Source organism: Heterodontus francisci, chromosome 46 (assembly GCF_036365525.1).
Source record: "Heterodontus francisci isolate sHetFra1 chromosome 46, sHetFra1.hap1, whole genome shotgun sequence".
Lineage (NCBI taxonomy): Eukaryota > Metazoa > Chordata > Chondrichthyes > Heterodontiformes > Heterodontidae > Heterodontus > Heterodontus francisci.
This window is the reverse complement of record NC_090416.1, coordinates 19,312,659-19,424,512: the sequence shown is the minus strand read 5'-3', so window position 1 is coordinate 19,424,512 and position 111,854 is coordinate 19,312,659. Positions and strand designations below refer to the sequence as shown.

The following is a 111,854-nucleotide window of genomic DNA, read 5'->3' as shown; positions in this document are numbered from 1 at the left end:
CAAGACCCTGCCCATTGAGATTAGCCCCACCCCCAGAACAAGTCCCTGCCCATTGAGATTAGTCCCACCCCCAGAACAAGACCCTGCCCATTGAGATTAGTCCCACCCCCCAGAACAAGACCCTGCCCATTGAGATTAGTCCCACCCCCAGAACAAGTCCCTGCCCATTGAGATTAGTCCCACCCCCCAGAACAAGACCCTGCCCACTGAGATTAGTCCCACCCCCACAACAAGACCCTGCCCATTGAGATTAGCCCCACCCCCACAACAAGTCCCTGCCCATTGAGATTAGTCCCACCCCCCAGAACAAGACCCTGCCCATTGAGATTAGTCCCACCCCCAGAACAAGTCCCTGCCCATTGAGATTAGTCCCACCCCCCAGAACAAGACCCTGCCCACTGAGATTAGTCCCACCCCCACAACAAGACCCTGCCCATTGAGATTAGTCCCACCCCCACAACAAGACCCTGCCCACTGAGATTAGCCCCACCCCCCACAACAAGACCCTGCCCACTGAGATTAGCCCCACCCCCAGAACAAGTCCCTGCCCATTGAGATTAGTCCCACCCCCCAGAACAAGTCCCTGCCCATTGAGATTAGTCCCACCCCCCAGAACAAGACCCTGCCCACTGAGATTAGCCCCACCCCCAGAACAAGACCCTGCCCACTGAGATTAGCCCCACCCCCAGAACAAGACCCTGCCCACTGAGATTAGTCCCACCCCGCACAACAAGACCCTGCCCACTGAGATTAGCCCCACCCCCCAGAACAAGACCCTGCCCACTGAGATTAGCCCCACCCCCAGAACAAGTCCCTGCCCATTGAGATTAGTCCCACCCCGCACAATAAGACCCTGCCCACTGAGATTAGTCCCACCCCGCACAACAAGACCCTGCCCACTGAGATTAGCCCCACCCCCCACAACAAGACCCTGCCCATTGAGATTAGTCCCACCCCCCAGAACAAGACCCTGCCCACTGAGATTAGCCCCACCCCCAGAACAAGACCCTGCCCACTGAGATTAGCCCCACCCCCAGAACAAGACCCTGCCCACTGAGATTAGTCCCACCCCGCACAACAAGACCCTGCCCACTGAGATTAGCCCCACCCCCCAGAACAAGACCCTGCCCACTGAGATTAGCCCCACCCCCCACAACAAGACCCTGCCCACTGAGATAAGCCCCACCCCCACAACAAGAACCTGCCCACTGAGATAAGCCCCACCCCCACAACAAGTCCCTGCCCACTGAGATAAGCCCCACCCCCACAACAAGTCCCTGCCCACTGAGATAAGCCCCACCCCCACAACAAGTCCCTGCCCATTGAGATTAGTCCCACCCCCAGAACAAGACCCTGCCCACTGAGATTAGCCCCACCCCCAGAACAAGGCCCTGCCCACTGAGATTAGCCCTGCCCCCAGAAGAACCTGTCCACTGAGATTAGCCCCACCCCCAGAATAAATCCCTGCCCAGAGATTAGCCCTGCCCCCCAGAAGAACCTGCCCACTGAAATTAGTCCCACCCCCAGAACAAGACCCTGCCCACTGAGATTAGCCCCACCCCCCAGAACAAGGCCCTGCCCACTGAGATTAGCCCCACCCCCCAGAAGAACCTGCCCACTGAAATTAGTCCCACCCCCAGAACAAGTCCCTGCCCACTGAGATTAGTCCCACCCCCCAGAACAAGTCCCTGCCCACTGAGATTAGCCCCACCCCCAGAACAAGACCCTGCCCATTGAGATTAGTCCCACCCCAGAACAAGTCCCTGCCCACTGAGATTAGCCCTGCCCCCCAGAACAAGTCCCTGCCCACTGAGATTAGCCCCACCCCCAGAACAAGTCACTGCCCACTGAGATTAGCCCCACCCCCAGAACAAGACCCTGCCCATTGAGATTAGTCCCACCCCCAGAACAAGAACCTGCCCACTGAGATTAGCCCTGCCCCCCAGAACAAGTCCCTGCCCACTGAGATTAGCCCCACCCCCAGAACAAGTCCCTGCCCATTGAGATTAGCCCTGCCCCCCAGGAGAACCTGTCCACTGAGATTAGTCCCACCCCCAGAACAAGTCCCTGCCCACTGAGATTAGCGCCGCCCCCCAGAACAAGAACCTGTCCACTGAGATTAGCCCCACCCCCAGAACAAGAACCTGTCCACTGAGATTAGCCCCACCCCCAGAACAAGTCCCTGCCCACTGAGATTAGTCCCACCCCCAGAACAAGTCCCTGCCCACTGAGATTAGCCCCAGCCCCAGAACAAGTCCCTGCCCACTGAGATTAGTCCCACCCCCAGAACAAGTCCCTGCCCACTGAGATTAGCCCTGCCCCCCAGGAGAACCTGTCCACTGAGATTAGTCCCACCCCCAGAACAAGAACCTGCCCACTGAGATTAGCCCCACCCCCAGAACAAGAACCTGCCCACTGAGATTAGCCCCACCCCCAGAACAAGTCCCTGCCCACTGAGATTAGCCCCAGCCCCAGAACAAGTCCCTGCCCACTGAGATTAGCGCCGCCCCCCAGAAGAACCTGCCCACTGAGATTAGTCCCACCCCCAGAACAAGTCCCTGCCCACTGAGATTAGCGCCGCCCCCCAGAAGAACCTGCCCACTGAGATTAGCCCCACCCCCCAGAACAAGTCCCTGCCCACTGAGATTAGCCCCAGCCCCAGAACAAGTCCCTGCCCACTGAGATTAGCCCCAGCCCCAGAACAAGTCCCTGCCCACTGAGATTAGTCCCACCCCCAGAACAAGTCCCTGCCCACTGAGATTAGCGCCGCCCCCCAGAAGAACCTGCCCACTGAGATTAGCCCCAGCCCCAGAACAAGTCCCTGCCCACTGAGATTAGCCCCAGCCCCAGAACAAGTCCCTGCCCACTGAGATTAGCCCCACCCCCCAGAACAAGTCCCTGCCCACTGAGATTAGCCCCAGCCCCAGAACAAGTCCCTGCCCACTGAGATTAGTCCCACCCCCAGAACAAGTCCCTGCCCACTGAGATTAGCCCCACCCCCAGAACAAGACCCTGCCCACTGAGATTAGTCCCACCCCCAGAACAAGTCCCTGCCCACTGAGATTAGCCCCAGCCCCAGAACAAGTCCCTGCCCACTGAGATTAGCCCCACCCCCCAGAACAAGTCCCTGCCCACTGAGATTAGCCCCAGCCCCAGAACAAGTCCCTGCCCACTGAGATTAGCCCCAGCCCCAGAACAAGTCCCTGCCCACTGAGATTAGTCCCACCCCCAGAACAAGACCCTGCCCACTGAGATTAGCGCCGCCCCCCAGAAGACCCTGCCCACTGAGATTAGTCCCACCCCCAGAACAAGACCCTGCCCACTGAGATTAGTCCCACCCCCAGAACAAGTCCCTGCCCACTGAGATTAGCCCCAGCCCCAGAACAAGTCCCTGCCCACTGAGATTAGCCCCACCCCCCAGAACAAGTCCCTGCCCACTGAGATTAGCCCCAGCCCCAGAACAGGTCCCTGCCCACTGAGATTAGTCCCACCCCCAGAACAAGACCCTGCCCACTGAGATTAGTCCCACCCCGCACAACAAGACCCTGCCCACTGAGATTAGCCCCACCCCCCAGAACAAGTCCCTGCCCACTGAGATTAGTCCCACCCCGCACAACAAGACCCTGCCCACTGAGATTAGTCCCACCCCCAGAACAAGTCCCTGCCCACTGAGATTAGTCCCACCCCCAGAACAAGACCCTGCCCACTGAGATTAGCGCCGCCCCCCAGAAGAACCTGCCCACTGAGATTAGTCCCACCCCCAGAACAAGTCCCTGCCCATTGAGATTAGTCCCACCCCCCAGAACAAGACCCTGCCCACTGAGATTAGTCCCACCCCCAGAACAAGACCCTGCCCACTGAGATTAGCGCCGCCCCCCAGAAGAACCTGCCCACTGAGATTAGTCCCACCCCCCAGAACAAGAACCTGCCCACTGAGATTAGCCCCACCCCCAGAACAAGTCCCTGCCCACTGAGATTAGCCCCAGCCCCAGAACAAGTCCCTGCCCACTGAGATTAGTCCCACCCCCCAGAACAAGTCCCTGCCCACTGAGATTAGTCCCACCCCCAGAACAAGACCCTGCCCACTGAGATTAGCGCCGCCCCCCAGAAGAACCTGCCCACTGAGATTAGTCCCACCCCCAGAACAAGTCCCTGCCCACTGAGATTAGTCCCACCCCCAGAACAAGACCCTGCCCACTGAGATTAGCGCCGCCCCCCAGAAGACCCTGTCCACTGAGATTAGTCCCACCCCCAGAACAAGTCCCTGCCCACTGAGATTAGCCCCAGCCCCAGAACAAGTCCCTGCCCATTGAGATTAGCCCCAGCCCCAGAACAAGTCCCTGCCCACTGAGATTAGCCCCAGCCCCAGAACAAGTCCCTGCCCACTGAGATTAGCCCCAGCCCCAGAACAAGTCCCTGTCCACTGAGATTAGCCCCGCCCCCACAAGACCCTGCCCACTGAGATTAGCCCCACCCCCAGAACAAGAACCTGCCCACTGAGATTAGTCCCACCCCCAGAACAAGTCCCTGTCCACTGAGATTAGCCCCGCCCCCACAAGACCCTGCCCACTGAGATTAGCCCCACCCCCAGAACAAGAACCTGCCCACTGAGATTAGCCCCACCCCACAGGCCACTCTGCCCAGATCTAATCCCTGCCCCAGAACCTGACTCCACCCACTGATTAGCCCCCACCCCCTGAGATTCATTCCACTCTACATCCAGACCCCACCCTCCACTCCAGAAGATTCCCGAAGCATCCCCAATCCCACCTCGTCTAAAATTCATTTCATGGGATGTGGACGTCACTGGCACGTCCAGTATTTATTGACAATCCCTAACCGGCCTTGAGAAGGCGATGGTGAGTTTCTTCTTGAATCGCTGCAGTCTATCTGCCGTAAGTACAATCAAAGTGCTGTTCAGGAACGGCAGTATATTTCCAAGGCAGGATGGTGTGTTACTTGGAGGGGAACTTCCCATGCATCTGCTACCTTTGTTCTTCTAGATGGTAGAGGTCAGGGGGTTTTGAAGGTGTTGTCGAAGGTGCCTTGGTGCGTTGCTGCAGTGCATCTTGTACATTGTACACACTGCTGCTGCTGTGAGTCAGCAGTGGAGGGAGTGAATGTTTAAGGTGGTGGGATGGGGTGCCAATCAAGCCGGCTGCTTGGTCATACTTCCATATTCACCCCCTTTGTTATCCCAGCCCGTCACTCCTGAAAAGGTTCAAACTATTCCCAACTCTCTGACACCCCGGGACCACACACCTTGGGACCAGCCTAGACACCCTGGGACCACCCAACCCAGACCAGACACCCCGGGACCAGACACCCAGGGACCTCCCACCCCAGACCAGACACCCAGGGACCTCCCACCCCAGACCAGACACTCGAGAGCCTCCGACCCCAGCAACCCCTTCGAAACTCTGCCCTACCCCATACTGCACAGGACTTCAGACTCCCATGCAGCCTCCCAACCAGACCACAGACACCCCAGGGCCGCCCACTGCAGAGCCTCCAACACCAGCTGCCCCCAGCAACTCCCCGCCCCCCCATACTCCCACAGGGCTTTAGCCCCCTCACGCCAGACCGACCACACCCCACACCCCCCCCCCCTTTTTCTGGGGCCGCCTAACCCGACAGGGGTCCTGGATAGCAGCAGGCTCAAACCCTCTCAAGGACGATGAGCTGCCACCTGTCACCCTGATTCCCTTCCTCTGCCAATAGCAATAAAAACAAAATACTGCAGCTGCTGGAAATCTGAATTAAAAACAAGAAATGCTGGAAATACTCGGCAGGTCTGGCAGCATCTGTGGAGAGAGAAGCAGAGTTAACGTTTCGGGTCAGTGACCTTTCATCAGAACAGAAGAACGAGTTCTGAAGAAGGGTCACTGACCCGAAATGTTAACTCTGCTTCTCTCTCCACAGATGCTGCCAAACTTGCCGAGTATTTCCAGCATTTCTTGTTTTTAACTCTGTCACCTGAACCCCAGCTCCTGCCTCTTCCAACTGTAGATCTCATCCCCTTCCCCTCTATTCATGAAATGGAGTTTAAGGAGACTGACAGGTGGGAGTACCCGAACAAACCCCAGAATCAGGTGGAATCTGTAGAATGTGCACTGAGTGAGATTTACGTTCCTGGTTAAATTGTCCACAGAAGTCAAACGCTACACCAAGGTACTGGAAGAACAGAACTTTGAAAGAGGACCAGAATGAGCACACAAGGTCTTTATTGAGAATGAGGTTTCTTTCAGAATCTGACTGTGGGAAAGTGATTCCACATTCTCACTACCCATTCCATCTAGAGGTTTACTAACTGCATGTTAACTGGGCTGAGTAAGGTTACATCTGGACGATGTGAATTTCAGATCACCGATGGATTACAGAATCTTCCTCAGACCCAAAAGATTCAGGAGTATCTCAGCATTCACATGGGTTTGAAGTCGGCACCGCCAATCACTTGTGAATGAAAGTACAGAAAGCAGGGATATTGAAGTGAAAGCTTTCTGCTCTGACCCCCCAATTTGTCATTCCTTCACTGGGCAGCGGATCTTCCCTCGTCGGGCACCGGCCAGGGAAATATGTACCCGGACTGCCTCCATCACATTTGTATCTATCCTACAAGCCCCAAGGACAGAAAGGGGTATTTACTGGAACAACGAAAGACTGAACAGTCCAGTTTAGGCACTCAAAGCTCTACCGCACATTAGGAGGAGTAGGCTATTCAGCCCCTCGAGCCTGCTCCGCCATTCAATCATTGTGGCCTCAACTTCACTTTGCTGCCTGTCCCCCATAACGCTCGAGTCACTTGTCGATCAAAAATCAGTCTAACTCAGCTCCGAATATATTCAATGACCCAGCCTCCACTGCTCTCTGGGGAAGAGAATTCCACAGATTAACAACTCTCAGAAAAAAAAATATTCCTCTTCATCGCCGTCTTAAATGGGAGATTTCTAATTTTTAAACTGTGTCCCCTAGTTCTATACTCCCCCCACATTGATTGTCGTAAAAACCCATCTGATTCACAAATGTCCATTAAAGGAAGGAAATCGGCCGTCCTAACCCAGTCTGGTCTACATGTGACTCCAGACCCCAGCAATGTGGTTGACTCTCATCTGCCCTCTGAAATGGCCTAACAAGCCACTCAGATATCAAGGTCAATTACGGAAGGGATGGACAATAAATGCTGGCTTAGCCGGCAACACCCACACCTCATGAATGAATTTTAAAAAAGGGAAAACACCCCCTCAGCAACTGATATGTTTCAATAAAATCACCTCTCATTCTTCGAAACACTAATGGGTATAGGACTAACCTGTTCCACCTTTCCTTAGAAGACAAACCCCTTCATCCCAGGAATCAGCCGAGTGAACCTTCTCTTTGCTTGCTTCCAATGCTATTATATCCTTTAAGTAAGGAGACTGATGCTGTACTCCAGATGTGATCTAACTAAGGCCCTGTACAGCTGCAGCAACACTTCCTTATTTTTATACTCCATCCCCCTTGCAATAATGCTAACATTCCATTTGCCTTCCTCACCACTTGCTGTACCTGCATTCTAACCTTTTTGTGATTCATGTACCAAGGCATCCAGATCCCTCTGTACCACTGAGTTCTGTAATCTCACTCCATTCAAATAATAGACAGCTTTTCTATTCTTCCTGCCAAAGTGGATAAGTTCACATTTTCCCACATTATACTCCATCTGCCAAATTTTTGCCCACTCACTTAACCTATCTAAATCCCTTTGCAGACTCGATGTCCTCTTGACAGCTTACTTTCCTACTTGTCTTTGTGTCATTAGCAAATTTAGCTACCATATACTCGGTCCCTTCATCCACGTCATTGATGTAGATTGTAAATAGTTGAGGCCCCGTCACTGATCCCTGTGGCACTCCACTCGTAATGGCTTGCCAACCCGAAAATGACCCATTTATCCGTACTCTCTGCTTCCTGTTAGCTCACAGATACTGAAGCAGTCCGTGTCCAGATGCAGCAATATCTGGACATAATCCAGGCTTGGGCTGATAAGTGGCAAGTTACATTTGCGCCACACAAGTGTCAGGCAATGACCATCTCCAACAAGAGAGAATCTAACCATCTCCCCTTGACATTCAATGGCATTACCATCGCTGAATCCCTCACTATCAAAACCCTGGCAGTTACCATTGACCAGAAACTGAACTGGAGTAGCCATATAAATACTGTGGCAACAAGAGCAGGTTAGAGGCTAGGAATCCTGTGGCGAGTAACTCACGTCCTGACTCCCCAAAGCCTGTCCACCATCAACAAGGCACAAGTCAGGAGTGTGATGGAATACTCTCCACTTGCTTGGATGGGTGCAGCTCCAACAACACTCAAGAAGCTCAATACCATCCAGGACAAAGCAGCCCCGCTTGATTGGCACCCCATCTACAAACATTCACTCCCTCCACCACCAATGCACAGTGGCAGCAGTGTGTACCAGCTACAAGAAGCACTGCAACAATTCACTAAGGCTCCTTCAACAGCACCTTCCAAACCCGGGACCTCTACCAACTAGGACAGGGGCAATAGATGCAAGGCCCACCACCACCTGCAAGCTCCCCTCCAAGCCACTTACCATCCTGACTTGGAACTATATCGCTGTTCCTTCACCGTTTATGTGTCAAAATCCTGGAACTGCCTCCCCAACAGCACTGTGGGTGTACCTACACAGTTCAAGAACATGGCTTACCACCACCTTCTCAACGACAGACAGGGATGGGCAATAAATGCTGGCCTAGCCAGCAGCACCCACATCCTATGAAAATATTTTTTTTAAATCCTCTATCCATGCTGATACATTACCCCTTACACCATGAGCTCTAATTTTGTGTAGTAACCTTTGATGTGGCACCTTATCAAATGCCTTTTGGAAATCCAAGTACACCACATCTACTGGTTCCCCTTTATCCATCTTGCTTGTTACTTCCTCAAAGAACTCTAATTAGTCAAACACGATTTCCCCTTCACAAAACCATGTTGACTCTGCCTGATTGTATTATGATTTTCTAAATGTCCTGCTGTAACCTCCTTGATAATGGATTCCAGCATTTTCCCGATGACAGATAAGGCTAACTGGCCTATAGTTTCCTGCTTTCTGTCTCCCTCCTTTCTTGAATAGAGGTGTTACATTTAGGATTTTCCAATGCGCTGGGACTTTTCCAGGATCTAGGGAATTTTGGAAAATCGCAACTAATACATCCATTTCTGCAGTCACTTGTTTTAAGACCCTAGGATGCAGGCCGTCTGGTCCAGGGGACCTGTCAACCTTTAGTCACATTAGTTTTCGGAGTACTTTCTCTCTTGTGATTGTTTTAAGTTTCTCCCTCTCTTTTACTTCTTGATTTTCCAGTATTCTTGGGATTGTTTTGAGTCTTCCACAGTGAAGACAGTCACAAAATACCTGTTCAATGCTTCCGCCATTTCCTTGATTCCCATTATTAATTCCCCAGTCTCGCCCTCCAAGGGACCAACACTCACTTTAGTTACTCTTTTCCTTTTTAAATACTTGTAGAAACTCTATCTGTTTTTATATTTCTAGCTAGCTTTCTTTCGTACTCGAGTTTCTCCCCCCTTATTTTTTTTCACTCGTCCTTTGCTGGTTTCTAAAATCTGTCCAATCTTCAGACCTACCACTAATCTTTGCAGTATTATATTCTTTTTCTTTCAATTTGACACTATTTTTAACTTCCTTAGATGGACAAACAGATTGTGAGACAGACAGATGGACAGACAGATTGTGAGACAGACAGATGGACAGACAGATTGTGAGACAGACAGACGGACAGACAGATGGCGAGACAGATAGATGGGCAGACAGATTGTGAGACAGACAGATGGACAGACAGATGGCGAGACAGACAGATGGACAGACCGATTGTGAGACAGACAGATGGACAGACAGATTGTGAGACAGACAGACGGACAGACAGATTGTGAGACAGACAGACGGACAGACAGATGGCGAGACAGATAGATGGACAGACAGATTGTGAGACAGACAGACGGACAGACAGATGGAGAGACAGACAGATGGACAGACAGATTGCGAGACCGCCAGATGGGCAGACAGATTGTGAGACAGACAGATGGACAGACAGATTGTGAGACCGCCAGATGGGCAGACAGATTGTGAGACAGACAGATGGACAGACAGATTGTGAGACAGACAGATGGACAGACAGATTGTGAGACAGACAGACGGACAGACAGATTGTGAGACAGACAGATGGACAGACAGATTGTGAGACAGACAGATGGACAGACAGATTGTGAGACAGACAGACGGACAGACAGATTGTGAGACAGACAGATGGACAGACAGACAGACGGACAGACAGATGGAGAGACAGACAGATGGACAGACAGATTGCGAGACCGCCAGATGGGCAGACAGATTGTGAGACAGACAGATGGACAGACAGATTGTGAGACAGACAGATGGACAGACAGATTGTGAGACAGACAGACGGACAGACAGATTGTGAGACAGACAGATGGACAGACAGATTGTGAGACAGACAGATGGACAGACAGATTGTGAGACAGACAGACGGACAGACAGATTGTGAGACAGACAGATGGACAGACAGATTGTGAGACAGACAGACGGACAGACAGATGGCGAGACAGACAGATGGACAGACAGATTGCGAGGCCGCCAGATGGGCAGACAGATTGTAAGACAGACAGATTGTGAGACAGACAGAAGGCGAGACAGACAGATGGACAGACAGATTGCGAGACCGCCAGATGGGCAGACAGATTGTGAGACAGACAGATGGACAGACAGATTGTGAGACAGACAGATGGACAGACAGATTGTGAGACAGACAGATGGACAGACAGATGGCGAGACAGACAGATGGACAGACAGATTGTGAGACAGACAGATGGACAGACAGATGGCGAGACAGACAGATGGACAGACAGATGGCGAGACAGACAGATGGACAGACAGATTGTGAGACTGACAGACGGACAGACAGATTGTGAGACAGACAGATGGACAGACAGATTGTGAGACAGATAGATGGGCAGACAGATGGCGAGACAGACAGATGGACAGACAGATTGTGAGACAGACAGATGGACAGACAGATTGTGAGACTGACAGACGGACAGACAGATGGCGAGACAGACAGATGGACAGACAGATTGTGAGACAGACAGATGGACAGACAGATTGTGAGACAGACAGATGGACAGACAGATTGTGAGACAGCTAGATGGACAGACAGATGGCGAGACAGACAGATGGACAGACAGATGGCGAGACAGACAGATGGACAGACAGATGGCGAGACAGACAGATGGACAGACAGATTGTGAGACTGACAGACGGACAGACAGATGGCGAGACAGACAGATGGACAGACAGATTGTGAGACAGACAGATGGACAGACAGATTGTGAGACAGACAGACGGACAGACAGATTGTGAGACAGACAGATGGACAGACAGATGGCGAGACAGACAGATGGACAGACAGATTGTGAGACAGATAGATGGACAGACAGATGGCGAGACAGACAGATGGGCAGACAGATGGCGAGACAGACAGATGGACAGACAGATGGCGAGACAGACAGATGGGCAGACAGATGGCGAGACAGACAGATGGACAGACAGATTGTGAGACAGACAGATGGACAGACAGATGGCGAGACAGACAGATGGACAGACAGATTGCGAGACAGACAGATGGACAGACAGATTGCGAGACCGCCAGATGGGCAGACAGATTGTGAGACAGACAGATGGACAGACAGATTGTGAGACAGACAGATGGACAGACAGATTGTGAGACTGACAGACGGACAGACAGATGGCGAGACAGACAGATGGACAGACAGATTGTGAGACAGACAGATGGACAGACAGATTGTGAGACAGACAGATGGACAGACAGATGGCGAGACAGACAGATGGACAGACAGATTGTGAGACAGACAGATGGACAGACAGATGGCGAGACAGACAGATGGACAGACAGATGGCGAGACAGACAGATGGACAGACAGATGGCGAGACAGACAGATGGACAGACAGATGGCGAGACAGACAGATTGACAGACAGATTGCGAGACCGCCAGATGGGCAGACAGATTGTGAGACAGACAGATGGACAGACAGATTGTGAGACAGACAGACGGACAGACAGATTGTGAGACAGACAGACGGACAGACAGATGGCGAGACAGACAGATGGACAGACAGATTGTGAGACAGACAGATGGACAGACAGATGGCGAGACAGACAGATGGCGAGACAGACAGATGGACAGACAGATTGCGAGATCGCCAGATGGGCAGACAGATTGTGAGACAGACAGATGGACAGACAGATTGTGAGACAGACAGATGGACAGACAGATGGCGAGACAGACAGACGGACAGACAGATTGTGAGACAGACAGACGGACAGACAGATTGTGAGACAGACAGATGGACAGACAGATTGCGAGACCGCCAGATGGGCAGACAGATTGTGAGACAGACAGATGGACAGACAGATTGTGAGACAGACAGATGGACAGACAGATTGTGAGACAGACAGACGGACAGACAGATTGTGAGACAGACAGATGGACAGACAGATTGCGAGACCGCCAGATGGGCAGACAGATTGTGAGACAGACAGATGGACAGACAGATTGCGAGACCGCCAGATGGGCAGACAGATTGTGAGACAGACAGATGGACAGACAGATTGTGAGACAGCTAGATGGACAGACAGATTGTGAGACAGACAGATGGACAGACAGATGGCGAGACAGATAGATGGACAGACAGATTGTGAGACAGACAGATGGACAGACAGATGGCGAGACAGACAGATGGACAGACAGATTGTGAGACAGACAGATGGACAGACAGATGGCGAGACAGACAGATGGACAGACAGATTGTGAGACAGACAGACGGACAGACAGATTGTGAGACAGACAGATGGGCAGACAGATTGCGAGACCGCCAGATGGGCAGACAGATTGTGAGACAGACAGATGGACAGACAGATTGTGAGACAGACAGATGGACAGACAGATTGTGAGACAGACAGACGGACAGACAGATTGTGAGACAGACAGATGGACAGACAGATTGCGAGACCGCCAGATGGGCAGACAGATTGTGAGACAGACAGATGGACAGACAGATTGCGAGACCGCCAGATGGGCAGACAGATTGTGAGACAGACAGATGGACAGACAGATTGTGAGACAGCTAGATGGACAGACAGATTGTGAGACAGACAGATGGACAGACAGATGGCGAGACAGATAGATGGACAGACAGATTGTGAGACAGACAGATGGACAGACAGATGGCGAGACAGACAGATGGACAGACAGATTGTGAGACAGACAGATGGACAGACAGATGGCGAGACAGACAGATGGACAGACAGATTGTGAGACAGCTAGATGGACAGACAGATTGTGAGACAGACAGATGGACAGACAGATGGCGAGACAGATAGATGGACAGACAGATTGTGAGACAGCTAGATGGACAGACAGATGGCGAGACAGACAGATGGACAGACAGATTGTGAGACAGATAGATGGACAGACAGATTGTGAGACAGACAGATGGACAGACAGATGGCGAGACAGACAGATGGACAGACAGATTGTGAGACAGCTAGATGGACAGACAGATTGTGAGACAGACAGATGGACAGACAGATGGCGAGACAGATAGATGGACAGACAGATTGTGAGACAGCTAGATGGACAGACAGATGGCGAGACAGACAGATGGACAGACAGATTGTGAGACAGATAGATGGACAGACAGATGGCGAGACAGATAGATGGACAGACCGATTGTGAGACAGACAGATGGACAGACAGATTGTGAGACAGCTAGATGGACAGACAGATTGTGAGACAGACAGATGGACAGACAGATGGCGAGACAGATAGATGGACAGACCGATTGTGAGACAGACAGATGGACAGACAGATTGTGAGACAGACAGATGGACAGACAGATTGTGAGACAGACAGATGGACAGACAGATGGCGAGACAGATAGATGGACAGACAGATTGTGAGACAGACAGATGGACAGACAGATGGCGAGACAGACAGATGGACAGACAGATTGTGAGACAGACAGATGGACAGACAGATTGTGAGACAGACAGATGGACAGACAGATGGCGAGACAGATAGATGGACAGACAGATGGCGAGACAGATAGATGGACAGACAGATTGTGAGACAGACAGATGGACAGACAGATTGTGAGACAGACAGATGGACAGACAGATTGTGAGACAGCTAGATGGACAGACAGATTGTGAGACAGACAGATGGACAGACAGATTGTGAGACAGCTAGATGGACAGACAGATTGTGAGACAGACAGATGGACAGACAGATTGTGAGACAGATAGATGGACAGACAGATTGTGAGACAGACAGATGGACAGACAGATTGTGAGTATAATGTCACTTAACAGGCAGTGGACAAGGAAGCAGTGCAAATGCTGAGAGTTAGGGCTGGAGCTGGGAGCATCCTGGGGCTTTGGTCAGCAGACCCTGGTTCTGTCTATCAATGGGTCTGAAGGTAAGTAGAGGAGGGCAATCCACCATCACAATGAATCCATAGATCAGTTTAAGGTCTGCTTTGGATCTCGTGATAATCTGGAACTTTCTTAAAATCTGCTGGAGGAGAAAAAGAATACAAAATGTGTTAGATGGCAACTCAACGATAAAGTGATTCCAATTATAGCTGAATAGCTCAAGGGTTGGTGGGGAGGGAGGTGCTGAACCGTGCTGAGTGAGTTGATCCAGTACAGGGAGCTGTAAGGATCCCCTGGGTTTAGGAGGGGACCTGCTCCTGATCTTTAACAAAAGGTTAGGGCTCTTCTGAGAACAGGGGGCAGGGGGGATGGACGGGGGGGTGGGGGGGGGGGGGGTTGCGAGGAGAAGAGGACAAATGTCAAAGACAGCATGTCTACCAAGCCTGATCCCATGCTCACTATTTACACAAGTGTGCTCTCAGCAGGAGTGATCACAAAGCATGAAATCTGTTAGAGATGTGATAACTCAGGCTGCTTGGTTTGGTTCAGCACAATACCAGGTGGTGCACCTGCCCATTGAGCCCAGGCGAGGGGTGGGAGTGGAGGTGGGGGTGGGAGTGGGAGTGGGAGTGGGGGTGGGAGTGGGGGTGGGGGTGGGGGTGGGGGTGGGGGTGGGAGTGGGGGTGGGGGTGGGGGTGGGAGTGGGGGTGGGGGTGGGGGTGGGGGTGGGAGTGGGGGTGGGGGTGGGGGTGGGAGTGGGGGTGGGGGTGGGGGTGGGGGTGGGAGTGGGGGTGGGGGTGGGGGTGGGAGTGGGGGTGGGAGTGGGGGTGGGAGTGGGGGTGGGGGTGGGGGTCAGCTGGTCCAATTTTCAGCAGGAAACTCACGTGGATTAGAAAGAGTGCGATTTCTGTCTCAGCAATCCTGCGTCCAATACATTGCCGTACCCCAAACCCAAAGGCCAAGGCCCGGAAGTAGTTGCCATCACTGGTAAGCCACCTGCCTGGGTTGTACCTCTGGGGGTCAGGGAAGGTGTCTGGACACCTGCCTAAGGAGTAAAGTCCTGCCTGTACCAAGGTCTGAGGAGAGAGAGATTAAAGACTGAATTAGGAACATTAGATGGGTCAACTCCCACAGCACCATCTTTAATGCTTCCCTTTAAACAGTTACATTGTGAAAGCGTCTTTCACCATCCCAGGACATCTCAAAGTGTTTTACAGCCAATGATTTATTACTTTGAAGTGCAGTCACTGTTGTAACGTAGGAAACAAGGCAAACAATTTGTGCAAAGCAAGCTCTCACAAACGTGATGACAAGATTTTTTTTTTCCAAACCATGTTGTTTGAGTGATAAATAACACAGAAGACTGGAATCTTGTACCCTTCGAAAAAAAAATAGTGCCCACAGGATCTTTCACACCCAGCACCGTCTTGCTTTAATGTCTCATCTGAAATATGACCCTCCGACAGGGGGCCGCTCCCTCGGCGCTGGCCCTCCGACAGGGGGCCGCTCCCTCGGCGCTGGCCCTCCGACAGGGGGCCGCTCCCTCGGCGCTGGCCCTCCGACAGGGGGCCGCTCCCTCGGCGCTGGCCCTCCGACAGGGGGACGCTCCCTCGGCGCTGGCCCTCCGACAGGGGGCCGCTCCCTCGGCGCTGGCCCTCCGACAGGGGGCCGCTCCCTCGGCGCTGGCCCTCCGACAGGGGGCCGCTCCCTCGGCGCTGGCCCTCCGACAGGGGGCCACTCCCTCGGCACTGATTTGGAGTGTGAGCCTAGATTTTTATGCTGAAGTGGGACTTCTGATTCAGGGTGTGTATAATTCACTGAGCCACAGCTGTCACTACCCATTAACAAAGAGGTCACCTTGAAGGAACCGAGCTCTTGTAAACTATTCAGAGAAGCCCACTCAGACTGAGATACTGAGAGATGTTGGGAATGATTGAGGGTGGTGTGACCATGGTTTGAAGCTAATGTCTTTGAGAGTTAGGATCTGAAGGTCAGACTGCACTTACCCCGGCTGGGATGTGGTAGTTCTGAATGACTATGTCCCGGATCGGGTAACGTTGCAGAGTGATGCCAATGGGGTACAGCCTGAGAAATAATACAGCAAGAGTTACTGGCCAGATCTGCATTAACTGTATGAGCAATCCATATAGACCCACACCCTCCCCCAGTAGGTACTGACTCGGACTGAGGTACAGCGTCACACCCCCTCATGCCTGTACTATAGTGGGCCTCACAGCCAACACAGAGTCTGTTTTCATCTGTATTTACATACACACCTCCCAGCAGGAGTCACTGGACAGTGATAAGGAGCAGGAACCCTGGCTGATTTCCCCCTCTCTCAGACCCAGGGCTCACTGGACAGTGATCAGGAGCAGGAACCCTGGCTGATTTCCCCCTCTCTCTAACCCAGGGATCACTGGACAGTGATCAGGAGCAGGAACCCTGGCTGATTTCCCCCTCTCTCAGACCCAGGGCTCACTGGACAGTGATCAGGAGCAGGAACCCTGGCTGATTTCCCCCTCTCTCTAACCCAGGGATCACTGGACAGTGATCAGGAGCAGGAACCCTGGCTGATTTCCCCCTCTCTCAGACCCAGGGCTCACTGGACAGTGATCAGGAGCAGGAACCCTGGCTGATTTCCCCCTCTCTCTAACCCAGGGGTCACTGGACAGTGATCAGGAACAGGAACCCTGGCTGATTTCCCCCTCTCTCAGACCCAGGGGTCAGTGGACAGTGATCAGGAACAGGAACCCTGGCTGATTTCCCCCTCTCTCAGACCCAGGGCTCACTGGACAGTGATCAGGAGCAGGAACCCTGGCTGATTTCCCCCTCTCTCTCTAACCCAGGGGTCACTGGACAGTGATCAGGAACAGGAACCCTGGCTGATTTCCCCTCTCTCAGACCCAGGGGTCAGTGGACAGTGATCAGGAACAGGAACCCTGGCTGATTTCCCCTCTCTCAGACCCAGGGGTCAGTGGACAGTGATCAGGAGCAGGAACCCTGGCTGATTTCCCCCTCTCTCTAACCCAGGGATCAATGGACAGTGATCAGGAGCAGGAACCCTGGCTGATTTCCCCCTCTCTCTAACCCAGGGATCAATGGACAGTGATCAGGAGCAGGAACCCTGGCTGATTTCCCCTCTCTCTCTAACCCAGGGCTCACTGGACAGTGATCAGGAGCAGGAACCCTGGCTGATTTCCCCCTCTCTCTAACCCAGGGATCACTGGACAGTGATCAGGAGCAGGAACCCTGGCTGATTTCCCCCTCTCTCAGACCCAGGGCTCACTGGACAGTGATCAGGAGCAGGAACCCTGGCTGATTTCCCCCTCTCTCTGACCCAGGGGTCAGTGGACAGTGATCAGGAGCAGGAACCCTGGCTGATTTCCCCCTCTCTCTAACCCAGGGGTCACTGGACAGTGATCAGGAGCAGGAACCCTGGCTGATTTCCCCCTCTCTCTGACCCAGGGGTCAGTGGACAGTGATCAGGAGCAGGAACCCTGGCTGATTTCCCCCTCTCTCTCTAACCCAGGATTCACTGGACAGTGATCAGGAGCAGGAACCCTGGCTGATTTCCCCTCTCTCTAACCCAGGGGTCACTGGACAGTGATCAGGAGCAGGAACCCTGGCTGATTTCCCCTCTCTCTCTAACCCAGGGGTCACTGGACCGTGATCAGGAGCAGGAACCCTGGCTGATTTCCCCCTCTCTCTCTAACCCAGGGGCCAGTGGACAGTGATCAGGAGCAGGAACCCTGGCTGATTTCCCCCTCTCTCTCTAACCCAGGGGCCAGTGGACAGTGATCAGGAGGAGGAACCCTGGCTGCCTTCCCCCTCTCTCTAACCCAGGGGTCAGTGGACAGTGATCAGGAGCAGGAACCCTGGCTGATTTCCCCCTCTCTCTCTAACCCAGGGGTCACTGGACAACAGTTAATAAATAATGTACCGTAAAGTTTCCTTGATTGCTCCTCTGAGGAGTGGAACAGAGTGAAGTAATTTACAGACGTCACCCTGAGCATCCTGGTAGGCCGCAGTGACCTCATCATGAAGTGTGCTTTGAACACTTGGATTCCGAGCCAGTTCGAATAATGTGAAAAGGAGGCTGTGTGCAGTCTGGATAAGAAGAAATATATAATGGCTGACTTCACCCTCCACCCCCTCACTCACCCCCCAACCCCCCCCACCGAACCTCCCCCCCGAACCTCCCCCCACGTCCCATCCCGAACCTCCCCCCACGACCCATCCCACCCCTCCCTCCAAAACTCCCCCCGCGTCACGTCCCTCCCCTCCCCCCGAACCTCCCTCCACGTCCTGTCCCTCCCCTCCCCCCCAAACCTCCCTCCACGTCCTGTCCCTCCCCTCCCCCCGAACCTCCCCCCACGTCCCGTCCCTCCCCTCCCCCCCCCTACTCACCGTATCGACACTGCCAACCATCAGCTCTGTCACGTTGGCCTTGATGATGTCTACTGGGAGCTTAGAGTGAAGCAAGAGCTCACTCAGGATTCCTGAATACTCCTGCTGTACTTCCAGAGTATTCTTGAACTTCTGGACAAGTTGCTCAACACACTGGTCAGCTGGAGACAGATAGAGAGCAGGGTTACTGAGGGCAGAGCTTGGAAATGAACCTTTAATTCTCTCTCTCCTGGCCTTGGATTACAGGCTCTGGGGGACCTCCAGTGCCTTCCCAAGAAGCATCTGAAAAGCCTGGGCCCACACAGGGAGCGCCAGTGGGTTCTTTGGCCATGAGGTCCATTGTAGCCCGAGCCTGTCCACTCGCACAGTAACAACCCTTGGGGATTTCGCCCCCACCCCCAAGTGGGTGAGATGGAACCACCATTTATCGTGTTGACGTGGTCCAATATCGCCCTGGGCAGTGTCTTGACACGGTAACACTACTCCCCAGTCCACCTCTTCCCTCCTATGTGAACAATCCCATGACATAGTAAACTGGCACGAGGACAGACTTAGCTTGTGGTCCCCACCGTGTTCAAAGAGGATGTCCCACGCCGCCACGTGATCCCGCCAGGGCTTCATATTCAACCGCTTCACCAGCTGGAGTGGCAGGTGCAGCAGAGGGATGGTCGTCCGCAACATGTCCTCGACAGCGCCGATGAACCGCTCTGAACTGGGACACACTTGGTCTGCAAACAAGCCCAGCCGCTTGCCATACAGAAGGTTAAAACTAGCTGGAAACAGAGACCGCGAGATATAACCCAGGCAAAAGGAGACAGAGACCGCGAAATATAACCCGGGCAAAAGGAGACAGGGACCGCGAAATATAACCCGGGCAAAAGGAGACAGGGACCGCGAAATATAACCCGGGCAAAAGGAGACAGGGACCGCGAAATATAACCCGGGCAAAAGGAGACAGGGACCGCGAAATATAACCCGGGCAAAAGGAGACAGGGACCGCGAGATATAACCCGGGCAAAAGGAGACAGGGACCGCGAGATATAACCCGGGCAAAAGGAGACGGGGACCGCAAAATATAACCCGGGCAAAAGGAGACGGGGATCGCGAAATATAACCCGGGCAAAAGGAGACAGGGACCGCGAAATATAACCCGGGCAAAAGGAGACAGGGACCGCGAAATATAACCCGGGCAAAAGGAGACAGGGACCGCGAAATATAACCCGGGCAAAAGGAGACAGGGACCGCGAAATATAACCCGGGCAAAAGGAGACAGGGACCGCGAAATATAACCCGGGCAAAAGGAGACAGGGACCGCGAGATATAACCCGGGCAAAAGGAGACAGGGACCGCGAGATATAACCCGGGCAAAAGGAGACGGGGACCGCAAAATATAACCCGGGCAAAAGGAGACGGGGATCGCGAAATATAACCCGGGCAAAAGGAGACGGGGACCGCGAAATATAACCCGGGCAAAAGGAGACAGGGACCGCGAGATATAACCCAGGCAAAAGGAGACAGGGACCGCGAGATATAACCCAGGCAAAAGAAGACAGGGACCGCGAGATATAACCCGGGCAAAAGGAGACGGGGACCGCGAAATATAACCCGGGCAAAAGGAGACAGGGACCGCGAGATATAACCCGGGCAAAAGGAGACGGGGACCGCGAAATATAACCCAGGCAAAAGGAGACGGGGACCACGAGATATAACCCGGGCAAAAGGAGACGGGGACCGCGAAATATAACCCAGGCAAAAGGAGACGGGGACCACGAGATATAACCCGGGCAAAAGGAGACGGGGACCGCGAGATATAACCCAGGCAAAAGGAGACAGGGACCGCGAGATATAACCCGGGCAAAAGGAGACGGGGACCGCGAAATATAACCCGGGCAAAAGGAGACAGGGACCGCGAGATATAACCCGGGCAAAAGGAGACGGGGACCGCAAAATATAACCCAGGCAAAAGGAGACGGGGATCGCGAAATATAACCCGGGCAAAAGGAGACGGGGACCGCGAAATATAACCCGGGCAAAAGGAGACAGGGACCGCGAGATATAACCCAGGCAAAAGGAGACAGGGACCGCGAGATATAACCCAGGCAAAAGAAGACAGGGACCGCGAGATATAACCCGGGCAAAAGGAGACGGGGACCGCGAAATATAACCCGGGCAAAAGGAGACGGGGACCGCGAGATATAACCCGGGCAAAAGGAGACGGGGACCGCGAGATATAACCCGGGCAAAAGGAGACGGGGACCGCGAAATATAACCCGGGCAAAAGGAGACGGGGACCGCGAGATATAACCCGGGCAAAAGGAGGCGGGGACCGCGAGATATAACCCGGGCAAAAGGAGACAAGGACCGCGAGATATAACCCAGGCAAAAGGAGACGGGGACCGCGAAATATAACCCGGGCAAAAGGAGACAGGGGCCGCGAGATATAACCCGGGCAAAAGGAGACGGGGACCGCGAGATATAACCCGGGCAAAAGGAGACGGGGACCGCGAGATATAACCCGGGCAAAAGGAGACGGGGACCGCGAGATATAACCCGGGCAAAAGGAGACAGGGACCGCGAGATATAACCCGGGCAAAAGGAGACGGGGACCGCGAAATATAACCCGGGCAAAAGGAGACGGGGACCGCGAAATATAACCCGGGCAAAAGGAGACAGGGACCGCGAAATATAACCCGGGCAAAAGGAGACGGGGACCGCAAGATATAACCCAGGCAAAAGGAGACAGAGACCGCGAAATATAACCCGGGCAAAAGGAGACAGAGACCGCGAAATATAACCCGGGCAAAAGGAGACAGGGACCGCGAGATATAACCCAGGCAATAGGAGACAGAGACCGCGAAATATAACCCGGGCAAAAGGAGACGGGGACTGCGAAATATAACCCGGGCAAAAGGAGACAGAGACCGCGAAATATAACCCGGGCAAAAGGAGACGGGGACCGCGAAATATAACCCGGGCAAAAGGAGACAGGGACCGCGAGATATAACCCAGGCAAAAGGAGACAGGGACCGCGAAATATAACCCGGGCAAAAGGAGACGGGGACCGCGAAATATAACCCGGGCAAAAGGAGACGGGGACCGCGAGATATAACCCAGGCAAAAGGAGACAGAGACCGCGAAATATAACCCGGGCAAAAGGAGACAGGGACCGCGAGATATAACCCAGGCAATAGGAGACAGAGACCGCGAAATATAACCCGGGCAAAAGGAGACGGGGACCGCGAAATATAACCCGGGCAAAAGGAGACAGGGACCGCGAGATATAACCCAGGCAAAAGGAGACAGGGACCGCGAAATATAACCCGGGCAAAAGGAGACGGGGACCGCGAAATATAACCCGGGCAAAAGGAGACGGGGACCGCGAGATATAACCCAGGCAAAAGGAGACAGGGACCGCGAGATATAACCCGGGCAAAAGGAGACGGGGACCGCGAAATATAACCCAGGCAATAGGAGACAGAGACCGCGAAATATAACCCAGGCAATAGGAGACAGAGACCGCGAAATATAACCCGGGCAAAAGGAGACAGAGACCGCGAAATATAACCCGGGCAAAAGGAGACAGGGACCGCGAGATATAACCCAGGCAATAGGAGACAGAGACCGCGAAATATCACCCGGGCAAAAGGAGACAGGGACCGCGAAATATAACCCGGGCAAAAGGAGACGGGGACCGCGAGATATAACCCAGGCAAAAGGAGACAGGGACCGCGAAATATAACCCGGGCAAAAGGAGACAGGGACCGCGAAATATAACCCGGGCAAAAGGAGACAGGGACCGCGAGATATAACCCAGGCAAAAGGAGACAGGGACCGCGAAATATAACCCGGGCAAAAGGAGACAGAGACCGCGAGATATAACCCGGGCAAAAGGAGACAGGGACCGCGAGATATAACCCGGGCAAAAGGAGGCGGGGACCGCGAGATATAACCCGGGCAAAAGGAGACAAGGACCGCGAGATATAACCCAGGCAAAAGGAGACGGGGACCGCGAAATATAACCCGGGCAAAAGGAGACAGGGGCCGCGAGATATAACCCGGGCAAAAGGAGACGGGGACCGCGAGATATAACCCGGGCAAAAGGAGACGGGGACCGCGAGATATAACCCGGGCAAAAGGAGACGGGGACCGCGAGATATAACCCGGGCAAAAGGAGACAGGGACCGCGAGATATAACCCGGGCAAAAGGAGACGGGGACCGCGAAATATAACCCGGGCAAAAGGAGACGGGGACCGCGAAATATAACCCGGGCAAAAGGAGACAGGGACCGCGAAATATAACCCGGGCAAAAGGAGACGGGGACCGCAAGATATAACCCAGGCAAAAGGAGACAGAGACCGCGAAATATAACCCGGGCAAAAGGAGACAGAGACCGCGAAATATAACCCGGGCAAAAGGAGACAGGGACCGCGAGATATAACCCAGGCAATAGGAGACAGAGACCGCGAAATATAACCCGGGCAAAAGGAGACGGGGACTGCGAAATATAACCCGGGCAAAAGGAGACAGAGACCGCGAAATATAACCCGGGCAAAAGGAGACGGGGACCGCGAAATATAACCCGGGCAAAAGGAGACAGGGACCGCGAGATATAACCCAGGCAAAAGGAGACAGGGACCGCGAAATATAACCCGGGCAAAAGGAGACGGGGACCGCGAAATATAACCCGGGCAAAAGGAGACGGGGACCGCGAGATATAACCCAGGCAAAAGGAGACAGAGACCGCGAAATATAACCCGGGCAAAAGGAGACAGGGACCGCGAGATATAACCCAGGCAATAGGAGACAGAGACCGCGAAATATAACCCGGGCAAAAGGAGACGGGGACCGCGAAATATAACCCGGGCAAAAGGAGACAGGGACCGCGAGATATAACCCAGGCAAAAGGAGACAGGGACCGCGAAATATAACCCGGGCAAAAGGAGACGGGGACCGCGAAATATAACCCGGGCAAAAGGAGACGGGGACCGCGAGATATAACCCAGGCAAAAGGAGACAGGGACCGCGAGATATAACCCGGGCAAAAGGAGACGGGGACCGCGAAATATAACCCAGGCAATAGGAGACAGAGACCGCGAAATATAACCCAGGCAATAGGAGACAGAGACCGCGAAATATAACCCGGGCAAAAGGAGACAGAGACCGCGAAATATAACCCGGGCAAAAGGAGACAGGGACCGCGAGATATAACCCAGGCAATAGGAGACAGAGACCGCGAAATATCACCCGGGCAAAAGGAGACAGGGACCGCGAAATATAACCCGGGCAAAAGGAGACGGGGACCGCGAGATATAACCCAGGCAAAAGGAGACAGGGACCGCGAAATATAACCCGGGCAAAAGGAGACAGGGACCGCGAAATATAACCCGGGCAAAAGGAGACAGGGACCGCGAGATATAACCCAGGCAAAAGGAGACAGGGACCGCGAAATATAACCCGGGCAAAAGGAGACAGAGACCGCGAGATATAACCCGGGCAAAAGGAGACAGGGACCGCGAGATATAACCCGGGCAAAAGGAGACAGGGACCGCGAGATATAACCCGGGCAAAAGGAGACGGGGACCGCGAAATATAACCCAGGCAAAAGGAGACGGGGACCGCGAGATATAACCCAGGCAAAAGGAGACAGAGACCGCGAGATATAACCCAGGCAAAAGGAGACAGAGACCGCGAGATATAACCCAGGCAAAAGGAGACGGGGACCACGAGATATAACCCGGGCAAAAGGAGACGGGGACCGCGAAATATAACCCAGGCAAAAGGAGACGGGGACCACGAGATATAACCCGGGCAAAAGGAGACAAGGACCGCAAGATATAACCCGGGCAAAAGGAGACAGGGACCGCGAGATATAACCCGGGCAAAAGGAGACGGGGACCGCAAAATATAACCCGGGCAAAAGGAGACAGGGACCGCGAGATATAACCCGGGCAAAAGGAGACGGGGACCGCGAGATATAACCCGGGCAAAAGGAGACGGGGACCGCGAGATATAACCCGGGCAAAAGGAGACAGGGACCGCGAGATATAACCCGGGCAAAAGGAGGCGGGGACCGCGAGATATAACCCGGGCAAAAGGAGACAAGGACCGCGAGATATAACCCAGGCAAAAGGAGACGGGGACCGCGAAATATAACCCGGGCAAAAGGAGACAGGGACCGCGAGATATAACCCGGGCAAAAGGAGACGGGGACCGCGAGATATAACCCGGGCAAAAGGAGACAGGGACCGCGAGATATAACCCGGGCAAAAGGAGACGGGGACCGCGAGATATAACCTGGGCAAAAGGAGACGGGGACCGCGAGATATAACCCGGGCAAAAGGAGACGGGGACCGCGAAATATAACCCGGGCAAAAGGAGACGGGGACCGCGAGATATAACCCGGGCAAAAGGAGACAGGGACCGCGAGATATAACCCGGGCAAAAGGAGACGGGGACCGCGAGATATAACCCGGGCAAAAGGAGACGGGGACCGCGAAATATAACCCGGGCAAAAGGAGACGGGGACCGCGAAATATAACCCGGGCAAAAGGAGACGGGGACCGCGAAATATAACCCGGGCAAAAGGAGCCAGGGACCGCGAAATATAACCCGGGCAAAAGGAGACAGGGACCGCGAGATATAACCCGGGCAAAAGGAGACGGGGACCGCGAAATATAACCCGGGCAAAAGGAGACGGGGACCGCGAAATATAACCCGGGCAAAAGGAGACGGGGACCGCGAGATATAACCCAGGCAAAAGGAGACAGAGACCACGAGATATAACCCAGGCAAAAGGAGACGGGGACCGCGAGATATAACCCGGGCAAAAGGAGACAGAGACCGCGAGATATAACCCGGGCAAAAGGAGACAGAGACCGCGAGATATAACCCAGGCAAAAGGAGACGGGGACCGCGAGATATAACCCGGGCAAAAGGAGACAGAGACCGCGAGATATAACCCGGGCAAAAGGAGACAGAGACCGTGAGATATAACCCAGGCAAAAGGAGACGGGGACCGCGAAATATAACCCGGGCAAAAGGAGACGGGGACCGCGAAATATAACCCGGGCAAAAGGAGACAGGGACCGCGAGATATAACCCGGGCAAAAGGAGGCGGGGACTGCGAGATATAACCCGGGCAAAAGGAGACGGGGACCGCGAAATATAACCCGGGCAAAAGGAGACGGGGACCGCGAGATATAACCCGGGCAAAAGGAGACAGGGACCGCGAGATATAACCCGGGCAAAAGGAGACGGGGACCGCGAAATATAACCCGGGCAAAAGGAGACAGGGACCGCGAGATATAACCCGGGCAAAAGGAGGCGGGGACCGCGAGATATAACCCGGGCAAAAGGAGGCGGGGACCGCGAGATATAACCCGGGCAAAAGGAGACATGGACCGCGAGATATAACCCGGGCAAATTCAGCAGGGGAATGGGAACCTAAATTGTAGTTCCAGTGTACAGGATGTTGAGAGTAGTGAGGTCAGGGATAAGGTTACAAGGACGCAAGAGGGCACTGGCAAGCAAGAATCTGGTTTAAAGTGTGTGTACTTCAACGCCAGGAGCATCCGGAATAAGGTGGGTGAACTTGCAGCATGGGTTGGTACCTGGGATCTCGATGTAGTGGCCATTTCGGAGACATGGGTAGAGCAGGGGCAGGAATGGATGTTGCAGGTTCCGGGATTTAGATGTTTCAGTAAGAACAGAGAAGATGGTAAAAGAGGGGGGGGGTGTGGCATTGTTAATCAAGGAGAGTATTACAGCGACAGAAAGGACGTTTGAGGACTCGTCTACTGAGGTAGTATGGGCCGAGGTTAGAAACAGGAGAGGAGAGGTCACCCTGTTGGTAGTCTTCTATAGGCCTCCGAATAGTTCCAGAGATGTAGAGGAAAGGATAGCGAAGATGATTCTCGACAGGGGCGAGAGTAACAGGGTAGTTGTTATGGGGGACTTTAACTTTCCAAATATTGACTGGAAATACTATAGTTCGAGTACTTTAGATGGGTCAGTTTTTGTCCAGTGTGTGCAGGAGGGTTTTCTGACACAGTATGAAGACAGGCCAACCAGGGGCGATGCCACATTGGATTTGGTATTGGGTAATGAACCCGGCCAGGTGTTGGATTTAGATGTAGGTGAGCACTTTGGTGATAGTGATCACAATTCGGTTAGGTTTACCTTAGCGATGGGCAGGGACAGGTATATACCGCAGGCAAGAATTATAGCTGGGGGAAAGGAAATTATGATGCGATTAGGCAAGATTTGGGATGCGTAGGATGGGGAAGGAAACTGCAGGGGATGGGCACAATCGAAATGTGGAGCTTATTCACGGAGCAGCTACTGCGTGTCCTTGATAAGTATGTACCTGTGAGGCAGGGAGGAAGTTGTCGAGCGAGGGAGCCGTGGTTTACTAAAGAAGTTGAAGCGCTTGTCAAGAGGAAGAAGAAGGCTTATGTTAGGATGAGATGTGAAGGCTCAGTTAGGGCGCTTGAGAGTTACAAGCTAGCCAGGAAGGATCTAAAGGGAGAGCTAAGAAGAGCAAGGAGAGGACACGAGAAGTCATTGGCGGATAGGATCAAGGAAAACCCTAAGGCTTTCTATAGGTATATCAGGAATAAAAGAATGACTAGAGTTAGATTAGGGCCAATCAAGGATAGTAGTGGGAAGTTGTGTGTGGAATCGGAGGAGATAGGGGAAGCGTTAAATGAATATTTTTCGTCAGTATTTACAGTAGAGAAAGAAAATGTTGTCGAGGAGAATACTGAGATTCAGACTACTAGGCTAGATGGGATTGAGGTTCACAAGGAGGAGGTGTTAGCAATTTTGGAAAGTGTGAAAATAGATAAGTCCCCTGGGCCAGATGGGATTTATCCTAGGATTCTCTGGGAAGCCAGGGAGGAGATTGCAGAGCCTTTGTCCTTGATCTTTATTTCGTCATTGTCGACAGGAATAGTGCCGGAAGACTGGAGGATAGCAAATGTCGTCCCCTTGTTCAAGAAGGGGAGTAGAGACAGCCCTGGTAATTATAGACCTGTGAGCCTTACTTCGGTTGTGGGTAAAATGTTGGAAAAGGTTATAAGAGACAGGATTTATAATCATCTTGAAAAGAATAAGTTCATTAGCGATAGTCAGCATGGTTTTGTGAAGGGTAGGTCGTGCCTCACAAACCTTATTGAGTTTTTCGAGAAGGTGACCAAACAGGTGGATGAGGGTAAAGCAGTGGATGTGGTGTATATGGATTTCAGTAAGGCGTTTGATAAGGTTCCCCACGGTAGGCTATTGCAGAAAATACGGAAGTATGGGGTTGAAGGTGATTTAGAGCTTTGGATCAGAAATTGGCTAGCTGAAAGATGACAGAGGGTGGTGGTTGATGGCAAATGTTCATCCTGGAGTTTAGTTACTAGTGGTGTACCGCAAGGATCTGTTTTGGGGCCACTGCTGTTTGTCATTTTTATAAATGACCTGGAAGAGGGTGTAGAAGGGTGGGTTAGTAAATTTGCGGATGACACGAAGGTCGGTGGAGTTGTGGATAGTGCCGAAGGATGTTGTAGGGTACAGAGGGACATAGATAGGCTGCAGAGCTGGGCTGAGAGATGGCAAATGGAGTTTAATGCGGAAAAGTGTGAGGTGATTCACTTTGGAAGGAGTAACAGGAATGCAGAGTACTGGGCTAATGGGAAGATTCTTGGTAGTGTAGATGAACAGAGAGATCTTGGTGTCCAGGTACATAAATCCCTGAAAGTTGCTACCCAGGTTAATAGAGCTGTTAAGAAGGCATATGGTGTGTTAGCTTTTATTAGTAGGGGGATCGAGTTTAGGAGCCACGAGGTCATGCTGCAGCTGTACAAAACTCTGGTGAGACCGCCCCTGGAGCATTGCGTGCAGTTCTGGTCACCGCATTATAGGAAGGATGTGGAAGCTTTGGAAAGGGTGCAGAGGAGATTTACTAGGATGTTGCCTGGTATGGAGGGAAGGTCTTACGAGGAAAGGCTGAGGGACTTGAGGTTGTTTTCGTTGGAGAGAAGGAGGAGGAGAGGTGACTTAATAGAGACATATAAGATAATCAGAGGGTTAGATAGGGTGGATAGTGAGAGTCTTTTTCCTCGGATGGTGATGGCAAACACGAGGGGACATAGCTTTAAGTTGAGGGGTGATAGATATAGGACAGATGTCAGAGGTAGTTTCTTTACGCAGAGAGTAGTAGGGGCGTGGAGCGCCCTGCCTGCAACAGTAGTAGACTCGCTAACTTTAAGGGCATTTAAGTGGTCATTGGATAGACATATGGATGAAAATGGAATAGTGTAGGTCAGATGGTTTCACAGGTCGGCGCAACATCGAGGGCCGAAGGGCCTGTACTGCGCTGTAATGTTCTGAAAAAAAACGGAGGCGGGGACCGCGAGATATAACCCGGGCAAAAGGAGACGGGGGTCAGAGTTGAGAGTTTGGGGGGGGCAAAGGGGGAGCGGGTTGTTCACCCGGGCACTGAATAATTCTTTAGTCACAACTGTGATGTGGGTTCCAGGAGCACACTCTATCCTTTGGTTCCTCACACCAGTTCCACATCTGAACAGGATATTTAACTGCAGGGGCATAACGACCAGCCACAAGCTTGTCTCCCCCCCATCCCCCACTCCCAAGGCACCGTGTGCCTCCCCATGAGTAACAGGGCAATGTGTGGGAGCAGGAATTGGAACAGATTCACCCTCACCCTACACCTCCTCCCCAAGTACTTACACTCGAGAGCGAATCGGAAGAGGTCAGGCATCATGTTGACCTCCGAGACTCCATGACCTGCCTCCAGCTGTCGGTCAACAAACTGTGTGAATTCCTGAGCCACCGGCTCCAGGAAGGGGGCGAATTTGCTGACCGCTGTTAGACAGATCACCTCCTTGTTCAGGACCAGCCGCTCGCTCCGCCATTCCTTGCCATTCCTGCACGGCCAAACCCAGGCACAGGTCATTCAAGGGCTTCTGACCCCTAACACCCCCCGTCCCATCCCACGGCAATAGGGCTCTGCTCACCTATGACCATTCCCAGCTCACTCCTGGCCCTCTGGAGAATAGATTCCATGAGAATTCCTTTCCCTCCCCTTAACATTCTCCCAGTACTGTGCCATTTTCTCCCAGACAAGGAGTGTCAATGGGTTATTCCACCATGGCAGTCAGTACCAATCCTGGCAAATGCAGGACACCAACTGTATGTGGATCATTCACATTCTGAATCTATCAATCTATCTGCACCCACCCCTGCAAGGTTCCTACCTCCCTTGGCACAGCTCCTCCAACGACATGGCCCTCCCTCTTCAGCCCTTCCGACGCCATGGCTCTCCAGTGTTGTGGCCCCTCCCTTGGCACTACATACCTCTGTATTAGCCTGGGATACTGATGACTCCCTTTTGTTTTGCGAGTCAACCTTTGGGACAGATTCCATGAAAACCACACAGAGAGTTCTCTGGCTGGGAGTCTAAGGGCTGGATTTTTACAGGCCACTTGGGGCAGCAGGGGGGTTCATGCACAATTTGAAGATCTCCTTCTTGGAGTTCGGCGCTGGGTCCTGCCGCCTCTGGAACGTGAAGCCATTTTTAAAGGGATGCCAGAGAGGGAGGGTCCGGCAACCCGGCACGCCTCCAATCCAAGGGCCTGCGGAGCTCATCAACAGGCTTGTCAGCAGCAGTTTATAGTTTTCAAAAGGAAGGGAATGGGGAAAACAGCATGCTTGGAACACGGCAGGGTGCACAAGTCATGAACACTACAGGGGGGCATCATGGCTGTGGGAAGGGCTGATTTACATAATGTAGAGGCCCAAAATAAAGCTCAGTGGTGAGTGGTAAAAATCCAGATGCCCGCTGGCATCACTCAGGCAGCTGGGGTTGGCAGGGGAAGGCCGGGTGAACGCACAAAGCCCAGCTGAGGGAGTTCAGATGGGAACAGACTTCAGTGGATGCAGTAAGAGGCCAGAGAAGAACAGCAGAGGGCTACAAGAGGAAGGTGGTGCTATCCTAGACATCGAGTCTATCACCCAAGAGTCAGCTACTTGTAAATGACAGAGCACCAGTGCTGTAGGAGGTTATGTCTATCCAGGTAGATGGTCTCAGACTTGTGCACTCTGATCCACAATGAGCCGAGACCTCACAGCCCCCAAGGCAGTCCCCTAACTGCAGCCGTTACCCTGAATTTCTATGCAACCGATTTGTTTCAGGGATCACCTGTGGGCACGGGGCATCTTGCAATTGGCAGCTCAACACGCCATCAGGTAAGTCACAGATCCATATTCAGGAGGGCAGGAGACTACATCCACTTTGATACAGATGGACCTGCGCAGGGGCAGAGGGCATTTGGCTTCACCTCCATCGCTGGATGCCCCAGGTGCAGGGCATCATCAATTGTGCCCATGTGGCCATCAAGGCACCCAGTGACCAGCCAGTGAGATCCATTAACAGGAAGGGCTTCCACTCCCTCAATTTCCAAATGGTCGGCTATCACAAGAGCTTCTGTCACGTGGGTGCTCACATTCCTGGCAGCTGCCATGTCTCTTTCATCCTCCACCAGTCCAGGCTGCCTCAGATCTTCACTCCAAACCCCAAAGTGCATGGATGGATCCAAGGGAAATCCCTTGAAGAGATGGCTACTGATCCCTATACGGGAGCCCCAGATAGAGGCACAGAGGTGAAACAACCAATGCCACCTGAGCAGGCCATTGGGCTTCTGAAGATGCGATTCCAGTGTCTGGACTGGTTGCCTGGTGCCCTCCAATACCCTCCTGTAAGGGTCTCGGTCATTGTGGTGGTCTGCTGTGCTCTCTGTTACATGGTTCTACAGGGAGGTATAGACCTTGAGAACAATGAGGCCCTGGAAAGAGATAGCTCATTGGGAGAGGAGCATGAGGGAAGAGAAGAGGAAGAGGGCGCAGATGGGGATAACATTGAAGAGAGAGGTGGCCCTGCTGCACAACGAGGCGTCCTCCTCCTGACATTCTCTGGGAAAAGGACCGCCCTCCTCTCCCTCATGGACACTAGCATTAGTTCCAGGTGGGCATCGGTGAAGCAAGGGTCTGCCCTGCCCGAGTGCCAGGCATCCAGCTCCGCTGTGACACCTCACTTCCCCTCTGCCTTGGTGTAAGGTTTTGGCACAAAATGCAGAGAAGTGACAGGTCAAGATTTATAGGGATCAGGACAATCAGCAGCCTCGGTGATGGCTGCCGCAAGGTGTTCATATCAGCTCCGCTCTCGATCTGACCCATTGACTCGAAGTGGACAGGAAATCGTCTCAATGCCAATTATGGGAATCTGAAAATCTAAAGCTGAATCAGTTACCCACACAAGACGGGTTTCTGACCCAAAACCAGACCAGGCTCCAGGTTCCCACCAACGTAACAAAAACCCAGCCCCAAGTGCAGAATCATCAAAGAGTCCAATTTGAGTTGAAGTAACATCTCCCCATTTCTAAAACCACTCTGAGAGCAGAGAAGACAATTCAAACGTCAGACTGCAAAACTTCCAAAGTGGTTATTACTGAGGTGAGTTAATGTGAAAGGCAGTCTCTTCACTGACTGGATTATTACTGAGGTGAGTTAATGTGAAAGGCAGTCTCTTCACTGATTGGATTATTACTGAGGTGAGTTAATGTGAAAGGCAGTCTCTTCACTGACTGGGTTATTACTGAGGTGAGTTAATGTGAAAGGCAGTCTCTTCACTGACTGGGTTATTACTGAGGAGGTGAGTTAATGTGAAAGGCAGTCTCTTCACTGACTGGGTTATTACTGAGGTGAGTTAATGTGAAAGGCAGTCTCTTCACTGACTGGATTATTACTGAGGTGAGTTAATGTGAAAGGCAGTCTCTTCACTGACTGGGTTATTACTGAGGAGGTGAGTTAATGTGAAAGGCAGTCTCTTCACTGACTGGGTTATTACTGAGGAGGTGAGTTAATGTGAAAGGCAGTCTCTTCACTGACTGGGTTATTACTGAGGAGGTGAGTTAATGTGAAAGGCAGTCTCTTCACTGACTGGGTTATTACTGAGGTGAGTTAATGTGAAAGGCAGTCTCTTCACTGACTGGGTTATTACTGAGGAGGTGAGTTAATGTGAAAGGCAGTCTCTTCACTGACTGGATTATTACTGAGGTGAGTTAATGTGAAAGGCAGTCTCTTCACTGACTGGGTTATTACTGAGGTGAGTTAATGTGAAAGGCAGTCTCTTCACTGACTGGGTTATTACTGAGGAGGTGAGTTAATGTGAAAGGCAGTCTCTTCACTGACTGGGTTATTACTGAGGTGAGTTAATGTGAAAGGCAGTCTCTTCACTGACTGGGTTATTACTGAGGAGGTGAGTTAATGTGAAAGGCAGTCTCTTCACTGACTGGGTTATTACTGAGGAGGTGAGTTAATGTGAAAGGCAGTCTCTTCACTGACTGGGTTATTACTGAGGAGGTGAGTTAATGTGAAAGGCAGTCTCTTCACTGACTGGATTATTACTGAGGTGAGTTAATGTGAAAGGCAGTCTCTTCACTGACTGGGTTATTACTGAGGAGGTGAGTTAATGTGAAAGGCAGTCTCTTCACTGACTGGGTTATTACTGAGGAGGTGAGTTAATGTGAAAGGCAGTCTCTTCACTGACTGGGTTATTACTGAGGAGGTGAGTTAATGTGAAAGGCAGTCTCTTCACTGACTGGGTTATTACTGAGGAGGTGAGTTAATGTGAAAGGCAGTCTCTTCACTGACTGGGTTATTACTGAGGAGGTGAGTTAATGTGAAAGGCAGTCTCTTCACTGACTGGGTTATTACTGAGGAGGTGAGTTAATGTGAAAGGCAGTCTCTTCACTGACTGGGTTATTACTGAGGTGAGTTAATGTGAAAGGCAGTCTCTTCACTGACTGGGTTATTACTGAGGTGAGTTAATGTGAAAGGCAGTCTCTTCACTGACTGGGTTATTACTGAGGAGGTGAGTTAATGTGAAAGGCAGTCTCTTCACTGACTGGATTATTACTGAGGTGAGTTAATGTGAAAGGCAGTCTCTTCACTGACTGGATTATTACTGAGGAGGTGAGTTAATGTGAAAGGCAGTCTCTTCACTGACTGGGTTATTACTGAGGTGAGTTAATGTGAAAGGCAGTCTCTTCACTGACTGGATTATTACTGAGGTGAGTTAATGTGAAAGGCAGTCTCTTCACTGACTGGGTTATTACTGAGGAGGTGAGTTAACGTGAAAGGCAGTCTCTTCACTGACTGGGTTATTACTGAGGTGAGTTAATGTGAAAGGCAGTCTCTTCACTGACTGGATTATTACTGAGGTGAGTTAATGTGAAAGGCAGTCTCTTCACTGACTGGGTTATTACTGAGGTGAGTTAATGTGAAAGGCAGTCTCTTCACTGACTGGGTTATTACTGAGGAGGTGAGTTAATGTGAAAGGCAGTCTCTTCACTGACTGGATTATTACTGAGGAGGTGAGTTAATGTGAAAGGCAGTCTCTTCACTGACTGGATTATTACTGAGGTGAGTTAATGTGAAAGGCAGTCTCTTCACTGACTGGGTTATTACTGAGGTGAGTTAATGTGAAAGGCAGTCTCTTCACTGACTGGGTTATTACTGAGGTGAGTTAATGTGAAAGGCAGTCTCTTCACTGACTGGGTTATTACTGAGGAGGTGAGTTAATGTGAAAGGCAGTCTCTTCACTGACTGGATTATTACTGAGGTGAGTTAATGTGAAAGGCAGTCTCTTCACTGACTGGATTATTACTGAGGAGGTGAGTTAATGTGAAAGGCAGTCTCTTCACTGACTGGGTTATTACTGAGGTGAGTTAATGTGAAAGGCAGTCTCTTCACTGACTGGGTTATTACTGAGGAGGTGAGTTAATGTGAAAGGCAGTCTCTTCACTGACTGGATTATTACTGAGGTGAGTTAATGTGAAAGGCAGTCTCTTCACTGACTGGATTATTACTGAGGAGGTGAGTTAATGTGAAAGGCAGTCTCTTCACTGACTGGGTTATTACTGAGGTGAGTTAATGTGAAAGGCAGTCTCTTCACTGACTGGGTTATTACTGAGGAGGTGAGTTAATGTGAAAGGCAGTCTCTTCACTGACTGGATTATTACTGAGGTGAGTTAATGTGAAAGGCAGTCTCTTCACTGACTGGGTTATTACTGAGGAGGTGAGTTAATGTGAAAGGCAGTCTCTTCACTGACTGGATTATTACTGAGGTGAGTTAATGTGAAAGGCAGTCTCTTCACTGACTGGATTATTACTGAGGTGAGTTAATGTGAAAGGCAGTCTCTTCACTGACTGGGTTATTACTGAGGTGAGTTAATGTGAAAGGCAGTCTCTTCACTGACTGGGTTATTACTGAGGTGAGTTAATGTGAAAGGCAGTCTCTTCACTGACTGGATTATTACTGAGGTGAGTTAATGTGAAAGGCAGTCTCTTCACTGACTGGGTTATTACTGAGGTGAGTTAATGTGAAAGGCAGTCTCTTCACTGACTGGGTTATTACTGAGGAGGTGAGTTAATGTGAAAGGCAGTCTCTTCACTGACTGGATTATTACTGAGGAGGTGAGTTAATGTGAAAGGCAGTCTCTTCACTGACTGGATTATTACTGAGGTGAGTTAATGTGAAAGGCAGTCTCTTCACTGACTGGGTTATTACTGAGGTGAGTTAATGTGAAAGGCAGTCTCTTCACTGACTGGATTATTACTGAGGAGGTGAGTTAATGTGAAAGGCAGTCTCTTCACTGACTGGGTTATTACTGAGGTGAGTTAATGTGAAAGGCAGTCTCTTCACTGACTGGGTTATTACTGAGGTGAGTTAATGTGAAAGGCAGTCTCTTCACTGACTGGGTTATTACTGAGGAGGTGAGTTAATGTGAAAGGCAGTCTCTTCACTGACTGGATTATTACTGAGGTGAGTTAATGTGAAAGGCAGTCTCTTCACTGACTGGGTTATTACTGAGGTGAGTTAATGTGAAAGGCAGTCTCTTCACTGACTGGGTTATTACTGAGGAGGTGAGTTAATGTGAAAGGCAGTCTCTTCACTGACTGGATTATTACTGAGGAGGTGAGTTAATGTGAAAGGCAGTCTCTTCACTGACTGGATTATTACTGAGGTGAGTTAATGTGAAAGGCAGTCTCTTCACTGACTGGGGTATTACTGAGGTGAGTTAATGTGAAAGGCAGTCTCTTCACTGACTGGGTTATTACTGAGGTGAGTTAATGTGAAAGGCAGTCTCTTCACTGACTGGGTTATTACTGAGGTGAGTTAATGTGAAAGGCAGGCTCTTCACTGACTGGATTATTACTGAGGTGAGTTAATGTGAAAGGCAGTCTCTTCACTGACTGGATTATTACTGAGGTGAGTTAATGTGAAAGGCAGTCTCTTCACTGACTGGGTTATTACTGAGGTGAGTTAATGTGAAAGGCAGGCTCTTCACTGACTGGATTATTACTGAGGTGAGTTAATGTGAAAGGCAGTCTCTTCACTGACTGGATTATTACTGAGGTGAGTTAATGTGAAAGGCAGTCTCTTCACTGACTGGATTATTACTGAGGTGAGTTAATGTGAAAGGCAGTCTCTTCACTGACTGGGTTATTACTGAGGTGAGTTAACGTGAAAGGCAGTCTCTTCACTGACTGGGTTATTACTGAGGTGAGTTAATGTGAAAGGCAGTCTCTTCACTGACTGGGTTATTACTGAGGTGAGTTAATGTGAAAGGCAGTCTCTTCACTGACTGGGTTATTACTGAGGAGGTGAGTTAATGTGAAAGGCAGTCTCTTCACTGACTGGATTATTACTGAGGAGGTGAGTTAATGTGAAAGGCAGTCTCTTCACTGACTGGATTATTACTGAGGTGAGTTAATGTGAAAGGCAGTCTCTTCACTGACTGGGTTATTACTGAGGTGAGTTAATGTGAAAGGCAGTCTCTTCACTGACTGGGTTATTACTGAGGTGAGTTAATGTGAAAGGCAGTCTCTTCACTGACTGGGTTATTACTGAGGTGAGTTAATGTGAAAGGCAGGCTCTTCACTGACTGGATTATTACTGAGGTGAGTTAATGTGAAAGGCAGTCTCTTCACTGACTGGATTATTACTGAGGTGAGTTAATGTGAAAGGCAGTCTCTTCACTGACTGGGTTATTACTGAGGTGAGTTAATGTGAAAGGCAGTCTCTTCACTGACTGGATTATTACTGAGGTGAGTTAATGTGAAAGGCAGTCTCTTCACTGACTGGGTTATTACTGAGGTGAGTTAATGTGAAAGGCAGTCTCTTCACTGACAGGGTTATTACTGAGGTGAATTAATGTGAAAGGCAGGCTCTTCACTGACTGGATTATTACTGAGGTGAGTTAATGTGAAAGGCAGTCTCTTCACTGACTGGGTTATTACTGAGGAGGTGAGTTAATGTGAAAGGCAGTCTCTTCACTGACTGGATTATTACTGAGGTGAGTTAATGTGAAAGGCAGTCTCTTCACTGACAGGGTTATTACTGAGGTGAATTAATGTGAAAGGCAGGCTCTTCACTGACTGGATTATTACTGAGGTGAGTTAATGTGAAAGGCAGTCTCTTCACTGACTGGATTATTACTGAGGTGAGTTAATGTGAAAGGCAGTCTCTTCACTGACTGGGTTATTACTGAGGAGGTGAGTTAATGTGAAAGGCAGTCTCTTCACTGACTGGGTTATTACTGAGGAGGTGAGTTAATGTGAAAGGCAGTCTCTTCACTGACTGGGTTATTACTGAGGTGAGTTAATGTGAAAGGCAGTCTCTTCACTGACTGGGTTATTACTGAGGTGAGTTAATGTGAAAGGCAGTCTCTTCACTGACTGGGTTATTACTGAGGAGGTGAGTTAACGTGAAAGGCAGTCTCTTCACTGACTGGGTTATTACTGAGGTGAGTTAATGTGAAAGGCAGTCTCTTCACTGACTGGGTTATTACTGAGGAGGTGAGTTAACGTGAAAGGCAGTCTCTTCACTGACTGGGTTATTACTGAGGTGAGTTAATGTGAAAGGCAGTCTCTTCACTGACTGGGTTATTACTGAGGAGGTGAGTTAACGTGAAAGGCAGTCTCTTCACTGACTGGGTTATTACTGAGGAGGTGAGTTAATGTGAAAGGCAGTCTCTTCACTGACTGGGTTATTACTGAGGAGGTGAGTTAATGTGAAAGGCAGTCTCTTCACTGACTGGATTATTACTGAGGTGAGTTAATGTGAAAGGCAGTCTCTTCACTGACTGGGTTATTACTGAGGAGGTGAGTTAATGTGAAAGGCAGTCTCTTCACTGACTGGGTTATTACTGAGGAGGTGAGTTAATGTGAAAGGCAGTCTCTTCACTGACTGGGTTATTACTGAGGAGGTGAGTTAATGTGAAAGACAGTCTCTTCACTGACTGGGTTATTACTGAGGAGGTGAGTTAATGTGAAAGACAGTCTCTTCACTGACTGGGTTATTACTGAGGAGGTGAGTTAATGTGAAAGGCAGTCTCTTCACTGACTGGATTATTACTGAGGTGAGTTAATGTGAAAGGCAGTCTCTTCACTGACTGGATTATTACTGAGGTGAGTTAATGTGAAAGGCTGTCTCTTCACTGACTGGGTTATTACTGAGGAGGTGAGTTAATGTGAAAGGCAGTCTCTTCACTGACTGGGTTATTACTGAGGTGAGTTAATGTGAAAGGCAGTCTCTTCACTGACTGGGTTATTACTGAGGTGAGTTAATGTGAAAGGCAGTCTCTTCACTGACTGGGTTATTACTGAGGAGGTGAGTTAATGTGAAAGGCAGTCTCTTCACTGACTGTGTTATTACTGAGGAGGTGAGTTAATGTGAAAGGCAGTCTCTTCACTGACTGGGTTATTACTGAGGAGGTGAGTTAATGTGAAAGGCAGTCTCTTCACTGACTGGGTTATTACTGAGGTGAGTTAATGTGAAAGGCAGTCTCTTCACTGACTGGGTTATTACTGAGGTGAGTTAATGTGAAAGGCAGTCTCTTCACTGACTGGATTATTACTGAGGTGAGTTAACGTGAAAGGCAGTCTCTTCACTGACTGGGTTATTACTGAGGTGAGTTAATGTGAAAGGCAGTCTCTTCACTGACTGGATTATTACTGAGGTGAGTTAATGTGAAAGGCAGTCTCTTCACTGACTGGGTTATTACTGAGGAGGTGAGTTAATGTGAAAGGCAGTCTCTTCACTGACTGGGTTATTACTGAGGTGAGTTAATGTGAAAGGCAGTCTCTTCACTGACTGGATTATTACTGAGGTGAGTTAATGTGAAAGGCAGTCTCTTCACTGACTGGATTATTACTGAGGTGAGTTAATGTGAAAGGCAGTCTCTTCACTGACTGGGTTATTACTGAGGAGGTGAGTTAATGTGAAAGGCAGTCTCTTCACTGACTGTGTTATTACTGAGGTGAGTTAATGTGAAAGGCAGTCTCTTCACTGACTGGGTTATTACTGAGGTGAGTTAATGTGAAAGGCAGTCTCTTCACTGACTGTGTTATTACTGAGGAGGTGAGTTAATGTGAAAGGCAGTCTCTTCACTGACTGGATTATTACTGAGGAGGTGAGTTAATGTGAAAGGCAGTCTCTTCACTGACTGGGTTATTACTGAGGTGAGTTAATGTGAAAGGCAGTCTCTTCACTGACTGGGTTATTACTGAGGAGGTGAGTTAATGTGAAAGGCAGTCTCTTCACTGACTGGATTATTACTGAGGTGAGTTAATGTGAAAGGCAGTCTCTTCACTGACTGGGTTATTACTGAGGAGGTGAGTTAATGTGAAAGGCAGTCTCTTCACTGACTGGATTATTACTGAGGTGAGTTAATGTGAAAGGCAGTCTCTTCACTGACTGGATTATTACTGAGGTGAGTTAACGTGAAAGGCAGTCTCTTCACTGACTGGGTTATTACTGAGGTGAGTTAATGTGAAAGGCAGTCTCTTCACTGACTGGGTTATTACTGAGGTGAGTTAATGTGAAAGGCAGTCTCTTCACTGATTGGGTTATTACTGAGGTGAGTTAATGTGAAAGGCAGTCTCTTCACTGACTGGGTTATTACTGAGGTGAGTTAATGTGAAAGGCAGTCTCTTCACTGACTGGGTTATTACTGAGGAGGTGAGTTAATGTGAAAGGCAGTCTCTTCACTGACTGGATTATTACTGAGGTGAGTTAATGTGAAAGACAGTCTCTTCACTGACTGGGTTATTACTGAGGAGGTGAGTTAATGTGAAAGGCAGTCTCTTCACTGACTGGATTATTACTGAGGTGAGTTAATGTGAAAGGCAGTCTCTTCACTGACTGGATTATTACTGAGGTGAGTTAACGTGAAAGGCAGTCTCTTCACTGACTGGGTTATTACTGAGGTGAGTTAACGTGAAAGGCAGTCTCTTCACTGACTGGGTTATTACTGAGGTGAGTTAATGTGAAAGGCAGTCTCTTCACTGATTGGGTTATTACTGAGGTGAGTTAATGTGAAAGGCAGTCTCTTCACTGACTGGGTTATTACTGAGGAGGTGAGTTAATGTGAAAGGCAGTCTCTTCACTGACTGGATTATTACTGAGGTGAGTTAATGTGAAAGACAGTCTCTTCACTGACTGGGTTATTACTGAGGAGGTGAGTTAATGTGAAAGGCAGTCTCTTCACTGACTGGATTATTACTGAGGTGAGTTAATGTGAAAGGCAGTCTCTTCACTGACTGGATTATTACTGAGGTGAGTTAACGTGAAAGGCAGTCTCTTCACTGACTGGGTTATTACTGAGGTGAGTTAATGTGAAAGGCAGTCTCTTCACTGACTGGGTTATTACTGAGGAGGTGAGTTAATGTGAAAGGCAGTCTCTTCACTGACTGGGTTATTACTGAGGAGGTGAGTTAATGTGAAAGGCAGTCTCTTCACTGACTGGATTATTACTGAGGAGGCGAGTTAATGTGAAAGGCAGTCTCTTCACTGACTGGGTTATTACTGAGGAGGTGAGTTCACAGCTACCTGTAAATTCCAGGCTCCCAGTTAATTGACTGCTCTGCTTTTTCAATTAAACTCCAACTGACCAGAGAATACCTACAGCAAAATGAGCCCCAAAGGGACAGGCAGCCCAGTGACACATTGCACATCAGTCATTCACAAGCAGAGTATATTGTAAATTCCCCAGAACACACAGACTGCTCCCAGTAACTCACTGCAGAAGTAACCCTATTCTCACCCTCTCTGCACTCTTACTTCAGGAAGATGCCACATTGGAGGTTTCGATATTCCCGGTGAGCCACCCAAGGATCCAGCATCAGTCTCTTTGGGAAAGCTCCTTCCGATTGAAACAGCACGGCGATGTCCTCAGGCTGGAAGATATTGATGCTGTCCTTGCTTCCCAGCTTTTCCCTAATAGAATGGCAACGTGCTAGCAGTGAAAGACAATTCCCTCTCACCTGCGCCTGCGCTCCCCCCACCCCTCCCCGCTCCCCACAGTCCCCCCTCCCTCACCTCTCCTAAAGACACCAAGCCCTCAGTCGGGTGCTACATCAGCGAACGCTTCTTCCACCAAGTCTGCATGTATAAAAGACTTGCAGGATATTCAACTGGGAGGGCAGCGCTGCTAAACCCAGTTCCGTCCTGGCCCCATCTGCACATTCAAGCAGAGACAGCATCGTGTTTAGGAGCTGAATTACACCCCCCCCCCCCCCCCCACCTCCACCCCACCCCATTTAACTGCAGTCCCAACAGGGGGAAATAAAGCCAAAGCCCGGTCAAGGTGATTCAGCATCACATGGATAATTGCCGTTACCTCCCCAGATATTGGAAATTTAAAGGAAAGGTTTACATTTTTATACTAACTTACACAACCTCAGGCCATCCCAGAACACTTCCAGCCTATATGGTACTTTTGAAGTATAGTCAGTGAGTGTACTCTAACTAGAGAGCACAGCCGTCAATCTGCACACAGCATACTACCAGAAGCATCAAAGTCAGAACCAGATTATCTGGGTTTTTTTCATGATAATTCAGGAATAAATATGGTCCCAAGGGGAACTCCCTCTGAGCTCCCTCAGCACTGACACCCCCTGACAGGGCGACGTGCCCTCAGCCCAGACCACACCACCCCCCGCACCCCCGCAACCCCCCGGACAGGGCGACCCGCCCTGGATTGGAACTTGAACCCATAACCTCCTGACTCAGTGAGAGAGCTATCGACTGAGCCATGGCTGACAGGAGCCTGTCTAATCTCACCAAATGCTTTTTTTTTACGCGGCATGTTGTGATCTGGAATGCGCTGCTTGAAAGGGCCTTGGAAGCAGATTCAATGGTAACTTTCAAAAGAGAAATGGATCCGTACTCCGATATCCGGATCCGAATTCACAGAGTCCCATTCACCCATCACCGCCTGTGCTCACTGACTTACATTGGCCCCCAGTTCAATTTTCAAGCTCTCACCCTTGTTTTCAAATCCCTCCAGGCCTCACTTCTCCCGATCTCTGTCACCTCCTCCAGCCTCCACCCGAGATTTCTGCACTCTCCATTTCTGGCCTTTGTCCATCCCGGATTCCCATCGCTCCACCATTGGCAGCCGTGCCTTCAGCTGCCAGGGGGACCCTAAGCTCTGGAATTCCCTCCCTAAACCTCTCTGCCTCTCTCTCCTTAAGATGCTCCTTAAAATATACCTCTTTGGCCAAGCTTTTGGTCATCTGTCCTAATATTGCATTACCGTAGCTTGGTGTCAAATACGCTCCTGTGAATACTATGCTATGTAAATGCAAATTGTTTTGCTGAAAGCATTTGTAGGGCTCTGGGGAGACAGCAGGCAAGTGAGAGTGACTGGATAGATCTTTCAACATGCCAGTAGCATGCTTCAGTGTGTAGCTTTCACATCTGAGAGTGAGAAGATTATAGGTTCCAGTCCTACTCCATAGTCTTGAGCACAATATCCAAGCTAATGTTTCAGTACAATACAGAGGGAGTGCTGCACTGTTGGAGGTGCGGTCTTTTGGAGGAGATGTTAAACTGAGGCCTCTGTCTGCTCTCTCAGGTGGACATAGAGGATTCCCCGTCCACTTTTGGAAGACCAGCGGGGGGAATTGTCCCCGATGCCCTGGAGCCAATATTTATTCCTCAATTAACATCACTAAAAACAGATCATCTGGTCATTTATTCCGCTGCTGTTTGTGGGAGCTTGCTGTGCGCAAACTGACTGCCACATTACAACAGCGACTACACTGCAAACGTACTTTAATGATTATAAACTGCTTTGGAACAGCTCAAGGTGGTATAGGCGCTATAGAAATCCAAGTACCCCCCCCCCCCCCTCCACAGTCTTACCTGTAGATGGGGCCCAGCCGATTGAAGTTTCGCGTCATGACATGGTGTACATTGCGGATCCCATCACTCATCCAGAGGCGGTACAGGTTCACCCAGCCGTTCCTCCCGGTTGAGGGGATGGCCTCATATGGCAGGATGCCCCTCTCCTCATTGAGTGAGCTGGAGCTGGTAACTGCCCAGGATCTGCTTTGGACCCAGAGGGCAGAAGCATGGCCTTCTGTCCTGGGGAGAACCGTGCGAGGGGATCCCCGAATGGGGACCTCCCAAACCTTCCTACTCCACCTCTTCATTGGGAACTGGACTCTGGTTGTGGCCCTGGGTGCAAGTGGCAAAGGGGAGGGAGGAGTGAGCCTTAAATACCCCCAGCTGAGGCTAGGCTGAGAGAGCAAGAGAAGGAGGTGGAGCTCACCGTTCTACCAAATTTACAACCACAAGAAATTGGAGCTGATGGCAAACCCTGTGTATAGAGCTCAGAGTCCTGATGGGACAAGGACACTGGTGACAGCTGTGTGTGCACGGAGACTGACTGGAGATAGTGGGCAGCCCAAAGTCAAGGACATAGAGGGGCCGGCTCTGAGAGACTGAGGTTCTCTGTGTTCTGAACAAATCCAGGCCATCAATCAGCTGGGAGACCACTGTCCCTAACCTACGAAGTAGAGTCAGAATACTGATGTCAGAATTACTGGTTTTAGGACAATCTTAAATCTCCCAGTAACACACGTTTAGTGTCTGAGTGAGTCACATCATGAGGCAGCTGTGCATGATCTCAATCCAGAATCTGCTTCTTTACATTGATTCAAAACTCTCCACTACCCCCCACCTCTTCCTCCTCCCTGTGCAAAGAAAATACATCCTGCCATCTGCCTGCCCAGACCCTTACCTCAAGCCCGCTTGCCCCTGTATCCTTTCAGCTTCTCTCTTTCACCTTTTTTCAATATCTCTACAAGATGCTCTTGGAGTTGTCCCTGTTTGAGGTAGCGATCTCCTGCTTGATCAGGTTATTCCTCAATGCTCTCCGTTTTAACCCTCGAATGAAAGTGGATGGTCTTGCACAGGCCTCCACCTGCCGCAGTTTTGCCCATTTCATTACTCTGTCTACAACCCTTTGTGACTTCCTACTCCCATCAATACAACTTACTGTGCCTCCTAACTCAGGGCCACCTGTAAGCCTGCGTATATATTTCTTCATGCAGATCATTGATATATATGCTGGAAAGCTGAGGCTCCAGAATACATCAACCTTATTGCTCTCCCCCTTTTGACACATTAGTCAAATGATATGTACTGTATCTCTTCATGTCGACTCAGATAAAGTCTCAGCCCCTGACAGAGCTTCCAGGTCCAGCCAGGAGCTGGGTGGGAGTCAAACTTCTTTCAGTTGAATATTGGGGTGGGGAGTGAGTTGTTTTACATGCTCTAAGACGGTGAAAGGGTTGCTTCAGTGTGTGTAACAGGCACTGTTTCAGAGCCTGACTGCAGCAAGCAGGTGATCGGTCAGTGAGCTGGTACTCACCCTGAGGAAAGGCAGCAATCACGGTCATTGCAATCATCAAACACTCATCTCCCACTGAATAGTTTGACAGGGGGAGGGAGCTGACAATGGCTGAGCTTAAATCAACCAGGGGCCAAGGCAAACTTATTTCTGTCCTTCAGTAAACTCACCCTGAACAGACTGTCCTGGCCATCACTGATTACGAGGACGGGGGGGCGGGGGGGATGGAGAGAGAACACAGAAGGATGAGATCTTTGCAGTACTGGAACAGAGACTCACACTGTTGATTGAGGCCCCATTGCCTGACAGTTCAATTTTCAGACTGAACCTGGCCCTCCCTCGCAACACGATTCCCCCTTCCCGTCACTCAGTTTCCCTTCCTTTTCCCTTACGAGGGGATGGGGGGAGGTGGGGGGGGGGGGGGTGTGGTTGCCCCTCGTCCCTCACGCAAGGTCCCATTTGTCATGTCTGAATGTAGCTTGAGATTGTGAATGGGCTATTCATGGTAGGCATCACAATTCCCAGTCTGTGATTGCCCCTTCCCCCCTGTCTCCAATACCCATCACCCCCAACAACCACCCCAGTCTGTGATTGCCCCTTCCCCCCTGTCTCCAATACCCATCACCCCCAACAACCACCCCAGTCTGTGATTGCCCCTTCCCCCCTGTCTCCAATACCCATCACCCCCAACAACCACCCCAGTCTGTGATTGCCCCTTCCCCCCTGTCTCCAATACCCATCACCCCCAACAACCACCCCAGTCTGTGATTGCCCCTCACCCCCTGTCTCCAATACCCATCACCCCCAACAACCACCCCAGTCTGTGATTGCCCCTCACCCCCTGTCTCCAATACCCATCACCCCCAACAACCACCCCAGTCTGTGATTGCCCCTTCCCCCCTGTCTCCAATACCCATCACCCCCAACAACCACCCCAGTCTGTGATTGCCCCTTCCCCCCTGTCTCCAATACCCATCACCCCCAACAACCACCCCAGTCTGTGATTGCCCCTTCCCCCCTGTCTCCAATACCCATCACCCCCAACAACCACCCCAGTCTGTGATTGCCCCTTCCCCCCTGTCTCCAATACCCATCACCCCCAACAACCACCCCAGTCTGTGATTGCCCCTCACCCCCTGTCTCCAATACCCATCACCCCCAACAACCACCCCAGTCTGTGATTGCCCCTCACCCCCTGTCTCCAATACCCATCATCCCCAACAACCACCCCAGTCTGTGATTGCCCCTTCCCCCCTGTCCAGGTGTCCAATATACACCCCCTCGCCCAAAACCCTGTTACAGAGTAAAGCTCCCTCTACACTGTCCCCATCAAACACTCCCAGGACAGGTACAGTACGGGGTTAGATACAGAGTAAAGCTCCCTCTACACTGTCCCCATCAAACACTCCCAGGCCAGGTACAGCACGGGGATTGGCTGGTCAATTTGGAGCACTTCCTGCCAGCAATCAGGGGGAGCAGCTGCACCTGTGTTGCAGCAATTGCAGAGTGGAGAGTGGAGACTGCAGCAACTGGAGAAAGGTGAATACAGAGTGGAAACTGCAGCAACTGGAGAGAGAGATTGGAGAAAGGTGAATACAGAGTGGAGGGAAACCATCAAGGAAGGCTGCAATTTTTCTGGAGAGGTGGGTGTCAGGGCACCTGAAAGACTATTAAGTTTAAACTGTTTGGGGGAGGGAGAAGAGGCCTGAAGACTCAGGGGTGGGGCAGCCAAATCCAGTAGGGGCCCCTGTGTTTGTATTGGTGTTTGCACACAGGGAGCTCCCTCCCCACCCCAACTGCCTGCTCGGGACAGCTGGAGTTGCCCGGGTGAAGACTGTCTTGTTAAAATCAGAAGAGGAGAGTACCGGGCGGCTCCAGCTGTCCCGGGCGAAGAAGCCTCCCCCAACTGGAAGACAACAAACAAGTTTGGACTAATTGTGATAAAGGTGCTCCAACTGGCAGTTGAAACAAACATCCTTTTCAGCCTTTCTCTCCCTTCCTCCACTCAGTCGCCTCAATCACCTATCCTCCCCTTTTCCTTTACCATCCTACGCCATCCTCCTCTACTCCCACTCCACCTTGTTTAAAGTTTGCTTTTTAAAAAAAATTGTGTAAATTTGTTTTGTTTCTTGGGGGTGGACGTAGCTCTTAGACCCCATGGCAAGCCCCTCTTCACCGGTGGCGGGGCCTTCCCGTTCATATGCTGCTGCGGCTGCTGCAGCTGCACCTGTTGCCCCGTCACCGTTTGCTTTATTAACAACGAAGCATGGGGTCAAGAGCTACGTCCACCCGAACATGACTATAGAGGCATGCGTGAAAGCAATGGCCGAGGTTGTCGGCCCTTCGGCCATTGTTGCAGCCTCTAAAATGTACGGGAAGGCAGTGTTTTTCCTGAAGACCGAGCGGGCGGTGTCCCTGGCTCTGAGCAAGGGGCTCACCGTGGGCGGGACCTTTCTGCCAGTGGACCCCCTGGAGGCCACTGCGCAAAGGCTGATTTTATCCAATGTCCCACCCTTCATCCCTGGTGAGCTCCTCCTTCCCCACCTGCACCATCTGGGGGAGGTAAAGACGGGGCTCACCCCAGTCCCGCTCGGTCTTCGGGAGAACAGCCTCCGACACGTCTACTCCTTCCGCCGCCAGTTATTCATGCGGCTGGCGCGGGAGGAGGTGACAGAGGGCCACTTCAATGTAGAATTCCAGGGGACGGCCTACCGCGTCTTCTGGACCTTGGACGGGGTGCGGTGCCATGTCTGTAAGGGGGTGGGGCATGTTCGTAAGAACTGCCCCAACCTCCCGGCTGCCAACTCCAACTCAGCGGCCCAGGGTGGCGATGCTGCACCTCCTCCCACCCCCACTACACCACCACCAGATACCATTCAGTCGGTACCGGAGGCTGTGGTTTTCACGGCCTCCGGCAGGGAGGGGGGTGACCGTCCAAGTGGAAGGAAGGCGCGGAGGAGAAATAAACATCGAGAGGCGCATCCCCTGGACACCGTGACACTACCCGAGCCTGAGCTCAGCCCAAGGCCCGATCTCGGGAAGTCAACTTGCCCCAGGGCTGGGCTCAGGCCCAGGGTGAATAAAAAAAAGGAGAGTGTGGAGGTGGAGGCCTCTGATGATATGGAGGTCTCTGAGCCTCCGCACACAACTGGGAAAAAGAGGAGAAGGCACCCCTCCACAGAGGTAACAAGGGGCCCTGAGGCGCAGGGCCCATCTGTTGGAGGGGAGCTGTCTCCTGTTTCGGGTCCCCAGGTTTCCCCTACCGCCACCACCAAGGCTGCAAAGTCCGGGCAGGTGCTCCCTATTCCTCAGGATGGAGGGGAGGGGATGGCCCCGGTACATGAGGCCCCTCCTGAAGGAGTAAGTGGGGCCCTGCTTGTGGTGGGGGAGCCTGGGGAAGCCGCCCATTCTGCCACTGCTACTGGGTCAGGTGTCCTGAATGAAGGGGAGGGCGAGGCCCCAGAGGGTTGGGCCTCCCAGCCGGAGTCCACCACCAACCAGGAGACACCCGACCCAGTTATAACTGAGAATGCTGCCCCACCTGCTGGGCCTGTGGGTGCTGGCGGAGCGGGAGATAGCCTCCTCCCTCCGCCTCCAATCTCGGCTCCGGCTGGTTTCCCGGAGTCGGGAACTTCTGTCTCCCCTGGACCACTCATTGCCCTGGGGACGGAGGTGGAGGGGGGTCCTGAGCCGCTGGTGCCTACAGGCTCCAGTTTCACAATAGAACCCAGAGAGGACTCCTCCGCTATCGATCCTGGGGGTGGGATCGTGACGGAGGCGGGACCAGCTGGCGCGGCCGGGACGTCCGCCCCACAGTGTGTGGTGGATGTGTTGGCCGCTGGCGGTGACGACCCGGAGGAGGATGGGGATTCGGTGCGGGGCACGGAGGATGATCTTGATTCCATCGCCAGTGAGGTGGTGGAGTCCCTCGTGCCTCCCACCGAATCTCCTCTCATCCCCACGGCGGAACTCCGGGATTTCCTCGCGGCTTGCAGGGGTTGCCGCAATAAAGTTCAGCTGGCCCTCGACCGTTGGTCGAATCTGGCGCTGATCATCCAGTCCGTCCGTGCTGCCCTTAAGATAGCGGGCAAGCGCGCGGACGTGAAACTGGTTGAGAGGCGCCGTTTTAATGTGTTCCTCAATGGGTTGCTGGGGGAGTGGAGGGCCAGGTGCACTTCCACTCCCTCCTCACAGTGAGCTGTTGGTGACGGGTTTTAAGTACCTTTGACATGAAGATAACCATAGCCAGCCTCAACATCAACGGCAGCAGAGGGGCTCACCGCAGATTTCACAATCTCTCAGTCCTTAGGGAAGGGAGATACGCGGTGAGCTTTCTGCAGGAAACCCACACCGTTCCGGGAGACGAAGCCACCTGGCTCCTGGAGTGGCAGGGTGGGGTCTACATGAGTCACCTCACCCCTATTTCTAGTGGGGTGGCTATCTTGTTGGCCCCGACTTTTCAGCCGGAGATCTTGGGGGTCAAGGAGCTAGTGCCGGGCCGCTTGCTCCACCTCGCCGTTCGCCTGGGTAGCGTGCCGCTCCACTTTGTGAACGTGTACGCGCCCAGGCCCGGCACTTTGCAAGCGCGCTTCTTTGAAGAAGTGTCCGCTCTCTTGAGCTCCATCGATAGCGGCGAGTGCATCATCCTCGGGGGGGATTTTAACTGCACCCTCGAGGTGGGGGATCGCTCCGGTCCCCAGCGCGGCCAAGCGTCGGTGGAGAAGTTGAGGGGACTGATCAGCTCCCTTAACTTGGTGGACGTCTGGCGGAATCTCCATCCCGACTCCAGCGCCTTCACGTGGAGGTCTGGAGGAGGGGGGTCGCGAATCGACCGCCTCTACATTTCGCAGGCGTACGTCTCCCGCGTTTCGGCGGCCTCCATGCGGCTGGTGCCGTGCTCGGACCACCGCCTGGTGTGGGCGGAGTTCACTCCGCTCCGCACGCGGGCGGGGTCCGCGTACTGGCACTTTAACAACCGGCTGCTGGAGGACGTGCGATTTCGGGACTCGTTCTGTCGATTCTGGGCCGACTGGAGAAGGAAGCAGGGGGGCTTCCCCTCCTTGAGGCTATGGTGGGATGTGGGCAAGACTCACATCCGCGTCTTCTGTCAGGAGTACGCGAAGGGGTCGACCAAAAGGCGGGAAGCCGAGATCGGGCGCCTTGAGAGGGAGGTGCTCGACTTGGAATCCCGCCTCGGTCATGCCGTCGCGGACCCGGCCCTGTGGCAGGCGTACAAAGAGAAGAAGGGCGCGCTGAGGAACCTGCAGCTCATAGGGTCCCGAGGCGCGTACGTGAGGTCGCGGATCCAGATCCTGGAAGATTTGGACCGCGCCTCACCCTTCTTCTACTCGCTGGAAAAATGGCGGGGGGTCCGTAAGCAGCTCGTTGAGCTGCTGGCCGACGACGGATCCTCCATCACGGATCCGGAGGGAATGGGCCTCCTGGTCCGGACGTATTACAGTGCGTTGTTCTCTCCGGATCCGTCCAGTGAGGATGCGCGCAGAGTTTTGTGGGAGGACCTGCCGCAGGTCAGCCCGGAGGGCGCCGAAGGATTGGAGGCTCCGCTCACGTTGGCGGAGCTGACTGGCGCCCTCCACCAGCTCTCGAGGGGCAAATCCCCAGGGCTGGATGGGTTGACCGTGGAGTTCCTCAGGGCGTTCTGGGACGTCCTGGGGGACGATTACGCGCGGGTCCTGGGGGAAAGCCTGGCGACCGGGGAGATGCCCCTCTCGTGGCGCAGGGCGGTCATCGTCCTGCTGCCGAAGAGGGGCGATCTCCGCCTGCTTAAAAACTGGCGTCCGGTCTCCCTCCTCAGCACGGATTATAAGATCTTTGCCCGGGCTATGTCTACCCGCCTGGGCTCCGTGCTGGCCCACATGATCCACCCCGACCAGTCCTGCACGGTCCCGGGCCGGTCCATCCAGGACAACATCCACCTGGTCCGGGACCTGATCCATCTTTCCCAGAGGACTGGTCAGTCGGTCGCCTTTCTCTCCCTCGATCAGGAGAAGGCGTTCGACAGGGTGGATCACGATTACCTTTTCGGGACTCTGCGCGCTTTCGGACTCGGGCCGCATTTTGTGGCCCGGGTCCGACTTTTATACGCCGCCGCAGAGTGTCTAGTCAAAGTTAACGGGTCCTTGACGGCGCCCCTTCGATTTGGGAGAAGAGTGCGTCAGGGGTGCCCCATGCCCGGCCAATTGTATACCATCTGCGTGCAGCCCTTCCTGTGCCTGCTTCGCAGGAGGTTGACGGGATTGGCTCTGCGCGAGCCGGCCATGCGGGTCGTCCTCTCGGCTTACGCCGACGACGTGCTCCTCGCAATCACAGATCCCGTTGACTTGCGGAGGATGCGCGACTGCCAGCAGACCTTTTCTGCCGCGTCCTCCGCGAGGATCAATTGGGAGAAATGTTCCGGACTCCTGGTTGGTCAGTGGCGGGTGGACTCCCTGCCGGAGGAGATGACACCTTTTGCGTGGAGCACCACGCACCTCCTGTATCTGGGAGTCCACCTTAGTCCCGCTGAGGAAGCCTGGCCGGCAAACTGGCAGGAGTTGGAGGCGAAAGTCACCGCTCGGCTGGGGCGCTGGACAGGACTGCTCCGAATGCTTTCCTACAGGGGCCGAGCGTTGGTCATAAACCAACTGGTGGCCTCCATGCTGTGGTACCGGTTGGTCACTTTGGCCCCGCCCCCTGTATTTGCCACCAAGATCCAGAAGAAACTCGTCGATTTCTTCTGGGGCAAGAGGAAACACTGGGTCTCTGCCGCGGTCCTGAGTCTCCCGATCGAGGAGGGCGGTCAGTCGCTGGTGTGCGTCCGCACCCAGGCTGCGACTCTCCGCCTTCAGACCCTGCAGAGATACCTGTACGTCGAGCGTCCTCCCAGATGGTGTGGGCTGGCGACGTATTTTTTCCGCCAGTGTCACTGCCTTCAAGACGACACGCAGCTCCCGGTGGAGTCCGTTAGCCGCGCCTCTCTGAGGGAGTTGCCTGTCTTTTACCGGGATCTTTTCCGAGTCTGGAACATGGTCGCCTCCAGTCAGGGCGCTCCCCCGCCGGCGGAGGAGAGCGCCTCGGCTGTCCGGGCGGCCGACTCCGGGGACGGTCCGGCGGGCGGAGGAGTAGCCGAAACCCCCGGGACGCCCCTCACTGCGGGTGGCGAGGGGGCTCGGGAGTGCGGAGCGATCCCGGCCGAGCTGACCCCCGCTGGGCCGGAACTGCTCATCGGACCCAGGCCCCGAAACCCTCCTCGGGAGCCGGTCCCGCACAACCCGAGCCGCCTCTCGGGAATGCCCTCCGTGCCATTCCAATCGGCGCGGAGGGGTTTCCTGTACGGGCTGCTCCTGCACACTCTCCACTTCCTCGCCCTCGTCAGCTGGCCGGACACGCCCTGGCGGTCCGCGTTGTCATTTGGCGGCGAGGGGAAACCCCGATGGAGGTCTCTCTACGCGGCAGTCTTCCCCCTTTACATCGGGGACCTGGGGTGGAGGGTGCTGCACAGAGCAGTCCCGTGCAATAGGCTTTTAAGTAGGTTCACGGACTCCCAGGCCACCTGTACTTTCTGCGGCCTGGACGAGTCCGTGTTCCACATTTATATGGAGTGTGCGAGGTTGCAGCCCCTATTTGAGTATCTGAAGGGGCTGCTCCTCAAATTCTGGCTGCACTTCAGTCCCACGCTCCTGATCTTTGGGCACCTGGTGCGGAGGGGCTTGGGCCGGGAGGAGGATCTCCTCGTCGGTCTGCTCCTGGGCCTGGCCAAGGTGGCAATTCACAGGTCCAGGTTGCGGGCCGTCGGGGGGTCCGTCCTCCCCGATTGCCTGCCCCTCTTCCGCGGTTACGTTCGCGCCCGGGTGTCCCTGGAAAAGGAGCATGCGGTGTCCGCCGGTACGCTTGAGGCCTTCCGCGACCGGTGGGCACCGCAGGGACTGGAGTGCATTGTCGACGCCGAGAATGGCATTTTAATTTGAGTTTTTTGTTTATTTATCTGTTTTAATAAAGTTATTTTAAAACTGTAAATATGTACATAAAGGGGGCCTGAGGGATAAAGGCCCCCTCGATGTGAAAAATATAAAAGGGGCCTGGGGTATAAAGGTCACCTTGTGGGGAAAAAAAAAAGAAAAAAAAAAAAAAAACAGGGTTAGATACAGAGTAAATCTCCCTCTGCACTGTCCCCATCAAACACTCCCAGGACAGGTACAGTACGGGGGTTGGCTGCTGTCTAATTGGAGGTGCTGAGTGGTTAATGAGGTTCAGCTGACTGTTGCTCTGTGCAGAGGCTGGAAGCTGTGTGACTGCTGCATGAGGGAGACACTGAGATTGAAAGAAAGGGTTTCCATCTGTCTTTATTTTGTAAGAAGAAAACAGGAGGCCAGAAGAACTGACAGCTCTTGTGAGTTTGGGTTTTGTAGCCCTTTCATTGATTGTTGTGGGGAGGGGGAAAGGAAGAGACCGGAAGACCTTGGGTGGGGTTGCTTGTTTGAACAGGGAGCTCCCGTGATTAACAGCATTGAATAGGAGCTCCCTCCCCACCCCAATGAGCTAGCCTGGGATAGCTGGAGCTGCCCAGGTGAAGAGACTTTCTCTTAACTGTGTAAACCACATCGGAAGCAGAGTGTGTCTGGGCAGCTACAGCTGTCCCAGGTGAAGACATCGCACACCCTCCCACCACCAACTGGAAGACCAGCAAAAGGACTGCCTGAATTAACACCGGCAAAGAGACTGATTCCTCCTGACCCTCCTCTCCTTCAGCCTCTCTCCCTAGCCATACCCTCCAGTCTGTGCTTTTTGGGATAATTTGTTATTCCTTTCTCTCGATTTCAATTTTTATTTTTTTTTCTCTCAATATTGGGTGTGACTCTTCTACCCCATGGCTTCACAGTCTTGTTCGGTGGCGGGGCCTTCCTATGCTGCAGCAGCTGCTCCTGTGGCCCCGTCACCGTTTAAAATATTGACAACAATATTACACCCACCCCAATATGTCTATAGAGGCCTGTGTAAAGGCAATGGCCGAGGTTGTCAACCCCTCGGCCATTGTGGCAGCCTCAAAAACGTACGGGAAGGCTGTGTTTTTCCTGAAGACCGAGCGGGCAGTGTCCCTGGCCCTGAATAAAGGGCTCAGTGTGAGTGGGACTTTCCTGCCGGTGGACCCTCTGGGGACCACTGCGCAGTGGATAATGCTATCCAATGTCCCACCCTTTATTCCCAGTGAGCTCCTCCTCCCCCACCTGCACCATCTGGGGGAGGTAAGGTCGGGGTTCGCCCCAATCCTGCTTGGTCTTCGGGAGCACAGCCTCCAACATGTCTATTCCTTCCGCTGCCATCTATTTATGCAGCCGGCGCGGGAGGTGGTCTTGGAGGGCCATTTCGATGTAGAGTTCCACGGGACGGCCTACGGCTTCTTCTGGACCTCGGAAGGGGCACGGTGCCACATCTGCAAGGGGGTGGGGCATGTTCGTAAGAACTGCCCCAATCACACAGCTGCCACTCCACCTTGGCCCAGGGTGGCACCACTGCACCTCCTCCCACTCCCCCCACACATCCTACAGACCTCAGTCGGTTCCGGCCAGCAGGGAGGGGAGTGCCCATCCGTGTGGAAGGAAGGTGCAGAGGAAAAATAAACACCGCAAAGCTTGTCCCCTGGGCACAATGACACAACCCGAGCCTGCTCCCAGGGAATTCACTTGTCCCAGGGCTGGGCTCAGGACCAGAGTAACTAAAAAAAGAGGGTGCGGAGGCCTCTGAGCCCGAGCGGGAAAGAGAAGGCACCCCTCCACGGAGGTAACTCAGCGCCCTGTGTTGCAGGGCCCATCTGTTGGGGGGGTGGGGGGGGGGGGTGATGGTGGGGAGCTGTCTCCTGGTTCAGGTCCCCAGGTTCCCCCTGCCACCACCAACAAGGCTGCAAAGTGTGGGCAGGAGCTCCCTATTCCTCAGGATGATGGGGAGGGGGAGGCCCCTCTACATACAGCCCCTCCTATGGGAGCAAGTGGAGACCTACTTGTGGTGGGGGAGTCTGGGGACGTTCCTGGAGAAGCCTCCCATTCTGCCACTAGGTCGGGTGCCCTGAGCAGAGGGGAGGGCGAGGCCCTAAAGGGTCGGTCCTCCCTGCCGGAATCCACTCCCAACCAGAAGACACCCGACCCCGGTTATAACTGAAAATGCTGCCCCATCTGCTGGGCCTGTGGGTGCTGGCAGAGCGGGAGATGGCCTCCTCTCTCCACCTCCGGTCTCAGTTCCAGCTGGATTTCCGGAGTCGGGAACTTCCATCTCCCCTGGACCGCTCATTGGCCTGGGGACGGAGGTGGTGGGGGGGTGGGGGGTCCTGAACCACTGGTACCCACAGGCTCCAGTTCCATCCTAGAACCCGGAGAGGACTCCTCCACCATCGATCCTGGGGGTGGGACCGGCTGGCGCGTTCGGGACTTCCGCCCCACAGTGTGTTGTGGGTGTGTCGGCCACTGGCGGTGACGACCCAGAGGAGGATGGGGACTCGATGAGGGGCACAGAGGATGACCTTGAATCCATCACCAGTGAGGTGGTGGAGTCCCTCGTGCTTCTCACCGAATCTCCTCTCATCCCCATGGCGGAACTCCAGGATTTCCTCGCAGCTTGCAGAGGTTGCCGCAATAAAGTTCAGCTGGCCCTCGGCCGTTGGTTGAGTCTGGAGCTGATCATTCAGTCCATCCGTGCCGCCCTTAAGATAGCGGGCAAGCGCGCGGACGTGAAACTGGTTGAGAGGCGCCGTTTTAATGTGTTCCTCAATGGGTTGCTGGGGGAGTGGAAGGCCTCCCACTCCCTCCTCACAGTGAGCTGTTGGTGACGGGTTTTAAGTACCTTTGACATGAAGGTAACCATAGCCAGCCTCAACATCAACGGCAGCAGAGGGGCTCACCGCAGATTTCACAATCTCTCAGTCCTCAGGGAAGGGAGATACGCGGTGAGCATTCTGCAGGAAACCCACACCGTTCCGGGAGACGAAGCCACCTGGCTCCTGGAGTGGCAGGGTGGGGTCTACATGAGTCACCTCACCCCTATTTCTAGTGGGGTGGCTATCTTGTTGGCCCCGACTTTTCAACCGGAGATCTTGGGGGTCAAGGAGCTAGTGCCGGGCCGCTTGCTCCACCTCGCCGTTCACCTGGGTAGCGTGCCGCTCCACTTTGTGAACGTGTACGCGCCCAGGCCCGGTGCGTTGCAAGCGCGCTTCTTTGAAGAAGTGTCCGCTCTCTTGATCTCCATCGATAGCGGGGGTGGGGGGGGGGTGGATTTTAACTGCACCCTCGAGGTGGGGGATCGCTCCGGTCCCCAGCATGGCCAAGCGTCGGTGGAGAAGTTGTGGGGACTGATCAGCTCACTTAACTTGGTGGACGTCTGGCGGAATCTCCATCCCGACTCCAGCGCCTTCACGTGGAGGTCTGGAGGAAGAGGGTCCCGAATCAACCGCCTCTACATTTCGCAGGCGTACGTCTCCCGCGTCTCGGTGGCCTCCATGCGGCTGGTGCCGTGCTCGGACCACCGCTTGGTGTGGGCGGAGTTTACTCCGCTACGTGCACGGGCGGGGTCCCCGTACTGGCACTTTAACAACCGGCTGCTGGAGGACGTGCGATTTCGGGACTCGTTCTGTCGATTCTCGGCTGACCGGTGAAGGAAGCAGGGGGACTTCCCCTCCTTGAGGCTATGGTGGGATGTGGGCAAGACTCACATCCACGTCCTGTGTCAGAAGTACGCGAAAGGGTCGACCAAGAGGCAGGAAGCCGAGATCGGGCTCCTAGAGAGGGAGGTGCTCGACTTGGGAGTCCTGCCTTGGTCATGCCATCGCAGACCCGGCCCTGTGACAGGCGTTCAGAGAAAAAAGGGCGCGCTGAGGGACCTGCAGCTCATAGGGTCACAAGATGTGTACATGAGGTCGCAGATCCAGATCCTGGAAGATTTGGACCGCGCCTCACCCTTCTTCTACTCGCTGGAAAAATGGCGGGGGGTCCGTAAGCAGCTGGTTGAGCTGCTGGCCGACGACAGATCCTCCATCACGACTGTCTGGGTGGCTGGCTCCAGGGACGGGCGGAGACATAGCCGAAGCCCCCGAGACGCCCCTCACCTGCGGGTGACGAGGGGACTCTGCAGCGTGGAACACTCCCAGCCGAACTGACCCCCCCTGCTCAGGTGGAACTGCTTAACGGACCCAGGCCCCGAAACCCCCCTCGGGAGCCGATCCCGTAGAATCCAAGCCGCCTTTCAGAATGCCCTCTGTGCCGTTGTACATGGCGTGGAGGGGCTTCATGTACTGGTTGCTCCTGCACACTCTCCACTTCCTCGCCCTCGTCAGCCCTGGCAGTCCGTGTTACCATTTGGCAGCGAGGGGAAACCTCGACGGAGGTCCCTCTTCATGGCAGTCCTCCCCCTTTACATTGGGGACCTGGGGTGGAGGGTGCTGCCCAGGGTAGTCCCGTGCAATAGACTTTTAAGCAAGTTCACGGACTCCCAGACTGTCTGGATGAATCAGTGTTCCACATATATATGGAGTGTGCAAGGTTGCAGCCCCTCTGAGTATTTGAAGGGGCTGCTCCTCATGTTTTGGCCACACTTCAACCCCACGCTCCTGATCTTTGGGCACCCGGTGCGGAGGGGCTTGGGCCGGGAGGAGGATCTCCTCGCCGGTCTGCTCCTGGGCCTGGCCAAGGTGGCAATTCACAGGCCCAGGCTGCGGGCCGTCGTGGGGGGGAGGGGGGTGTCCGTCCGCCCTGATTGCCTGCCCCTCTTCCACAGTTACGTTCGATCGCGCCTGGGCGTCCTTGGAGAAGGAGCATGCGGTGTCTGCCGGTTCGCTTGAAGCCTTCCGTGGCCGGTGGCCAACTGGTGTGCATCGATGCTGAAAATACTATTTTAATTTGAGTTTCTGTTTTATTTATTTGATTCTAATAGTTGTTTATTTAAAATGTATATAAAGGGGGCCTGGGGAATAAAGGCCCCCTCAAGCAAAGTAAGAGAGCCTGGAATATAAAGGTCACCTTATGAAATTTATTTTATATACAGTTAGATACAGAGTAAAGCTCCCTCTACAAAAATTTTTTTTTTAAATGGGGCTAGATACAGGTAGAGGAGGAGCCAAAATATAAAAGAAGTCTAAGTAGCAATAGCTCAGGTTTATGACAGGGAGTCACTTCCCTCAGGGGAGGGGGGTAAGGGTGAGGTAGGGTAGAGAATGCTGGCACCACTGCTACCATTACTCCGCACTGCACCAGCTGTGCAGAGGCAGGTGTTGGTGAAGCTGTGGGCACATGTCTCTATTGTAGACAGAGCAGGGAATGTGGCCATTGGGGAGTCGGAAAAAGCTGTTGGAGAAATCCATCAGAAGAACATTTTGGATCAAACTACTGTACCCCCACCGGCGTCTCCCACCAAAAGAGAGATGGAGAGGTTCCTGGCTTGAACTGGAAGATGGGGATGCTGCTGGGCTTGAACCCTGACCCAGTTACATCAGCGCACACTGTCGTTGTGTGGTCTGGCGCAGGTGGTTGACGGTGGCCTGGGCCGTGTTGGTCAGCTCGGTCAGTTTGGTGTCCGGTAGCCCAGGTAACCCCCTGCGCAGCGATGGCATGTTCTCTGGCCTTCCCCCCACATGGACGATGGCAGCCAGCTCCACAGGCAGATTCACCCTCCCATTCACCGCTCTCAGCTGCTGTGTGTCCTTCTCATTCTGGTAGGGGAGGCGGAAAAGGGGAGAGAGAGAGAGAGAGAGAGAGAGATATTTGAGGACAGCATTCATCTCCAGCCTGCCGTGTTACAGTGATGATTAACATAGCCAGCTCTCCCTCCTCACTGAGGTCCTACTACAGAAACTGGAGCCCAGAAACCAGGCTGACACACCCAGGGCAGGCCCAAGGGGGCGTTGCACTGCCTGGCTGGGATAGACAAACTTTTGGTCTCTCAGGGAATCAAGGGATATGGCGAGCGGGCGGGAAAGTGGAGTTGACGTCTAAGGTCAGCCATGATCGTATTGATTAGCGGAACAGGCTTGACGGGCAATATGGTCTAATCCTGCTCCTATTTCTTGTGTTAAAGGGAACTCTTTCAGGTGAGACATTAAACTGAGGCACCATTCGCCCTCTCCTAGAATCAAAGAATGGTACAGCACGGAAAGAGGCCACTGTCTCCACGCCATCTCTCTGCAAGAGCAATTCAGCTAGTCCCACTCCCCAGCCTTCTCGCCATAGATCTGAAAATCTTTTTTGTTCAGATAATTATCCAATTCTCTTTTGAAAGCCACAATTGAATCCATCTCTACCGAACTTTCATTCCACAACCTAACCACGCGCTGCATAAAAAAGTTTTTCCTCATGTCACCTCTGGTTTTTACCATCCTTCTGCCAATGTGAAACGTTTCTCCCTATTTACTCTGTCCAGACCCCTCATTTTGAATATCTCTATCAAATATCTCTCAACCTTCTCGAAGAACAACAGTCTCAACTTCTCCAATCTATCCCCGTAACTAAAGTTCCTCATCCCTAGAACCATTCTGATAAACGTTTGACACACCCTCTCGAAAGCCTTCATATCCTTCCTAAAGTATGCTGCCCAGAATTGGACACAATACTCAGTTACGGTTTTATGACAGTTCACCACAACTCCCTTGTTTTTGTACTCTTTGCTTCTATTTATAAAGTCCAAGGTCCCATATGCCTTATTCTCAACCTGCCCTGCCACCTTCAACGGTTTGCACACATATACCCCCAGATCCCTTTATTCTTGCACCTTAGAACTGTACCCTTTATTTTATATTGCCTCTCCTCGTTCTTCCGACCAAAATGAATCACTTCACACGTTCTTGTATTAAATTTCATCTGTCATGTGTCTGCCCATTCCATCAGCCGGTCTATGTTCTCTTGGAGTCTATCACTATCCTCCTCAGTACACAATACGTCAAAGTCTGTCATCTGCAAATTTTGAAATGATGCTCAGCACACCCAAGTCTTGGTCATTAATATAGATCAATGAAAGCAGTATTCCTAATACTGACCCCTGGGGAACCCCACTATATATCTTCCTCCAGTCTGAAAAACAACTGTTCACCACTCCTGTTTCCTGTCACTCAGCAAGTTTCGTATCTATGCTGCCACTGTCACTTTTATTCCATGGGCTCAAAATCTGCTGATAAACCTGTTACGTGGCACTTTATTAAATGCTTTTTGAAAGTACATGTATACATCAACCACGTTACCCTCATCCAGTGTTTCAACTACCTCCTCTTCCACTACGACACAAATAAATGTACAAGATCCCATGGTCACTATTGGAAGAGCAGGGCATTTTGTTTGGCCGCCACATCCTGGGGTTAATATTTATCCCTCAAGCACCATCAATAAAACAGATGATCTGGTCTTTGCGACATTGCTGTGAGTGGGGTCTTGCTGTGCACAAATTGGCTGCTGCGTTTCCTACATTACAACAGTGACCCCAATTTATCCTTCCTGTCAGAAGCAAAATGTTTCCCAAGATCATCAGCTCACCCTGGTGTGAAACCCACAAAAACACACAGACCTCCCCTCTCCCACTAGCCACGTATTCGAACACACAGACCTCCCCTCTCCCACTAGCCACGTATTCGAACACACAGACCTCCCCTCTCCCACTAGCCACGTATTCGAACACACAGACCGCCCCTCACCCAGTAGCCGTGTGCTGTAACACAGACCGCCCCTCACCCAGTAGCCGTGTGCTGTAACACAGACCGCCCCTCACCCAGTAGCCGTGTGCTGTAACACAGACAGACCGCCCCTCTCCCACTAGCCGTGTGCTGGAACACAGACCGCCCCTCTCCCACTAGCCGTGTGCTGCAACACACAGACCTCCCCTCTCCCACTAGCCGTGTGCTGGAACACAGACCGCCCCTCTCCCACTAGCCGTGTGTTGTAACACACAGACCTCCCCTCTCCCACTAGCCGTGTGTTGTAACACACAGACCGCCCCTCTCCCACTAGCTGTGTGTTGTAACACAGACTGCCCCTCCCCCAGGAGCAGTGTGCTGTAACACAGACAGACCGCCCCTCCCCCAGGAGCCGTGTGCTGTAACACAGACAGACCGCCCCTCTCCCACTAGCTGTGTGTTGTAACACTGACTGCCCCTCCCCCAGGAGCCGTGTGCTGTAACACAGACAGACAGCCCCTCACCCAGTAGCCGTGTGTTGTAACACACAGACCTCCCCTCTCCCACTAGCCGTGTGTTGTAACACACAGAGCTCCCCTCTCCCACTAGCCGTGTGCTGCAACACACAGACCTCCCCTCTCCCACTAGCCGTGTGCTGTAACACAGACCGCCCCTCTCCCACTAGCCGTGTGCTGCAACACACAGACCTCCCCTCTCCCACTAGCCGTGTGCTGTAACACAGACCGCCCCTCTCCCACTAGCCGTGTGCTGCAACACACAGACCGCCCCTCTCCCACTAGCTGTGTGTTGTAACACACAGACCTCCCCTCTCCCAATAGCCGTGTGCTGGAACACAGACCTCCCCTCTCCCACTAGCCGTGTGTTGTAACACACAGACCTCCCCTCCCCCAGGAGCCGTGTGTTGTAACACACAGACCTCCCCTCTCCCACTAGCCGTGTGTTGTAACACACAGACCTCCCCTCTCCCACTAGCCGTGTGTTGTAACACACAGACCTCCCCTCTCCCACTAGCCGTGTGTTGTAACACACAGACCGCCCCTCTCCCACTAGCTGTGTGTTGTAACACACAGACCGCCCCTCTCCCACTAGCCGTGTGCTGTAACACAGACCTCCCCTCACCCACTAGCCGTGTGCTGTAACACAGACCTCCCCTCACCCACTAGCTGTGTGTTGTAACACACAGACCTCACCTCTCCCACTAGCTGTGTGTTGTAACACACAGACCTCCCCTCTCCCACTAGCCGTGTGTTGTAACACACAGACCTCCCCTCTCCCACTAGCCGTGTGCTGTAACACACAGACCTCCCCTCTCCCACTAGCCGTGTGTTGTAACACACAGACCTCCCCTCTCCCACTAGCCATGTGCTGTAACACACAGACCTCCCCTCTCCCACTAGCCGTGTGTTGTAACACACAGACCTCCCCTCTCCCACTAGCCGTGTGCTGTAACACAGACCGCCCCTCTCCCACTAGCTGTGTGTTGTAACACACAGACCTCCCCTCTCCCACTAGCCGTGTGCTGGAACACAGACCGCCCCTCTCCCACTAGCCGTGTGTTGTAACACACAGACCTCCCCTCTCCCACTAGCCGTGTGTTGTAACACACAGACCGCCCCTCTCCCACTAGCTGTGTGTTGTAACACAGACTGCCCCTCCCCCAGGAGCCGTGTGCTGTAACACAGACAGACCGCCCCTCCCCCAGGAGCCGTGTGCTGTAACACAGACAGACCGCCCCTCCCCCAGGAGCCGTGTGCTGCAACACAGACAGACCGCCCCTCCCCCAGGAGCCGTGTGCTGCAACACAGACAGACCGCCCCTCTCCCACTAGCCGTGTGCTGGAACACAGACCGCCCCGCTCCCACTAGCCGTGTGCTGCAACACACAGACCTCCCCTCTCCCACTAGCCGTGTGCTGTAACACAGACCGCCCCTCTCCCACTAGCTGTGTGTTGTAACACACAGACCTCCCCTCTCCCACTAGCCGTGTGCTGGAACACAGACCGCCCCTCTCCCACTAGCCGTGTGCTGCAACACACAGACCTCCCCTCTCCCACTAGCCGTGTGCTGGAACACAGACCGCCCCTCTCCCACGAGCCGTGTGTTGTAACACACAGACCTCCCCTCTCCCACTAGCCGTGTGTTGTAACACACAGACCGCTCCTCTCCCACTAGCTGTGTGTTGTAACACAGACTGCCCCTCCCCCAGGAGCCGTGTGCTGTAACACAGACAGACCGCCCCTCCCCCAGGAGCCGTGTGCTGTAACACAGACAGACCGCCCCTCTCCCACTAGCTGTGTGTTGTAACACTGACTGCCCCTCCCCCAGGAGCCGTGTGCTGCAACACAGACAGACCGCCCCTCTCCCACTAGCTGTGTGTTGTAACACTGACTGCCCCTCCCCCAGGAGCCGTGTGCTGTAACACAGACAGACAGCCCCTCACCCAGTAGCCGTGTGTTGTAACACACAGACCTCCCCTCTCCCACTAGCTGTGTGTTGTAACACAGACCGCCCCTCTCCCACTAGCTGTGTGTTGAAACACAGACCTCCCCTCTCCCACGAGCTGTGTGTTGTAACACGGACCTCCCCTCTCCCACTAGCTGTGTGTTGTAACACAGTCAAACCTCACCTCTCCCACTAGCTGTGTGTTGTAACACACAGACCTCCCCTCTCCCACTAGCGGTGTGTTGTAACACAGACCTCCCCTCTCCCACTAGCTGTGTGTTGTAACACAGACCTCCCCTCTCCCACTAGCTGTGTGTTGTAACACAGACCTCCCCTCTCCCACTAGCTGTGTGTTGTAACACAGACCTCCCCTCTCCCACTAGCTGTGTGTTGTAACACAGACCTCCCCTCTCCCACTAGCTGTGTGTTGTAACACACAGACCTCCCCTCTCCCACTAGCCGTGTGTTGTAACACACAGACCTCCCCTCTCCCACTAGCTGTGTGTTGTAACACAGACTGCCCCTCCCCCAGGAGCCGTGTGCTGTAACACAGACAGACCGCCCCTCCCCCAGGAGCCGTGTGCTGTAACACAGACAGACAGCCCCTCACCCAGTAGCCGTGTGTTGTAACACACAGACCTCCCCTCTCCCACTAGCTGTGTGTTGTAACACTGACTGCCCCTCCCCCAGGAGCCGTGTGCTGGAACACAGACAGACAGCCCCTCACCCAGTAGCCGTGTGTTGTAACACACAGACCTCCCCTCTCCCACTAGCTGTGTGTTGTAACACACAGACCTCCCCTCTCCCACTAGCTGTGTGTTGTAACACACAGACCTCCCCTCTCCCACTAGCTGTGTGTTCTAACACACAGACCTCCCCTCTCCCACTAGCTGTGTGTTCTAACACACAGACCTCCCCTCTCCCACTAGCTGTGTGTTCTAACACACAGACCTCCCCTCTCCCACTAGCCGTGTGTTGTAACACACAGACCTCCCCTCTCCCACTAGCCGTGTGTTGTAACACACAGACCTCCCCTCTCCCACTAGCCGTGTGTTGTAACACACAGACCTCCCCTCTCCCACTAGCCGTGTGTTGTAACACACAGACCTCCCCTCTCCCACTAGCTGTGTGTTGTAACACACAGACCTCCCCTCTCCCACTAGCTGTTTGTTGGAACACACAGACCTCCCCTCTCCCACTGGCCGTGTGTTGTAACACACAGACCTCCCCTCTCCCACTAGCTGTGTGCTGTAACACAGACTGCCCCTCCCCCAGGAGCCGTGTGCTGCAACACAGACAGACCGCCCCTCTCCCACTAGCTGTGTGTTGTAACACAGACTGCCCCTCCCCCAGGAGCCGTGTGCTGCAACACACAGACCTCCCCTCTCCCACTAGCCGTGTGTTGTAACACACAGACCGCCCCTCACCCACTAGCCGTGTGCTGCAACACACAGACCTCCCCTCTCCCACTAGCCGTGTGCTGGAACACAGACCGCCCCTCTCCCACTAGCCGTGTGCTGCAACACACAGACCTCCCCTCTCCCACTAGCCGTGTGCTGTAACACAGACCGCCCCTCTCCCACTAGCTGTGTGTTGTAACACACAGACCTCCCCTCTCCCACTAGCCGTGTGCTGGAACACACAGACCGCCCCTCTCCCACTAGCCGTGTGTTGTAACGCACAGACCTCCCCTCTCCCACTAGCCGTGTGTTGTAACACACAGACCGCCCCTCTCCCACTAGCTGTGTGTTGTAACACAGACTGCCCCTCCCCCAGGAGCCGTGTGCTGTAACACAGACAGATCGCCCCTCCCCCAGGAGCCGTGTGCTGTAACACAGACAGACCGCCCCTCTCCCACTAGCTGTGTGTTGTATCACAGACTGCCCCTCCCCCAGGAGCCGTGTGCTGCAACACACAGACCTCCCCTCTCCCACTAGCCGTGTGCTGGAACACAGACCGCCCCTCTCCCACTAGCCGTGTGCTGCAACACACAGACCTCCCCTCTCCCACGAGCCGTGTGCTGGAACACAGACCGCCCCTCTCCCACTAGCCGTGTGTTGTAACACACAGACCTCCCCTCTCCCACTAGCCGTGTGTTGTAACACACAGACCGCCCCTCTCCCACTAGCTGTGTGTTGTAACACAGACTGCCCCTCCCCCAGGAGCCGTGTGCTGTAACACAGACAGACCGCCCCTCCCCCAGGAGCCGTGTGCTGTAACACAGACAGACCGCCCCTCTCCCACTAGCTGTGTGTTGTAACACTGACTGCCCCTCCCCCAGGAGCCGTGTGCTGTAACACAGACAGCCCCTCTCCCACTAGCCGTGTGTTGTAACACACAGACCTCCCCTCTCCCACTAGCCGTGTGCTGCAACACACAGACCTCCCCTCTCCCACTAGCCGTGTGCTGTAACACAGACCGCCCCTCTCCCACTAGCCGTGTGCTGCAACACACAGACCTCCCCTCTCCCACTAGCCGTGTGCTGTAACACAGACCGCCCCTCTCCCACTAGCCGTGTGCTGCAACACACAGACCGCCCCTCTCCCACTAGCCGTGTGCTGCAACACACAGACCGCCCCTCTCCCACCAGCTGTGTGTTGTAACACACAGACCTCCCCTCTCCCACTAGCCGTGTGCTGGAACACACAGACCGCCCCTCTCCCACTAGCTGTGAGTTGTAACACACAGACCTCCCCTCTCCCACCAGCTGTGTGTTGTAACACACAGACCTCCCCTCTCCCACTAGCCGTGTGCTGGAACACAGACCGCCCCTCTCCCACTAGCCGTGTGTTGGAACACACAGACCTCCCCTCTCCCACTAGCCGTGTGCTGCAACACACAGACCTCCCCTCTCCCACTAGCCGTGTGCTGGAACACAGACCGCCCCTCTCCCACTAGCCGTGTGTTGTAACACACAGACCTCCCCTCTCCCACTAGCCGTGTGCTGCAACACACAGACCTCCCCTCTCCCACTAGCCGTGTGCTGGAACACAGACCGCCCCTCTCCCACTAGCCGTGTGTTGTAACACACAGACCTCCCCTCTCCCACTAGCCGTGTGTTGTAACACACAGACCGCCCCTCTCCCACTAGCTGTGTGTTGTAACACAGACTGCCCCTCCCCCAGGAGCCGTGTGCTGTAACACAGACAGACCGCCCCTCCCCCAGGAGCCGTGTGCTGTAACACAGACAGACCGCCCCTCCCCCACTAGCTGTGTGTTGTAACACTGACTGCCCCTCCCCCAGGAGCCGTGTGCTGTAACACAGACAGCCCCTCTCCCACTAGCCGTGTGTTGTAACACACAGACCTCCCCTCTCCCACTAGCCGTGTGCTGCAACACACAGACCTCCCCTCTCCCACTAGCCGTGTGCTGTAACACAGACCGCCCCTCTCCCACTAGCCGTGTGCTGCAACACACAGACCTCCCCTTTCCCACTAGCCGTGTGCTGTAACACAGTCCGCCCCTCTCCCACTAGCCGTGTGCTGCAACACACAGACCGCCCCTCTCCCACCAGCCGTGTGTTGTAACACACAGACCTCCCCTCTCCCACTAGCCGTGTGCTGGAACACACAGACCTCCCCTCTCCCACTAGCCATGTGTTGTAACACACAGACCTCCCCTCCCCCAGGAGCCGTGTGTTGTAACACACAGACCTCCCCTCTCCCACTAGCCGTGTGTTGTAACACACAGACCTCCCCTCTCCCACTAGCTGTGTGTTGTAACACACAGACCTCCCCTCTCCCACTAGCTGTGTGTTGCAACACACAGACCGCCCCTCTCCCACTAGCCGTGTGTTGTAACACACAGACCGCCCCTCTCCCACTAGCCGTGTGCTGTAACACAGACCTCCCCTCACCCACTAGCCGTGTGCTGTAACACAGACCTCCCCTCACCCACTAGCTGTGTGCTGTAACACACAGACCTCCCCTCTCCCACTAGCTGTGTGTTGTAACACACAGACCTCCCCTCTCCCACTAGCTGTGTGTTGTAACATACAGACCTCCCCTCTCCCACTAGCCATGTGTTGTAACATACAGACCTCCCCTCTCCCACTAGCCGTGTGTTGTAACACACAGACCTCCCCTCTCCCACTAGCCGTGTGTTGTAACACACAGACCTCCCCTCTCCCACTAGCTGTGTGTTGTAACACACAGACCTCCCCTCTCCCACTAGCCGTGTGTTGTGACACACAGACCTCCCTTCTCCCACTCGCCTTGTGTTGGAACACACAGACCTCCCCTCTCCCACGAGCCGTGTGTTGTAACACACAGACCGCCCCTCTCCCACTAGCTGTGTGTTGTAACACACAGACCTCCCCTCTCCCACTAGCCGTGTGCTGGAACACAGACCGCCCCTCTCCCACGAGCCGTGTGTTGTAACACACAGACCTCCCCTCTCCCACTCGCCGTGTGTTGTAACACACAGACCGCCCCTCTCCCACTAGCTGTGTGTTGTAACAGACTGCCCCTCCCCCAGGAGCCGTGTGCTGTAACACAGACAGACCGCCCCTCTCCCACTAGCTGTGTGTTGTAACACACAGACCTCCCCTCTCCCACTAGCCGTGTGCTGGAACACAGACCGCCCCTCTCCCACTAGCCGTGTGTTGTAACACACAGACCTCCCCTCTCCCACTAGCCGTGTGTTGTAACACACAGACCGCCCCTCTCCCACTAGCTGTGTGTTGTAACACAGACTGCCCCTCCCCCAGGAGCCGTGTGCTGTAACACAGACAGACCGCCCCTCCCCCAGGAGCCGTGTGCTGTAACACAGACAGACCGCCCCTCTCCCACTAGCTGTGTGTTGTAACACTGACTGCCCCTCCCCCAGGAGCCGTGTGCTGCAACACAGACAGACAGCCCCTCACCCAGTAGCCGTGTGTTGTAACACACAGACCTCCCCTCTCCCACTAGCTGTGTGTTGTAACACACAGACCTCCTCTCTCCCACTAGCTGTGTGTTGTAACACGGACCTCCCCTCTCCCACTAGCCGTGTGTTGTAACACACAGACCTCCCCTCTCCCACTAGCTGTGTGTTGTAACACAGTCAGACCTCACCTCTCCCACTAGCTGTGTGTTGTAACACACAGACCTCCCCTCTCCCACTAGCTGTGTGTTGTAACACAGACCTCCCCTCTCCCACTAGCTGTGTGTAGTAACACAGACCTCCCCTCTCCCACTAGCTGTGTGTTGTAACACAGACCTCCTCTCTCCCACTAGCTGTGTGTTGTAACACACAGACCTCCCCTCTCCCACTAGCCGTGTGTTGTAACACACAGACCTCCCCTCTCCCACTAGCCGTGTGTTGTAACACACAGACCTCCCCTCTCCCACTAGCCGTGTGTTGTAACACACAGACCTCCCCTCTCCCACTAGCCGTGTGTTGTAACACACAGACCGCCCCTCTCCCACTAGCCGTGTGCTGCAACACACAGACCTCCCCTCTCCCACTAGCCGTGTGCTGGAACACAGACCGCCCCTCTCCCACTAGCCGTGTGTTGTAACACACAGACCTCCCCTCTCCCACTCGCCGTGTGTTGTAACACACAGACCGCCCCTCTCCCACTAGCTGTGTGTTGTAACACAGACTGCCCCTCCCCCAGGAGCCGTGTGCTGTAACACAGACAGACCGCCCCTCCCCCAGGAGCCGTGTGCTGTAACACAGACAGACCGCCCCTCTCCCACTAGCTGTGTGTTGTAACACAGACTGCCCCTCCCCCAGGAGCCGTGTGCTGTAACACAGACAGACAGCCCCTCTCCCACTAGCTGTGTGTTGAAACACAGACCTCCCCTCTCCCACTAGCTGTGTGTTATAACACAGACCTCCCCTCTCCCACTAGCTGTGTGTTGTAACACAGTCAGACCTCCCCTCTCCCACTAGCTGTGTGTTGTAACACAGACCTCCCCTCTCCCACTAGCTGTGTGTTGTAACACAGACCTCCCCTCTCCCACTAGCTGTGTGTTGTAACACAGACCTCCCCTCTCCCACTAGCTGTGTGTTGCAACACAGACCTCCCCTCTCCCACTAGCTGTGTGTTGTAACACAGACCTCCGCTCTCCCACTAGCTGTGTGTTGTAACACAGACCTCCCCTCTCCCACTAGCTGTGTGTTGTAACACAGACCTCCTCTCTCGCACTAGCTGTGTATTATAACACACAGACCTCCCCTCTCCCACTAGCTGTGTGTTGTAACACACAGACCTCCCCTCTCCCACTAGCTGTGTGTTGTAACACACAGACCTCCCCTCTCCCACTAGCTGTGTGTTGTAACACACAGACCTCCCCTCTCCCACTAGCCGTGTGCTGCAACACACAGACCTCCCCTCTCCCACTAGCCGTGTGTTGTAACACACAGACCTCCCCTCTCCCACTAGCCGTGTGTTGTAACACACAGACCGCCCCTCTCCCACTAGCCGTGTGCTGGAACACAGACAGCCCCTCTCCCACTAGCCGTGTGCTGCAACACACAGACCTCCCCTCTCCCACTAGCCGTGTGTTGTAACACACAGACCTCCCCTCACCCACTAGCCGTGTGCTGGAACACAGACCGCCCCTCTCCCACTAGCTGTGTGTTGTAACACAGACCTCCCCTCTCCCACTAGCTGTGTGTTGTAACACACAGACCTCCCCTCACCCACTAGCCGTGTGCTGGAACACAGACCGCCCCTCTCCCACTAGCTGTGTGTTGTAACACACAGACCTCCCCTCTCCCACTAGCCGTGTGTTGTAACACACAGACCTCCCCTCACCCACTAGCCGTGTGCTGGAACACAGACCGCCCCTCTCCCACTAGCTGTGTGTTGTAACACACAGACCTCCCCTCTCCCACTAGCTGTGTGTTGTAACACAGACCTCCCCTCACCCACTAGCCGTGTGTTGAAACACACAGACCTCCCCTCTCCCACTAGCTGTGCGTTGTAACACACAGACCTCCCCTCTCCCACTAGCTGTGTGTTGTAACACACAGACCTCCCCTCTCCCACTAGCTGTGTGTTGTAACACACAGACCTCCCCTCTCCCACTAGCTGTGTGTTGTAACACACAGACCTCCCCTCTCCCACTAGCTGTGTGTTGTAACACACAGACCTCCCCTCTCCCACTAGCTGTGTGTTGTAACACACAGACCTCCCCTCTCCCACTAGCCGTGTGTTGTAACACACAGACCTCCCCTCTCCCACTAGCTGTGTGCTGTAACACAGACCTCCCCTCTCCCACTAGCTGTGTGTTGTAACACACAGACCTCCCCTCACCCACTAGCCGTGTGTTGAAACACACAGACCTCCCCTCTCCCACTAGCCGTGTGTTGTAACACAGACCTCCCCTCTCCCACTAGCTGTGCGTTGTAACACACAGACCTCCCCTCTCCCACTAGCCGTGTGTTGTAACACAGACCTCCCCTCACCCACTAGCCGTGTGCTGTAACACAGACCTCCCCTCACCCACTAGCCGTGTGTTGTAACACAGACCTCCCCTCTCCCACTAGCCGTGTGTTGTAACACAGACCTCCCCTCTCCCACTAGCCGTGTGCTGTAACACAGACCTCCCCTCTCCCACTAGCCGTGTGCTGTAACACAGACCTCCCCTCTCCCACTAGCCGTGTGCTGTAACACAGACCTCCCCTCTCCCACTAGCCGTGTGTTGTAACACACAGACCTCCCCTCTCCCACTAGCCGTGTGTTGTAACACACAGACCTCCCCTCTCCCACTAGCTGTGTGTTGTAACACACAGACCTCCCCTCTCCCACTAGCTGTGTGTTGTAACACACAGACCTCCCCTCTCCCACTAGCTGTGTGTTGTAACACAGACCTCCCACTAGCTGTGTGTTGTAACACAGACCTCCCCTCAAACACTAGCTGTGTGTTGTAACACACAGACCTCCCCTCTCCCAGTAGCTGTGTGTTGTAACACACAGACCTCCCCTCTCCCACTAGCTGTGTGTTGTAACACACAGACCTCCCCTCTCCCACTAGCTGTGTGTTGTAACACACAGACCTCCCCTCTCCCACTAGCTGTGTGTTGTAACACACAGACCTCCCCTCTCCCACTAGCTGTGTGTTGTAACACACAGACCTCCCCTCTCCCACTAGCTGTGTGTTGTAACACACAGACCTCCCCTCTCCCACTAGCTGTGTGTTGTAACACACAGACCTCCCCTCTCCCACTAGCTGTGTGTTGTAACACACAGACCTCCCCTCTCCCACTAGCTGTGTGTTGTAACACACAGACCTCCCCTCTCCCACTAGCTGTGTGTTGTAACACACAGACCTCCCCTCTCCCACTAGCTGTGTGTTGTAACACACAGACCTCCCCTCTCCCACTAGCTGTGTGTTGTAACACACAGACCTCCCCTCTCCCACTAGCTGTGTGTTGTAACACACAGACCGCCCCTCTCCCACTAGCTGTGTGTTGTAACACACAGACCGCCCCTCTCCCACTAGCTGTGTGTTGTAACACAGACTGCCCCTCCCCCAGGAGCCGTGTGCTGTAACACAGACAGACCGCCCCTCACCCAGTAGCCATGTGTTGTAACACACAGACCGCCCCTCTCCCACTAGCCGTGTGCTGGAACACAGACAGCCCCTCTCCCACTAGCCGTGTGCTGCAACACACAGACCTCCCCTCTCCCACTAGCCGTGTGTTGTAACACACAGACCTCCCCTCTCCCACTAGCCGTGTGTTGTAACACACAGACCTCCCCTCTCCCACTAGCCGTGTGTTGTAACACACAGACCTCCCCTCTCCCACTAGCTGTGTGCTGTAACACAGACCTCCCTTCACCCACTAGCCGTGTGCTGTAACACAGACCTCCCCTCACCCACTAGCCGTGTGCTGTAACACAGACCTCCCCTCACCCACTAGCCGTGTGTTGAAACACACAGACCTCCCCTCTCCCACTAGCCGTGCGTTGTAACACACAGACCTCCCCTCTCCCACTAGCTGTGCGTTGTAACACACAGACCTCCCCTCTCCCACTAGCTGTGTGCTGTAACACAGACCTCCCACTAGCTGTGTGCTGTAACACAGACCTCCCCTCACCCACTAGCCGTGTGCTGTAACACAGACCTCCCCTCACCCACTAGCCGTGTGATGTAACACAGACCTCCCCTCTCCCACTAGCCGTGTGTTGTAACACAGACCTCCCCTCTCCCACTAGCCGTGTGCTGTAACACAGACCTCCCCTCTCCCACTAGCCGTGTGCTGTAACACAGACCTCCCCTCTCCCACTAGCCGTGTGCTGTAACACAGACCTCCCCTCTCCCACTAGCCGTGTGCTGTAACACAGACCTCCCCTCTCCCACTAGCTGTGTGTTGTAACACAGACCTCCCACTAGCTGTGTGTTGTAACACAGACCTCCCCTCACCCACTAGCTGTGTGTTGTAACACACAGACCTCCCCTCTCCCAGTAGCTGTGTGTTGTAACACACAGACCTCCCCTCTCCCACTAGCTGTGTGTTGTAACACACAGACCTCCCCTCTCCCACTAGCTGTGTGTTGTAACACACAGACCTCCCCTCTCCCACTAGCTGTGTGTTGTAACACACAGACCTCCCCTCTCCCACTAGCTGTGTGTTGTAACACACAGACCTCCCCTCTCCCACTAGCTGTGTGTTGTAACACACAGACCTCCCCTCTCCCACTAGCTGTGTGTTGTAACACACAGACCTCCCCTCTCCCACTAGCTGTGTGTTGTAACACACAGACCTCCCCTCTCCCACTAGCTGTGTGTTGTAACACACAGACCTCCCCTCTCCCACTAGCTGTGTGTTGTAACACACAGACCTCCCCTCTCCCACTAGCTGTGTGTTGTAACACACAGACCTCCCCTCTCCCACTAGCTGTGTGTTGTAACACACAGACCTCCCCTCTCCCACTAGCTGTGTGTTGTAACACACAGACCGCCCCTCTCCCACTAGCTGTGTGTTGTAACACAGACTGCCCCTCCCCCAGGAGCCGTGTGCTCTAACACAGACAGACCGCCCCTCACCCAGTAGCCATGTGTTGTAACACACAGACCGCCCCTCTCCCACTAGCCGTGTGCTGGAACACAGACAGCCCCTCTCCCACTAGCCGTGTGCTGCAACACACAGACCTCCCCTCTCCCACTAGCCATGTGTTGTAACACACAGACCTCCCCTCTCCCACTAGCCGTGTGTTGTAACACACAGACCTCCCCTCTCCCACTAGCTGTGTGCTGTAACACAGACCTCCCCTCACCCACTAGCCGTGTGCTGTAACACAGACCTCCCCTCACCCACTAGCCGTGTGCTGTAACACAGACCTCCCCTCACCCACTAGCCGTGTGTTGAAACACACAGACCTCCCCTCTCCCACTAGCTGTGCGTTGTAACACACAGACCTCCCCTCTCCCACTAGCTGTGTGCTGTAACACAGACCTCCCACTAGCTGTGTGCTGTAACACAGACCTCCCCTCACCCACTAGCCGTGTGCTGTAACACAGACCTCCCCTCACCCACTAGCCGTGTGTTGTAACACAGACCTCCCCTCTCCCACTAGCCGTGTGTTGTAACACAGACCTCCCCTCTCCCACTAGCCGTGTGCTGTAACACAGACCTCCCCTCTCCCACTAGCCGTGTGCTGTAACACAGACCTCCCCTCTCCCACTAGCCGTGTGCTGTAACACAGACCTCCCCTCTCCCACTAGCCGTGTGCTGTAACACAGACCTCCCCTCTCCCACTAGCCGTGTGTTGTAACACACAGACCTCCCCTCTCCCACTAGCCGTGTGTTGTAACACACAGACCTCCCCTCTCCCACTAGCCGTGTGTTGTAACACACAGACCTCCCCTCTCCCACTAGCCGTGTGTTGTAACACACAGACCTCCCCTCTCCCACTAGCTGTGTGTTGTAACACACAGACCTCCCCTCTCCCACTAGCTGTGTGTTGTAACACACAGACCTCCCCTCTCCCACTAGCTGTGTGTTGTAACACACAGACCTCCCCTCTCCCACTAGCTGTGTGTTGTAACACAGACCTCCCACTAGCTGTGTGTTGTAACACAGACCTCCCCTCACCCACTAGCTGTGTTGTAACACACAGACCTCCCCTCTCCCAGTAGCTGTGTGTTGTAACACACAGACCTCCCCTCTCCCACTAGCTGTGTGTTGTAACACACAGACCTCCCCTCTCCCACTAGCTGTGTGTTGTAACACACAGACCTCCCCTCTCCCACTAGCTGTGTGTTGTAACACACAGACCTCCCCTCTCCCACTAGCTGTGTGTTGTAACACACAGACCTCCCCTCTCCCACTAGCTGTGTGTTGTAACACACAGACCTCCCCTCTCCCACTAGCTGTGTGTTGTAACACACAGACCTCCCCTCTCCCACTAGCTGTGTGTTGTAACACACAGACCTCCCCTCTCCCACTAGCTGTGTGTTGTAACACACAGACCTCCCCTCTCCCACTAGCTGTGTGTTGTAACACACAGACCTCCCCTCTCCCACTAGCTGTGTGTTGTAACACAGACCTCCCACTAGCTGTGTGTTGTAACACAGACCTCCCCTCACCCACTAGCTGTGTGTTGTAACACACAGACCTCCCCTCTCCCACTAGCTGTGTGTTGTAACACACAGACCTCCCCTCTCCCACTAGCTGTGTGTTGTAACACACAGACCTCCCCTCTCCCACTAGCTGTGTGTTGTAACACACAGACCTCCCCTCTCCCACTAGCTGTGTGTTGTAACACACAGACCTCCCCTCTCCCACTAGCTGTGTGTTGTAACACACAGACCTCCCCTCTCCCACTAGCTGTGTGTTGTAACACACAGACCTCCCCTCTCCCACTAGCTGTGTGTTGTAACACACAGACCTCCCCTCTCCCACTAGCTGTGTGTTGTAACACACAGACCTCCCCTCTCCCACTAGCTGTGTGTTGTAACACACAGACCTCCCCTCTCCCACTAGCTGTGTGTTGTAACACACAGACCTCCCCTCTCCCACTAGCTGTGTGTTGTAACACACAGACCTCCCCTCTCCCACTAGCTGTGTGTTGTAACACACAGACCTCCCCTCTCCCACTAGCTGTGTGTTGTAACACACAGACCTCCCCTCTCCCACTAGCTGTGTGTTGTAACACACAGACCGCCCCTCTCCCACTAGCTGTGTGTTGTAACACAGACTGCCCCTCCCCCAGGAGCCGTGTGCTGTAACACAGACAGACCGCCCCTCACCCAGTAGCCATGTGTTGTAACACACAGACCGCCCCTCTCCCACTAGCCGTGTGCTGGAACACAGACAGCCCCTCTCCCACTAGCCGTGTGCTGCAACACACAGACCTCCCCTCTCCCACTAGCCGTGTGTTGTAACACACAGACCTCCCCTCTCCCACTAGCCGTGTGTTGTAACACACAGACCTCCCCTCTCCCACTAGCTGTGTGCTGTAACACAGACCTCCCCTCACCCACTAGCCGTGTGCTGTAACACAGACCTCCCCTCACCCACTAGCCGTGTGCTGTAACACAGACCTCCCCTCACCCACTAGCCGTGTGTTGAAACACACAGACCTCCCCTCTCCCACTAGCCGTGCGTTGTAACACACAGACCTCCCCTCTCCCACTAGCTGTGCGTTGTAACACACAGACCTCCCCTCTCCCACTAGCTGTGTGCTGTAACACAGACCTCCCACTAGCTGTGTGCTGTAACACAGACCTCCCCTCACCCACTAGCCGTGTGCTGTAACACAGACCTCCCCTCACCCACTAGCCGTGTGTTGTAACACAGACCTCCCCTCTCCCACTAGCCGTGTGTTGTAACACAGACCTCCCCTCTCCCACTAGCCGTGTGCTGTAACACAGACCTCCCCTCTCCCACTAGCCGTGTGCTGTAACACAGACCTCCCCTCTCCCACTAGCCGTGTGCTGTAACACAGACCTCCCCTCTCCCACTAGCCGTGTGCTGTAACACAGACCTCCCCTCTCCCACTAGCCGTGTGTTGTAACACACAGACCTCCCCTCTCCCACTAGCCGTGTGTTGTAACACACAGACCTCCCCTCTCCCACTAGCCGTGTGTTGTAACACACAGACCTCCCCTCTCCCACTAGCTGTGTGTTGTAACACACAGACCTCCCCTCTCCCACTAGCTGTGTGTTGTAACACAGACCTCCCACTAGCTGTGTGTTGTAACACAGACCTCCCCTCACCCACTAGCTGTGTGTTGTAACACACAGACCTCCCCTCTCCCAGTAGCTGTGTGTTGTAACACACAGACCTCCCCTCTCCCACTAGCTGTGTGTTGTAACACACAGACCTCCCCTCTCCCACTAGCTGTGTGTTGTAACACACAGACCTCCCCTCTCCCACTAGCTGTGTGTTGTAACACACAGACCTCCCCTCTCCCACTAGCTGTGTGTTGTAACACACAGACCTCCCCTCTCCCACTAGCTGTGTGTTGTAACACACAGACCTCCCCTCTCCCACTAGCTGTGTGTTGTAACACACAGACCTCCCCTCTCCCACTAGCTGTGTGTTGTAACACACAGACCTCCCCTCTCCCACTAGCTGTGTGTTGTAACACACAGACCTCCCCTCTCCCACTAGCTGTGTGTTGTAACACACAGACCTCCCCTCTCCCACTAGCTGTGTGTTGTAACACACAGACCTCCCCTCTCCCACTAGCTGTGTGTTGTAACACACAGACCTCCCCTCTCCCACTAGCTGTGTGCTGTAACACAGACCTCCTCTCACCCAGTAGCCGTGTGCTGTAACACACAGACCTCCCCTCTCCCACTAGCTGTGTGTTGTAACACACACCAATACAGGGGCTGAGTATCCGGACAGCTCACCGAGCCACTCAGAGTTTAATCAGTGATTAAGCCACCAGATGCTCACTTCCTGCTCTGTGTGAATTAGTTAATCTTAGCTGGTGGCCTTGGCACCATGCGGTAGAAAGGGCCCCTCCAGTAACACCTGCAAACAGGTGAAGAACATCTTATCATCTGGGCTCACACCTGAAGAATGGCCAGTGCCCATGAAACCTGTACCCCAGTGGGGGCGTCAGGCCAGGAGGGAGCATTGTGAAGACAAACAGATTGCAACCTGGACAGGCACTGCAAGATGGCCAATACCTGGTGAAGCTGGTACTTCTGTCTCAAATGAGTCCTCATGGCTGCTCTTTCTGCTTTCTTCTGAGCAAGGTCCTCATCTCGCTTCTTCCTGGAAACAGAAAGAAAGTTGAAACCACATCCTGAAATCTTGGACTTGAGGTAACCCAGGTCCCATCTCGCACCAGTGTGGTGTGAGATTGTCAAGTCCCAGTATCAACCCTTCAGCAATTTAAAAAGAAAAGGAAGCTTCAAAACAAGGACAAAGAGTTTTATCCAATGGTGAAGAGGGGAATAAGATGGAACAGGAGTTACTTTTCAGCAACACTATACCTCCCAGACTGGGGCACAGACAGATGGGTGGTGAGATAGAGAGGGGGAGAGGGAAGAATGTGAAGGAAAGCGAGTAAAGGAGATAGGAAGAGGGAACGAGAACATGAGATCTCATAGGGAGAGGCTGAAGTGAAATGAGGATTAACAGTGCAGTAGTGAGAGCTAGAGACTGACTTTTGTAGTTACAGTGCTGGAAGGTGCAAGGATGCTGTGTGTTGTTAGAGTGAGAATGCGGTTTGACTGGCCTTAGTGTCCTAATGTTGGGGGAAAGAGGGAGGGGAAGGGGGAAATCCTCCAGGATTCCTAGCTCCTGAGCAAGACCAGCTCACAGAGAAAGGGTAATAATCATAGAATCCGTTCCCCAAAACGCGGGTTTGAAATAAATCCTGGATTCCCACATAATAAAAAGCAGAATTTGTCTGTCAGTAACTGTGAAGCATTGACATCTGTTGGGAAGCATGAAATTCAGGTGGTCGGACTGAGCAGACAGTGATGCCCCTTCTAGTCAAATAGCCTGTCAACAGTCACGTGAAAGAGATGCCTTTGATGCATACCTCTCTTCCAGTGCCCGCAGGTGCCTCTGGTAATCATCCCGGCTCAGTTTTCCAGGTTTGCTGATCCCTGGGATTTTCCCATCTGTTTGTGACGACACGCAGCACACCATCTGCCCCAACGAATCACCAAGTGCTAGTTTCACCAAAGAGCTCATCCTGCACTCTGGCTGAGAGGTCCAGGCCCACGGGTTCCCAAGAGATGAGCCACCCGACCCTGCTCTTGTTGAAGATAAGACGTACAGCCGAGCATGCACAAGATCTGGAGGAAAGGAGATTGAGGGGAGATTTGATAAGAGGTGTACAAGATTATAACAGGCTGAGATAAGTTAGACTAGGAAAAACTGTTCCTGTTAACTGATGGTACAAAAACTAAGGAACACAGATTGAATGTTTTGGGCAAGAGATGCAGGGGGAATGTGAGAATTTTTTTTTTGAAAACGCAGTGAGTGGTAATGACCTGAAACTCTTAATCCATGAGGGTGATAGATGCAGAGACAATTAATCAATGTTTCCAAAAGAAATTTGGAAAAGAAAAAAGAAACACCTGAAGGAAATAAACTGGCAGGGTTACAGGGATAGAGCCAGGGAGTGGGGCTGACTGGATTGCTCCCCAGAGAGCAGGCATGGACTCGATGGGTCGAATGGCCTCCTTCAATGCCATAAATGACTCTAAGACCCAAGACCCAAAAGAAATCCATTGTCAGTCATCAGGACGATCAATCTGAAGAACAGTACCTGTGTCAGGGGGAGATGTCCACCAAGCGGCTCTTTACTCAAAGGACTCAGGAGCTGCCATTTCACCATCAGAATTTAAGGCTTTGAGGGAGTGGGCTTTGTGTGAGGCATTGGCCCTTTGCCTCTGGGACAGGAGTTCTAAACCAGCCCAGATCAGAGATTGCATCCGTTTTCGTCAAGCTCTAGGAGCGGGAAAGTTGCAAGTGAAAAACACCTTAAGTGTTAACTTTGCGGGATAATAGGCATTGATGGGACAGTGTAGAGGGAGCTTTACTGTGTATCTAACCCCATTTTTTTTTTTTTCTAACCCCCGTACTGTACCTGTCCTGGGAGTGTTTGATGGGGGAAGAGTGTAGAGAGAGCTTTACTCTGTATCTAACCCCGTGCTGTACCTGTCCTGGGTGTGTTTGATGGGACAGTGTAGAGGGAGCTTTACTGTGTATCTAACTCCGTGCTGTACCTGTCCTGGGAGTGTTTGATGGGGACAGTGTAGAGGGAGCTTTACTCTGTATCTAACTCCGTACTGTACCTGTCCTGGGAGTGTTTGATGGGGACAGTGTAGAGGGAGCTTTACTCTGTATCTAACTCCGTGCTGTACCTGTCCTGGGAGTGTTTGATGGGGGACAGTGTAGAGGGAGCTTTACTCTGTAATTGCGTTTGATGTCAGCACTGGGTGCCTGTATTGGAAAGCCCCAATCCAGCTCGGACATCCCTGATGATTAAAAAACATGATTTATAGAATTAGTCTGTAGAGCACAATACAATCAGGGGAACACCACATTTATCTAGTGCAGCATCACCTACACCAATGACACAGCAAAGGACAGCTTACAGAAACCAGTACAGATTTCCCACTAACTATTAATACCCAAAGATGGAGAAGGATCTGCACAATGTACCAGGACTCACCTACTGACAGCTCTCCAACGTGAATCTCCGACTCACACTAGTTTTCCAAGGCAGCAAAATTCCCTAATTCCTCAGCTGTAGCACTGCCAGCTCCCCAAGGTAGAGCATCTCCCTCGGAACAGTATGTTCTAAACAAAGGCAGACCCTTGGAAATCCATTCCAATCCGTTTAGAACAGATTATGTTATAGGATCTCATTTAAGCACGCACACGATAAGCGACCCAACTATTCTTGAGACACTGAATCCTTCACGACCTAAACCTTTCCCCGACAAACACAATACTACAGAAGTGCAGTTTTAAAAAAAAAAAAGATGCCCCTCCCACCTTGTAGGCAGATGGGGTAGAGATGGCAACTATTTACCAGGAGATGCCAGCATTTCATACTCTCACCTGCAGAAAAGGCCACAGAAGGCAAACCTCCCGTTTTCAAATCCCTCCCTGGCCTCATCCCCATCTCTGTGACCTCTTCCAGTCGTACATCCCTAAGAAGTCCCTGCGCTCCTCCAATTCCAGCCTCTTACGCATCCCGATTTCCATCGTCCCACCACTGGCGGCCGTGCCTTCAGCTGCCTGGGCCCCAAGTTCTGGAATTCCCTCCCTAAACCTCTGCATCTCTTTCTCCTCCTTTAAAACTGACCACTTTGACCACACTACTGCAAAGTGCCTTGGGACACTATATATTAAATACACTATATAAATGCAATCTACTGTTGACGGACATGCTTAAAAGGGTCATCATTTACCCACTTTCACCATGGATCATCTCTGCTTAGCAGCTCTTCCACCCCAATCACTCTGTACCCAACATTTAACGTTTTGCCACTGACTGTGCCAAAGGGTGGTACATCTGGCACTCTGTCCCACAAAAAGCAGAAGATGTGAGCTCAGTCGATAGTCTTAAATCAGAGACTGATAGATGTGCACTAGCCAAGGGTATTAAGCGATGTGGAACCACGGCGGCGGATACAGGGCAGCCATGATTTTACTGAATGATGAAATAGGCTTGAGGCTGAATGGCCTTCTCCTGTCCCTATAGTCACTGCAGAAAGGTGTCATTTGTGAAGTGAATTTGAGTTTGCAAGAATGTTATTTTTGGCAGGGAACAATTAGTGATTCAAACCCCCACCCCCCAAGTGGCTCCAGTCAGCCCCCCACACTCACCAAGTGTAACTAACCCTTAATGTACAAGGAATATAGTACAGTCCTAAAGATATCACTAGCTCCACCCCAGTGACTGCCCTAAGCTGTCAGACTCCTCATCTGCCATCAAGCCTCTCTCCACCATCTTCAACTAGTTCAGGACTCTGCTGCATGTACCCTGTCCAAATCACACCTACTGCCTCGCTGACCCATGACCATCAAACCTACCTATACTGCTTCCCTGCACCCCCACCCAATACAAGGTTCAAAATAGCCATTGTGTCCATACTCTCTCCAGTACCACAGCTCCATCTCCTCCTGGAGGTTCTGCATCCCTCCCTCCCTTTCCCCTATCATTTGTTGCAGAGCTTTCAGCTGCATTGGTGCCATGCTCTGCCACTCCCTCTCTAAATATCTTTCAATCACCTCTTCTAACCTCTCCACGGGATGTTTCATGTTTGTTAGAAGCTGTGGGCGGCACAGTGGTTAGCACCGCAGCCTCACAGCTCCAGTGACCCGGGTTCAATTCTGGGTACTGCCTGTGTGGAGTTTGCAAGTTCTCCCTGTGTCTGCGTGGGTTTCCTCCGGGTGCTCCGGTTTCCTCCCATATGCCAAAGACTTGCAGGTTGATAGGTAAATTGGCCATTATAAATTGCCCCTAGTATAGGTAGGTGGTAGGGAAATATAGGGACAGGTGGGGATGTGGTAGGAATATGGAATTAGTGTAGGATTAGTATAAATGGGTGGTTGATGGTCGGCACAGACTCGGTGGGCCGAAGGGCCTGTTTCAGTGCTGTATCTCTAAACTAAACTGTTACATGAACACAATCTCTTAAGTGTCAGGCATGGCTCAGCGGTAGCACTCTCACTCCAAGTCCGAAGGCTGTAGGTTCAGGTACCACTCTGGAGAGCACAAACTCTAAGCTGACATTGCAGTGTAGCACTAGCTAGTCACTCTCTGTGTTGGAAAGATTACGGGCTCATTCATTTAAACCTTATACGGAGCCTTTGAGACTCCACGGTAAGCAAGTAAAACCACACGCTTATGCTCACACAATGACAATTTGAGAAAGTAACAGAGGGGAAATCAACCTGACAAAGTCTCTAACTCCAGTTAGATTGAAATTCTAGTCAGGAACAGAGCCAGTGTGCACTTCTAGAAAGTGACTCAGTGCAGGTGGTAACAATGTGTGCAAATAATTATTCTTTCACACTGTGGCAACATTGGCACCAGAATTAAAGCAAAGAACAAAGTCCTAACCAGTTATCAGAAGCAAAGCCTGATTGAGTGCAGAAACTTTAAACCCCAGCTTCACTTATAACATACTGCCTGTAACAATGAAGCACTTCAGGATGCCTGAGGATAGTGGTTTTGGCTAAGAGAAGGAATACCGCCCAGGACTCTGGAAGAATTTCTCTGTAATGGCCAAACCACTACATGGAGTCTCAAGGGCAGCGATTAGCTGGTCCCAATTCACAAGTGATTTAACAATCCCGTTACAGCACTGAGACCAGATTTGTCTGCACCATTAATCAGCCTGTTACTGCAAGTGCATGAACTATGAAAACAGCCAGCAGTACAATTCTCCAGTTTGTCCAGAAACACCACTTGGAAATGTACAACACTGGGAACACAAAGATCAATTTACTGGGCATCACATACTAACATGCATTTAGCTGAAGTGCATCTTTTCCTCTGGTCCATTAGCCAGCTGAGGCTCCAATCCCCTCAGGTTACTTCTCCCTTTAGCTTCACCTCCACCCACCAGTTTCTGAGGTCAGTTCTGAAGCCTGTGGTTCATTCTCCTGGTGAGCACATAGCCCTCTCCTCCCTCCACAATCATTTGCATGCAGACAAGTCAAACACAGACTGTGAGACAGGGCCTCACTGATCCCCACTGTACTCAGAGATCCTGAGAGTAGATTCATATCAGTTTCACTTAGACAATACAAAGCTTTTATTATAAAAACACTGATGGTAAAGCAGATATCAGATAAACCTATTTTAAACCATCACAAAAAGTGCCCAACCCTTCCCTGTAACATCCTCCCAGTCCAGTAATCTACAGAACACAGTTGCTGAATTCTTGTAAACATGTGGAGGGGGGCAGGGGAATACGATTCACAATCCAGAGTTTACTGTCATGGTGAATTTCCAAGTAAACCATCACAGGACTCCCATTTACATTATATTTACAGCAGACAGTGGATGGTACACATTGGAAATGCTGAGTTGTAACAATGGCAGATAAGCAGGATGTGTGTGTGTCCTGGCATCACAGTATACAACACTTGGTACAAACATCCCTTCCATTGCTCAACGATTCCATGGTGAAGAGAGCAGAAGAATGGCTGTTCCATTTCAATGCCGAGTTCCTGCTGGACTCACACCAGCAGGGAGGCCAGCGTAAACAGCCATCTCTTCAAAGTCAGAAGTGTCTTGGCTTCTAAAAGCTACCACATGCACGGTGTGGTAGAAGGAATGAAGCTGAATACACTCTCACACCATCCCCCTCACCCCCACCAGGATGGTTGTAAAGGTATCCAGTCTTGTCAGTTGTCTCAAGTTGCAGTTTCTCATTGAGAAGTTATAACAGCTCAGTATATTCCCGAAACTCTCTCCACAAGCAGAACACAGGCATCCAGCTCTGGTCAAAGCCAAGGTCCACGGACACAGTGAATGCAAAGAAAGCCAGCCAGGGAGCTCAGATACAGTCGTCTGTTTTACACTTCCCAGTTAGCAGCTGCCTCTGAGCTTCATTGCTGGTCACCGGAACTTTCTAAACTCTGGTTTCCACAGGCCAAGGATCTGTTCAGAAGATGGCAGGCGCGGTTGGAAGGAATAAGTTAGGCCAAACAAAATAAAGGTTCTTCTCTCTTCCCCCTCCCCCCACCCCCCAGCCCAGCTTTATGTCATCTACTGATATCACGATTGGAGTCCCAGGCTTTTGTGTTTTTCTGTTCAGTTTTGAGGCAGTCAAAGAAAGGATGTCGCAGGGAGTCCGCTAGAGTTATCCTTTTGGATGGCTCGTACTCCAACATTCTCTCGATCAGATCAAACAACTGGCAGTGCTCCTCACTCTCGGCAATCATGTATCGCTAAACAAGGAGAGAATGACAGGGCTGTTAATTTACAATACAGCTCGCATGGGGGGGGAAAAAAATAAATAAATCACATTTTCCCTATCCCTCACTGCACTGCCACATTCCCTGAAAAGCTCAATCCTCACTGACCGCTGCCAATGGATGTAGTTGTTAAGAGGCACATGGTTGAATTACTCCTGTTTCAACAATCAGTTTACCCCCTCTACCTGCCTGCAGGGAACATGCTCAACTTCACAGATGCTTTCCGGAGCTGTCCTGCCTGCTCACTATACCTAGGTTTAAGCATGTGTTAAATGGTGCTCTAACCAGCACAAATGCCAGGGCATTCTACCACAAGCAATAACTCAAGAGGCTACCCAATCATTGAAACAGAAGGTCACCATACTCAAGCTAGACCATGAAACCAGAGGTTACCAAACCCAAGCTTTTATTTTGAATGAGCTGAAGTTTATGGAGGATGGCAGATGGGAGGCCTGCTAGGAAAGAATTGGAATAGTTGAGTCTGGGCCACAATAAATGCTGGCCTAGCCAGCGATGCCCACATCCCATGAATGAATAAAAAAGCATTGATGAGGGATTTCAGTTGCAGAGGGGACTAAGGCAGGGGCAGAGATGGGTGATGTTATAGAGCTAGAGATGGTATCAAGAGGAATGGCTAACTCCAGTTGCTCGGGCGTCATATGCAGAACAGGCCTGGGGACTTAACCCTTCAAAAAAGCAGAGACTTCAGCCCAGCAAGCATGATAATCTTACTTTTAATGGTTTGCAGTTCTCTCTTACATATCTTCCAGCAGAACTGCTTTCATCCCAATCCAAGCGGCCATGATAGAAATACTTCTGTTTTCTGTGAAAGGTCAAATATCAATGCACATTTTAATTGGACAAAGCAAAGCAACTTACGGCTTTTATTGAAAGCACACGCCACAGGCCCCACCTTCTTTCCCACCCCCAACACACGCCACAGGCCCCACCTTATTTCCCACCCCCAACACACGCCACAGGCCCCACCTTATTTCCCACCCCCAACACACGCCACAGGCCCCACCTTATTTCCCACCCCCAACACACGCCACAGGCCCCACCTTCTTTCCCACCCCCAACACACGCCACAGGCCCCACCTTCTTTCCCACCCCCAACACACGCCACAGGCCCCACCTTCTTTCCCACCCCCAACACACGCCACAGGCCCCACCTTCTTTCCCACCCCCAACACACGCCACAGGCCCCACCTTCTTTCCCATCCCCAACACACGCCACAGGCCCCACCTTCTTTCCCATCCCCAACACACGCCACAGGCCCCACCTTCTTTCCCACCCCCAACACACGCCACAGGCCCCACCCTTCTTTCCCACCCCCAACACACGCCACAGGCCCCACCTTCTTTCCCACCCCCAACACACGCCACAGGCCCCACCTTCTTTCCCACCCCCAACACACGCCACAGGCCCCACCTTCTTTCCCACCCCCAACACACGCCACAGGCCCCACCTTCTTTCCCACCCCCAACACATGCCACAGGCCCCACCCTTCTTTCCCACCCCCAACACATGCCACAGGCCCCACCCTTCTTTCCCACCCCCAACACACGCCACAGGCCCCACCTTCTTTCCCACCCCCAACACACGCCACAGGCCCCACCTTCTTTCCCACCCCCAACACCCCTGATACACGCCACAGGCCCCACCTTCTTTCCCACCCCCAACACCCCTGATACACGCCACAGGCCCCACCTTCTTTCCCACCCCCAACACCCCTGATACATGCCACAGGCCCCACCCTCCCCTTCCCCCACAACGACACCCCTGATATGCCACAGGACACATCCTCCCCTTCTCAACACAAGACCCACACTCCCCTCCCCCCACCCCTAATACACACCGCAGGACCCACCCTCTCTCCCCCCCACCCCCTAACCACTGACACATCCTCCATCCCCCTCCCTAATGCACACCACAGGACCCACCCTCCCTCCCTCTCAGCTCTAATACTTGCCACAGTACCAATCCTCCTTGCCACCCCCATCATCCCAAGATTCTGCTTTTGCCCTGAATGCAGACGTGCTTGAAGAAAGCGTGCATCATATCTGTTCTCATCCTATGTAGGTCAATAATCACAGAACTCCATATACACTCGAGGTTCCCACCTGGTCTTTCGGATCATTCTTGCTGGAATTGGACCTAGGATTCTCTCCATCATGGCCAAATGCTCTCGATTATCATGGGTCTGCGAAGAATAGATAAAAATCTTACATCTCCCCAGTAATGAGATCTTTGAGAAACTTTAATGCAGCCAGGCAATTCTTCACGTCAGTCTAGACATTTGAATGGTGGCAGCTCAGGCAATAAGGTGGAGGGGGAGAAAAACAGCCTATCCCGACATTCACCAACATATTTTGCAGTAGGGGCAGGAACCCTGGATGATTTTCCCCCCACACTACCCCCAACTCGAAGCAGAGTATTTTTAAGGCCAAGATAGATAGGTTCTTGATAAGCAAGGGGGTGGAAGGTCATCAGGGGTAGGTGGAAATGTGGAGTAATCAGTTCAGCCATGAACCTATTGAATGGCGGAGCAGGCTCGAAGGGCCGAGTGGCCTCCTCCTTCTCCTAATTCATATGTTCATACGTAACTCCTTAACCAAGTCCAACTGTATCCCCTCGGAGAGAGATCAGGTAACTCAAACTTGCTGGCCTGTGTCTCAGCATTGTACATGGTTGGATGATTATAGTACAGGAGGGGTGTGTGTCCTGGCATTTTCTTCTCCTGATATTTACAGCAACACAAACCAGCAAGATTACATTTTTGCTGCCCTCTGGTTTTCAAGACAGCACCAAGAATCATTATTACAAATTATATCACCTGGAAAACCATACACGCGGTTGATTTCAAGTTTTAAATGGGTTAAGTTCAGCACAATCCTACCTGGAAAAGTGTAAAGCCGAGGTAATATTCAAAAATGATACAGCCGATGCTCCACACGTCACATGGCTGGGACCACCCAAGCTCTGCAAAAGAGGCATTTGTTAGCTGCAGACTGAGTGAAGCTGGTCAGAAATATTTCCTCACATTTAAAAACTTACCTGGGTTCCTCTGTTCACTGTACATTCCTTTTCTCCTCCACTCCCCCACCACCCGCCACCCCCCACCCCCGGCTTTCTTTTGCTGCCCCTGAACCACTTCCCATCAATCACTGGTTACCAGAACCACCAAGTGATTTGCTCCCTGACCTTTACATTTTCGTTGCAAGTTTATTTTCATGTACAAGTACTGAGTGGCACCAACATCCAATACCCACCTAATATAACTTCTGGTGCTCTATAGTGTCTTGTGGAGACTATAGTGCTGTGATGCTCATGGTCAAAGGTGGCACTGCCAAAGTCCACAACCCTGGTCGCTGTATTTTTAACCACTCGCTCTTCACGCTTCTGTAAGCGAAGAAATGGAGAAAATCAACAGCTTTTAATCTCATCATTTAGCCAGCTACTTGGGAGATAATGCACAAGAGATGACGGTTTGAAGTCCCAGTATTGACAAGACACACACATACCTTTTCCACATTACACACAACGTCATAGTCGGAATTTACAAAAAGAATGTTCTCTGGCTTTAAGTCGGTGTGAGTGAGCTTGTTGTCATGTAAAACTATTAAAAGGGATAAAAAGAAAGATTAGGCAACAACACAGGCCTCCATCTAACAATTAGACAACAAATTGATAATATTACTGAAAATAGAGACATTTTGTCAAAGCTTTTCATCTTGCAGTCATCAGGACAATTCCCAGGAATACCAACGTAAGGGAAAGCAACAAATTTACACTGTATGAGACGAGTGTGCTGATTGGCAAGTGGACTGTGATTGGTGGAGGCATTGCTTTCCCTTACATTGGTATTCTTACGAATTGTCTTGAAGGGAAAGCAATGCCTCCACCAATCCACTTGCCAATCAGCACTCTCGTCTCATACAGTATAAACTTGTTGCTTTCCCTTACATTGGTATTCTTGGGAATTGTCCTGATGACTGCAAGACGAAAAGCTTCAACAAAATGTCTCTATTTTCAGCAATCCTCAAGTTCTGTACTACCAAACGACTGTTTGTAAACTGATAATATTTCACTGTGTGAGGAAAGAGTTACGAAACAAGCTTTTACTGCAGGGTACAAGCTATAATATCTGCTTTAACAGTTAACCCATTACTGGTGATATTTTCCTTATTTACACACCAGATACACCACCGGTTAATGAAAATGATACTCACAGTTAACTGCATGGCAGGTCTGGAAGGCCATATGTCTCACTTGATGAATAGGATACGGTGTGTAACTGTTATCCTTCAAAAAATCAAAGGTGCTCTGGCCAAGTAATTCAAAAGATATACATATATGGCCATGGTAATCGAACCAATCAAACATCTGTACACATTGACTGAAAGGAAGAGAGAGCGAGAAACTGTTTTAGATACACAATGCACTACGACTACATGAAGTGCCCATTCAACATGCACACTGGGCTCTGTCGGTCTTAAGGCTAAGGATATCGCAATGGACAGAATGCCTCATTCTACCGTTTGGATACCACATATCTCCACCAAAGGGGGAAACTGAGTGCTGGCATAGCCTCCCTGAAACCCCTGCTTGCTCCTTTACCTCAATGAGCAACAACTGCAGAATCTACCTTCTCTCCTCCCTAACCACCTTCGCTATTGAACCTAGGACTCCAATATAAATATACTGGCAGGAGATATAAAATGAGCTGCATTCCCTGCAATCATCCATGGTTAGCCATCACAGATTCCCATCGCAGGTACACTGCAATGGTTAACTATGACACTTAAAAAGACACAGGATTTGCAAAGACAGTAAACACATACAGTAGTAATTTTTACAATACCAAAGGCAGGGAAGTTACTTACAATTTATTATCTGGATCCTTCTCATTGATTTTCTCCAGTACATTAATTTCTAGCCGGGCAGCTTCTCTATATTTTTCCACATTCTTAATTATTTTAAGAGCCACCCGTGAACCACCCCTGTGAAGAGAAAATGGAGCCATCAGCTCACCTGCTACATCCCAACATCAGCTATCAGTTCAACAAACAGATCATTCTACACCTGCTGCTAACAGGGTGAGACTCGCTTGGAGCATAAACAGCAGGAACCAAATGGCTCGTTTCTGTGCTGTAAACTCTATGCAATCATTGGCATTTACTTTAACCAGCCTTTTCCTCCTCTTCTCCCCAAGGCACCAACTCTACTAGCAGTAGGTCGACTCATCTCGAGCAACATCACAACTAAGCTCAATTCCATCCTCAGCCAACACACATACTTAACCCAGGGTCGGGGGGTGCTTGAGATCAATCAGTACCTCACTTGTCACACTGGATGAGATCAGTGAGCTCTACACAGATCGGCAACGGAACCTGATCTTCTGGTTTGTACGAGCTGAACTTTACATAACTAACTAGGGCAGCACAGTGGTTAGCACCGCAGCCACACAGCTCCAGCAACCCGGGTTCGATTCTGGGTACTGCCTGTGCGGAGTTTGCAAGTTCTCCCTGTGACTGCGTGGGTTTCTGCCGGGTGCTCCAGTTTCCTCCCACAGCCAAAGACATGCAGGTTGATAGGCAAATTGGCCATTGTAAATTGTCCCTAGTGTAGGGAGGTGGTAGGAGAATGGTAGGGAATATGGGATTAATGTAGGAGGGGATGTGGTAGGGAATATGGATTAATGTAGGATTAGTATAAATGGGTGGTTGATGGTCAGCACAGACTCAGTGGGCCAAAGGGCCTGTTTCAGTGCTGTATCTGACTGTACAACTCAACCAAGCAACACATCAAGGAATAGCTGGCAGACAGAAAAAGACTCGAGTAGTCAGCATACCTTCGATGGTCAACACACTGTACGACTTTGCCAAAGGTTCCTTCACCTAAAGTGTTAACAATTTCATCTAACAAGGGAAGAAAGGAGATGAAATAAGCTTCGTGAATGGGACTGAATGAATACAGCATTTAAAAAGAACTCAATCAGTTTGAAGGTAAATTACAAAGCCTCATCTCATTACACAGGTTTTTTTTCACTTGTCAGTACAAGTAAGGCACATGTCTGAAGCAGAAAGCATATAACACCATCTGCTGAGAAAAAAAGATTTCTGTACAATATTATTTTCCTGCATTTAGAATAAATTATAACAAGTATAAAACAAATAAAAACAAAAGCAGGAGGAGGAGGAAGGGAATTAGAAAATAAAAAACAGCAATGAGAGGTCTGCAACTTTTTTTTTCGGGATCTTAACTATAGAGCTAAATGAAGTTACGATTTAAGCTTGTACATCGTTCTTGTAGCCAGTCGCCGTTGCGATAGATCAGGTGGCCCTCGTTGTCATCTTCCACACTCTTGGCCCTTCTGCTGCTCTGATGACTCCGCTGTGTACGCAGAATCCCCGATGCCAGGGCGGTGACAGCAACACACACAGGCGCCCATCAAACCATCATCCAAGCCAATTGGAGAGACACATTTTCAAACCAGCAGCCACATTGGATGGTTTGGGGTTTTCGCATTGTAGAGAAGAAGGGGGGCAGCGATGGAGTGGTCGATTGCCAGATTGTCAAGATTCCAGGCAATTCATACGCCCACATAGGATATATAACGATAGGGATATTGCAAGGGAACATGTCAAGATACACAGTACTAACTCAGAAAATGAAAAAATAAACATTTCAAAACCCCACCTACACCTTCCCACCCCATCCAATACAATTAAGCAAGATTTAATTTACAAAGCAAATTTCTAACCACTGCACCCAATAAATCATTTTTAATGCAATTAATTTAATAGATTCAATTCAAGATTTCCCAGTAGAGTTGCAGTGATACTATTTTTTTTTAATTGAAGTGTAAATATCTAGCAGTAAATTCTCCTGCTACCCCTCCCCAACAGATGGAATTCCACCCCAGGAATAAGCATTCTCATTTAGAGTTCAGTACTAGCTCCCAGCACACCGGCTTAAAGCACAACAACTAGAAACACACTAAGACAAGCAGCCGCAGCCACTCTGGGCTGCACAGTGCATGCTGGCGAGTTTCGTATGCCTACAAGCAAGTAATGTTCCGAGTGTGTGACAGGGCAAACTCTGCATTTTAGCAAAACGGCTTACAGTTGGCAGTTCAGTGTGAATTTGATCGCTGTAGCTTTTACTCAAATTTATTGGCTGTTCTACCAATCATAAAAATAAAATGTAATATCGCTGCAACCCCTTTCCTAAAAAAAAAAAATGCTCTCACTCTGCATTATAGTCACGTGTATGGTTCAATGAATTACTTTCAATTCTTATAATTCAGATGTTAAGACTAAACTCAGCTCCTATCTTAACACAAGCAACCACATACACACACACACACTCACAGTCAGGAACACTCAACACATGGTTAAATTCTCTCCTTTTCATGATTAATTCTACACATTTAAAACATGGTCAGCTTTGTAAAGCAAACTAGCTCAGCTCAGCATGTTTACTTAAAGGCTCAAGTTAGGATAGCGTGTAGAACAAAAGATTGGGTGGGGATGTGGATAACAGCATTAACAGAATTGAAGAGGGGGAAAAAAATACAAAAAACCTCAGTCTATTTAAAAGTAGCAGAAGAGAGTGAACACCTGGCTCTAAACCAGGTGGTCACTAGGTTCCATTCACAGTCACTTAAACTACACCCCCACCCACCCACCCACCCCCAGCCTTGTGGTGGGGATTTGACCTGGTTGACAGTTCCAGAACATGGAGGGACAAGAAAAGGACATCAGAGACACTGGGGGATGGGGGGTTGGTGAGGAGGAAGAGGAGGAGAAGGAGGAGAAAGAGGTGGCTTCAGTTACAGCCACTTCAAGCACAGCTTGCATTAAGAGTGGACACGGACTGTGGTGATGGAGAAGTCCACAACCCTGAAACAAATCAGGAGAGGAAGGGGTGCGGAGAAACCCCTTACCAGAGCACTCTCCCAGAAATTTCCATTTCCTCCCCACATTGCTCACAGGTCAAGAAAGCGAGCAGATAGCCAGTTAGCAGCTCTTACCTAATCCGCTGCAGCCTGGTCACAAGGAACGAGAGCAGCTGTGGGGCTAATTTAGCTCCCCCAACCCCATGCCATCACCTTGCAATACTCGAGGAAATGAAGCTGCAGAATCAGGCCGAGTTAAATCCTACTGCCCTCCTCTGCAGCATTCGACAGCTGCTGGCTGGTAGTTATGGAAAGAAGACTTGCAGCAGCCTTTCCGCTACCAAAAACAACATACTACAAATACACATGCTCATTGTTCAAGGCAGATCCAAAGAAAGAATATCAAAGTGTTGCCTGGATAGCCACATACTAGGTTACAGCCTTCCAGTGACAACAAACAGAAGTACGACACCAAACTTGTGGGGATGTGCGAGTGTTCCACCTTAAAACAGTCCACACAACCATAAGAAAGCAGAATAAAAATTGCTTTACTTACCAAATCCTGTGGGCTGTGAAAGAAAAGGTATTGATATACTAATAGAAAGATGGGAGTACTCACCGAGGAGGAGCGGCTATATGACCTGCTTCTGCGGCGCCGCCGTTTGTGCTTACGTCTGCTGCTCTTCCGACTCCTGTAGCTCCTGTCCCGTTCCTGCGAGCGCCGGTAGTCGTATGAATTGCGAGAGCAGTAGTCCGACTCGTGGTAGCCATCTCCCTGGTCTCGGCTGTAGTTGCCCCGGTAAGCGTCACAGTACCTCCTCTCATTGTACAGTCGTCTGTCGCACGAACAGTTCTCTATACTGTCATGGCGAGAGGCAGAAGGAATGGAGAAACACGGATTAACTGACTAACGGTGTGATAATTATGAACAAAATCAGAATAATGCAGAAAAGCTTATCAAAGTCAGACTGCAAAGGCTGAGCCCTAGGCACTGTTGGCAGCATCCTTTCCAACAGGATCAGAATGAGATAATAAACAGATCGAAAAATAACATGCTGGGTGAAGGTGCTGCCTATGGTTGTTACATTTCATCATTTCTAAAAGCCCCCAATCCAGCCTGCAACTAAGTGTGCAAGTAGCCACATCACAAATGCCTCTAATTTGCATTCCACAAAGGTTTAATCCCAACTGGCTGCACAGTGACCGGGTTACTGTCTCTCATTCCATATAACACATGGGTGCTTGCGCCTCTGCTCTATGCACCTGCAGAAAAGCTCCTTAAACATAAATCAAAACAAAAAATGTTAAATACTTTGTGACTTTGCTACAGATCAAGTTTAAAGATGATTTGAGCTTTAAAAGGCCTACTCCTGCTCCTATGTCTTACTATCTTATGAACCCGTTACTTCCCTTGTCCACAATGTTGGACCTTCCTGAGTTTAACCGGATTTTGGTGTGGAAGTCAAACTCCCAGCATTGATTTCTATTTGAAAGCACTTTCAAGGAACAGTTATCCTCAAAGTTTTTTTTGGAATCAAAGCAAGAGTAGACGACAAATGGGGTGAATCACAGTGCTTTAATCATCAGCACTAAGCTGAAATCTGTCCTGGAGACTGAGGAATGGGAATTTTTTTTAGCCTTTCGACACACATTAAAGTTCAGGTCTCAATGAAATTATGCTCAGATCTCAGAGCTGCCAGCTTCATGCACACTGCGAGCAATAAAGCACATCAGAAACATTAATGTGCCTTGACTTTACCGAATACAATGCAGGCCATACTCTCAGTTAATCACAATACCATTCAGCTACTGGTATCATTGTTCGTAGTGGGCTCTCAATTAGAAATGATAAAATTCTGTCTATTGTTAAGTGCTGCAATTTTAAAATCAAGCCTGTGTAATTGAAAATGATTAGCGACAAAAAGGCTTTCAACTGCTGGTCTCATGTACTGGCAGATTTTGTTTTACCGTACATCATCAGAAGGGAGTGCCATGGGCCACAGGTACTGCTTACCCTGCAAAGGCAGTACTTTACCCTATATATAAAAACATACCATATCAACAATGGAACATGCCATCCAACACATTAATCCATCACATACACTGAAAATTACAACAATGTCAGCAGCAATGAGCCAACAGTAGCTGTGATCCACAGTTGTAATATAAAAACTGTGGAACACTTACACCCAATAAACATTTCCCTTCGCAGCTCTTAGCTTTAAATGGCTGAACATTCCAGTTATAGATTTACAGGCAAGAAACGAGGGATGTATAACTAGTAAGCCACCCATCTGAAGGAATTTAACTTAGATTAGAATTAGAACATTACAGCGCAGTACAGGCCCTTCGGCCCTCGATGTTGCGCCGACCTGTGAAACCATCTGACCTACACTATTCCATTTTCATCCATATGTCTATCCAATGACCACTTAAATGCCCTTAAAGTTGGCGAGTCTACTACTGTTGCAGGCAGGGCGCTCCACGCCCCTACTACTCTCTGAGTAAAGAAACTACCTCTAACATCTGTCCTATATCTATCACCCCTCAACTTAAAGCTATGTCCCCTCGTGTTTGCCATCACCATCCGAGGAAAAAGACTCTCACTATCCACCCTATCTAACCCTCTGATTATCTTATATGTCTCTATTAAGTCACCTCTCCTCCTCCTTCTCTCCAACGAAAACAACCTCAAGTCCCTCAGCCTTTCCTCGTAAGACCTTCCCTCCATACCAGGCAACATTCTAGTAAATCTCCTCTGCACCCTTTCCAAAGCTTCCACATCCTTCCTATAATGCGGTGACCAGAACTGCACGCAATACTCCAGGTGCGGTCTCACCAGAGTTTTGTACAGCTGCAGCATGACCTCGTGGCTCTGAAACTCGATCCCCCTACTAATAAAAGCTAACACACCATATGCCTTCTTAACAGCCCTATTAACCTGGTTAGCAACCTTCAGGGATTTATGTACCTGGACACCAAGATCTCTCTGTTCATCTGCACTACCAAGAATCTTCCCATTAGCCCAGTACTCTGCATTCCCGTTACTCCTTCCAAAGTGAATCACCTCGCACTTTTCCGCATTAAACTCCATTTGCCATCTCTCAGCCCAGCCCTGCAGCCTATCTATGTCCCTCTGTACCCTACAACATCCTTCGGCACTATCCACAACTCCACCGACCTTAGTGTCATCCGCAAATTTACTAACCCACCCTTCTACACCCTCTTCCAAGTCATTTATAAAAATGACAAACAGCAGTGGCCCCAAAACAGATCCTTGCGGTACACCACTAGTAACTAAACTCCAGGATGAACATTTGCCATCAACCACCACCTTCTGTCTTCTTTCAGCTATTGGTTCAGATCAACCAGTAGAGCTACCAGATTCCACAAACCGACTTCTGCCTTTCTGGTCCACACAGAAGATAGTTGGTATAAAGTTGTACTGAACTGTGGCTGATTGCTCCACTGTATCAAGAGTTCACTCGTGACCTGTTGCACCTATACATTTATACTGATCCTGCTAGTGTGGGCAGGGAAAAGGAAGACAAGTTATCAACTGGACAAAACAGAATTTACCTTCAAATGAATGGCCAATGGGTCTACTGCTCACTAGCTAATGAGAAATATTACATACCTTCTGGACCTTAAGTAACTTTCATTCCTGCGCCGTCTGTCTCTATCACTGCTCCTTGATCGGGACCGGGATCTCCGCCTCCCACGCCTGCTTCTTCGGTAACGATCGTGGTAACTGTCCCGGCTCTCCCGGTCTGACGAGCGGTACCGCCTCAAACGAGGCATCTACAAAATGAGAAGTTATTTTTGTGGTGGGTAAATGCAGTCAAGGTACAGATCAGCCATGATCTCAGCGAATAGCGGAACAGGCTTTGGGGGGGGGGGTGGGGGGGGGGGCTGAATGGCCCCCTCCTATTCCTATATTTAGGAAGCAAACAGTGTCAATATTTTGCATCAAACCTCTTAGAAAATCATACTTGCAGTTCTCAAAATTGTATATTGCTAATGTTGATATATCCTGGAATTTGAAGCTTTATCAATAGCAATGAAAACATCCAGCCTCTATTTAAATCACAGACAGAAAATAAACTACTTACATTTATAGGCCACCTTTAATGTAGTAAAGCATTCCAAGGTTCTTAAATTCTATCCTTAGTTCACTAGTTTAATCAGTGATGTTTTATTGCTTGTTTCTATCATGTGGGCAACACTGGGTAAGCAATAATAAAAACAGAAAGTGCTGGAAAAACTCAACAGTTCTGGCAGCATCTGTGGAGAGAGAAGCAGAGTTAATATTTCAGGTCTGTGACCCTTCAGAACAAGTGTCACTGATTTGAAACGTTAACTCTGCTTCTCTCTCCACAGATGATGTCAGACCTGCTGAGTTTTTCCAACACTTTCTGTTTTTATTTCAGATTTCCAGCATCCGCAGTATTTTGCTTTTATTTTTACTGGGTAAGCAGTATTCATTGCCCAACCCCAGGTGCCCAAAGGACATGAAAAGTTAAACCACTTGGACAGGAGTCGCCTTTATGTCAGAACAGGAAGGGGTGACTGATTCCCTTCCTGGCAAGGCAGAATTTATCACCCATCCCCAGAAGACTTAAAGCCCTGAGAGTGACCACACAGAGTCAGGGCTGGAGTCACATAGCAGGGGTGGCTGACCATCATCCCTGAAGGACATCAGTACACAACAATGCTGTACCTCTCTCTGAGGTTTTTTTTTGTTGCAATCCCTGTACCAGGACAATATTTGTAGCCAGCAATCAATCCTCAGCCTGACATCTGAAAACACAACGCACCTTCTCTCGCTCTGCACACCTCCAGGCAGTTTGTTGTGGGGCCGGCTGAAGCAGAAATTCTGCAAAGAGAATCCAGGAGCTACGGCCTAGTGAGTCAAATGTCAGTTTCTGCCATTTACGGAGAGCCTCCCTTTCCCTGATGGGAGGAGAGGGGTAGGGATACAAACCTTGTGGTGCTCAGAAGCGAATGTCAACAATCCAGCCACCTTCCTCATCCGGGACCTGACGCCCCAGGCAGGACTACAACTCCCGAAAGACACAGCACCACGCATGCGCGTCCCTCACAGAGCGCCCCTCCCCCACACCCCCCACTATCGGCAAGATTAATACTCTTTAATTTAAAAGGGCAGAGTGAACGTACTCTCTTTTTTGCTGCTCAACCCAATACAAGCGGAGATTATTTCGGAAGGAGCTGTGGTGTGATTTGGGGCTCTCTCTCTCTCTCTCTCTCCCAATGGCGCCCGAGTGCGGCCGCCATTTGGCAGCGCGGCCGCCATCTTGTCGCCTGACGGAGGCCGCGGCTTCTCCGAGTCGGTGTCCCCCTCAGGCCGGACAAATCCGGCCTCAACACCGTCCTCGGGGCCCCGGGAGCTGTTCCCCGGCCCCTCTCCCTTACCGTCTTCGCAGCCAGCCCAGTGTGCTTGTCCCACAAGAAATCCGTGATTGCGGAATTCCTCCGGACCGCAAACTTCACTCTCGCGCTTTCGCTCTCTCCCCAACGTTGAAATTAAAAAAAACCTCCACAACGGCAGCGCGGCCCCGCCCCTTCTTTGTGACGTCCCGCCGCAAGCCGCGCCCCTCGCCAGCGCGGTGACATCGCCGCCCGCGGCCCCGCCCCTTCTTTGTGACGTCCCGCCGCAAGCCGCGCCCCTCGCCAGCGCGGTGACATCGCCGCCCGCGGCCCCGCCCCTTCTTTGTGACGTCCCGCCGCAAGCCCCGTCCCCCTCCCAGCCACCTGCGCCTGCGCGGTACCAGACCAGCGCCTGCAAGGTTCGCAGGAAAGGACATTCAGCCCATCGTGCCCGTGCTCGCTCTCTCTCGAGTGCCACTCTTTCCCCTTGCAAACATCCTCCTTTTCAAGTATATACCCAATTCTTTCTCCCTTCCTTTTGGGGAAAGAAGCAGAAGGGAGAGGATTTTTTTTTAAAACGCAGGTTGTTACAATCGGGATCTTTAGAGCCAGTACAGGCACGATGGGACGAATGGCCTCCTGTTCTGTACGATTCCGTGACTCAATTCTCTTTTGAAAGTTATTGTTGAATCTGCTTCCATCAGCCTTTCAGTAGGTATCAACTCTTCCCTTAACCTTCCCTGCTCCAAGGAGAACAACGCCAGTCTCTCCACATAACTGAAATCTTTCATCCCTTCTGGGAACAGTGCTGTTCATCAATATCTCTGCCCTCTGAGCATGTCTATGTATCCTTGCTTTGCTATTGCACCTTAAATTTGTTGCGTGCAAATTATTACAATGGTGGGGGCGGGGGGAAGTTAGAAAAAAATGTCTTCGGGTGGTTAGATTGCAAATTTCTCTGCGGAAAGTTGTTGAAGCACAGACCTTAATTATTTTGAGAGAATCAGATATTTGTTTGAAATGTCCAATGTATGGGTTCTGTGCTGGAAAATTTCATAAATCATCAAATCAACGCCCGCTTTTTTAAACATAGAAACTCAGTCCAAATAAGTAAAGCTCGACACATCCACTGTCAGCTGAGAGATGTACTCAAGAGAAATGAGAATGCTAACCCAGCCAAATGAAAACAGCTGTCTTTCCTCACTGCCCCACAGTTTTCTCTTTTCTCATTTATAATCTTGGTCACCACATTACAGGAAGGACATAATTGCTCTGGAGAGAGTAGAGAGGAGATTTACAAGAATGTTGCCCGGGCTCGAAAGTTGCAGCTACGAGGAAAGATTGGATAGGTTAGGATTGTTTTCCTTAGAACAGAGGAGGCTGAGGAATGCCTTAATTGAGGTGTACTAAATTATGAGAGGCCTAGATAAAACAGACAGGAAGGACCTGTTTCCCCTAGCAGAGAGATCAATTACCAGGGGGCACAGATTTAAGGTGATTGGTAGAAGGATTAGAGGGGACATGAGGAAAAACCTTTTCACTCAGAGGGTGGTGGGTGTTGGAATGCACTTCCAGGAACGGTGGTGGTGACAGAAACCCTCAATTCCTTTAAACGGTACCTGGACGTGCACCTGAAGCGCTGTAACTGGCAAGGCTATGGACCAGGTGCTGGAAAGTGGGATTAGATTGGGCTGCTAGTTTTATCGGCCAGTGCAGACACGACAGGCTGAATGGCCTCTTTCTGTGCCATACTTTTTCTATGGTTCTTGTGCAGGCACTCAACCTTGCTGGAATGTAGTTCCACAGCATCAGCTGTCTTCCAGTGCTGAAGTGGTTATTCTTGACATCAGAGCCCAAGACAGTGAGTGTCTGTAAGTAATTAAATCACGCAGGAAACCTGGTTGATTGATTTCTCCTTTCCCTTGTAGTGTCTTGTCTGAGGTTACCTAACTGAGCACAGGCTGGGAAATCGGGTTTCCTTTAGCCATCAGATGTCAGCCGTGGCACAGAGGGGAACACTTCCGCCTGAGTCAGAGTGTGGGGTCAAGCCCCACTCCACAGACTGGAGCACAGAAATCTCGGCTGATGCTGCAGCACAGTTGAGAGGGAGAAGCCGTCTTTCGGATGAGATGTTCAAACGAGGCCCCGTTTGCTCTCTTCATCCACAGCCACAATTCAAGGAGGAGCAGGGCAGTTTTCAAGCAACAGCACAAAACAGATGATCTGCTCATCATCAGGTTGCTGTGCACAAACTGACTGCCGTGTTTCCTACAACACACCAGTGAGGACAGTTCAGATGTAGCTCATCGGCTGTGAAGCAGTGTTTGGGTGTCCCAAGGTGCTGAAAGGCACTATAGAAATGCAAGCCTTTCTTTTATATGTGAATAGTCAATATGCTCTACACAGCAGGTATATAGGTCCTATAGAGTGGCTCAGTGGGTAGCAGTCTTGCCTCTGACCTTATGAGATTGTGGGTTCAAATCCCACTCCAGGTCTTGAGTACAAAGATCAAAACTGATACTCCAGTGTTGTATGGAGGGGGTGCTGTATTCTGGATCAGATGCTGAACTGAGGCCCCATTTGCTTGCTCTGCTGGATGTAAAAGATCACATGCCGTTATTTGCAGAGCAGGTGTCTGAGGGCCAATATTTATCCCTCAATCACAAAAACAGATGATCTGGTCATTATCACATTGCTGTTTGTGGGAGCTTGCTCTGCACAAAATTGGTTGCTGCGTTTCCTGCGTCACAACACTTCAGAAGTACTTCATTGGCGGTAAAGCGACATCAGGTGATTGTGAAAAGCGCTATATAAATGCAAGTCTTTCATTTCAGAACCCAATTTGGACCAGCTTTCTTTTTCCTACCCTAAAGCCTCTCTCCATGTTTCATCTATAATCCTGTACTCCGGTCCTATCCCAAATTTTCACAAAATCCCTCTCTGCATCAATTCCCTTTAACTATTTTTAAATTGTAAATCTCTGGGCGGCTGAGGGAAGCCAGAAGGTGCCAGCTTTGATTGTAATTGCTGCCAGGGCAGAGGATGGGGCATAGTATCCCAGAGTTAGGGAGGGGTCGGATCAGCCAGGATTCCCCCACACAGTTACACCAACTGCCTGCAGACTGTGAGTGAAAATAGGACCAGGACTTAGAGGGTTAAATTAGGAGAGCTGGTTGCATAAACATGGCGTGTATTCCATTGAGTTCAGAAAGCGATCTGATTGAGGTGTTTAAAACATCGAAAGGATTCGATAGGGTAGATATAGAGAAAACATCTCCCTTGACGGGAGGAATCAAGAATGAGGGGATTATAACCTTAAAATGAGAGCCAGAAAGGAAATGAGGAAGCAGGCTTTCACACAAAGGGTCGTGGAAATCTGGAACTCTCTCCGTCTGTGGATGCTGGCGGGGGAGGGGGGAGGGGGGAGGGGGGAGGGGGGAGGGTCAACGAGAGCTTTCAAGACTAAGCAACAGATTTTTGCTAGATAAGGATATTATGGGATATGGAGCAAAGGTAGGTCAGTGGAGTTGAGATACACATTAGCCATGATCCAACTGTATGGAACAGCAAGCCAGAGGGGCTGAATGGCCTCCTCCTGGTCCTATAGGTTTCTGGCACTTACTGTCTCGACTCTCACATGAAACATGGCCAGTTGAGTGAGTCACTCTAAGGCATCCAGTGCCTGTCCGACTGTAACAAAGCACCAGTCGGGAAAGGAGTGAGGTGAAAATGGCCTATTTAAACTCCTCTGTCTCCGGAAGCACATTGCTGCAGCGATTAGCATCCGGAGTTATCTGGGTCACAGATTTCTCCAGGGCTGTATTATTTCCCATCAGAGAGATCGCCACCTCTCCAGAGAAAAGCGCTTTGTACTGAGCCCCCTTCCTGGGGACACTCACGATCCGAAGATGGAAGATTCCAACCAGTCACTCCCTGTGAAGCAGCCCCAGCTCTCCACCCCTGCAAATAACAGCCAACCCTCTTTCAGCACTGATTTTAATAATGGACACATTTATCCAGAACACACAAGCTCTGCAAGATCAACAAGCACTTGTGTTTATATAACACTTTTAATGGCATGGCACAGATGGAACATGGAGAGGGAAACAGATGGCGTCACAGAGGGTCTGAAAAAGGATCAGAGAGAAGAAGGAAAATTCCAGAGTCAATGTCCATGGTGGGTGAAGGTGGAGGAGTGGGGAAGAGGGGCGATGAAAAGATCTGAACCCTAAGTGTTGTGCAATCTTGGTCAAGGAGAGGATATGCTATTTGAAGCTCAGGTCAAGGTTGAACAGGATGCCACAGTCTGAACAAATCAGCACCCAATAAAACAAGATCAGTGGCAGAGTTTGTAGCAGAATTGAAAGCAAATCTTAATGGAGTTGCATTTTACTCGTGACTTGATGTCGAACAAAGGTCACGGGGCTCCGATGAGGTAGCGGAGAGGGAAATCCAGGCATCAGCCCATGTACGGGTGCTGATCCATGGCTATGTCTGATAGACGAGGAAAATGACAGGAGCAAAGGACAGAAGCTCTGGGGTTCTGGAGGTGGTACAGCAGCAGGAAGACAAAGTGTGGCTGGAAATGCACTGGTTGCATTCTCATAAGACAATAACAGGAGCACATGGAACAAAATGAGAGAGCTGGACAACAGAGAATGGGATGGTGTGGCTCACAGTGTGAGATGCTGCTGAGAAACCAGCGAGGACAAATCGAGATAACACAGCATGGTCAGAGTCAGAAGATCAGAGATTTACAACAAAAATATATTGAAAAGAACACAGAGTATGATACCAGGCTGTAGTTTATTTATACATCAATATGATTACCTTTTGAAACACACTAACATTAGCAAGTACACAACAAGGAAAGAAACAATACTTTAGAGGAAATCAGTGGAATGTGACAAGAGGCTGGAATGACTTGTTTTAATATCGTTTCTCTCCAGGTCTGTAAGCTTGCTTTAGGTCTCCACACGTGGCTTCCCCGTGCCCCTTGGGGGAAGATTGGCAGGTGGGAGCTGCGTGAGGCTTGAAGCAGAGACTCACCGGAGTGTGGGAATCAGCAGTACGTTGACATGCGGAGCCACAAGTCAGAAACGGACCTTTCACATTAGAAAAGGGCAACTGCTGGGGAAAATTAAGTGACAGCAACAGCATGAGAATTGAAGGAAGTCTTATCTTCAAAGGGAACAGGTCCACTCACCAGCTGTAGCCAGGAGAGGGCAGAGTTGCTGAGTACTTCAGATCAAGAGAACTGTCGACATCATTTGCTGAGTAGTTTCAGTGTGGAGACTGAAGGCTGACTCATCTGTCTGTGATGCTTTATTAACCCTTCTGCATTCTCCATCCAGAAACACTGCAAGAACAACAATAAACCCACGATTCTGTGAAGCTGGGAATCCATGATTATAATCTAGAGAGTCTAGAAGAAATAAAACTCAGCATTAAATCACAGAAAATGCTGGAAATGCGCAGCAGGGGAGAGTCAGCATCTATGGCGAGAGAAACAGACCTGAAATGTTAACTCTGCTTTTCCTTCCACAGATGCTGCCTGACCTGCTGTGTATTTCCAGCATTCCTGGTGTTGTAAATGCAAAGTTTGTTGGGTGCCTTGCATTTACAGGCTATAAAATTTCAATGAATTTTGCATGGCATTTTAGGCAAGGCAAAAAAAAACAACTAACTAACTAAACTGGTTGCAGTTAACTGGTGTCTGGAAGGGGCTGATTATGTGGGAGAGTGTGCGAGAGTGTGTATGTGCGCAAGGTTTGAATGAGTGCGCACCAACCATTCTATCTGGAAGTGACAAATGTTATCCTTTTTTAAAAACTGCTGTTGCTTATTAGGTGTCCTCTGCCTTGTCAGACTCCAAATAAAGTAATCATTACAAATCTGTCTGGAAAAACAACATCTTAAATTACAATAGTTTCCCCAGGCTGTGATAACTCTACAGCTATAGTGAATTCCTGGAAGTCACCGGCCGTATTATTTTGCAGGACATCGCCATACTGTGAAAAGCCTGTCACTGTGACAGTAGATGAAAAATGGTCACAAGACCAAGCTATTGGCAATGTCTATTCACACACTGTCACTCTATGCAATTTAACATCTCCCCAGATGCAACAAGACTATATTATCTCTGCTTGGAAGACAGAACTTATTTATCTGCCAGCTAACAAAAGGATTTGGGACTTTGACAAAGACACTGACTGGCCAATTTGAGGAAACCTCTTGCGTGGACCAGCTGCCCGGCTGTGTGACAGTTGGATCACTGCAGCCAGGAGAGGCTCAGTGACACCTAGAGACCCATCAAAACTCATTTTAGCACATTGAGAAAAAGGACCGAGAATCCCAAAATTATTTGAAGACTGGTCTCAGAAAACAGTTGACCTTTTATTGATGAACATGAAGTGCAGTGAGATAGCTACGATCTTGGGGATTGATCTATATTACAGCAGAACGCCACTCACTAAAGTGAAGAGACACCAGAAGACTCCAATTGCGGCAGATTTCGCAACATCTGAAATCTCCCCCCTCACTATTCGTGTTTGTTTAAAATCTGCTTCTTACCATTAACTTATTGACTCGGAGCAATGAGGCCTGGTACTCAATGATTTTCTGCAGGTTCTGTTTAAACCTCTCCAGCTCGGTGGATAACTCCTCAACAGCCTCGGCCAGTTCTGGGAACAGAACAATTTTCAGAAGTAAAGAAAGAACAACAAGCCCATTCCATTTTTACAGCTAAAGAGACAGAGAGAAACAGATAAAGAGGGGTAAGAGAGAGAGAGAGAGGCAGATAAAGAGGGGGAAGAGAGAGAGAGAGAGAGGCAGATAAAGAGGGGGAAGAGAGAGAGAGAGAGAGAAAAACAGATAAAGAGGGGGAAGAGAGACAGAGAGACAGAGAGAAACAGATAAAGAGGGGTAAGAGAGAGAGAGAGGGAGGCAGATAAATAGGGGGAAGAGAGAAAGAGAGACAGAGAGAAACAGATAAAGAGGGGGAAGAGAGAGAGAGAGAGAGGCAGATAAATAGGGGGAAGAGAGAAAGAGAGACAGAGAGAAACAGATGAAGAGGGGGAAGAGAGAGAGAGAGAGAGGCAGATAAATAGGGGGAAGAGAGAAAGAGAGACAGAGAGAAACAGATAAAGAGGGGGAAGAGAGAGAGAGAGAGAGGCAGATAAATAGGGGGAAGAGAGAAAGAGAGAGGCAGATAAATAGGGGGAAGAGAGAAAGAGAGACAGAGAGAAACAGATAAAGAGGGGGAAGAGAGAGAGAGAGAGAGGCAGATAAATAGGGGGAAGAGAGAAAGAGAGAGGCAGATAAATAGGGGGAAGAGAGAAAGAGAGACAGAGAGAAACAGATAAAGAGGGGGAAGAGAGAGAGAGAGAGAGGCAGATAAATAGGGGGAAGAGAGAAAGAGAGAGGCAGATAAATAGGGGGAAGAGAGAAAGAGAGAGGCAGATAAAGAGGGGGAAGAGAGAGAGAGAGAGGCAGATAAATAGGGGGAAGAGAGAAAGAGAGAGGCAGATAAATAGGGGGAAGAGAGAAAGAGAGACAGAGAGAAACAGATAAAGAGGGGGAAGAGAGAGAGAGAGAGGCAGATAAATAGGGGGAAGAGAGAAAGAGAGAGGCAGATAAATAGGGGGAAGCGAGAAAGAGAGACAGAGAGAAACAGATAAAGAGGGGGAAGAGAGAGAGAGAGAGGCAGATAAATAGGGGGAAGAGAGAAAGAGAGAGGCAGATAAATAGGGGGAAGAGAGAAAGAGAGACAGAGAGAAACAGATAAAGAGGGGGAAGAGAGAGAGAGAGAGGCAGATAAATAGGGGGAAGAGAGAAAGAGAGGCAGATAAATAGGGGGAAGAGAGAAAGAGAGACAGAGAGAAACAGATAAAGAGGGGGAAGAGAGAGAGAGAGCGGCAGATAAATAGGGGGAAGAGAGAAAGAGAGAGAGGCAGATAAATAGGGGGAAGAGAGAAAGAGAGAGGCAGATAAAGAGGGGGAAGAGAGAGAGAGGCAGATAAATAGGGGGAAGAGAGAAAGAGAGACAGAGAGAAACAGATAAAGAGGGGTAAGAGAGAGAGAGAGAGGCAGATAAAGAGGGGGAAGAGAGAGAGAGAGGCAGATAAAGAGGGTGAAGAGAGAGAGAGAGAGAGAAAAACAGATAAAGAGGGGGAAGAGGGGGAAGAGAGACAGAGAGACAGAGAGAAACAGATAAAGAGGGGTAAGAGAGAGAGAGAGGGAGGCAGATAAATAGGGGGAAGAGAGAAAGAGAGACAGAGAGAAACAGATAAAGAGGGGGAAGAGAGAGAGAGAGAGAGGCAGATAAATAGGGGGAAGAGAGAAAGAGAGAGGCAGATAAATAGGGGGAAGAGAGAAAGAGAGACAGAGAGAAACAGATAAAGAGGGGGAAGAGAGAGAGAGAGAGAGGCAGATAAATAGGGGGAAGAGAGAAAGAGAGAGGCAGATAAATAGGGGGAAGAGAGAAAGAGAGACAGAGAGAAACAGATAAAGAGGGGGAAGAGAGAGAGAGAGAGAGGCAGATAAATTGGGGGAAGAGAGAAAGAGAGAGGCAGATAAATAGGGGGAAGAGAGAAAGAGAGAGGCAGATAAAGAGGGGGAAGAGAGAGAGAGAGAGGCAGATAAATAGGGGGAAGAGAGAAAGAGAGAGGCAGATAAATAGGGGGAAGAGAGAAAGAGAGACAGAGAGAAACAGATAAAGAGGGGGAAGAGAGAGAGAGAGAGGCAGATAAATAGGGGGAAGAGAGAAAGAGAGAGGCAGATAAATAGGGGGAAGCGAGAAAGAGAGACAGAGAGAAACAGATAAAGAGGGGGAAGAGAGAGAGAGAGAGGCAGATAAATAGGGGGAAGAGAGAAAGAGAGAGGCAGATAAATAGGGGGAAGAGAGAAAGAGAGACAGAGAGAAACAGATAAAGAGGGGGAAGAGAGAGAGAGGCAGATAAATAGGGGGAAGAGAGAAAGAGAGAGGCAGATAAATAGGGGGAAGAGAGAAAGAGAGACAGAGAGAAACAGATAAAGAGGGGGAAGAGAGACAGAGAGAGGCAGATAAAGAGGGGGAAGAGAGAAAGAGAGAGAGGCAGATAAAGAGGGGGAAGAGAGAAAGAGAGAGGCAGATAAATAGGGGGAAGAGAGAGAGAGAGAGGCAGATAAATAGGGGGAAGAGAGAGAGAGAGAGGCAGATAAATAGGGGGAAGAGAGAAAGGGAGACAGAGAGAAACAGATAAAGAGGGGTAAGAGAGAGAGAGAGAGGCAGATAAATAGGGGGAAGAGAGAAAGAGAGACAGAGAGAAACAGATAAAGAGGGGTGAGAGAGAGAGAGAGAGGCAGATAAATAGGGGGAAGAGAGAAAGAGAGAGGCAGATAAATAGGGTGAAGAGAGACAGAGAGAAACAGATAAAGAGGGGTAAGAGAGAGAGAGAGAGGCAGATAAATAGGGGGAAGAGAGGAAGAGAGAGAGGCAGATAAAGAGGGGGAAGAGAGAGAGAGAGAGGCAGATAAATAGGGGGAAGAGAGAAAGAGAGAGGCAGATAAATAGGGGGAAGAGAGAAAGAGAGAGGCAGATAAAGAGGGGGAAGAGAGAGAGAGAGAGGCAGATAAAGAGGGGGAAGAGAGAAAGAGAGAGAGAGAGAAACAGATAAAGAGGGGTAAGAGAGAGAGAGAGAGAGGCAGATAAATAGGGGGAAGAGAGAAAGAGAGAGGCAGATAAAGAGGGGGAAGAGAGAAAGAGAGAGAGAAAAACAGATAAAGAGGGGGAAGAGAGACAGAGAGAAACAGATAAAGAGGGGTAAGAGAGAGAGAGAGAGGCAGATAAATAGGGGGAAGAGAGAAAGAGAGACAGAGAGAAACAGATAAAGGGGGGAAGAGAGAGAGAAACAGATAGAGAGGGGGAAGAGAGAGACAGAGAGAAACAGATAAAGAGGGGGAAGAGAGAAAGAGAGAGGCAGATAAAGAGGGGGAAGAGAGAAAGAGAGACAGAGAGAAACAGATAAAGGGGGGAAGAGAGAGAGAGAGAGGCAGATAAATAGGGGGAAGAGAGAAAGAGAGACAGAGAGAAACAGATAAAGAGGGGTAAGAGAGAGAGAGAGAGGCAGATAAATAGGGGGAAGAGAGAAAGAGAGAGAGGCAGATAAAGAGGGGGAAGAGAGAGAGAGAGAGAGAGGCAGATAAATAGGGGGAAGAGAGAAAGAGAGAGGCAGATAAAGAGGGGTAAGAGAGAGAGAGAGAGAGGCAGATAAATAGGGGGAAGAGAGAAAGAGTGAGGCAGATAAATAGGGGGAAGCGAGAAAGAGAGACAGAGAGAAACAGATAAAGAGGGGGAAGAGAGAGAGAGAGAGGCAGATAAATAGGGGGAAGAGAGAAAGAGAGAGGCAGATAAATAGGGGGAAGAGAGAAAGAGAGACAGAGAGAAACAGATAAAGAGGGGGAAGAGAGAGAGAGAGGCAGATAAATAGGGGGAAGAGAGAAAGAGAGAGGCAGATAAATAGGGGGAAGAGAGAAAGAGAGACAGAGAGAAACAGATAAAGAGGGGGAAGAGAGAGCGAGAGAGGCAGATAAATAGGGGGAAGAGAGAAAGAGAGAGGCAGATAAATAGGGGGAAGAGAGAAAGAGAGACAGAGAGAAACAGATAAAGAGGGGGAAGAGAGAGAGAGAGAGGCAGATAAATAGGGGGAAGAGAGAAAGAGAGAGAGGCAGATAAATAGGGGGAAGAGAGAAAGAGAGAGGCAGATAAAGAGGGGGAAGAGAGAGAGAGAGGCAGATAAATAGGGGGAAGAGAGAAAGAGAGACAGAGAGAAACAGATAAAGAGGGGTAAGAGAGAGAGAGAGAGGCAGATAAATAGGGGGAAGAGAGAAAGAGAGAGAGGCAGATAAAGAGGGGGAAGAGAGAAAGAGAGAGGCAGATAAATAGGGGGAAGAGAGAGAGAGAGAGGCAGATAAATAGGGGGAAGAGAGAGAGAGAGAGAGGCAGATAAATAGGGGGAAGAGAGAAAGAGAGACAGAGAGAAACAGATAAAGAGGGGTAAGAGAGAGAGAGAGAGGCAGATAAATAGGGGGAAGAGAGAAAGAGAGAGGCAGATAAATAGGGGGAAGAGAGAAAGAGAGACAGAGAGAAACAGATAAAGAGGGGTAAGAGAGAGAGAGGCAGATAAATAGGGGGAAGAGAGAAAGAGAGAGAGGCAGATAAAGAGGGGGAAGAGAGAGAGAGAGAGGCAGATAAATAGGGGGAAGAGAGAAAGAGAGAGGCAGATAAATAGGGGGAAGAGAGAAAGAGAGAGGCAGATAAAGAGGGGGAAGAGAGAGAGAGAGAGGCAGATAAAGAGGGGGAAGAGAGAAAGAGAGAGAGAAACAGATAAAGAGGGGTAAGAGAGAGAGAGAGAGAGGCAGATAAATAGGGGGAAGAGAGAAAGAGAGAGGCAGATAAAGAGGGGGAAGAGAGAAAGAGAGAGAGAAAAACAGATAAAGAGGGGGAAGAGAGACAGAGAGAAACAGATAAAGAGGGGTAAGAGAGAGAGAGAGAGAGGCAGATAAATAGGGGGAAGAGAGAAAGAGAGACAGAGAGAAGCAGATAAAGAGGGGTGAGAGAGAGAGAGGCAGATAAATAGGGGGAAGAGAGAAAGAGAGACAGAGAGAAACAGATAAAGAGGGGTAAGAGAGAGAGAGAGGCAGATAAATAGGGGGAAGAGAGATAGAGAGACAGAGAGAAACAGATAAAGGGGGGAAGAGAGAGAGAAACAGATAGAGAGGGGGAAGAGAGAGACAGAGAGAAACAGATAAAGAGGGGGAAGAGAGAAAGAGAGAGGCAGATAAAGAGGGGGAAGAGAGAAAGAGAGACATAGAGAAACAGATAAAGGGGGGAAGAGAGAGAGAGAGAGGCAGATAAATAGGGGGAAGAGAGAAAGAGAGACAGAGAGAAACAGATAAAGAGGGGTAAGAGAGAGAGAGAGAGGCAGATAAATAGGGGGAAGAGAGAAAGAGAGAGAGGCAGATAAAGAGGGGGAAGAGAGAGAGAGAGGCAGATAAATAGGGGGAAGAGAGAAAGAGAGAGGCAGATAAATAGGGGGAAGAGAGAAAGAGAGAGGCAGATAAAGAGGGGGAAGAGAGAGAGAGAGAGGCAGATAAAGAGGGGGAAGAGAGAAAGAGAGAGAGAGAGAAACAGATAAAGAGGGGTAAGAGAGAGAGAGGCAGATAAATAGGGGGAAGAGAGAAAGAGAGAGGCAGATAAAGAGGGGGAAGAGAGAAAGAGAGAGAGAAAAACAGATAAAGAGGGGGAAGAGAGACAGAGAGAAACAGATAAAGAGGGGGAAGAGAGAGAGAGAGAGGCAGATAAATAGGGGGGAGAGAGAAAGAGAGAGGCAGATAAAGAGGGGGAAGAGAGAAAGAGAGAGAGAAAAACAGATAAAGAGGGGGAAGAGAGACAGAGAGACAGAGAGAAACAGATAAAGAGGGGTAAGAGAGAGAGAGAGAGAGAGGCAGATAAATAGGGGGAAGAGAGAAAGAGAGACAGAGAGAAGCAGATAAAGAAGGGTAAGAGAGAGAGAGAGAGGCAGATAAATAGGGGGAAGAGAGAAAGAGAGACAGAGGGAAACAGATAAAGAGGGGTAAGAGAGAGAGAGAGAGGCAGATAAATAGGGGGAAGAGAGAAAGAGAGACAGAGAGAAACAGATAAAGGGGGGAAGAGAGAGAGAAACAGATAGAGAGGGGGAAGAGAGAGACAGAGAGAAACAGATAAAGAGGGGGAAGAGAGAAAGAGAGAGGCAGATAAAGAGGGGGATAGGAGAAAGAGAGACAGAGAGAAACAGATAAAGGGGGGAAGAGAGAGAGAGAGAGGCAGATAAATAGGGGGAAGAGAGAAAGAGAGACAGAGAGAAGCAGATAAAGAGGGGTAAGAGAGAGAGAGAGAGGCAGATAAATAGGGGGAAGAGAGAAAGAGAGACAGAGAGAAACAGATAAAGGGGGGAAGAGAGAGAGAAACAGATAGAGAGGGGGAAGAGAGAGACAGAGAGAAACAGATAAAGAGGGGGAAGAGAGAAAGAGAGAGGCAGATAAATATGGGGAAGAGAGAAAGAGAGAGGCAGATAAAGAGGGGGAAGAGAGAAAGAGAGAGGCAGAGAGAGGCAGATAAATAGGGGGAAGAGAGAAAGAGAGAGGCAGATAAAGAGGGGGAAGAGAGAAAGAGAGAGAGAAAAACAGATAAAGAGGGGGAAGAGAGACAGAGAGACAGAGAGAAACAGATAAAGAGGGGGAAGAGAGAGAGAGAGAGAGGCAGATAAATAGGGGGAAGAGAGAAAGAGAGAGGCAGATAAAGAGGGGGAAGAGAGACAGAGAGAGGCAGAGAGAGGCAGATAAATAGGGGGAAGAGAGAAAGAGAGAGGCAGATAAAGAGGGGGAAGAGAGAAAGAGAGAGAGAAAAACAGATAAAGAGGGGGAAGAGAGACAGAGAGACAGAGAGAAACAGATAAAGAGGGGGAAGAGAGAGAGAGAGAGGCAGATAAATAGGGGGAAGAAAGAAAGAGAGACAGAGAGAAGCAGATAAAGAGGGGGAAGAGAGAGAGAGAGAGGCAGATAAAGAGGGGGAAGAGAGAAAGAGAGAGAGAAAAACAGATAAAGAGGGGGAAGAGAGACAGAGAGAAATAGATAAAGGGGGGGAAGAGAGAGAGAAACAGATAGAGAGGGGGAAGAGAGAGACAGAGAGAAACAGATAAAGAGGGGGAAGAGAGAAAGAGAGAGGCAGATAAAGAGGGGGAAGAGAGAAAGAGAGAGAGAAAAACAGATAAAGAGGGGGAAGAGAGACAGAGAGAGGCAGATAAAGAGGGGGAAGAGAGAAAGAGAGAGACAGAGAGAGGCAGATAAATAGGGGGAAGAGAGAAAGAGAGACAGAGAGAAACAGATAAAGAGGGGGAAGAGAGACAGAGAGAGGCAGATAAAGAGGGGGAAGAGAGAAAGAGAGAAACAGATAAAGAGGGGGAAGACAGAGAGAGACAGAGAAACAGATAAAGAGGGGGAAGAGAGAAAGAGAGAGACAGAGAGAGGCAGATAAAGAGGGGGAAGAGAGAAAGAGAGACAGAGAGAGGCAGATAAAGAAGGGGAAGAGAGAAACAGATAAAGAGGGGGAAGAGAGAAAGAGAGACAAAGAGAAACAGATAAAGAGGGGGAAGAGAGAAAGAGAGAAACAGATAAAGAGGGGGAAGAGAGAAAGAGAGAGACAGAGAGAGGCAGATAAAGAGGGGGAAGAGAGACAGAGAGGCAGATAAAGAGGGGGAAGAGAGAAACAGATAAAGAGGGGGAAGAGAGAAACAGATAAAGAGGGGGAAGAGAGAGAGAGAGACAGAGAGAAACAGATAAAGAGGGGGAAGAGAGGAAGAGAGACAGAGAGAGGCAGGAAAGCGGACAGTAGGGACAGAAAAGCGGGGTTAGTAAGGCAGATAGGCAGGGGAGTGAGACGAGAGGAGGGGTTAGTAAGGCAGATAGGCAGGGGAGTGAGACGAGAGGAGGGGTTAGTAAGGCAGATAGGCAGGGGAGTGAGACGAGAGGAGGGGTTAGTAAGGCAGATTGGCAGGGGAGTGAGACGAGAGGAGGGGTTAGTAAGGCAGATAGGCAGGGGAGTGAGACAAGAGGAGGGGTTAGTAAGGCAGATAGGCAGGGGAGTGAGACGAGAGGAGGGGTTAGTAAGGCAGATAGGCAGGGGAGTGAGACCAGAGGAGGGGTTAGTAAGGCAGATAGGCAGGGGAGTGAGACGAGAGGAGGGGTTAGTAAGGCAGATAGGCAGGGGAGTGAGACGCGAGGAGGGGTTAGTAAGGCAGATAGGCAGGGGAGTGAGACGAGAGGAGGGGTTAGTAAGGCAGATAGGCAGGGGAGTGAGAC

At 51.3% G+C, this 111,854-nt stretch overlaps 3 protein-coding genes across 5 annotated transcripts; all 3 read right to left on the bottom strand.

Moving 5' to 3' along the window:
* Positions 1-14,526: 14,526 nt before the first annotated feature.
* Positions 14,527-43,530, bottom strand: LOC137356906 (cytochrome P450 11B, mitochondrial-like). The gene is made up of 9 exons (XM_068022744.1): positions 43,241-43,530; positions 41,153-41,308; positions 29,698-29,894; positions 19,532-19,735; positions 18,963-19,123; positions 18,496-18,662; positions 16,562-16,640; positions 15,440-15,631; positions 14,527-14,694 (listed from the first exon to the last, which is right to left on the bottom strand). Exons 1-9 carry the CDS (start codon positions 43,528-43,530, stop codon positions 14,527-14,529), a joined length of 1,614 nt encoding a protein of 537 aa, XP_067878845.1.
* Positions 43,531-57,711: 14,181 nt separating this feature from the next.
* Positions 57,712-82,394, bottom strand: LOC137356993 (complexin-3-like). Of its 2 annotated transcripts, XM_068022921.1 has the most exons (5): positions 82,227-82,394; positions 79,107-79,220; positions 77,774-78,032; positions 76,911-76,998; positions 57,712-58,419 (listed from the first exon to the last, which is right to left on the bottom strand). In XM_068022921.1, the coding sequence occupies exons 2-5, from the start codon at positions 79,216-79,218 to the stop codon at positions 58,195-58,197; spliced, it is 684 nt and encodes a 227-aa protein (XP_067879022.1). In that variant the 5' UTR covers positions 79,219-79,220; positions 82,227-82,394; the 3' UTR covers positions 57,712-58,194. The 2 variants fall into 2 exon arrangements, with proteins under 2 accessions (XP_067879022.1, XP_067879021.1); XM_068022920.1 differs by lacking the exon at positions 82,227-82,394 and having other exon boundaries at positions 79,107-80,558.
* Positions 82,395-82,499: 105 nt separating this feature from the next.
* Positions 82,500-97,146, bottom strand: clk2a (CDC-like kinase 2a). Of its 2 annotated transcripts, none has more exons than XM_068022915.1 (13): positions 97,023-97,146; positions 95,227-95,390; positions 92,209-92,449; positions 89,974-90,082; positions 89,541-89,607; positions 88,573-88,689; positions 87,919-88,085; positions 87,211-87,305; positions 86,959-87,088; positions 86,586-86,668; positions 85,810-85,889; positions 84,418-84,508; positions 82,500-83,658 (listed from the first exon to the last, which is right to left on the bottom strand). In XM_068022915.1, the coding sequence occupies exons 2-13, from the start codon at positions 95,388-95,390 to the stop codon at positions 83,473-83,475; spliced, it is 1,530 nt and encodes a 509-aa protein (XP_067879016.1). In that variant the 5' UTR covers positions 97,023-97,146; the 3' UTR covers positions 82,500-83,472. The 2 variants fall into 2 exon arrangements, with proteins under 2 accessions (XP_067879016.1, XP_067879017.1); XM_068022916.1 differs by having other exon boundaries at positions 89,989-90,082.
* Between the last annotated feature and the right edge of the window lie 14,708 nt (positions 97,147-111,854).

Coding starts and splice junctions, on each gene's coding strand:
- LOC137356906 (XM_068022744.1), bottom strand. CDS start 43,530: ATGAAGAGGTGGAGTAGGAAGGTTTGGGAGGTCCCCATTCGGGGATCC. Junction 19,124..19,531: donor GGACATCCTCTTTGAACACG/GTGGGGACCACA, acceptor ATCTGTCTCCAG/CTGACCAGTGTGTTGAGCAA. Junction 16,641..18,495: donor GCAATCAAGGAAACTTTACG/GTACATTATTTA, acceptor ATTATTTCTCAG/GCTGTACCCCATTGGCATCA.
- LOC137356993 (XM_068022921.1), bottom strand. CDS start 79,218: ATGTCCGAGCTGGATTGGGGCTTTCCAATACAGGCACCCAGTGCTGAC. Junction 76,999..77,773: donor CTGCGGGCACTGGAAGAGAG/GTATGCATCAAA, acceptor TTCTGTTTCCAG/GAAGAAGCGAGATGAGGACC. Junction 58,420..76,910: donor AGAAGTACCAGCTTCACCAG/GTATTGGCCATC, acceptor CTCCCCTACCAG/AATGAGAAGGACACACAGCA.
- clk2a (XM_068022915.1), bottom strand. CDS start 95,390: ATGCCTCGTTTGAGGCGGTACCGCTCGTCAGACCGGGAGAGCCGGGAC. Junction 87,089..87,210: donor TTGTGTGTAATGTGGAAAAG/GTATGTGTGTGT, acceptor CTTCGCTTACAG/AAGCGTGAAGAGCGAGTGGT. Junction 85,890..86,585: donor TCGGCTTTACACTTTTCCAG/GTAGGATTGTGC, acceptor TATTCTTCGCAG/ACCCATGATAATCGAGAGCA.